This window comes from Panthera pardus, unplaced genomic scaffold (genome assembly GCF_024362965.1).
Source record: "Panthera pardus isolate Hobbes unplaced genomic scaffold, ASM2436296v1 HiC_scaffold_20, whole genome shotgun sequence".
Taxonomy (NCBI): Eukaryota; Metazoa; Chordata; class Mammalia; order Carnivora; family Felidae; genus Panthera; species Panthera pardus.
The window spans coordinates 30420289-30531190 of record NW_026526766.1 but is presented as its reverse complement, the minus strand read 5'-3'; the positions used below and the strand labels follow the sequence as shown (position 1 = coordinate 30531190).

Sequence of the window (110902 nt, the reverse complement as noted above, 5' to 3'; positions counted from 1 at the left end):
TGTTGTACACCTGAAACTAATGTAACGTTATATGTCAATTATACCTCAATAAACAAAAGAAAAGACTCTAGCAAAATCTCAGATGATCTGGGAAAAGGTGGCCTTGCCACTACTTTCCTAAGGCCAGCAAGGCCTCCTTTTTCTAGTCAAAGTAGAGGACCTGGGAGGATAGGTCTCTGCTTAACGTGGACTCATTTGCATAGCATTCTAGAAGCTTCCAAGTCTTGTGCTTTATTGCTGCCCCTGCAGACAAACAGGTGGACCATTTTTAATTTAAGGCCTTCACTGAGTTCCTTAGGGGAAACAGGGAGGAAAGAACATGATTACTAAGCTTCTGGTCTAAGTGGCTGATCTGTAGTTCCAGACTGTTCAGCTGAGTCAGTGATGCAGAACCATCTTTTTCCTCAGCCCCCTTTCCTCCTTAATTAGCAGTGCTAAAGGGTAAAGGCCTTCAACAATAGAAGTCAAATAGCCCCTCTGGGAGGTACTCCATCAAAATTTGCATTTCTAAGACGCTTCTAGGGGGATTGACTAAAATTCTATCTTCCTCTTCTAGAGGCTGGTAATTGCAGAACTGCAGGATAAAACGTTAAAACGTTGGTGAAAAATTAAGAATCGCTTGCAAGATGTAAAACTCGGGGCTATGAAAATTTAAGACTGCCCTCCAATCTATTCACCTTCTTAGATGTTACCATGGAAATTTGTTTAAAGTCCCACCAAAACGAGTTTTGGTTAAGTTTCAGAAATACCAGGCATTATTTTAACCCAGAAGAAAAACAGAGAGACAACCCCACAGTTTGCAAGATGAAAGCTCAAGGATTAAATTCGCCACTTGCTTCATTCAATACTTCAATCATTTTATCTGTCAACACCTTAGGTAAGAAAAACTCAGCAACTGTGTGTAAAATTACTGAGTTAAATGGGGGTACTGGACTCCGAGAAGACAAACTAGGAGGCAAACCCTACCGTAAATCGTGTTTCCACGGTGAGTTTATCGACTCCTTCAGAAGCCTGGCTTAGTCTTTTTGAATGCTGGGCACAACATATGTCGATAAAGAGTATGGGTGATTTAAATAGTTCTTAAGTTGTGAAACCAACTTTACCTTAGAGCGGCGGACAATTTTATCAGTCCATACTCTTTTTCCAAGCCAGCAGCCAGGGCAAGAGTCCTTTTCACTTGGCGCAATTACAGGGAAAAGCCAGAAATACTTAAAAAAAATATACATGCCAAAGAACTGGAGTTAAGTTACTAGGGTGGGGCTGTGTAAAGCTTTGGTGACTCATTAAAGGAAGTTGGCGACCTCGGGTCTTGGCACTGGAAGAACACAGAAGAAACAAAAGTTGGGGGTAGGCGGAGGGTCGCGAGCACACTTTTATGTTTGATTGGCGGAACCACTCAGACTTTTCTTTATGGCGTCACCGGGTACCTGCCTGTAGAAAGGCCCCGTCCGCGTGACGTCACGTCTCACTGACCAATGAAAAGCCCCAGTCTGCGGGCCCCGAGGAGGGTTGTGGGCCCTTTTTTGTGAATGAAGCTCCACGGAACAGCCCTCCTGGGGTCCCCGGGAACCGCGGCCCGCTGTGCTCCCGCGCCTCAGCAGCAGCGTCCGCGGCCGCGGTGGGCGCGCGCGGTTACCCCGGGCAGCCCCAGCCGCCGGCGGCAGCACCGTCGCCTCAGCCGCGCCAGCGGGCTGCGGGCACCTGGGGGCGGGCTGGGGGGCGCCGGCGGCGGCAGGAGGCGCTGTAGCCAGGGCTGCGGCGCGGGTCCCGCGGCGGCCGCAGGAGGGAGCGGGGCAGGCGCGGTGGGCCCGGCCCCTCCTCCGCCTCCTGCGCGGCCGCCTCCCGCCGGGCTCGACCGGCGCCCGCCGTCCCTGCAGCGCCGCTCCGCGCCCGCCGCCCCGAGCGCCCGCGCGCGGGGCTGGCGGGGGCCTCGGCGGGCGAGCGGACGCTCGGGGCCATGGTCGTGGCCCCCTGACGGGCCGCGGCCGCCTCCATGAAGCGGAAGAGCGAGCGGCGGCCGAGCTGGGCCGCCGCGCCCCCCTGCTCGCGGCGTTGCTCGGCGTCCTCGCATGGAGTGAAGAAGAGCCGCAGCTCCACGTCGCAGGAACTGCACCGCTTGGACCAGCAGGACGACCTGTACCTGGACATCACCGGTGAGCCGGCGAGCGAGCGCGTGGCGGGGCGCCCCAGACACGCGGCACCCCGCGCGGGGGTCTTAGCCCACCCACCCAGTCTGTGGAGGCGCCTCCCGGGGCCCGACTGACGTGCCTCCACCCCCACTCCCAAAAAAGCCCTGCCGACCACACCCCCTTCAGCAGCCGGGCTCCTTGGGAGCGCCCCCCTACCCCGACTTTCCATCTGCGTGTGTTGCGAGCTGTAACTTTATCCGTTTTGCACTCCTACCCCAGCGAGATGGGCCGAGGGTCACCTTTCTAAATTGCTGGCGTCAGCTCGGCGCCTCGGGCTTTTTCTAAGTTCGGGTTGATAGCACCTCCCGGGGCTGCAAGCTCGGTTGGCCCTCCCAGGAGTCTGAACCTCTGAATCACCCCAGAGGATTCCCCGAGCGCGCGGAACGCGCCGGCACGGGAGCAGCTGCCCTGTTTGCTTGGCGTTCGCCCAACCTCGGCTGCTCTGGAGGAAATGGAGTCCCGCCTCGTGCGGCATTCCCACGTCCGCGCTCGGGTCCGCACGGCCCGCGCCCCCTCCTTGGCGTGCACGCGAGCACTCCCGGCCTCCTGGGGCTAGCTCCCCTCTCGTGCCTCTACTGGCATTGTGTCACGCTGAAGGCTTGGGAGCCGCTGTGCGTGCCGAATGCCCAGAGTTGTCACTTGAGAAATCGCAGCCAGCCAGAGGAGGTAGAAAAGCAGACCTTTCGTAGCTGTTTTATTATTAGTGCTGATGCTACAATTCTTGAAGAGTAATACATCCAATTTGGTAGCTGTTGGGTTTGCCAGGATTGACACTAAAGCGTGTGAAGGCATCACATGTGATGATGTATGTGCAAAACGCTTTGTAAACAGCATAGCGGTCTACAATTCTGAGGCAGTTTGCAGTCTGTTTTCTGTGGCGCGGAATGTGTAAGGCTTGGCATGTGGAATTTTTAAAAAACTGTTTCCCGCCCTGAGTCTTTGATAAACCAGGTGAGCTGGACAGGGCAGAATATTAATTTAGAAAGTGTTCAGACAAACATAAATTTAGTAGACATTGATTTCTAGATTGATGGACAGTTGTAAACTGAAGGTCCGTTTTGAACAAAGCTGCGAGTACAGGGGAAGGTTTCTCCGCGCTGGATGGGTGGCCTTTGGAAACCACGGCGGGAGGAGCAAGGGGTCGCCTTAATCTCTGTCCCCGGCTGACACCTGCCCGCGTCCACCGTAGCATGTGACGCTGTTGGAGGTGAAGCCAGTTTGCTGAGGCTGAAACCAGGTCCCACCTGGCTGTACACTCCCCGGGAGATAGCCCCGCCGAGGAGGGCTAGAGGTGGGGGACGACACCACATATTCCTTGTGCCTTTGTTATTTATTTATACCTCTTCAAAGGAACTTTGCTTAATAGCATTTAATTTTAGGGCAAGTAACGCACTCTTCATTCTGAAGGTGTTTCTAGTGAAACACCTCAGGAGTTTCTAGTGAAAAGCTGGTTGCAGCCACCGGCTCTTGGTCCCCAGAGGCAATGGCAGTTCCTAGTTTCCTGTGAATCCTTCCAGAAATAGACTATGCGTGCATACACCTATATATTCTTAATCAGACACAAGCGTGATAGCATACATATTGTTTTGCAGTTTTTTCTTTACAGTATTTCTTAGCAGAACAATTATTCTGTACATGCAAACCTGCTGCATTTGATTTTAATTACTGCTTAGGCCAAAGTAGACCAAGTTTTAAAAAATAAAGCCATAAAGTATATGTAGATTTAAAAATATATCTCTTCAAAGATTTTCTTATTTTTTAAAAGTAATCTCTACACCCAAAATGGAGCCGGAACTCACATCCCCCCGTTCAAGAGTCTTGTGCTGTATCCTCTGAGCCAGCCAGGTGCCCCTAAGTGTGTGTACACACACACACACACACACACACACACACACACATACATACACACACACACACACACACAGATATTTATATGTTTTAGTCGTTTAGACAGCTCCTTATTTTATTTATTGTATTTTTTAAAATGTTTATTCTTGAGGGAGAGAGAGAGAGAGACAGTGTAAGCGGGGGAGGGGCAGAGAGAGAGAGACAGAGACAGAATCTGAAGCAGGTTCCAGGCCCTGAACTGTCAGCACAGAGCTGGACACAGGGCTTGAACCCAGGAACTGCGAGATAATGACCTGAGCTGAAGTCTGACGCTCAGCTGACTGAGCCACCCAGGCACCCTTAGACAGCTCCTTACTGATAAATATTTAAGGTTGTCTCCATCAAAAAGAAGTTTTTGACAGTAAAGTCGTTGGAGTAAATCTTATTCCTCCTTCGTGGCTGGCTTTCCTGAGCACAGTGATTGAACTTCAGAAAATATTGCCAAGCTGAATATTGAGGAAAGAGTTGGTGCATTGTATAATATCAAAATGCTGTTATTTAGATTGCAAGCCCAGGTAATGAAAGGATCCTGCTTAAGTGTAAGGGCAGCAAGGGAATCAAGTTTGCCTGGAATTTTTCCAGGTGTCCCTTAGTGACAGTCTTGGCTTCCTGGAAGAATGATACTGAATCAGTCTGCTTCAGGGTGATGGACAAGACAAATTAAAGTAACTTTGGATGTATGGTGCAGATTACTTTACACTGGGTTTGGAGGGAAGGCTTGAGCCTAAGTGGCAACCTGGTCCCATCCTCCCCAAGTTGTTTTTTCCTCATTGTTTCCTTAACATGTTTCAAGTTGAATGTTACCAAAAGAGATATATAAATATAGTTGGTCTCCCCAGTAATATTTTCTTTTTCTATGCACATTTAAGTTTCTACAAACTGTGCCATATCAACAAGAACAGTCCTTTTTTTTTTTTTAATATATTTTTTTAATGTTTATTTATTTTTGAGACAGAGAGAGACAGAGCATGAACGGGGGAGGGTCACAGAGAGAGGGAGACACAGAATCTGAAACAGGCTCCAGGCTCTGAGCTGTCAGCACAGAGCCCGACGCGGGGCTGGAACCCACGGACCATGAGATCATGACCTGAGCCGAAGTCGGACGCTTAACCGACCGAGCCACCCAGGCGCCCCGAACAGTCCTTTTTTTAATGGCTGTATGGTATTGCGTTGTATGGCTGAATTGTGATTTATATAATGGTTACAATCGTTTTTTTGGGAGGTTTTCAGTTTCTGCAAATGGCAGCAGTAAAATCAGTGTATATGTCTACCTACGTGTGTGACTGTATCTGCAAAATAAAGGAGAAGTGAAGAGACCAAGCCAAAATATATATAGTTTTATCTATTCATTGGTGGACTTTTTTGTGATTGTGAATAATGCTGCTATGAACATTAATGTACAAGTTTTTGCGTGGACGTTTTCAGTTCCTTTGCCTATATACAGGTAGGAGTGGAGGTGCTGGGTTGCATGGTAACGCCATGTTTAACCTTTTGAGGAACTGCCAGACTTTTTCCCAGTGCTACTGTACCACTAGCATTTCCCACCAGCATTGTACCAGTTCTTCGACATCCTAGCCAACACTTGTTATAGGATTATGAAGATTCTTTCCCAGTGGGATTGGTTTGTAAAAATTAATGCACATTATCACTTCTGCCCAGTCTGCCCTTCAATACATTATTATTTTTTTACTTTACTGCCTTGTTATTTTTATTGTGACTTATTATCTGTTAAGTCAAATTCCCATAGATTAATGCCTATTATTGTTCTGTAGTCCTTCGTTATATGGTCACTACTTATGTATGTATGTATGTATGTATGTATGTATGTATGTATGTCTAGCCAGCCACTTGGCTACACTGGGCATTTCCTAGGAGTAGACTGATGGTTTTATTCCCACATGGACCCCATCCACCTCTCACCATTCACTCAGTTCTTGCCATTTGCAGTGATGTGGATTTTTACATGAGCTGTATTCCTGGTGCGGTTCCATGCATCATATTAAAAAAAAAGATCAGGGGCGCCTGGGTGGCTCGGTCGGTTAAGCGTCCAACTTTGGCTCAGGTCCTGATCTCACGGTCCGTGAGTTCGAGCCCCGCGTTGGGCTCTGTGCTGACAGCTCAGAGCCTGGAGCCTGTTTCAGATTCTGTGTCTCCCTCTCTCTGACCCTCCCCTGTTCATGCTCTCTGTGTCAAAAATAAATAAACGTTAAAAAAAAATTAAAAAAAAAGATCATAAAAACTGTAAATTGTATACATTAACACAAAAGAGATACTGAGTAAAGATCTAATCAGAATGAATTGTTATCAGTTAAGGAAGCTGGGGAAGAAGGGAAGAGAGGAGAGTTTTTGGTTGGGTTTGGAATTAGAATCTCTCAAGATGGGAAAAATACCAAATGAAAAATGTTGGACATAGGTTTTTGATTTTCCGATGAACCTCCTAACAGTCAGAAGTCTGAATCTTTTTGATCTCTATATTCCTATCTCTTAAATAGGACCATAAATGACAGTGCACATTCTCCTTTCCTCTTTGGTAATATAGGAAAAAATATTAAAGACTATGAAACTACTGTATTATCTCTATTTTTGATAATTTATAGGATTTAATAGTATAGAATTTCGATTTACTTTATTTTTTTATTTTTTAAACTTCTGACTAGTAAAAATAATTGGTAATAACTATTAGCTAAAAACAATTCTTGGTGGTTTGTCTTAAAATAAATTTTGTTTTTAATGTCTGCCGTGATAGTCTACCTTTTTAAGAGTCTATAACAGTAAATAATTTTATTGGAGAAGCTCTAGTCGAGATCAGGATTGTCATTTGAAAGCACCGATTATTGTATATCAGATACTCATCAAATTACAGATGCAGCACTGCCTTTACCCTGCTTCTTTTCTTTTTAGGATTTAAAAAATTCACACTAGACATTATTGGGCAGGGAAAATTTATTCATTAATTCAAGAAGTGTTGAATGCTTACTATGTAAAATAGTCTTGCATATTCATTGTTTGCAATGATAGAAGTATATTTTTCTTGATTAAAAAAATAATGCTGTTACCTGGGGCACTGATTCAAGGAGGAAATAAATTCATTTTTCTTCAAGACTGATGTAGTAGATTATTGAGTTTCAGTAATTGAAGCTCATCAGAGTATGTAGTGTTCATTTTTCTTCTTATGCCTTATTTCTATACTTTGAAATTTGTGCATGAGCTAATTTTTTTTTTCTTGATTTATGTGCTTGTTTAAATCTTCAGCATCTTTACTTCTGATGGTGTCATGTTAGTAATCTGCTTTAAATTTAATTCCTTAGGCAGTGGGGCACTACACACAAAAACTTAACCCAGTTTCATTGTTACTGCTTCAATGGACATAATGGTTGGGCATAGAGATGAAGGGAAAGCGGAATAACTAGGTGACAGAGGCGGTACTGATGCCAGGAGTTGCCAGTAAGTGCAGACTATAACTTCTTTAAATGGGAATGGATTTCCCCAATTCCTGTTGTGGAGAGCTGGAATGAAACTGCATTGTGGATTTTTAGAATGAAAGGAAGGCACTGGGTACATAGCAATGACATATCTTGAAGTTTCTGAGATAGTCTCTGGGGATCTCTGAATTGATAGGACAGGTGTTTTGTTATTTGAAAGAATTTCAAGAGATCATCTTGAAATACCACAACTGTCCACTTTTCCCTCAGAAGCTAAGACCGGAGATAAGTAATTTTGGCCAAATTGATGCAGTTTCTTTTTGGGAAAGCCATACTACCTGCCTTTTATTTTTTCTAGCAGATAAAGCTATTTCAGCAGTTATGTACATAAATTTGTTCAACATGTACTATTTAGTCCTGTGCTGCATGGGTGATGTCATAGTAGATGCTCCATGAGGAGTATCTGTGAAGTTGAATTTAGATAATTACCTAGTGAATTTGGAAATAGGAGTAAACTACGTACACAATTCAGGTCCTCCTGTTTTTCAAATCGGCTGTCATCACAGCTCAGATTTTCTAGGTATTTCATTCATTCAACCAAATGTATAATGAATACCTACTCTGCCAGGCTTTGTTTTTTTGGTTTCCTTTTGCTTCTCAAGAGCTAAAAATAGGTCACTGCGGAAGATAATCCCTGCTCTCATGGAGTTTGTTTTCTGTGTTAGTTGAGAAAATAAAACTTGGAGGGTCTGAGGAATAACTAGTATAGAGAGGAACCGTATCGTGGTTGAAATTTGGGGGGAAGGAAAACTTTGTTCATAGAGTTTTTGAAGAGCTAATTGTAGTGGTTAGGCATGAGGACACCAGAGAAAGCTAGTGTCTGCCCTCACCGAGACTGAACACAGCTGGATTATTAATAACGTTTCGGAGCCTCTATTCTCTTCTGTTTGAAAATAAAAAGTGCAGTGTTGTTGGGAGGGTGAACTGAAGCAGATGCATGTGAAGTGCCTGACTTGGTGCCTCCTTGACAGCCAGGGATCCCTAAATGGTCTCTGGTATTACAAGTGTGCCAGCAGTGGGCCAGGGATACTAAGGGCAGACAGACAGTCATCGCGGTTGGAAGGGTTTCAAGCTCAGAAGCAAACATTTCCTCCATACGTGTGCATGTACAAAAGGTTCAGTGAATCAGCACAGTGAAAATGCAGTGTGTTCCTTTCTCTGCTTCTGAGAATGATCTTCAGGGCAGAAGCACTCCAGATGAGGCTGGTTCAGAATTTGTCAGAGCAGTGGAGATTTGGCGCTGTGATGACAAGCTTTTCTGTCTTGGGAAAAACGTTATGGTTTCTCTTTAAAGATTCCTTGTAAGAGGAAGAATAAACTAAAGCTGTTTCTTCCTTTTTGAGGCTATTGTTATGTATTTTTATTACACTGAAGAGTTTGTATATTGCATTATATTAAATTGCAGCTAAGCTCATTGGGGAATGTCTTTGTAAAGATGAAAAGGCCTCATGGGAGAGCCTCAGGTAGGTTATAGAAAATCAAATATATTAAATTCTTTACTGATAGAATATAAACTTTTCACAGTGGTTAATTTAAAGCATGACTGTGGCCTAGAACATCGTTCTAAAAGAGTATTTCACAGATTCAAAAGATTTGATCCTGGTGGCACATATTACAGGCAGACAGGACTTTGTTGTTGTTATTTTGAGTAAAACAAAATTGTTTTCAGTGGGCCTTTCCATGCTCAATTTGTGACATGGAGACCCGATTTATTTGGAAGGGGTGGGAGGTAGAATAAATAAGAAATTCTATCTGTACATCTTTTAACCACACTGGGAACAAAATAATTTTAGTAGCCGGTATTTCATTTTCCTTTCTGTCCTAGCTACAGAGTATTTTTAATCTGAGTAAGCCCTTTACTCAGGTCCTTCACGTTAAAAGTACTTTTACATAATTATCTGTAAGTTGAATGAAACGCATGTATAGACTGGTTTATCTGAACATTTCAAAAACTGTTCCTCACTTAGGACAGGCACCTTTATGAGTGAGGTAAGTAGGTGCAGGGGTTGTGGGCAAAATTGGAGAGATTAATATAGAGACACAAACTGGTTCGGCAGGAGCTAACCAATCTTCAAATATTGTTTCTTTACATTATTTGTTTTTTAGCTTCTGAGGTTAGTCATTTAATTTCTAGAAGTGCTGATCTACCATAATAGACAGGGATTACCTTAGAAAACATTTTCCAAAACAAAATTGATTTTAATTTCCTAAATACAAGGATATTTAACTGGAATGTGTGCGTCTCATCTGGATTCTCTAGTTTATATGAAAGTTTTACGCCCTTCTCTCTCTTTCTCTTTTTTTCTTTAGCTTTTCATGGATACTGCTCCAACAAAGGTATTCAGATCATTGACTCTACTTTGCAGTGCTTTCTGATGATTTTAAAACTGTAGATTTAACCTGTTGGTTGTCATCCTTGGTTCCGTCCCTTCCTTGTTTGCTTGTCTTAAATTAGTCTTAGGTAGCAGATTCAAGTTTTCTGTAATTGTAGAGTATCCTACGTATGTTTATGACTTAAGTCGAAATTTGTCTTTATATGAAAAGTTTTGTTGTTTCTGTGTATAGGTAATGCTGACATTAGTTTCTCTGCTATTGTATTAGGTTAATTATGAATGCTATGTTTTAGATAGTGGATATTTTTGGTACTACTAAACTTTTTCTGTTTTAATTGAATCTCACATTCGTAGACTTGCTGAAAGGATGTTTAGAATGAGCTCTATAACGGCTATTCTTGATTTTTTTCTTTTGCTAGGTTACTTACTTCTTTCTAGGCCTTTCTTTGCTTAATGGACAGGCTTATATCTTATTTACTGTTTTTGGCAAGAGGGAAATCTCATGAAAATGCCAACTTAAACTTTGGGAACAGGGAAGCTAAAGTATTCTGATTCCATTTCATTTTCAAGTTCCCCACATAAGGCCAGTTATCAAAAGAACAAATCCGAATGGCCCCATATGCATGTATTTCCAATTAAAAAAATTTCTGCCTTTATTTTCTTGGTCTTTTATTCAGCTCCTTTAATTCTTAGTATCATTTACATTCTAGAGAGCAGTTCTCTTAGAGTGCTTTATTCACCAGTCAGTTCAAAGATTTGGTCCTATTGTCTTTTGAGTCTGAAAAGCTGAGGAAGCCAGGCTGGGCAAATTCATTCTAAGTGTGCAATATCACATACTGACTTCATTTCTCAGGTAGTTCACTTTTATACTATTAAAATTTGGTCAGCAGTGTACTGTTTTCACAGAAGAAAAACATCTTGTTCCCACTGTCGATGGTGTTTATTGTTCCTTCAAGTTCTAATTTGAAAGTAAAATTACTTTCTTGGCACTGCAGTTTATGACATTGATCTTTTTATACCCAATCCATAATGCTATAATATCATTACAGACTCTGGATTCTGCAAAACCCTCCATTTTAGGACCATCTCAGCTGAATCATTCTCTGCATTTTGCTCATTTATACTCATTTGTATGAATCGTGCTGTGGAATTAATTAGTGTATCCATTTAACAAGTATTTATTGAGCAACTACCTTGAACAAGGGATTGAGCCAAGTACTATTGGGGAAGGGAGGAGGAGATGTGAAGATTTATAGCAACATCCCTGAAAGACTGAGAAGGCATAGACTATTAAGTCATCATCGCAGTGAAGACAGGTAATGAGAGAATCCGTCATTATGTGGTTTCGTTTTCTTCATTTACACAGTGTCAGTTTAAGAGAATTTTGTGATGGAAATGTCACTCCATAATTCCTACACAAAGTAAATTATTTTTTCCAGTGTGGTGAAAACGATCTGTCTTACGGTATCTTTCTCGTGGGGGTGTAGGGGCATGGGTGTGGGTGTAGGTGTGTGTTTCAAACTTTAACAGTGACAAGTGGAAAAAGCTTAATTTTGGTACATAGTCATATACATATATGAATGCACTATATACATGAATACTGACATATAAATGGATATAGTTAATAACATACTGAAAACCCTATTTCTACTAAAACACAGTCAAAGCAAAAGTTCTACATTCCAGTTAATTCTATATCTCTAATTTGAATCTCAAGAGCACCCCAGATGATATAGTTTAGAATGAGATGTCTTGTTTATTTTTAAGAATACCTAATTTATTGGTAAGAAGTAATTACAGAACATCTTTTTTTAAAAATTATTTTAATGTTTGTTTATTTTTGAGAGGAGAGACAGAGCACAACAGGGGAGGGGCAGAGAGAGAGGGACACACAGAATCTGAAGCAGGCTCCAGGCTCTGAGCTGTCAGCACAGAGCCTGATGTGGGGCACGAACCCACAAACTGTGAGATCATGACCTGAGCTGAAGTCAGCTGCTTAACCAACTGACCCACCCAGGTGCCCCATTACAGAACACCTTTTAAGGGGAGTATTGCTTCTTGAATTGAAGGCACTAAAGACGAAGATTGCCAAATATTTTAGGAACTAGATTTGGTGTGTGTGACTTGTACTGAAAAGCATTCTGATTTTCACAGTCTTTTATAGGTGCTGAGGAAGAATTGCTTTGACATGAATGTATAACAGAATTAACATTATGGTTTTACATTTTGGGGAGCTGTTCTCAGTCTGCTCTTGGAATTTTTTATTGTAGTCCTGTCATCAGATAGCTTGTTGGAAGCACCTTGTGCATGAAACTGAATCCTCTTAACATTCATTTATTTCCTTTTTGACAATAAACTGTCAAAAAAGCTTAGAATTTAGCTAGCAAACACAATTGAGGTTGGGATTTTAACTTCACTGTTAATATATTCTAATTTTAAACTATTGTGACTGAAAGGGCTTGAAGCACAGATTCACATAGGGTATGTTTGAGTGCATTTCATGGTTTCATCCTTGCACTGGCTGCTGCAAGAACTGCAGCAGAGATTTCACACTTGACCCAGATCTCTGCGAAGTGACAGGAGCCCACAGAACTGGGTGATATATCTCTATCTCTATATCTCTGTCTCTATCTCTATCTTTATTCAGTAATAGAGGGGCTTATCAGTGAATGTCATGGACACTCAAAGATGGATGCCTCTGAATGAATGAGAAGAGGCTTGAGCTGTGTTTTACAGCTTTTTTTTTTTTAAGTTTATTTCTTTGTTTTGAGAGAGAAAGCATGAGTGGGGGAGGAGCAGAGAGAGAGTGAGAGAGAGAAACCCAATCAGGCTCTGCACCGTCAGTGCGGAACCCCATGTTGGGCTCGAATTCACAAACTGTGATATCATGACCTGAGCGGAAGTTGGATATTTAACCAACTGAGCCACCAGGTGCCCCTTGAGCTGTGTTTTAAAAGATTCTCTTCTTTTTCCCTCTAGAGCCAGCAGGAACTGTTCTTTTTTTTTTTTTTTTTTTTTTTTTAAAGAACGGTTCTTGATTGCAGTAACACAAGTCTGCTTTCTCCTTCCTGCTGATAGCACCATTGGCCCTACTGTGGTGGCAGTTGTCGGGGTGGTTTGGGGAGGGTGTGATTGCTGGGACTGGGGATAGACTCTACCCCAGTGTGGAGAAACTATCCTCTCTATCCCCTAGACCTGTCTGTCAGTGCTCTTACATTTTTCCAGTAACAAACATCAAGACATGGTAGTTAACCTAAATTAAATAACAGCTGTGCTCCAAAAGGAAAAAAATACTTTTAATACTTTAATCGGTCTTACTCAGGAGAGCAGGAAAAGGAACATAACCTTAAAGCATCCTTTATCTATTAGGACCTATTCAGATTATTTTATTTATTTTTTTTTAAATGTTTATTTATTTTTGAGACAGAGAGAGACAGAGCATGAACGGGGGAGGGTCAGAGAGAGAGGGAGACACAGAATCCGAAGCAGGCTCCAGGCTCTGAGCTGTCAGCACAGAGCCCGACGCGGGGCTCCAACTCACAAACCATGAGATCATGACCCGAGCCGAAGTCGGACACTTAACCGACTGAGCCACCCAGGCGCCCCCAGATTATTTTGATCGAATAAATTTTTAGAGGTTACATGTGTGGATTCAGAAGACAACCATTTCTAGGCACAATGGTAAAGGAATTTTTTTTTTTAATTTTTCTTTTCTTCTTGTAGGCTCCATGTCCATTGTGGGGCTTGAACTCATAATCTTGAGATCGAGAGTCGCATGCTCTACCAACTGAGCCAGCCAGGCACCCCTTCTTTCTTTTTTAAATTGAAGTATAGTTGACTCACAATGTTATATTTGTTTCATGTGTACAACATAGTGATTCAATAATTTTATACCTTATGCTATGCTCACTACAAGTGTAGCTACCATCTGTCATACAATGCTATTACAATACCATTGACTTTATTCCCTATGCTGTGCTTTTCATCCCTCTGACTTATGTGTTCTGTTACTAGAAGCCTGTGTCTCCCTCTCCCTTTTACCCATTTTGCCCATTCCCCCACCACCTCGCCTCTGGTAACTGTCAGTTTATCTGTATTTACAGGTCTGATTTTGCTTTTTTTTCTTTATTCATTTGTTTTGTTTTTTAGATTCCACATATGAGTGAAATCATCTTTCTTTGTCTGATTGATTTCACTTAGCATAGTGTCCTCTAGGTGGTCCATTCATGTCACAAATGGCAGGGTCTCATTTCTTTTTTTATGGCTGAATAATATTCCATTGTATGTATATGTATATATCCTTATGCAAACACATAACCCCACCTCTTCCTTAACTATTTGTCTGTGGATGGTGGATACTTAGGTTGCTTCTGTATCTTGGCTATTGTAAATAATACTGCAGTAAACAGAAGCATATATCTATCTTTTCAAATTAGTGTTTTCATTTTCTTTGGGTAAATACCCAGTAGTGGAATTGCTGGGTTATGTGGTAGTTCTATTTTTAATTTTTTGAGGAACCTGCATACTATTTTCCACAGTGACTACACCAATTTACATTCCTACCAACAGTGCAGGAGGAGGGAGGAGTCTTTTTTTGTAATGTGATACTTTTGGGAATTTCCAAAATAACAGTGTGGAATATTTTGAAAGCTAAGCAATGACTCCCCCCCCCCCCCCCGCCAAATCAAAGCTTTGGATTAAGGGCTTTATTTTTAAAAGATCAGAAAACAAATGTTATTCTGATTGTAGAGATTTCTGAGCAGGATTACTGAGTTTTGTTGTTTTATGCCACAAAAGCAATTTTTTAATAATGTCAATTTCTTGTGTACCTATTACACACCCCATTTAACATAACCTTGTTCAGTGCTATTTTGTTGTAATTGTCTTCAAAATAATTTTACTAAGTATAAATAGGCATATATAAAACTGTAGTCATTGTCTTGTTTTGGCTTTCCCAGAACAGATTGAGTCAAGGATTCCAATGCAGTACTTTCTTTGGGATATGATCCCAGAAAACTCTCCAAGGGGGGTGGGGTGGTGAGAGGTTTGGAAATGCTCATTATTGGGTAGGTTACTTCTGTGTGAACTAGAGTTTGATCCCATTGGGGAAATCTGACAGTAGTACAGAACAAAGGAGGGTCGAAGGGGCTGGGATATTTAACCAGTAACTTAGAGTGGGGGTGAGTGATAATTTTGAAGTGCTGTGAGGATGGGTCAAAATGGGCTCTGGAGGCTAGAGAAAGCCCTGCAAAGAGATGTTGGTATAGTTAGAAAGCGCTGATGGGGGCAGGGTATATAGGCTGAGCTGTTCCAGTGTGCTTCCAGAGTCCGTCAGGGTATTGTTAAGCTTTTTCTGTGTGCTCTTACTGCTATTATTCTAAGTTCTTAGCTAGTTAGTGCTCAACTGTTATCCTGAGTTGTGTGCGTTACTGCTGTCACTGCTGTGTCCCGGTGGGGCGTGGGGTATTTTCGATAGCAAATGTTGAGAAAATGTATGCACAGCACAGGGTGGGTTTGTTAGAAAGAAGCAGTGGGAGAGCTGGATGTTTAAAATGTAAGCTTAGGGGCACATGGGTAGCTCAGTCAGTTAAGCAGTTTAAGCATCAGACTTCAGCTCGGGTCATGATCTCGTGGTTTGTGAGTTCGAGCCCAGTCAGTGCAGAGCCTGCTTGGGATTTTCTCTCTCCCCCCATCTCTCCCTGCCCCTCCACCACTTGCACACTCTATCTCAAAATAAATAAGTAAACTTTTTAAAAAAATGTAAGCTTAAAGACAAGGAACTGTTTAAGGAAACTAGGTAAAGATCAATGTGCAGTTAAGGATGGTTGGAAGTTTTTGGATTTTTATGAAAGGCTTTATAAACATCCCTGTAGCTTGTATGTTTGACTAACAACTCTGTGATTAGCACTTAGAAGAATTATGGCCAGAGACAATCTTGACTTCAGTGAATGTGAAATAGCTAGAAGAGCTGAGCCATTGCCAATGTAGAATGCCAGGACTGGATCTCCATGGAGACTTTGCGGTTTCTGTGCAGTTCTGTTTCCAGGAACTCCTCATCTCCAGCTAAATGAAGTTTGTGCATGCATGTGAAGTCAACCACCTTATGTCATTTATTTATTTATTATTTCTTAAAAAAACTTTTCATTCATTTATTTAAGTAATACCTACACCTAACATGGGGCTCAAACTTATGACCCTGAGGTCAAGAGTTGCATACTTTCCCAACTGAGCCAGCCAGGCACCCCTGTGTCATTTTTTTCTAATAAGGCCAGATAACAAATGTTAGGTACTCTTGCAAATATTTTCAGATAAATATGCTAATTTAACTGCTCAAGAGTTGATAACTTGTATGTCATATGTGTGTACAAAATGTTACACAGATACAAAATAGGGAAATCACAGTTTACCATATATGGTGTAAGTAAATGCTGTTTTCCTACCTTTCTGGATGCTTTCCCCACATTATTAAAGCCTTACACAGTTCTTTCTTTCTTTCTTTCTTTCTTTCTTTCTTTCTTTCTTTTGGAAATAATAATTCAGTCTGTTCTTAGTGGAGGAGAAAAAATAAGTCATACTGTTAATCTTGTAAGAGGTGGAATATAACAGTGCTGAAGCTGTCACATGGAGTCAAGATTCAGTAATAAAAGCCTTGACCCTGGAAGCATTAGAAAGAATTTTTATTCATTTTCTTTTCTTTTTTAAAACATTTTAAAAAGTTTTTTTAATGTTTATTAATTTTTGAGAGAGCGAGCATGGCAAGGAGCAGATAGAGAGGGAGACAGACAATCCAAAGCAGGCTCTGCACTGACAGCAGAGAACCCGATGTGGGGCTCGAACTCATGAATTGTGAGATAATGACCTGAGCCGAAGTCAGTTGCTTAACCGACTGAGCCACCCAGGCACCCCTTCATTTTCTTGAATGTCAGTGGATAGCTCATAGAACTTATTTGAAAAAGTAGTACTGGTGATCTTTTCTGCCCTTTAATCATGTTCCATGTTATTGAGATGAATTCATTATTCTGGGTTCATGACACATTCATAATTGGTCCATGCAAGCCCTTTAATTAGGCTTTCTATGTTTTTGAAATATGACCCCCTAAATGACATGTAGTATATCCCTTCACTTGGAGTTGTTTGTATTTTTTAAAAAGTTTTTCATTTTATCTGTTTTTTTTTTTAATAGATCATGCATGTACATAGTTCAGAATTTTAAAGATACACAAGAGGAGTGCCTGGCTGGCTCGGTTGGTGGAGCATGCAACTGTTGATCTGAGGGTTGTGAGGTCAAGCCTTACATGGAGTGTAGAGATTACTTAAAAAGAATCTTTAAATTTTTATATTTATTTATTTTTTTGAGAGAGAGCGTGAGCGAGCACGAGCAGAGATGGCGCAGAGAGAGAGGGAGAGAGAGAGAGAATCCTAAACAGGTTCCACACTGTCAGTGCAGAACCTGATGTGGGGCTTAATCCTACTAACTTTGAGACCAGCCACTCCAAAATCACTGAATGAATACCAGTAAATGGCAGAGTAAGATTCCTCTTTTCCCTTGTCACCTAGCTACTTTCTTTTCCATTTCTGAATCAATTGACATAACCTCTTCTATGTCTTTTTCCAGAGATTTTCTATGTACTTGCAAACATTTATATTATGTGTGTACAGATGTATGTATGTTTGTATCCTCTCATTCAAAAGACAGCACATTATTCTCACAGTTCTGTTCTTTGCTTTTTTAACTGCTGTTGGGTTGCTCAGTGAGCATGGAATGAAACAAAGGGAGCTGAATAACCCTAATGGAGGATGAGATGTGATGGTAATAATCCCTGAGTAGTCAATGTCTGCTGGGTGCTAAGGCCCATGCTAACACCTGTGTCTCTCCTCCACCTCCAAATAAAGTTTCTAAGATATAGGTGCTCTTTATTTTTAAAAAAAGGCACAGAAAGAAAATGGTCAGAGAGCCTACTAACAAGGATGTTTTCTTTATCAGTTTAGACTTGGTTATACTGTAATAACAACCCCCTCCCACCACCCCCAATCTCAGCAGTTTAAAACAAAAATTAAAGCTTTTTCTGTTTCACAGCCACTGTGGGTCAGCAGGGGGTTCTGCTTATTGTAATTGCTTGGGGACCTAGGTGCATAAGCAACAATCCTCTCTAATCTTGGTTCCTGTGCCAGAGGAAAAAGAGGCCTGTGGAGGGTCTTGAATCAACAATTCAATGCTCGTTTCCACTCATAACTTTGTGGTCAGAATTAATCACAAGGCTCCACCCAACCACAGAGGGGCAGGAATGTGTATGTTAGGCCGGGAGCCAGAAATATTTGGTGAACAGCATTAATGATTACCACATTTAGCCTTTTAGATTATTCAGTGCATATTTATATATATAGACATCTCGAGAGAGAGAGAGAGAGAGATGTTTTTGCATTAACAAGATAAACACTATAAATACGATCATTACTTTTTCCACTTTATATATTGTAGCGGAATCTTCCATTGTCATAAATATGTGTCCAAATATAGATCTCTTAGTGGATGCATATTATTTTAGTGTAAGGATACATGAGGTATTTATTTCCTTGTAGTTCCTCTACTGAAGAAAATGTCCATGAATTCATTTGAAAAACTGGGTAGAGAATTTTAGGTTATAGGTCTTCTCTAGCCAAGACATGGATTCTTGTCATGGTCCCTAGATTGTAAATATAAGCTCTATTTAGAATAACCTCTCTTTAGCCCCCTTGTCCCCCTCATAAAGTATCTTTTTATAATTTTTATTTTTATTTTTTCCTGTCACTGTTACTTTATTAATATCAGATAAATACATACATATTAAAAAAATTTTAATTCTAGTATAGTTAACATACAGTGTTATATTAGTGTCAAGTATACAGTACAGTGATTTAATAGTTCCATATATTACTCAGTGCTGTACTTTTGGAGTGTCTGACTGCCTCAGTGGGGAGAGCATGAAACTTCTGATCCTGGGGTTGTGAGTTCTAGTCCCATGTTGGGTGTGGAGCCTACTTAAAAAAATGTTGAAAAGAAAAAAGGAAAAGGATAAGTGTGCTCTTAATCCTCTTTACCTATTTTGCCCATTACCCCCCACCCACCTCCCCTCTGGTAACTATCTATTCTCTATAGTTAGAGTCTGTGTTTTGGTTTGTCTCTTTTTTTCCTTTGTTTGGTTTCCTAAATTCCACATATGAGTGAAATACGGTATTTGTCTTTCTGACTGACTTATTTTGCTTAGCATTATACACTTTAGATCCATCCATGTTGTTCCACTGGCAAAATTTCATTCTTTTTTGTGACTGAATAATATTCCATTGTATGTATATATACCACATCTTATCTGTTCATCAGTCAGTGGATACTTGGGCTGCGTCCATCATTTGGCTATTGCAATAAACATAGATGTGCATGTATCCCTTTGAATTTGTGTTTTCGTATTCTTTGGGTAAATACCCAGTAGTGCAATTCTGGATCATGTGGTAGTTCCATTCTTAACTTTTAGAGGAACCTCCATACTGTTTTCCCCAGTGGCTACACTAGTTTGCATTCCCACCAACAGTGTATGAGGGTTCTTTTTTTCCACATCCTCACCAACACCTATTGTTTCTTGTGTTATAATTTTTATTATTTTATTCATTTATTTACTTTTTAGAGAGAGACTGTGTGCATGAGCAGGGGAGGGGAACAGAGGGGGAGAGAGAGAGAATTTTTTTTTTTTAAGCTTATTTACTTTGAGACAGAGAGAGAGAGAGAGAGAGAGAGAGCGCGCGAGCGCACGCATGGGCAGGGGAGGGGCAGAGAGGGGGAGCGAGAATCCCAAGCAGGCTCTATGCTGTCAGCACAGAACCCGATGTGGGGTTTGAACTCACAAAGTGCAAGATCATGATCTGAGCTGAAATCAAGAGTCAGGAGCCTAACCAATTGAGCCACCCAAGTACCCTGAGAGAGAGAGACAGAGAAAGGGAAAATCTTAAGCAGGCTCCATGATCAGCATGGAGCCTGATGCAGGGCTTGATCCCACTACCTGGGACTATGACCTGAGCCAAAGTCAAGAGTCAGACGCTCAACTGACTGAGGCACCAGGTGCCCCTCTTGTATTATAATTTTTAAACTTGATATCTGAATAGGTAAATATTCATATGGTTCTGAGACAAATGTAAGCTGAGCAGTCTCCTACCAGCCCTCTCTGTCCATATTTGTCTATTTCTACCCACTCTGCCATCCCCCAGAAGTTTTAGTTTGTTAACGTTTGACTTCAGTTTTTAAAAATGCATAAAATGTAGATACTTTTAAAAATTACTATTTCAACAAACTTTTTTTTTTTTTTTTAATTTTTTTTTTTAACGTTTATTTATTTTTGGGACAGAGAGAGACAGAGCATGAATGGGGGAGGGGCAGAGAGAGAGGGAGACACAGAATCGGAAGCAGGCTCCAGGCTCTGAGCCATCAGCCCAGAGCCTGACGCGGGGCTCGAACTCACGGACCGCGAGATCGTGACCTGAGCTGAAGTCGGACGCTTAACCGACGGAGCCACCCAGGCGCCCCAAACTTTTTTTAATTGGGGAATAATTTCAGATTTACAGAAAAGTTGCAAAAATAGTACAGAGAGCTCCTTTATATACCTTTCCTATTTCCCCAGTATTATCTTACTTTACTATAGTACATTTGTCAAGACTAAGAAGCCACCACTGATGTGAACTATTAACTAAACTCCAGACTTGATTTGGATTTCCCCACATAAATATCTTTTTTTTCTGTTTCAGGATATAATCCTGAGTACTTCAATGTATTTAGTAGATTCTTTTTGAACTAAAAGATAGCATATTCTACACATGGTTCTGCACCTTGCTGTTTTCAGTTGACACCATATTTCACTGATTCTAAAACACAACAGGGGTGCCTGGGTGGCTCAGTGGGTTAAGCATCTGACTCTTATTTCAGTGGTGGTGGAATCAAGCCCCATGTTGGGCTCCTGGCTGAGAGCATGCATCCTGTTTGGGATTCTCTTTTTCCCTCTCTGTCTGTCTCTCCCTAGCTCATGAGGTCATGATCTCTCTCTTTCTCAAAATAAACAAACAACAACAACAACAACAACAAAATAAAACACAACAGGATATATTAAGTACTTCAGAAATGGGGCACCTGGGTGGCTCAGTGGGTTAAGCATTGCTCTTGATTTTGGCTCAGGTCATGGTCTCAAGAGTTCATGGGTTCGAGCCCCACATAGGGCTCTACGCTGGCAGCACAGAGACTGCTTAGGATTCTGTCTCTCCCCTCTCCTGCCTCTACCCCGCTTAAGCGCACTCTCTCTCCAAACAGATCAATAAATTAAAAAAAAAAAGAAAAAGAAAGGAGACATGCTGCTGATTATAACTAAGTCACAGATCTTAAGCTGTTGCATAATTTCAGAGATATTCAAATGTGAAAAAACATACATCTTAGAATTGATGGAATGTGATATATCTTGGAGATCTTTCAACTTGATTTCATAGAGACTTCCTCATTCATATTTATATAGCTGCATAGAATTTAACTTTATAATGCTCATAAAATCTTTAAGTAAGCCCTTATCCCATACTTCTTAGGATTGCTTTCAGTCTTCAGCTATAAAAAATAATGCTGTTTTGAATAACCTGTTACATATGTCCTATGTGCAGAAGTATATAGGAATAACTTTTCAAAAGTGAATTGCTGAATTAGAGGTGTATATATACTTGTAATTTTGGTAGAAGTCGTACCCATTTACATTCCCACCTGCGGTGGATGAGACAACTTGTTAAAAGTTCACCAACAGAGTAGGTTACCAGACTTTTGGATTTTTGCCAGTCTGACAGGTGGAAAATTATAGTCTCAGTGTAGTTTTCCTGTATGAGCACAGGTTGAGTTTCCAAAAACTGGCTATAAATTATCTTCACCCGCTTTTTTATTGGGCTATTTGCTCTTTCAAATATGCATTGCTGTTTCAATTTTATTGCATTAGGCTCTTTAAACATTAGGGAAGTTATTATGTGTTATGATTTACAAATGTGTTTTCTTTTTGTCATTTCCTTTTTAATTTTCTTACAGTTGTGGTGGTGATGTAGGTGAACCTGATAATATTTTCTCTTAAGGCTTCTGGACTTCTGGATTTTAAGTCCTGGTTGGCCTCAACAAAGTTATTAAGAAATTCATACATGTTTCCTTCCATTTCTCCTGTCTTGGCCTTTATGCTGTTGATCTCATGCATTTTACTTAATATGTATATTATACATTTAAGCCCCAACATGGGACTTGATTCCCCAAACCATGAGATCATGACATGACCTGAGCTGAAATCAAGAGTTCACTGAGCCACCCAAGTGCCCCTTATGCATGCAGTATATCATAGAAACTCCATAGTATACTATTACTTTTGTGAAAACAATCATCTTTTAAGGACTCCTGGGTGGCTCACTCAGTTGGTTAAGCGCCTGATTCTTGATTTTGGCTCAGGTCATGATTTCATGGTTGGGGGTGGGGTGGGGTGGGGGTCAAGCCCCAGGTAGGGCTCTGCACTGACAGTGGGGAACCTACTTGGGATTCTCTCTGTGCCTTCTCTATGTATGCTCTGTTAAAATAAACATTAAAAAAATCTTTTAAAGAGATTTAAGTAAGAAAAATATTACATATTTACCTATGTAGTTATTTGTAGCACCCTTCATTCTTTGTGCAGATCTGGACAACTGGTGTCATTTTCATTCTGCCTGAAGGATGTTTTTTAACATTTTTTTATAGTGCAGGTCTGTTAGTGATGAACTCTTTCATCTTTGAATATCTAAAAATGTTTCCGTTATGTCTTTTTTTTTTTTTTAACGTTTATTCATTTTTGACAGAGACAGAGCACAAGTGGGATGCAGCAGAGAGAGAGGGAGACACAGAATCTGAAGCAAGCTGCAGGCTCTGAGTTGTCAGCACAGAGCCCGATACAGAGCTTGAACCCATGAACCGTGAGATCATGACCTGAGCCTAAGTCCAGACGCTCAACTGACTGAGCCACCCAGGCGCCCCTATGTCTTTCTTTTTGAATGATATTTGCTTAGTATAGAGTTCAAGGTTGGCATTTTCTTTTTAATTTAAGTACTTTAAAAATGTTGCTCTCCTGTATTCTCACGTTGGTTCCAACAGGAAATCTGATATCCTTGTCTTTGTTTCTCTATATATTAAGTACTTTTTCCTCTGGCTGCTTTCAAGATTTTCTCTTTATCACTGGTTTTGGGCCATTTGCTTACAGCATAGTTTTCTTTATGTTTCTTGTGCTTAGGATTCATTGAACTTCTTGGATCTGTGTGTTTATAGAGTTCCATCAGTTTAGAAAGTTTTCAGCCATTATTTTTTAAAATATTTTTTTTCTGCCTGCTCATCTTCCTTAATATATAATTAACTGTGTCTTAGACCATTTAAACTGTCCCACAGCTCATGCTCTTTTCATTTGTGGGTTTTTTTTTCTCTCACTCTGTTTCTTTTGGATAGGTTCACTAATGTGCCTTCAATTTCACTAATGTTTTCTTCTCCTATTATCTTCCATTAATCCCATCCAGTGTGTTCCTCATTTTATAGATTACAATTTTCATCTTTAGGAAAGCTTGAATTGGGCACTTTTCCCATTTCTTTTTTTTTTTTTAATGTTTTATTTATTTTTGAGAGAGAGAGAGAGAGAGACAGTGTGAGCGGGGGAAGGGCAGAGAGACAGGGAGACACAGAATCTGAAGCAGGCTCCAGGCTCTGAGCTGACAGCACAGAGCCCCATGTGGAGCTCGAACTTTCGAACTGTGAGATCATGACCTGAGCCAAAGTCCATGCTTAACCGACTGAGCCACCCAGGCGCCTCTCCCCCTTTTCTTCTTAAAGTAGGCTCCACATTGGGCATGGAGCCCAACACAGGCTTGAATGTATAACCCCGAGATCAAGACCTGAGCTGAGATCAAGAGTCAGGCATTTGACCAACTGAGCCACCAAGGCATTCCAAATTGGGCCCTTATAATATCTTATGTGTCTCTCTTTTTTTTTTTTCTCTCTCTATTGAGATGTAATTCAACTACCATACAATCCACCAATTTAAAGGGTACATTTCAGGGGTGCCTGGGTGGCTCAGTCGGTTAAGCATCCGACTTCAGCTCAGGTTACGATCTCACAGTTCATAAGTTCAAGCCCCACAGTGGGCTCTGTGTTGACAGCTCAGAGCCTGGAGCCTGCTTCAGATTCTGTGTCTCCCTGTCTCTCTGCCCTTCCCTGCCTCGCACTCCGTCTCTGTTGCTCAAAAATAAATAAACGTTAAAAAACAATTAAAAAAAATAAAGTGTACATTTCAATGGTTTATTTTTAATATTTTAAATAGCATTTAAATATTAAATATTTAAAAAATAGTATTTCGGAGGTAAATAGTGTACTCATGGAGTTGTGCAACTATCACCGTAATCCAGTTTTACAACATTTTGATTATCCCTAAAAGGAACCTTGTACCAAATAGAAGTTACTCTCCATTCCCTTCCCCTTCCCCTTCCCCTTAGGCAATCACCAACCAACCTTTTTTTGTCACTATAGATTTCCTATTTTAGATATCTCATATAAATGGGATCATACTATTAGTGATCTTTTGTGACTGGTTTCTTAGCATAATGATTATGGGTTCATTTATGTTGTGGCATGTATCCGTGCTTCATTCCTTTTTAAGGCTGAATAATACCACGTTTTGTTTATCTTTTCATCATGGACATGTGGGTTGTTTGCACTTTTAGGTTATTATGAGTAATGCTGCTATGAACATGTATACATAAGTTTTTATGTGGACATGCATTTTCATCTACTTAGGGAACATATGAATACAGTTATAATAACTTTTAATGTCTTTCTCTGCTTGTTCTAATTTATGCATCTGCTCTGGGACTATTTTGACTGACTGCTTATTCTCTTCATAAGGGTAGTGCTTTTCTGCTTCCTTGCATGCCTGGCAATTGTTGGATGCTGAATTTTATCTTAGTGTGTGCTGCTGGATATTTCTGTATTTGTTAAGCAGGCCTGGATCAGTGCTAAGTCAAGGGCTAATTATTCATTATTGAGGCAAGACCTTTCTGAGTACTCTTACCCACTGTGTCTTAGGAGTTTTTACATAATGGCCTGTGAAAACAAGTGCCTTCCCCAGCTTTTTGTGAGTGCCAGACACTGTTTGCTCTAATCTTTTGGGATGATTCTTTTCTGGGCCTCCAGCAGTTTCCTAACATGAACATTCTATACTTAATTCTGTTAAATACTTAGGACTGTGCAAATCTTTGTAGTTCTCTCTTTGTGCTGCTTCCTTCTCTTTGGTATTCTGTCCTATGAACTCTTGCTGCCTTGGTTTTCCTGCACTCAGCTCCATCTCCTCAACTTGAGTCACCTGGGTTCTGCCTCAGTTTACCCTCTCTGCAGGGGCAGTTACAGGGCTCACTTTTTTGTTTCCTGTGTTTCAGACATTGTTGTCCTCCATTGCCTAATAGCCAGAATCTTGAAAACCATTATTTAGTGTAATTTGTCTGGCTTAAAAAAAACAAAACAAAACTTGTTTTTTTCCCGCCAGCAGGAATAAGTCTGGTTCCTGTTAAATTAACTCTGTCTGGGTTAGTAGTGGAAATCCTCTGTTTTCTTATATAAATGATGTTTTCAATTTCTTACATTTAAATAGTTTTTCCATTTGAAATTCTGTGAGGACATGGAGCCACTTTTATTTGTTTTTTCAGATGGCTACTTGACTGGTTTGATTTATCATTTTTATCATGTATTACATTCTTGTATGTGTCTGAGCCTATTTTAGAACTTCTGTTCTATGTGTGTATGTCTATCAGGTGCTAGGAATGGTCTGTGTTAGTAATGGAGGCCTTTTAATACATTTTAATATCTGGTAGTACTAGCTCCTTTTTATTTTTTAATGTTTGTTTATTTTTGAGAGAGAGACAGAGCACAAGTGGGGGAGGGGCAGAGAGAGAGGGAAACAGAATCTATCTGAAGCAGGCTCCAGGCTCTGAGCTGTCAGCACAGAGCCTGACGCGGGACTCGAGCCCACGAACTGCAAGATCATGACCTGAGCTGAAGTCGGACCTTTAATCGACTGAGCCACCCAGGCGCCCCAGTGCTAGCTCCTTTTTAGAGCTCTTTAAAAAAAAACAATCTTTTTGTGGCTACCTTGAGACACTGGTTATACTTCCCATCACAGTTAAGTTTACTGCAGTAGTGACCATGAGACCTGTAGCATTTTTCACTAGGCTCATAGGTAAAAAGTGGATGTAACAAGACTTTTCAATATTAGAAATGATTAAGGAATATTATGTTTTATTTTATTTTATTTTTATATTATTTTATTTATTTTATTTTATTTTGTGTGTGTGTGTGTGTGTGTGTGTGTGTGTGTGTGTGTTTTAAAGTCAGCTCTACACTCAGTGTGGGGCTTGAACTCATGAGCGTGAGATCAATAGTCACATGCTCCACCAACTGAGCCAGCCAGGCAATTGAAGGAATAATACATTTTAGACGATTTGCCAAAATAGTAATCAGTGTGCTTCCTACAATTTAACTTACATGGCCTTAAAGTAAATTGCTTGAAACTGGATCCCAAAGATTATATAAGTGACAAAATTTTTTTTTACGATTTTATTTTTAAGTAATCTCTACACCCAATGTGGACTTGAACTTACAACCCTGAGATCAAGAGTCACACACTACTGAGTGAGCCAGCCAGGTACCCCACAAGTGGTGAATTTTTGAAGTGTTGATATTCAAGTGATGATCAGAGAAGCTCAACTAAAAGAATTGTGGACTTACTGACAATGACAACTGTGGATTGAGCAAAAATTCTTTTTGAAGGGCTGTCTTGAAGATTATGACCCGGGCTTTGCAGGGAACTAAGGTGATTGACTGGCAGTGGAAGGAATCACATGTGAAATTTCTTAAATAAAAATCCATTGACTTAAAAAAGAAACAAACCCTCCAGCTATGATTGTTTCTTTTTCCATATGAATTTAAGGCTCAGTTTACCTATTCCATAAACAAAAAATCTTGCTAGTTACTTAAAACTAACTGGGAGAAAACATCTTTAGGATGATGACTCTTCTGTCCACAAACATAATATGTCTTGTTTGCTCAAGTAGTCTTTTGAGTAGCTCATTAATGTGTTAAAATGTCATACCACACAGTGTCTTACACTTGTTAAACTTTTTTTTAGGTATTTAATCTTTGTTGTTAACTATTATAAATGGGATTTTTTTTCTTTTTTATTTCACATGATACCAATTCCTTGAACAGTTAACTGAACTCATTATGGAAAACATTTTAATTTTATTTAACTTTGATTCCATAGTGCCTACCACAGAATTTGGAAGATAGAAGTGGCTGTGCTGAATGTTTAGATGTTAGAAGAAAGATTGAGGGGTTACTATAACTTCATTAATACTACATTTTACATTGTAGATGATTATCATGGCTTTGTTTTTAACTATTAAAATTTAGGGATTGATCATTCTGATCATGTTGGTATGTTATAGCTCTTGTAAATAAGACTCTATTAATATCCTTATTAACAACCTGTTTTTGTTTTTCTAAAGTTTATTTATTCAGAGAGAGAGAGAGCACTCGCGAGGGGCAGGGATAAAGGAGGGGGAGAGAGAGAGAGCGAGAGAGAGAATCCCAAGCAGGCATTGCACTGTCATTACAGAGCCCAGTGCAAGGCTCGAGCTCATGAACTGTGAGATCATGACCTGAGCCAAAACCAAGAGTCAGACACTTAACCTGCTGAGCCACCCAGGTGCCCCTTAACTACCTGTTTTTGAACTCTGTTGAGGAAGCTGGTATAGCTAATGGTAATCATAGATTTCTTTTTTTGATGAATAGAAATTTGCTTGAGAAGCAAAATGGCCTTTTAAAAACTTATGGTTTTACGTTGCTGTAAGAAAGTAAAGACACAGATAAATGGAAAGACATTCCGTGCTTGTGTATTGGAAGACTTAATATTGTTAAAATGTCCATACTACCCAGAGTGAGCCAAAGATTTTATACAATCTCTATCAAAATCCCAATGGTATATTTTGCAGAAATAGAAAAAAATTCTAGGATTCATATGGAATCTTAGAGGACCTCAAATAGACAATCTTGAAAAAGAAAAACAAGGCTGGGGCGCCTGGGTGGCTCAGATGTGTAAGCGTCAGACTTCAGCTCAGGTCATGATCTCATGGTTTGTGAGTTTGAGCCCAGCGTCGGGCTCTGTGCTGACAGTTCAGAGCCTGGAACCTGCTTAGGATTCTGAGTCTCCCCTTCTTTCCCTGCCCCTCTTCCCCCCCCCCCCGCCCCCCACCCCTGTCTCTCAAAAATAAATAAAAAGACTTGAAAATATTAAAACAAAAACCAAGGCTGGAGACTTCACACTTCTCATTTCAAAACATATTATAAAGCTACAAAACAGTGTGGCGGTGGCATAAAGAAAGACATACACCAATGGAACAGAATAGAGCCTAGAAATAAACCCTCATGTGTATGGTCAAGGGCTATACCACGGGGAAAAGATAGTCTCTTCCATTAATGGTGTTGGGAAAACTGTATATCCACATGCAAAAGAATAAAGTTGGATTCTTATATCATATACAAAAATTAATGCAAAATGCATTAAGGAATAAGTGTAAAGCCAGAAACTAAAACTCCCAGAGGAAAACACAGGGAAAGCTTCAAGACACTGGATTTGGCAATGTTTTCATGGATATGGCACCAAAAGCATAGCAAGAAAAGCAAAAGCAGACAAATGGGACTACATCAGATGTAAAAAGTTTTGCGCATCAAAGGACAAGAGAGTGAAACCTATGGAATGAGAAAAACAAATGCAAACCATGTATTTGATAAATGAGTTAATGTAAAGGTGGTCACTATCCAGAATATGTAGAGAACTCCTATAACGGACTCCTACAACTCAACAGCAACAAAAAACACCAAAATCAATCAATCAATCAATCCAACTAAACAATAGGCAAAAGACTTGCATAGACATTTTCCCAAAGAAGACAGATAAAGGGTCAATAAGCTATATTAGAAAAAGACCTCTCAGGTTTCCCTCCTGTGTGTCTCCTTTACTCTTACACAGAATATGTCATTTCTGATATTTCTGGTTACCAAATGTGGGTGGATTTTCCCACACCAAGCAATTCTGTGACACTAGCTGGATATCCTATAATGTAATTTAATTCTGACACTATCAACCTAGAAATAGCATCAGATCTCACAGATGAAGGGCTCAGTCCCACAAGACTGCCTCTCCCCCATTTCAGATGCCAATCACAAATACAAGTTGTTACCTGTGCTTCTGACTTGGCTATGGGCTATAAATCAGAGGTTCCCATGACTCCTCTTCAGGTTTGATTAATTGCTAGAGAGGCTTACAGAATTTAGGAAAACAGTACTTACTGTTTACCAGTTAATTATAAAAGGATATAATATAGGATACAGATGAACATCCAGATGGAAGAGATGCATAGAGTATGTGGGGTAGGATGGAGCTTCCATGCCCTCCCTGGGCCCACTGTTCTCCCAGTACCTGTATGTGTTCACCAACCCAGAAACTCCCCAAACCCCATACTATTGGCATTTTTAGGGAGGCTTCCTCATCTAGGCATGATCAATTTATCAATTCCATTTCTAGCCCCTCTCTAGAGAATTCAGGACAGGACTGAATATTGCAAGCTTGTAATATGGCTTGCTCTTTCTGGTGACCAGCCCTCATCTAGGGCCCTACCAGAGTCCCCTCATTAGAACAAAAGACACTCATATCACCCTGGGGAGTTTCTAGAGGTTTAGGATCCTGTGTCAGGAACCAGGATCAGAGACCAAATATCAGAACAAAAGATACTCCTAGTGTTCTTCTTACAAGGGTTTTAGGAGCTCTGTGCCAGGAACTGGGGGGCCGAGACCAATATACAGTAAAACCTTGGCTTGTGAGCAACTTGTTCTGTGAGTGTTCAAGACGAGCAAACGTTTCTAGTAAATTTTAACTTGATAAATGAGTGATGTCTTGCAGTACTAGTATGTGATGCCAAATGTCACATCACAACCAAGCCAATGGTTCTTCTCTCTCTCTCTCTCTCTCTCTCACTCTCACTCTCACTCTCACTCTCACTGTGGAGCTGTGTGTGATCCTTTCCCATGCTCGGATGCTTGGTCTCAGGCTGCAGTGTTTGGCAGACATCTGATTTTTCAGAAGGTTGGAAGGTGCCCAAAACTGGTGTATTTTTTGTCACTTCAAAGCACCTGTGGACAGTCCTTTGCTTTTCCATACAAAGTAAGCTTAGGAATGCTTTGCTTCATTCTAGGTCAGGCGGCCTGCAGAAATAGACCATTTCCTCTGTTGCCTTATTGCCAGTTACATTAAATACAGTATATGACAAGGGTTTATTAATACTGTAGTCAACATCCATGTGAGCGTATACAATGGTCCCCATGCAGGAAAATATTCCATTGAGCCAATAGATAGCAGTGATTCTGTTAGTGATAGTGAAAGTCGTCCTACACAATAACCCTCCTCTCTCTTATCTCCCTCAAACCAGCCACAAAGGTTTCAAAAGTAAGTGCAGGTTAATTTGTTTATTTTTCTTTATATTTTGTATTTCCTTTATTACTTTGTATTACATTACAGTATTGTAATCATTTTTATATGAATATTTTTGGGTTGTGGAATGAATCTTCTGAGTTTCCACTATTTCTTATGGGGAAATTCACTTTGATATACAAGTGCTTTGGATTACAAGCATGCTCACAAACCAAGGTTTTACTGTATATGTTTTCTGTTATCTCACACAAGCATATGAAAAAATGCTCAACATCACTAATTATTAGGGAAACTCAGATCAAAACCACAGCTAAGTTATTACTTCATACCTGTTTGGATGGGCACTATAAAAAGAAAGCCAAAATAACAAGTGTTTTAAGAATGTGGAGAAATTAGAATGTTTGTGCACTGTTGGTGGGAATGTAAAATGGTGCAGCTGCTATGGAAAATAGTATAAAGGCCTTTAAAAGTTAAAATTAGAACTATTGTGTGATCCAGCAATCCCACTTCTTGGTGTCTATCTAAAAGAACTGAAAACAGGATCTCAAAGAGCTAACATATCTATGTTCACTGCATTTTCCACAATAGCCAAGAGGTGAAAGCAACCTAAATGCCCATAACAGGTGAATGGATAAAGAAAATACGGATATACATAAAGTGAGATATTATTCAGTCTTAAAAAAAGACAATCTTGTCATATACAAAAGCGTCAATGAACTTTGAGGACCTTAATGCTAAGTGAAATAAGCCAGTCACAAAAAGACACATACTGTATGATTCTACATATGAGGTACCTCAAGCAGTCAAACTCTTAGAGAGTAAATTGTGGTTGTCCTTCTGGGAGGAGGTGGAAAAGGGCAGTTGCCTGTTCTAGGTGGGTATAGAGTTTCAGTTTTTCAAGATGAAAAAGTTCTGGAGATCTGTTTCACAACAATGTGCATAAGTTAAAATTACTGTACGATACATTTAAAAATGGTTAAGATGGTAGATTTTGTTAATGCTATTTTTTTTAAGTTTATTTGAGAGAGAGAGAGAGAGAGAGAGAGAGACAGTGACAGTGCAAGTGGGGGAGGGGCAGAGAGAGAATCCCAAACAGGCAGCGCAGAGCCCAAATGGGGCTTGAACCCATGAAGCCATGAGATCATGACCTGAGCCAAAACCAAGAGCTGGGCACTTAACCAACAGAGGCACCCAGGTGCCCCTATGCTGTTTTGTTTTTTGTTTTTTTAATACAGATTACAATTTAATAAGGTCTTTTTAAAAAAAATTGTTTGGGGCACTTGGGTGGCTCAGTCATTAAGCATCTGACTTCAGTTCAGGTCATGGTCTCATGGTTGGTGATTTCGAGTCCCACATTGGGTGAGCTCAAGCCTGTTTCAGGTAAACAGGAGCCCTGCTTCGGGTGAGCCCTGCTTCTCTCTCTATCTCTGTCTGTCTCTTCCCCTCTCCCTTCCTTCCTTTCTTTCTTTCTCTCCCTTCCCACCCCACCCCCCACTCTGCCCCTCCTGGGATTTGCTCTCCCTCTCTCTGCCCCTCGCTCTCTTGCACCCACTTTCTAAAAAAAAAAATCGTTTGTAATCTCTGTACCCAATGTGGGGCTCAGAACTCAACCTTGCGATCAAGAGTCCCATACTCTTCCCACTGAGCCAGCTAGGCACCCCTATATTACACTGTTTTTGATAACACCCACAAAAAGAGCAGTTTTAAAAAATGGAAGTTTCGAGGTGCCTGGGTAGCTCAATTGGTTAAGTGGCAACTCTTGATTTTGGCTCAAGTCATGATCTGATGGTTGGTGAGATTGAGCCCTGCTTTGGGCTCTGCAATGACAGCATGGGGTCTGCTTGGGATTCTCTCTCCTTCTCTCTCTGCCCCTCCCCCACTCATTCTCTTTCTATATATCAATAAGTAAATACACTTTAAAAAAGTTTCACATTTATTTCTATTTGTTGACTGATCTTAATACTGTTATTTGTGTAGGTATTCCTCTGGAAAACATTAGGCTGTTGGAGATCAAGAATCCAGATTTCAGAGAATGTTTTTCGTATTTTAAGCAAATAACTGCATCTGATAAATATAAGGATTACTTTTAAGAGTGGAGCAGAATATTTGAAATTAGAATTGGTCAGGAAAGTTGAGAGTGTATGATTAAGCATTAACAGAATGCTCATACATAGCCATTCAATTTAAACAAAAATAAAAGATATGAGTTATAAATTTTATTAGCAACTTTAGTACTTTATGGTTTTTTATTTTTAAAAAAAAATTTTAATGTTGGGGCACCTGGGTGGCTCAGTTGGTTGGGCATCTGACTTCAGCTCAGGTCATGATCTCACACTCTGTGAGTTCAAGTCTCTCATCGGACTCTGTGCTGACAGGTCAGAGCCTGGAGCCTAATTCAGATTCTGTGTCTCCCCCTCTCTCTGCCCCTCCCCTGCTCATGCTCTGTCTCTCTCTGTCTCAAAAATAAATAAAAACATTTAAAAAAATTAAAAAAAATTTTAATGTTTAATTTTGAGAGAGTGTGCAAGTGAGCCAGAGCACAAGCTGGGTAGGAGCAGAGAGAGAGGGAAACACAGAATCAGAAGCAGGCTCCAGGCTCTGAGCTGTCAGCACTAAGCCTGATGCAGGGCTTGAACCCGTGAACTGTGAGATCATGACCTGAGCTGAAGTTGGAAGCTTAACCGATTGAGCCATCCAGGCGCCCCTGCTTTCTGTTTTTTTTTTTTTTTTAAACAGGAGAATTTCACTTCTGCTTTCAGGCAGTGTTTTTCAATTACAAGTATTTAAGTAATACTGTAAAATATAAAGCTGTGCTTCATAGTTACAATCTGAATACCATGTTGTTTTAAAGTAGATAATAAATATCTGGGTGCCTGGGTAGCTCAGCCCGTTAAAGCACTGACTTCAGCTCAGGTCATGGTCTCATGATCTGTGAGTTCAAGCCCGGCGTTGGGCTCTGTGCTGACAGCTCAGAGCCTGGAGCCTGCTTCAGATTCTTTGTCTCCCTCTCTCTCTGCCCCTCCCCTGCTCATGCTCTGTGTGTGTGTGTGTGTGTCTCTCTCTCTCTCAAAAAATGAATAAACATTAAAAAAATTTTTTTAAGTAGATAATAAATATAATTGGCATTAAATTCGTGTATATTTAATGACTTCTCTGAAAACTTTTCTTTAAAAAAATTTTTTAAGAACAAGAAATCTCCCTCAAAATTATGTTAAACTTAGCAAGAGCTATTTCCTCTTCAAATTCAAAGCATACACAAATTTCTCTTAAAATCCTTAGGTTTACTGTTTCATGTAGAGCTGCTGCAGAGAGGTAAATGTTACTGCTGTGAAAATTAGTTGTGTCAAAAAATGACCTGTAAGCAAGATAGAATGCTCCTTTGCTGAATGATGCCGTGTGGCTGGGTTAATAGAGGGCTTTCAGTGAACAGCCCACTCTCTTTCTTAGGTTTCCACAAAGTTGTGCTGCTTCCAGTGTTCCTTCTGGACCCCCCAGAGTGTTTGTTCTGGTGTCCCAGCTCCCCCCAAGGAAGCAAGCTTTGAGCCTGGAAAAGCTCAAATAAAGCATCTCTTTATATGATGCAGATTTCAGTGTTTTTGGCCTCTCTTTTCTTTTGAAAAACATGTTATGATATGGCTTTCAAATTTTAATAGCTTATGAAATAAGCAGTTTTGGAAGTCACCTACCTTGAGCCACTTATTTTTCCATAGGCTTTCCTTGAAGCCAAACTGCAGTATAATTGTGAGAAATAGGGGGCTTTAAAAAAATGCTATATGGCAATTACTGGTATATATGCAACTATATATGAGTGAATTCTGGCTACATTGGTTATATTTGTTCAAAGCCGTATTTTACCCCACTGTCACAAGCTGTGCAAGTTACTTATTTTTCCTTGCACTGCCTCTCCCATTTGTAAAATGGAGGCGATAATCTCTATTCTAGGCTGTGGTGAAAAATAAAATGAGATAAGTTGTGTAAAGTGCCTATCCCAGAATGTACTCAATAAAGGACGCCTTTTCCTCTGGCCTTGTCTACCCTCCTTCCATTTATTAAACTGGTTTCTTAAACAGGCATTTACTGTGGGTACCTGTTGTGTCTTAGGCACTATGCTGGGTAGGCTGTGTTTCTGACCACAGGTGCTTCTCATTCTCTTCAAACCCCAGAGAAAAGCAGAGTTGTGTCCTGAGGCTTGGTGTTAAGATCAGGACTCTTGGAACCAAAGATCCTGAAAGCAGAAGAAAAGCCATAGCTCCCTTAATTTTGTTTTGCCCACAGTGGAGGACTTTTGTTTCTTAATTATCCACTTGCCAGAATGTATAGATCAGAAGCTGAAGAACCTATTTCCCCTAAGTCTATGTTGTTCATTTTAGTAACCACTAACCATGTTTGCAGATGCTGCACATTTCCATCACTACTGAAAGTTCTACTGGAGCAGTGTTGTAGGCAGTGCGAGAGAGTTGGATCAGTAGTTTTTTGTTTTTGTTTTTTTTTTTTTTTATTTTTGGGACAGAGAGAGACAGAGCATGAATGGGGGAGGGTCAGAGAGAGAGGGAGACACAGAATCGGAAACAGGCTCCAGGCTCCGAGCCATCAGCCCAGAGCCTGACGCGGGGCTCGAACCCACGGACCGCGAGATCGTGACCTGGCTGAAGTCGGACGCTTAACCGACTGTGCCACCCAGGCGCCCCTGGATCAGTAGTTTTAAGAGAAGGAATAAGAACTCTAGATTATTCTGCTATATTTATGTTACTTAGGAAGTCTTAGAGCCATATGAGATGGTATTTAACAGAGTTCCTGTTCTCCTTATTTGCAACCCAGAGTACTTTATTAAATAATATGTTTGATGGAATATAAGGAATGGCAGAGAATCTATGAATAAAGATAGGCCCTGGATCTGTGATTTTTCCTTTGTGAAAATTTTAGGACCAGAGGGACTGCTTAAAAATTTTTTTTATTTTTATAAATAATCTTTTACAGCCTTAGGAAGAATAAAAATATTTACTTTTCACCAAATAGTCAACAGTCTTTCTACTAGCCACATGACCTTTTCTGCCTTTTTCCTTTTTTTTGCAGTGTAATTTATTATTCATGGTCTATGCTATCCAGTTAATTAGGTCAAGATAATTCTTAATTATATTCTATACAAAATATTATGTAGTTTTTTCATGAATGTGTACCACTTAAGATTCTTTTTGCCCCCCACTTTAAAAAAGTACAGTATAACTTATATACAGTAAATTGCATAGATTTATGTGTACAATTTTAATTTTAACAAGTATATACCCCTGTGAACTACTGTTCCCTCTGGGCTCCTTTCCAGTCAACTCATTCTTACCCCCAACAACCACTGTTCTGATTTCTGTCCATATAGATTAGTTTTACCAGTTCTTGAAATTTATGTCTGGAATCATATAGCATGAACTATTGTGTCTATCTTCTTTTGCTAAGCATAAGAGATGCATCCATTTTATTTTGTGTATTGACACTTCATTCTTTTGTTTTTGCTGGGTAGTGTTCCATTGCATAAATATACAACAATCTTTTTATGTATTCTCCTGTTGGTGGGCATTCTCCTTTCCAGTTTGGGGCTCTTTCTAAAGCTGCTACAAATAACTCCCATACAAGTCTTTCTGTAGACACATTTTACTGCTCTGAGTATGTACTTAGGAGTAGGATGGTTGGGTCATAGGAAAAGTATATATAACTATTAAACTTTTCCAATGTCTTAATACTATTTTATTTTATTTTATTTTATTTTATTTTATTTTATTTTGTCACTACCATTTTAAATTCCGTGTAGCAGTGTTTGAGAGTTGTAATTGCTCTACATTTTCCCCAACAATTGGTGTTATCATTCTTTTTTTTCTTCTTTTTTTAGATTTCAAGTAATCTCTACACACAGTGTGGGGCTCAACTCAAAACCCCCAAGATCAAGTCACATGCTCCCCAACTGAGCCAGCCAGACACCCCTCCGTGTCATTCTAATTGTAACCATTCTAGTGGGTGTAGATATTTCATTATGGTTTTAATTTGCATATGTGTGATTTAAATACCTTTTTCATGAGCTTATAGGCCATTCCTATGACTTCTTTCATAAAGTGCCTTCAAATCTTTTGTCTTTCCCTTTAAAATTTTTTTGATATATAGTCAAAATCCTCTTCCTCATTTTCTTAAAAATCACAACCAAATTGGCATAATTTTGAAAACTCTCCCTTATATATTTTTCTATAGAAAAAAATTGGTTATTGATAGGACTAGTGGCCTAAAATTGTGATTTGTCCTAAATATCGTTAGGAGGGCATTAAAATACCATCAGAGATAGTGAGTATTGTATATAAGAATTTGCTTCTGATAAGGCAGTTATATTAAAAATACTCATTAAAGTAAGTCTTTTTTAAATTCACTGCCAAGAAATTTGAGATGAGACAGACCATTTACTTACACCACTGTCCCCCACGTGCCCTGCCTTTTGAAACATTTATTTAGGTAGATAAATTAGAATTTATCTATCAAAGTTCTTGGTTTAGGATCCTAGAAAAAAAATGTCTGCTGAACGTGGCTGCTTTATTTCAGTGTGACTTCCTCTCTCTGGCTCCTGTCTTATGTCCATGACTGTGATCCGAATGTTTTAGGGCATGTTAGTGATGCCAGATCTAATCTGACTTTTGTATTGTACTGATGGAAACTGACCTGAACCGGTTTGGTCATGCATAGCTCTTAGGACTTTTTGATAGATAACAGTAACTGCAGGAAAACTTGAGGTAGATAGGGTTTAGCTAACTCTACTACGGCCTTGATCTACCAGGTTATAATGAAAGCTAGTCTCAGATAAAAACAATTCTTCTATACAACAGTGATTCATTCAGTATTCTTAGCAAGCAGGCATAAACTACGATACACCCTTTCCTGTAGACTTAGCTCCTGAAATTTTAGGTAATCTGACCCCTGCTTTTGTGACAGGTTCACTTGAGGCAGACATGACAGTATTCCAGGTACAGGATTCTGTTAACCTTATAGTTGGCACCAAACAGAAATCCTCACAGCTAGCAGCTGGACAGGGGCCAGTTTAGACATCTAGACTTCAGGCTCTAACACTATCCCTAAATAGGAGTCACATTACTTTGTAATCTGTAGAGTATTTTAGACCATCTACATATATGGACAGCTATTAATGTTACCAATGAGAGCCCTTTCTAACAATTATTCTGATTAGCAAGCTACTCAGTTTACCAGTAAAAACCACTTGGCATTCACTGTTTTAATTGTAAATTCTCCAGATATATGGATAATAGAAAAGCTATTGTATCATCTCTGGAATGTGAGTTTCCTACTTTAATAGCTGCCCATCTCTGTAGCTTCTGATTAGAGCAGCTGCCCCTAGATCAACTGATTTGTCCCACAGTGTAGCTTAAACCAAATTGTATACCTTTCACCCTTGTATATGCAGTTTGAAAGCAAATTTACCAATAGCCCAATGCCATTATATAAAACAAGAATTCGTCTGTATGATGCACCTACCTTCTGATAAACTTAGTAAATATATTACAAGTTTCAGATACGAGTAATTATACAACACTCAAAGACAAAGGAAATTAGAGGCTAGAACTTTTTTTTTGATGTTTTTTAATTTATTTTTCAGAGAGACAGAGCGTGAGCAGGGGAGGGGCAGAGAGAGAGGGAGACATAGAATCCGAAGCAGGCTCCAGGCTCTGAGCTGTCAGCACAGAGTCTGATTCGAGGCTCAAATGTAGGGACTCAAACTCACAAACTGTGAGATCCTGACCTGAGCTGAAGTTGGACGTTCAGCCGGCTGAGCCACCCAGGCGCCCCGAGTCTAGAACTCTTAATTTTGCTTTTTGTCACATAGCCAGAGAACATGTGAGACAGAGGGCTGGGGAGATTCCCCCTCCACCCCGGGGACCCCCAGTGATTTAAGTTTTAGAGCCCCTGTTTTAAAGAGAAGGACCAGAGAGCTTGATAGAGCTGTCTTATCTTTGCCACCCTTTTGTAGTTCCCTGTAAAGTGCATTGAGAGTCAAACAAATTTGAATCTCCAGCTCAGGGATGAAGGATAGACTAGATAAGGAAGGATGGTGAAAGGCAGCTGGCAGGAGTCGCTATCTTATTCTTCCAGTTAAGAGTGCTAGCTACTAATGCTTTAATTTAAACTGATGTCGTCCCTGGGATGGTAGATCTTGTCCTGGCCGAAAATAGCTGTTTCACTGCATTTATTAACAGGGAATTAGGCCACCCAGGTTGAGAGGGGAAAGATGATGGTTTCCTCCCCCATCCCTTCCTTGCTCCCCAGAGAAACAGATTTTGAATTACATATAAACTAAGTAAAAAAGACCAACTTTTAAGATGTTCTTAAAAACCCAAGTAATACTAATAAAATATCAGTCCCCCCTCCCCCCCAATCCGAGTTCCTTTTGTTTACATTAACTGTTTGGTGTTGAGTTTTCTTCCATTTGCTTTGCTGTTTATTTTCATATGCACATATTTACCTGTAGGGATATGGCTGTTTTTCACTGTTTCTTTTTTTTTTTTTTAATAGATGTTGTTCATTTATTTTTTTTAAAAAAAGTCTTTGTAGTAGTATGAAGAGATTTCACAGTGCTCTACCTCATTAATTTAAAAAAAAATTTAAATAAGTTTTCATTTATTAAATAATGTTTTCATTTATTTTTGAAGGAGAGAGAGACAGTGCTCAAGCAGGGGAGGGGCAGAGAGAGAGGGAGACACAGAATCCAAAGCAGGTTCCAGGCTCTGAGCTGTCAGCACAGAACCTGATGCTGGGCTCGAACCCATGGACCATGAGATCATGACCTGAGCCAAAGTCGAATGCTTAACTGACTGAGCCACTCAGGTGCCCCCTCATTAATTTTAAGTCACAGTAGGACTTCAACAGTTTATGTAATTGTTCTGCTATTGATAACAATTGTTAATTCTGTTTAGTTTTATTGCAGACAGTGCTATATAGTAAACCTCTTCACAAATGCTTCTTAGTGCTCCTACGCTAGCATTTCTCTGAGGTAGATACTAAGAATGGGAACCAGCTGGGTCAAGGGTTACAGGCATAATAGACACTGCCAGACTGCTCTCCAGGATGCCTGTATTCAATTTATAGTCCCACCTTCTTTGTATAAAAGTAGCTATTTCCCCACAACCTTTCCCTAATTAATATCAGTATCTAAAATATTTTCCAATTTGATGGTGTGAAACAATTATAGTTTTATAATTTTTATTTTTTGAATTACTAATTAGGTTAAACATCTCATTTTTTTTGTCATTTGTGTTTACTTTTCTGACTTGGTTTTTTATATTTTACTCAATTTTCTTTTGGGCTGTTTGCAATTTTAAGATATTTTAAAGGCATTTTTTAATATTTATTATATATGTCTATATATCTTTTAATTATATAAGTTATAAATATTTTCTTCCAGTCAGTTCCTTTTTTTAAAAATAACTTTTTAGATTTACAGAAACATTGCAAAGATCGTACAGAGAGTTCCTGTATACTCTTCAGTTTCCTCCAATGTTAGTATCTGCATTAATCACCTCAGGCTGCCAAAATAAAATCTGCAGGGTGGGTGATTTAAACAATGAGAATTTATTTTCTTTCGGTTCTGGATGTGGAAAGTCCCAAGATCAGGGTGCCACCATGGTTGGTTTTGGTGAAGCCTCTCTTCCCAGCATGCTATGACCTCACATGGCTTTTACTCTGTGTGTGCACAGAGAGGGAGAAAGATCTCTGGTGTCTCCTCTACTTATAAGGACATCAGTTCTGTTGCACTAGGGCCCCACCATTTTGACCTCATTTAATGAGATCTTTAAAGGCCGTATCTCCAATATAGTCCTGTTGGGGTTTAGGGCTTCAAGGTAACGTATCTTAGGGGACATAATTCAGTCTCTACATCATCTTGAATTACTCTGGTACCTTAAGATACCTTAACATACATTGGTATGTTGCTATTAAGTATATTCGACTTTATTCAGATATCTGCAGTTTTTCCATTAATGTCTTTTCTATTTCAGGATTCAGTCTAGGATACTACATTGATTTTGGTGCTACCTTCTTAGTCATCTAAGGTCTTTGACAGTTTCCTTGACAGTTTTGAGGAGTGCTGTTCAGGTATTTTGTAGAATGTTCCTTAGTTGCACTTGATATTTTCTAATGACTAGACTGGGTTTTTGGAGTGAATACCTCAGAGAAGTGCCCTTCTTACACATCATATTGAGAGTACATGAAATCCACATGACATCACTGGTTAATCATGACCATGTGCATTAAAGTAGCATTGGCCAGGGGCACCTGGGTGGCTCAGTCGGTTAAGCGTCCGACTTTGGCTCAGGTCACGATCTCGCGGTCCGTGAGTTCGAGCCTCGCGTCGGGCTCTGTGCTGACTGCTCAGAGCCTGGAGCCTGTTTCGGATTCTGTGTCTCCCTCTCTCTCTGACCCTCCCCCGTTCATGCTCTGTCTCTCTCTGTCTCAAAAATAAATAAACGTTAAAAAAAATTAAAAAAAAAAAGTAGCATTGGCCAGGTTTCTCCTCTGTAAAGTTGCCATTTTTCCCTTTTCATACTGTATTCTTTAGAAGCAAGTCACTAAGTTCAGCACACACTCAAAAGAGGGGAGGGGTTATGCTCCACCTCTTGGAGGGAAGTATCTACCTATTTTATTTGGAATTCTTCTGTAAGAAAGTTTTGTCTCTCTTCCATTTACTTATTTAAGCACTTATTTGTATCAGCATTTGTCCATATTTATTGTATACTTTGGATTATAACCCAATATTATATACTTATTTTTATGGGAATTCAGGTTGGCTACAGTATTATTCTCTCCTCCCACCCCATCTCTAAAAAGTATTGTTATGGTGTCTTTTGTAAATTTATCAAATCCTTTCTCTTTATAGCTTTTGCATTTTGTGTTTTAGTTTAAGACTTTTCATAAACATCTAAAGATAAGTTCAGGATAGGCTAGGTTATATTGTGATTACAACTCCAAAATCTTAGTGGGATGTAACAAGCAAAGGTTTATTTTTTGTTCGTGACATATACCCATCATTGGTGAGGTAAGACCTATTCTAAATCTCCCCTGTGGATCCACGTTGTCCATGCAGAGCCCAATGTGGGGCTTGATCCCATGAACCACGAGATCATGACCTGAGCCGAAATCAAGAGTCAGATGCTCAACCAACTGAGCCACTTAGGCACCCCACTCTCCTGATTTTTGTTGCCAAGATTTGTCTGATTTTGAAATATAAATGAAACCATACTGTATGTACTCTTTTGTGTGGCTTCTTTCACTAAATAGTATGTTTGTGAGAGTCATCCATGATATTGTGCATGGTCATAGTTAATTCATTCTTAGTGTTATTTAATATTACATTGTAAGAAGTATCACAGTGTTTCAGTCTACTGTTTCTGAACATTAGTTTGTTTTCAGTCATTATTTTCAAATGATTCTATGAACCTTTCTATCTTTCTTGGTGAACATGTATTTTTTTTTTTATGGACTCTGCCAGTTTTCTAACATGGTTTGTGTTATGACTATAATCTTGAATGCTGCTGTCAGAAGGAAAGAGAATTCGGCAGAGTTTTGTACCATCAATTAAATGGGCTGGCCTGGAAGCGATGTGCTGTCAGCGTGGAGCCTGACATGGGGCTCAGTCTCACGAACCAGGAGATCATGACCTGAGCCGAAATTAAGAGTTGGATGCTTAACACCCTAAGCCATGCAGGCTTCCTGGTAGATTATATCTTTAATCATGAAACATCATCTTTTTATTGCTTTTTACTATGAATTCTACAGGCATACCTTGGAGGTATTTGTGGGTTTGGTTCCAGAACACTGCAATAAAGAGAATATCATAGTAAAGCAAACCAAGTGAACTTTTTGGTTTCCCACTCCACATAAGCATTATGTTTACACTATAATCTTTTAAGCGTGCAGTAGCACTATGTCGAAAAAAACAATGTGTATATACCTTAATTAAAAAATACTTTATAATGGAGCGCCTGGGTGGTTCAGTAGGTTAAGCTCCCGACATCGATCTAGGTCATGATCTTGCTGTTTCTGAGTTGAAGCCCTGCATCAGGCTCTGTGCTGACAGTTCAGAGCCTGGAGCCTGCTTCAGATTCTGTGTCTCCCTTTTTCTCTGCCCCTCCCCTGCTCACACTCTGTCTCTCTCTCTCTCAAAAATAAATACACATTAAAAAAATTAAAAATAAATAAAAAAATACTTTATGGCTAAAAAATGCCGTCACCTGAGCTTTAAGTGAGCCAAAATCTTTTTGCTGGTGGAGAGTACCTGCTGACTGACCAGGGAGGTAGTTGTGAAGGTTGGGTGGCTGTAGCAGTTTCTTAAAATAGGACAACAGTGAAATCTGTCACATTGATTGATTTTCACAGAACGATTTCTCTGAGGCATGCAGTGCTGTTTGATAGCATTTTACCGACAGAACTTCTTTCAAAATTGGAGTCAATCCTCTAAAATCCTGCTGCTGCTTTATCAATTAGTATGTAATACTTGAAATCCTTTGCTGTCATTTCAACAGTCTGCACATTATCTTCACTAGGAGTAGATTCCATCCCAAGAAACCACTTTCTTTGATCATCATAAGGAACAACTCATCCATTCAAGTTTTATCATGAGATTGCATCAATTTAGTCACACCTTCAGACTTCACTTTTAATTTTAGTTCTCTTGCTGTTCCCACCACATCTGCAGTGACTTCCTCCACTAAAATCTTGAACCCCTTGAAGTCATTCACAAGGGTAGGAATCACCTTCTTCCAGACTCCTGTTAATGTTGATATTTGACCTCTTCCCATGAGTCACGAATGTTCTTAATGGATCTAGAATGGTGAATCCTTGCCAGAAAATTTTTGATTTACCTTGCCTAGATCCATCAAAGGAACCACTGTATAATGGCAGGTATAGCCTTACATAACATATTTCTTAAATAGTAAGATTTAAAGTCAAAGTGACTCCTTGAACCATGGGCTGGCTGCGGAACGAGTGTTCTTTTAGCAGGTATGAACATGTTTGTCTCATTGTGTATCTCCATCAGAGTTCTTGAGGGACCAGGAACATTGCCAATGAGCAGTAATATTTTGAGAAGATTTTTTTCTCTCAGCAGTAGGTCTCAACAGTAGGTTTAAAGTATTCAGTAAGCCATACTATAAACAGATGTGCTGCCATCCAGGTTTTGTTGTTCCATTTGTAGAGCACAGTTAGAGTAGATTTAGCATAATTCTTAAGGGCCCTAGGATTTTCAGAATGGTAAAGGAACACTGGCTTCAACTGAAAGTTATTTGCTATGTTACGCCCTAACAAGAGAGTCAGCCTGTCCTTTGAAACTTTGAAGCCAGGCATGGACTTTTTTTCACTAGGTGTAAAAGGTCCTAAATGACATTTTCCAATGGAAGGCTGTTCCATCTACATTGAAAGTCTGTTGTTGAGTATAGCCATCTTTATTAATTACCTTAGCTAGTTCTTCTGGATAACTTGCTGCTTCACCTTGCACTTGTATGTCATGGAGATGGCTTCTTAAACCTTATGAAACAACCTCTACCAGCATCAGACTTTTCTGCTGAGGCTTCCTCCTTTCTCAGCTTTTGTAGAATCGGTGGCTTGGGTGTTAGCCTAAGGGAATGTTATGACTGGTGTGATCTTCTGTCCATACCACTAAAACTTTCCCCAAATCTGCAATAAGGCTGTCTCACTTTATTACCATTGATGTGTTCACTGGAGTAGTACTTTCAATTTTTAAGAACTTTTTCCTTGCATTCACAAATGTGCTCTTTGGTGCAAGAGGCCAAGCTTTCAGCCTATCAATAGGCTTTTGACATGCCTTATTCACTAAGAGTATTAATTTCTACCTTTTGATTTAAAGTGACGGATGTGTAATTCATCCTTTTACTTGAACACTTAGAGGCCATTGTAGGAGTATTAATTGGGGTGATTTCAATATTGTTTCTCAGTCAATGGGGAAGCCTGAAGAGGGGGAGACAGGGGAATAGCTGGTTAGTGGAGTAGTCAGAATGCACACATTTATCGATTAAGTTCACCATCTTATATATGGACGTGGTTTGTGGCAACCCCAAACAATTACAGTAGTTAACAAAGAGCACAGATCACCATAACAAATATAATAATAATGAAATTTTTGAAATAATTGTGAGAATTACCAAAATGTGACACACAGACACAAAGTGAGCAAATGCTGTTGGAAAAAATAGTGCCAATAGATTGCTTGGTGCAGTGTCGCCACAAACCTTCAGTTTGTAAAAATCCTATCTGTGAAGTGCAATAAAAGCAAAATGTCTAAGATGAGGCACCGTTTTCCTATCTTTTCATTTAAATTTTCCTTATAGGGCTTTGTTTTAGTAGCCTTTATTAAGCAGTATGTATTTTTAAAGTCAATTTGAAATTCTTGTAGATGAATTTAAGTATTTTGCATTTTATTATTGTTAATATGTTTGGACTTATCCCTACCATCTCATTCTGTTTTATACTTGCCATGTTTTTCCTAGCTGTTTGGTGCCTTGATCACATTTTCTTTTTCTTTTTTTTTAACATTTATTTTTGAGAGAGAGAGAGCATGAGCAGGGGAGGGGCAGAGACAGAGGAGACACAGAATGTGAAGCAGGCTCCAGGCTCTGAGCTGTCAGCACAGAACTTGATGTGGGGCTCGAACTCACGGACTGTGAGATCATGACCTGAGCTGAAGTCTGACACCAACTGAGCCACCCAGGTGCCCCATTTCTTTCTCTTTTTTAAAGTTTACTTATTTTTGAGAGCGAGAGGGTGTGAGCATGGATGAGTGGGGGAGGGGCAAAGAGAGAGGGAGAGGGAGAGGGAGAGAGGGAGAGAGAGGGAGAGAGAGAGAGAGAGAGGGGAAGGATCCTAAGCAGGATCCAAGCTGTCAGTGCAGAACCTGATGTGGGGCTTGATCTCACGAACCAAACTGTGAGATCATGCCCTGAGCCAAAATCAAGAGTCGGACACTTAACTGACTGAGCCTCCCTGGCACCCCATGACATTTTCTTAGTTTCTCTTGCTCTAATGATCTGAAAGGTGTGAAAACCATTGCAGTTCTTATAGTGGCTTCCTTTTTAAAAAAAAAAAAAAGATTAAATATTTCAGGAATATAGATGAGTATGGAGACTAATGTAACATTGGGTGAAGATTTTTGGGTCTCTTTAGATAAGATTACTCTTTTTTTCCCCACCTTAGTTTTAGAGCAACTGATAGAGGAACACAGGAGTTAAACAGGTAAAGATTAAAATGTAGGCATTATTACTGATAAAATTAAGGGACTTGGTTTATATCTGTGTGCATTTAGATCTGCAGGCCACTGGAATTACTTATAGAAGCAGTCACTGGCACATCGGTCAACCAGCCACAAGGATAAATTCCAGATGGTGCATCTGCAACTGATGGAGCCTCTATTCCATATTCTTGGATGACTGCATAGAATAGAGCCTCCTCCCCCCCCCCCCCCCCCACCTGTGATACATGTAGCACCAACAAGCAATACACCTCTGTTGTAGTGAACTAAATCACTACGATTTCAGGGTTAGTTGTTGCCATAGTTTATTCTGATGAGTAAACTCAGTTCATCACAAGGCATAGCACAGACTAAAACCATACTCATCTTATAGGTCCTTTTTAAAAAGAGGAGCAAGAACAATTAGGTTTCTTCTTTTGTGAATTTCTTACTCCCATCTTCTGCCCATTTATTTATTGGGATGTTAGCTTTTTTCTTTGTGATTTATAGTTGTTTCTAAGTTCTGATACTAATCCTCTTTTGCTTGTATGCATTGTAACTATCTTCTAGTGTGTGAATTATCTTCTAAAATTTTGCTTATGGAGTCTCATATTGAACAGAAGCATTAAATCTTCATGTGACCAAATTTCTCAATCTTTTGCTTCATAGTTAGTACCTTTTATGTTTTGTTTAAAAAAAAACCCATCCCTTCACTGTTATGAGTTATTTTTCTATATTCTAAAACTTTTAAAGCTTTCTTCTTATATCTAGACTTTTTTTTTTTTTTTTAACATTTATTTATTACTGAGAGACAGAGAGTGACAGAGCATGAACATGGGAGGGGCAGAGAGAGGGGGAGACACAGAATCTGAAGCAGGCTCCAGGCTCTGAGCTGTCAGCACAGAGCCCGACGCGGAGCTTGAACTCATGAACCGCGAGATCATGACCTGAGCCAAAGTCAGTCACCCAACCAACTGAGCCACCGAGGCACCCTAGACTTTTTTTTTTTAAGTGTTTATTTATTTTGAGAGAGAGAATTCCAACCATGCTCTGAGCTTTCAGTGCAGAGCCCGATGTGGGGCTCCAGCTTACAAACTGTGAGATCATGACCTGAGCCAAAATCAGGAGTCAGACACTTAGGGACTGAGCCACCCAGGTGCCATTCATATCTAGACTTTCAATCCACCTGGGATTTTTTTCTTCTTTGGGGAGTGGTGGCTGATGGTGTAAGATAAGGATCCAACTTCCTCCTACCACCCCTGACAAAGTGGACAACCAATTATCCCTATACTTTGTACTGAGTAATTTTCCTACTGATCTGTAATGCCACCTCTGCCATATGGGAGGTTTCCATGTAAATGTGGTTTCTCTCGGGGCGCCTGGGTGGCCAAGTCGTTTAAATGTCCGACTTCTCGCAGTTTGTGAGTTCAAGCCCTGCGTCAGGCTCTGTGATGGCAGCTCAGAGCCTGGAGCCTCCTTCAGATTCTGTGCCTCTCCATCTCTCAGCCCCTCCCCTGCTCAAGCTCTGTGTCTCTCTGTCTCTCAATAATAAATAAATGTTAAATTTTTTTTTTAAATGTGGTTTCTCTGTGGGCTCTCATCTTTACCTTTTGTCTATTATATCTGTGCCAATACTACAGGACCTAAATTATTTTAAATTTTACTATTTAGTAGGGCAAGGGCCCCCTTCCTGTTCAGTTCTTCGTGGTTCCTGCTGTCTTCTAGATTAATTTTAGAATCAGCTTGTCAGGCTGTATTGAGATTTTAGTAAGAATTGCCTTTAGTTTGAGGGTAATCACCATCTTTGTGATAGTGAGTCTTCCCAGTTATAAACCTGCTTTATCTTGCCATATACTCATAAAGGATATGCACATGCTATTATATTTCATAGTTGGTTATTACAAGTATATAGAAAAACCCTTGGTTTTTGTGTGTTAATCATCTGTATCCAGGAACTTTGCAAAAGTTTTATTAATAGGTTGTTTACAGATTTCTCTTGTATTTTTTAGGTAGATAATTATTGTCTGTAAATAAGGACAACTGGTTCCTTTCCAATTCTTCTCTCTCATGTCTTTTTCTTATCTTGGCATCAGCCAGAACTTCCGGTTATTGTAATGATAGGAATTTTTGTCTTTTTTTTTTTTTAATATTTATTTTTGAGGTGGGAGGGGTTTGGGGGAGGGGAGAGAGAGAGCGAGAAATAGAATCTGAAGCAGGCTCCAGGCTCTGAGCTGTCAGCACAGAGTCTGACATGGGGCTCGAACCCAACAAATGGTGAGATCATGACCTGAGCCAAAGTTGGATGCTTAACAGACTGAGCCACCCAGGCACCCCTTGTCTTGTTTTTTATTTGAGGGAGATGCTCACAAAATAAAGCATGAAGTATGATACTTGCTAGAGGTATTTGGAGAATACTCTTTATCAGGTTAGAGAAGTTCTCCTTTAGGCTCATTATACAAAGACCTAATTGGAACTGACTTGATTTTAATGATTCCTTTTTCTGTATTTAATGAGATAATCATGTGACTTTTTTCTGTAATCTGTTTCATGATGATGGATTTTTTTTTTTTTTAATGATGAGCCACTGGGAAGATTCTTTCATATACTATTGACCATTTGTATAGCTTTTTTGAATTGGCTGTTTCGTTTTCTACTGGGTTCTTACATTGCTTTGTAGGTACTTTTTTTCTGTCATGACGATTACCCCTTTATTATATGATTAACCCTTTATTATATATTTTCCTCTAAGTTTGTTTTTTACTTCTATGACTTGAGTTTTGTGTCATGCTTAAAAATTCCCCATTTATTTTTTAAATTTTTTTTTTTTTTAACGTTTTTATTTTTGAGACAGAGAGAGACAAAGCATGAACGAGGGAGGGTCAGAGAGAGGGAGACACAGAATCCGAAACAGGCTTCAGGCTCCGAGCTGTCAGCACAGAGCCTGACGCGGGGCTCGAACTCACGGACCGCGAGATCATGACCTGAGCCGGAGTCGGCGGCTTAACCGACTGAGCCACCCAGGCACCCCTAAAAATTCCCCATTTAAATTGTAGAACTATTCATTATAATTTTTATAGTTACCTGACAGCTTTAAAAAATTATTTAATCTGGTATTTGTTCTATATGATAGGTGAGATGGAAATCTCAGTTTCTTTTCATACATGGAGATAACTGCTCCTTATTGAGTAAGGCCTTCTTTGTTACTGGTTTGAAATACATTTTCATTACATACTAAGTTTTCATATATGCCCAGGTCCATATTTGTATATTGCTATGGTAACATCATGTTGTTTTAATTATTCTTGCTTTACATCAGCTGAAGTCTCTGAGGCAAGGATTTAAAAAAGCCTCAGGCTTCAATCTAATAGCCTGTCCTAATTCTACTTTATAACAGGCTTTGTGACCTTGCTTTTAGGTTAGTCACTTAGCCTCTTTAGGGTTAGATTTCCTTTCCTGCAAACTACCGATAGTAGTAGTAATATCTACCTCATAGGTTATGAGCTTTAATACAGTACCTAGCACTGAACAGTCGATAATTGCTCACTGTCATTGTTTTCTTTTTTAAAATCAGTACTTTTGCGAACATTTCTTCCTCTGCTCCCCTTGGTCACTCCTTCCCTTCAAAACTGAGTGACTAATACAGCTGAGAGGCTGATGTCTGTTGGCCCTCTCTCTAAGGGACAGTCACTATTCAGGTAGAGCCTGGTTTTTTACCTGTTCTCTTTTGTTCCATAGAGATGTGAATCTTCCTTTCTGCTTGTCTTGCGGTGAGCTCTCTTATCCTATAGGGAAGCTGTTCACTTCTCTAGCTACTCTGCCAGGTTCTGTGAAGTCAGTCAAATTCCAGGGGGAAAGAGAAATAGTGGGAAGTTGATTGTCTGTAGGTCCAAGTAGAGTTCTTTCTGTTAAAAAGTGTATGCTGTATTATCATTGCCACCTGACTCCTACATGTATTTCTCACTTGGTTTAGAACATTACCCCTCTGTTTGATTAATTATCCCCAAATTTCTACATTTGTTATGTAGGAAAATACTTTTTACTTATTTAATGTATTTATTAAAGGAAGAAGTAGCAAACTGGAGACCCAAAAGCCAAATCAAAACAGACAACTCAAAACAAATCAAAACAGACAACTTGGGCATGAGGATGTTGAACGTTTTTGTTAACATTTTTAAATGGTGAGATTTCATTTCCTTTTACTGTGCCCTTTTCAAAGAAGCAAGAGAGGCAACATTATGTGACAGGCATATATAGGCAAGAATGTTTATTACTTTAAATCTTCAGTGTTCTGTTTTTGACAACAGAAACATTAAGTGGAAGATACATGGGTTTACAGGATTATACATTGAATCATGAACTTTGTAAAAGATTCCGGCTTCTAGCTCGAGGCTTCTGATAAAAAGCTCTCATCCCCACACTCATCTCCACAGCAGTTTATTGCAATATTAGTCTAACAATAGAATATTGAGAATACATTATGGAAAGGTAATTGGACATCAAAAATCAGTGATTTTTTAAAAATAATATTTGTTTTTATTTAAGTAATTTCTACACCCAATGTGGGGCTCTAACAACCCCGAGATCAAGAGTTGCATGCTCTTCCAGCTGAGCCAGCTGTATACCCCAGTAATTCCCCCCCGCCCCTTGTAATGTGTAAAAACCTCTTCCCTCTTCCTTCTAGGTATTCCCAGTTTTGTTTGGGTTTGTTAAAAGAAATTGGATTGCAAGATATATAGGTAGAAATCAAATAAGTTACCAGTTCTCTCTTTTATTTTATTTTTTAATTTTTTTGATGTTTATTTTTGAGAGAGAGAGAGAGAGACAGAGTGCAAGCGGGGTAGGGGCAGAAGAGAGGGAGACACAGAATCTGAAGCAGGCTCCAGGCTGCAGGCTTTAGGCTCCAAGCTCTAAGCTCTCAGCACACAGCCCAACGCATCACTTGAGCCAAAGTCAGAGGCTTAACCTTAACCGTTTGAGCCACCCAGGTGCCCCCTACCAGTTCTTTTTTTTTTAAATGTGCACGAAGGACTTTTCCAGGTTGCCTTATACTATGCTTACAGTATGCTTCATGTCTTGACGAAGAGTCAGCTTTGGAGAAACACTGTTAGCCTGCAAGTTCACTTTTCAAAACCTTCTTCATTTTGAATAGGTAAATGTATGGTACAAAATTTGAAAGTTATGAAAAGGCACAAATCTCACTTATCTTTCTGTATTTCCGGACACTCAGTTTCCTCTTATAAAACGCATTCACTACTACCAGTTTTTTGTATATCCTTCCAGAGATTAGCTATGCAATGTGCCATATACAGTCATACAAATGTGTACATATACTTTACACACATTCAAATAAATGGTATAAATGGTAATATTTAGCAGCTTGTCTTGGCAGTCTTGCCAGCTTTCAGTCTTGGAAATTTCTGCCAAATTGCCCTTTCTTGCCCTTCAAGGAGGTTATCCCAGTTTATATTCCTACTCACAGGCAACCTGAGAGGGTGGATGTTTCTCCAGAGCCTCACAAACAATGCTTTATCAGACTCCTGATTTTTGCCAAGGAAAAATAGTACCTTGTGGTTTCAGTTTGCATTTTTTGTATTTTGAAGTTCAATATCAGATTGAGATGAATTTAAAAATATTTTCCAGCTTATGTCTTGACTTTATGTGTTTATTTTCCATGAAGACTTTTTTATTTTACTATTATTATCATTTTAATATTTATTTTTTGGGGGGAGAGTGCAAGCAGGGGAGGGGCAGAGAGAGAGAGGGATAGAGGATCTGAAGCAGGCTCTGCACTGACAGGCTGACAGCAGCTAGCCCAAACTCACAAACCTCTAGATTATGACCTGAGCCGAAGTCAGACACTCAACAGACTGAGCCACCCAGGTGTCCTATGAACACCATTTTAAAAATGTGTATCGGGGCGCCTGGGTGGCTCAGTCGGTTAAGCGTCTGACTTCAGCTCAGGTCACGATCTCATGGTCCATGAGTTCGAGCCCCGCGTCGGGCTCTGGGCTGATGGCTCAGAGCCTGGAGCCTGCTTCCGATTCTGTGTGTCCCTCTCTCTCTGCCCCTCCCCCGTTCATGCTCTGTCTCTCTCTGTCTCAAAAATAAAAAAATAAACGTTAAAAAAAAAATTAAAAAAAAAATGTGTATCAATTTAATACATTCTCTTATGGCTTTTAGTTTTTGTTTCATTTAAAAAGGCCCAATTGGAGAGTACAGAAATAATTCATTATTTTGTTTCTACATTTAAAGTCTTTGATCCTTTTGGAAATTTTAGGATAAGGTTAGGAGGTATGCAGGCTTACTTTTGATGCAAAGATGTATATATTGTGATATAATGTATATATTGTATTAGGACTATAAGTGACTTGGGGGAAAGAGTAGAGTAGTTCCTGTATTGCCTTTCTCTTTACGGGAGTCATTGCAAATTTTTTCACAGATAAAATAATACTTGCCTGTAGGAAACTTGGGAAAATAACAGGAGGAAATGAAAATCATCAAAATCACCCATGATCCTAGTGTGTATGTGCATATACATATGCACATACTCATACTGTATCGTAAATTTTTTATCACTTGAGACTAACACAGGAACATAGATTTAGAAAATACTTTAAATGGATGCTTAAGTATTGTGCCTGAATTTTTGTTTTTCAACCATCCTAATGCTTTTTGGAGGAGAAATCTAGGACCTTTAAAGGAACACATGGCCTCAGTTTTAGGCTTACCTTTAAATCCTGAGCAGTTTTGGAGAGCCCAAATAGATGAGACGTCAGCATTCCTGCGAGCCTGGCACCCAGCGGGTCTCGACCCGAAGTGGCCCAGGAGCTGAGTGGACTAAGAAGTCGAACGCCTCCACCCGCCCCCGCCTGGCCGCCGCCCGGCCTTGGACCCCCGCCTCCCGGCTTGGCCCTGTCCGGTAACAGTGCCCCCTAGCGGCAGCGGCGAGGAGGGCTGAGTGCTTGGCTGTGGCGGCTGTGGGAATACCCCGCATAGCTGGGCAGGTCAGCCAACGAGTCCTTCTCTTCTGACAAGTCCTTTTAATGGCTTTTGGAGCCGCTTGCTTTTATGAGGCCTGTGTCCGCTTCTGCGGTGTTTTGCTGCACTCCCCAACTTCAAGTGCATAAGTGTGGCCCGGCCAGGCCTGGCGCTGCGGAAGACCGCCAGGCGGCCCCAAGGCGGGCCGAGGCTCAGCCCCGGCGGCTGGGGCTCGTTTCCGCACCCCACTCTTTCGCCACTCTGTTTGGGGCCTTTTGAGAAGTTTTGAACTTCCGGGGTTGGCTCGCCCGCGTTTGTGGTGTGGTGGGTGGCCGAGGGGCGTTGTTGTGCCCTGCGCTTGGGCGCGGCCCTTTAAACTTTCTGTTTTTTCAAACTTCGGGGGTGTGGTTGCTGCGCCTCCTCTCTCCCGGGCTGGTTGTTCTCTGGCCACCCGGTCCTTCCCTCCGCCCCGCCTTCCAGATGCTTTGGAGTCATGAGCCGGGAGGGCGCAGGGACCCCTCTGGTGGCCGAGGTGATCAAAGGTGAGTGCGGGGCTTGTCTGTCGCCGGCGCCGCCGAGACACCCGGTACTCAGCATCAGGCGGTGCCGCGGGGCGGGGGGTCTAGGGGAGGTGAGGAGGCGTCAATTGCCGGCAAAGGGCTGCCCTTCCACTTCGGGCCGGGCTGTTGCTGTCTCACGGGCGTGGGTGGCCTCCCCGGACTCCTTGTCCCCAGGCACGGTCTTGCTTTGGGGCGAATCCACACGGACACGTGCAGTTGGGAACCCGGTGTCCTTACACCCCTGGCTGGTAGAGTAGTTGCGTCTCCTCACCCAAGGGAGCAAAATCCCAGGTCATTCTGTGCACGGGGATCAAGGTTCATTTGTGGTTGGAAAGGAATAAACTCCGGCATCCGTTTGAGTGTTTGTGGTTGCAAGACATTTCAGTTGAGTTTGCAAGGAAGTAAATACAGCGATTGTGTGAGTTGAATTGTAGACAGAAATTGTTTAGATTCCCATTTGGGGAAAGGATGCCAGCTGGCGTTCTTTATATTTTACTATTTTGAAGGCTGTGCTTGATTTTGCCACAATCTGAGTGCGAGTATTCTCCTAGCACTACTTATTACTACTAAGAGGTATTGCAGGTGACTGCTTCACTGATGGTTTTTAGGCAACTTTTTTGGGGGGTGAGGAATGGAGAAAGGGTGGAGCCTCTGAGCATTACTATTCCTTACCATTCTTGCTAAACTTCACAGCAGCCTAACTGCATTTATGCAACACAAGTTCATCTCACACTCCTCTTGGAGAAACCTCTCATTGCTTCTGTTGTAATGGTAATTTGTCTAATTGTAAAAATCACTATGACAGTAGTGATTCCGAATCAAAAAAGAAGCGATCCCTAAGAACAGTTGGATAAACATGGTTTGTTTTGTTGTGTTCTATAGCCATAAACATTCATTTAGCAGCATTTTTTGATGGCGTTCTTTAGTTTCTGTTTTAAAAAGTGCAGTTTCCTATTGAAATAACTTTTTAGGATGACTTGAAAACCTAGTGAAACAAAGCACAAGTAATCTAGGTTGATGCCTAATTATCAAATGCATGCCTCCAGTTGCTGAAATTTCTTAGCCCATGGGTACTAAAGTTTTGTAATGAGAGGTTCCTCTAAAAATCTAGCCATGTTGCTATGTGAAAAATTACTTACTGCTATTGAAATTTATGGTTAAAAGCAATTTCTCCTTTAAAAATGTGGCTTATTTATTATCACCTGCCAGAATAGCAAAACATTTTGAAATTGCCCATTACCCTTACCATGCATGGGAAAAATAAAAATTTGACTTCATCTGAAAAGAGTTGCATCATGATACGTGAAACGTTTTTTAATAACCTGAAGGAAGGAACATTGCAATTTTTCCATTTCAGATCGCCTTTGTTTTGCCATTCTCTACAGCAGACCAAAGAGTTCATCAAATGTACATTATTTCAGCATAGATAATGAACTTGAATATGAGAAGTAAGTATTGGTTTTTAAAAGATTGTTAGTAACATTTTTTTTTATTTTGAAGAATCTAAAGGTATGTTTATAAGTAGAATAGCCTTGGAAAATTACTAATCTGTTGATAATTGGAGAATGCTTTTTTTTAAAACTCTTGGTAATAAAATAGATCTTTAGGAAAAAATCAAAATGAAAGAACCTTCCTAAATTTAATAATTTACATTTGAAATTCTAATAGTTTAAGGTATATTGAGATTAAGCTAATATGCTACTAAGATGCTGTGTTTTTGCCAGTAGAAACATGTGGAAAAACAGCTTTTTTATTCAACAGGTATTTTCAGATGTTATCGAGGCTAGATTTAACCATTGTCACACTTGCCATGTTTTTTTAATAAGCATTATTTACCAGAATACCACTAGTATTAAGTTGTATGATCAGTAAAAATTTGGTATACTCTTTCTTGTCTTAATTGGATCTTGTAGTTCCAAAAAGGCATTTATATTAGAGCATCTAGAATGTATATATATATGTTTTTGTTTTTCATTTTTAAAGCTTCTACGCAGATTTTGGACCACTCAATCTGGCAATGGTTTACAGATATTGTTGCAAGATAAATAAGAAATTAAAGGTAAAATCTTTTTTACTTAAGATTTGACTTAGGTAATCATTGTTAGCCTGATCATGGGGAGGGAAAAGTAAGGAAAACATACCTCTGTTTTTTATTTAAAAAAAAAAAAAAAAAAAAAAGTCTTGTTTCTCACTGCAGTGGTGCTTAAGACATACATGTGGCTTATTGTTTTATATAGTCATAGTGTATATGTTTATTTTCCAGAGTTTTGACTGAATGGTTTAAGACTGATTGAGTCGTTTGGTTCTGGTTTGAATTGGTAATGATTAAATACTTGAAAAGCCAAAGTGGAAATTGGTTATTAAAGTGAAACCTCTTACTGTCTGTTCTAATGGAACTGAAACCCAGCAAGAGAAACTTAAACTTCCCTTGCTTTGGTCAAACAATGACCTTTCTGCCTTCACTTTGACAGAGAATGCTAGCAAACTAGTGAAGAAAATTGCATCATCTTACTTCCATTCTATCTTTAATGTCCCGTGATATTGTACTACTACTTGTGACTTTTCACCCTCACCCTTTGTACATACTATTAAGGAGCAGGGAAGGCAGGGGCAAACAGCATCTCTTTAAGGCTGTATATGAGAGTTGCAAAGAATATTAATATTAGTTTGAACTCAGACCCCATTCCTTTATTTAAAAAACTTTGACTTATGGTTACATATAATAAAAAGTGTCTGTGTACTGCTAGCAATTCCAAATTAGTCACTGTAAATTCTCACGTAGAAAGTGCTGCATTTAGGGGCCGTTACTTTTTTAAAAACAATGTTATCCAGGTGATTACTTACCATACTATTACACAGAAGAAATAAAATTTATTTTCAACTAAAAATTAAATTGTATTAAAAATTTATGAGTGATTAAGGGAGATTTTTTTTCCCCTTGAGTCTCAAACCTAAAATTCCCCATCATAACTGTTGGAAATACCTGCCAGAGGAGTTACTAATCTGCAAAATGGCAATGTGCCTTTTCTTTTTGTATTATATAGTATGCCCTACAGATTTATGTAGAGATGGAAACTCTTTTTTTCTGGGCTTTATTTTTCTCTTGAATAGGAATATAAGCATTTATGGCCTTGTATATTTATGTCCACACCCTCCTCCTTTTTTCCACTTGCCAGTGGCAGGTCTTTTGTTCATACAGGGCTAGGAAGCTAAAAATAATTTCCTCTCCCCCTGCTTGAGTTTCTTTGCTCTAATTTTGAAAGACTTTTATTCCCCCGTGTATTCCTCTATCTACAGCCTTTTATCCTTCAGTCAACCAAGAATATATTGGTATATTAGTCCTTTTTTTTTTTTTTTTTTAAACTTTTTATCATTTACTAGAACCAACTTTCAGGGTATTGACCATCCAACCTGGTAGGAACATTACTGCCTACTCAATTAGTGATAAAAACATGTATAGAGTTTGAATTTCAGTGTCTTGTGCTTATGTTGCTCTATGGCTGGTTGGGTTTTGTTTTTGTTTTTAAAATCAACTTGGATCTCTTACTCTATGTAAACAAAATATGTACACATTCATCACTGACTCACAGAAGCCAAGAAATATGTGCTTTTTGAACTCAGTATATCCTTTTCCTTATGCTTACCTGAATCTGTTTCTGCTCACGTTAGTGAAATACAGGTGAGGAGGTCCTAACTAATCATATGCTTTTTTTGGTTTTTAAATTCCATATCCTTTTAAATGAAAAGTATAATGTATTTACAGAATTGAAGTATAATGTATGTACAGAAATAGGTACAGATCTTGAGGTTCAGATCAATGAATTTTCACAAACTGAGTATATGTAGGTAATCATCTAAGTCATCAAATCAAGAACAGAATGTTAGCAACGCCACACAAGAGCCCACTTATGCTCTGTTATCTCTGTTCCACCCCTTCTCTGCCCTGTTACCTCATTCACTATCCTGATTTGTAACAGAATTATTTTTGCCTGTTTTTATTTACCCTTTTATTAAAAAAATGTTTTTTAACGTTTATTCATTTTTTTTTTAATTTTTTTTTTTTTAACGTTTATTTATTTTTGAGACAGAGAGAGACAGAGCATGAACGGGGGAGGGGCAGAGAGAGAGGGAGACACAGAATCGGAAGCAGGCTCCAGGCTCTGAGCCATCAACCCAGAGTCTGACGGGGGGCTCGAACTCACGGACCGCGAGATCGTGACCTGAGCTGAAGTCCGACGCTTAACCGACTGAGCCACCCAGGCGCCCCTAACATTTATTCATTTTTGAGAGACAGAGCACGAGTGGGGAAGGGGCAGAGAGGGGGAGACACAGAATCTGAAGCAACGTTCCAGACTCCGAGCTGTCAGCACAGAGCCCAACGCGCGGCTTGAACTCTCCAACTGCAAGATCTTGACCTGAGCTGAGCCCGAAGTCAGACGCTCAACTGACTAAACCACCCAGGCGCCCCACCCTTTTATTTTAATGTAAAGGTTTTGGGAATAGATGTTAAAAACAAAAACGGGGAGGGGCGCCTGGGTGGCGCAGTCGGTTAAGCGTCCGACTTCAGCCAGGTCACGATCTCGCGGTCCGTGAGTTCGAGCCCCGCGTCAGGCTCTGGGCTGATGGCTCGGAGCCTGGAGCCTGTTTCCGATTCTGTGTCTCCCTCTCTCTCTGCCCCTCCCCCATTCATGCTCTGTCTCTCTCTGTCCCAAAAATAAATTAAAACAAACAAACAAACAAACAAACAAACAAAAAAAACAAAAACGGGGAAAGGAAAGAAAAGTCCCCTCCCCTCCCAGTGCCTTTTCTAGCATCGTATGTATTCTTTCAGAGCATGTACTCTAAGCATATACCTGTTCATGTCTCTTCCTCACTCCTTAATTGTACATTCATTTTAATCCAAGAATATGTTTATTATGGGAAGGTACATGGTATTTTTGAGTATTAGAGTTAACTATTTTAAAGTTCTTGCTAATACAAATGCTTATATGTTGTTAAGATTTGGAATTTATATCTTCATCACAAAGTAAAGTTTTAGGAAACTTGAAATTAAAGAGAAATACTAACAGCTGTTTATCTTTATGCAGTCCATCACAATGATGAGGAAGAAAATTATTCATTTTACTGGCTCTGATCAGAGAAAACAAGCAAATGCTGCTTTCCTTATTGGATGTTATATGGTAAGTATTAAACTGATTTCCTAACATATTAGTGAAAATGCATACGGCAGTGGTACTTTAAATTGCAGTTGGAATTTTGAAATTACGTTTTCTATGATAACGTGTTGATTTCTTTCCAGAAAGAACATGTTTTGTTTTTAAAGATTTGACCAGCTGGAAAGGCTGTGCATGTTTGGGAGGATGGGGTATATGGGAGGTTTCTGTACCTTTTACTCAGTTTTGCTGTTTTGAACCTAAAACTACTCTTTAAAAAGTCTATTTTTTAAAAAAATTGATCAACTACTGTGAAACCCCTTTTCTGTGTTTTGCACTTAATAATGCCCCCAAAGCTGTGTTTTTATAAACCCATGGTCCGTTTAGTGAAGTTGTAAAAGTGGAGTCAGGATTAATAATTGTTTTTTTTTTCTAGAAAAACAGCAAAGTGCATCATATGAAGTAAGAGTGCTTTATAATTTGAATATAGGCAATTTTTTTCCTAACTGAGGTATGATTCTTAGATCTATTCTTAGGATTCTCTCTATTATCAAAACATCTTGCATGAGGAAAATGGGTGCATACTGCGTAGGTTACACAGGACATTGAGAGGTCTGTTTGAATCATTGCAAACTGTGTTTGGAATAGCCAGTATTTACACAAGAGTTATAAATTTCATTTATTTATAAGCATCAAGGAAGAGCTTTATTTTTTTAGTCCCATTTTATCACTGCCTGGTACATTTATCTGCAGGAGTATCTTAGCAGCAAGTTTTCCAGAGTATGCCGAGAGCTCCTCCAGAGTGGTGTGTCCCTTATCTTTTTGTTTGTTGGTATGGAAGCTACTAGCTGTTCTGTTCACTGGAGAAGAGCAAGTTGAATGTGTTTTCTACTCCCATCCACCATAAAGGGATTGTCTTTGAAGTTCTTTAGATAAGTTCTTTCTTCCCTCAGCTTGCTACTTGATTCTGTCATGCTTTCCTCCCTTTGAAAGTTATTTTCTGGTATATTGTTTAATAATTTAGAATGTACAGTGATTAGACCAGAAGTTGGTGGTACTAGCTAACATTGCACCTAAAAATTTAGTGATTTCCTTTTCTGTTAAAGGTAAATCATTAACAACAGTGATTAAGGCCTTTTTTGCTTTTGTTTTTCCTCTTGTGCTCACAGAAATAGTTGATAGAAATGTTTTTGGGATAGTTTTATCATCTCCGAATATATGAAACACAGGTTGTAGATGATGTCTATTAAAATTTGACTTCTTAAGCTTACCAAAATATGGTGCTTTTGTTTAGTTGTTTGTTTTTCCATCTTTCCTGGTGTTTATTGTGCTTCACAGCAAAAATTCTTAGGGGTAAAAAAAAGCCTATGCAAGTTCTCAAGAAAAAGAATAGGGAGGTGGCTCTTTTAACAGGGGCATTTGGTCCCATTACTTAGCCAATCACTGGGGATAGGAACCCCATGGATTACAGGATAAATCATGACAGCTTTACAGAAAGAGGGATGTAGCCAGAATTCTTGGGGTTTGTACAGTGTTAAGAGGAGATGCTGGAGAAATGGCCCTTGGTGTGATAGTAAAAGTCTTTGCACTGCCCAGGAGAAAATCTGGGTGGCTGAAGCCATTCCATTTCAGAGAATGTGCGCTTGCCTAGAACATACCGAGTTCTGCCTGGACTGTTCTTGGTGCACTCATTTGTTTCTGGTCAGGTGAGATGTCCCCAAGTTGGGGGGTGGGGGGTCTTGGGGAGCCAGACATGATGTCTTCAGTGTGAAGACCCTCCAGAGAAGGTGGCTGTGATCATGGTGGAAACCAAGGGTTTTGTTAAAAACAAAACACTTGATAATTTTATAAATAAGAAATCTCTTTTTAATAATCTTATTGCTGTTGTGTGTTACTGCTAGTGAAAAAAAAAATGACCTCGGCAAATTTACCAAAAATTTGTTGTCATATTTGTTTTAAGTTTGGTGTTGGCCTTTTGACTTTGTTTATGGTTTATTTTGGCATGTAAAAGTGTATTTTTCTATTTTTAACATATTTGGAGTTAGAAATCCTTCCAGGATTTTATGCTCTCAGATTAACACTGATTTGATTGGTTAGGAAAGTGCCAGGTAAGCAATTTGGACATGGACTTGAGTTCATTCCTTTGCTCAGTTAGAAGCCAGCTTGGCAGGAGGATCACAGCTCTTGGCTATAGTGAAAGTCCTTGCAGCCATGACTGGCTGGCTAAAGTGGGAGCTTGGAGTTCAAATGATGCTAGGTAGAGAAATAGGAGAAAACCTTCTAAGAAAAGGAAATTTATTAATAGTAGCAAAAGAGGATCGAGGTATAACATGGATACCTTAAAAGATGAAACATCAAAGGTAAGTAAATAGAGATTTGATCTGGTTGAAGTCTGTTAAATCCTCTGATGAAAGATTTGTAGAAAGAATGAGAGTTCCCTAAAAAATCAATCTGCAGCCTTGATAACCTTTTTTTGGAGTTATTGAGGAATTTTGGAGATTGTAAGGCTTTTTAATGGTTGACCTGGAAGGTGGTGTGGTAATGTTAAAACAGAAAGTCTAGAGGAAGAAGGTTTCAGGGAGGAAATGTTCCAAATGGACTGACTCTCTTGATCCATCCTTTTACACTCTGGGATTCTGAAGGGGATGTCCCCTTCATCTTTACACATTCAGAAGGACCTAATACAGAGTGTGGAGGAGGCTTGAGAATAAAGTGGCAGTACTTCTATTATCTTTTTGTCTTAAAAACAGAGGAGGTTAGTTTTATAAGTACTCAAAATAACTCAGATACTTAAAACAGGATTGATATGCTCATGCTCCCTTTTGTCAGATGGTCAAGTGTCACATGTGGCAGAAGAAGTGAGATTATTGGCTTAACTATTCATTTGTCTTCAATGTGCATATTTCCAAGTAATGCACTTTGTGTGGCCTGGTAAATGGATTCACAATCATCTGAAATGGTAGGAGCTTTGGTAATAAATTATGGTGAAAGTAACCATCTTAAGGTGCTTGGTTAAGCATCCAACTCTTGGTTTCAGCTCAGGTCAGGATCTCACAATTTTGTGTGTGGGTTTGAGCCCTGCATGGGGCTCTGTGCTATAGATGCAGAGCCTATTTGGGATTCTCTCTCTCTACCTCTCTCTCTCTCTCTGCCCCTTCCCCACTTGGTGCTCTCTCTCAAAATGAATAAACTTTAAAATTTTAATTAAAGCAAATTAAAAAAAAAAAGAAAAATCTTGTATACCACTCAGCGTAGAAGACTTGAGGAATGTGAAAGATAAGTGCATTACATCATTTTATGAAGTGGTAAGTTTACCCTGTTGTGATAAGTCTGTGATTCCTTATTACCTAGCCAGATTTGGAGACGGGTGGTATATATAGCCTGTTATTTCAAGTAAAGGTGAAGTTTTAAGTGAAAGTGCCTTTCAAAACAAATAAATTCATAAGAGAGTATTTTGAAAATAAAAGTTTGAAACTTTTGTCATTTTGTGAAAAATGTCATGTACAAAACCTGTGTACCCTTGAGAAATTTAGAAAATCTTCCTTAAAAATAAAAAATAAAAACCTTTTATATTTATAAAAACAGGACATGTGCAGGGGCGCCTGGGTGGCTCAGTCGGTTGAGCGGCCGACTTCCGCTCAGGTCATGATCTCGCGGTCTGTGAGTTTGAGTCACGCGTCGGGCTCTGTGCTGACAGCTCAGAGCCTGGAGCCTGTTTCGGATTCTGTGTCTCCCTCTCTCTGACCCTCCCCCATTCATGCTCTGTCTCTCTCTGTCTCAAAAATAAATAAACGTTAAAAAAAAATTAAAAAAAAAAAAACAGGACATGTGCATATATGTGTGTGTAATATACTATATGTTTTATGTTCACTAGTACAGTTTTATCACCTATTTTTTTTCAGTCAGTGGCTCATTGTTCCATTTTAGTACATACTGCATCATCTCTATACCTGGATTATATTCATATTTCCTCCATCAATCCAAAATGTCCAAAGCAATATGTAATCCAGGACCACACATTGTGTATGATTGTTGTGCCCTTAACCTCACTGACACATTCATGGTACCTTTTTGCTAACACTGATTTATGGAAGAGACCAGACCTCTTATGGAATGTTCTACCTTTTGAATTTCTCTGGTTTCTTCCTTGTGGTATGTTTTAACTGTTTTTCTCCATTCTCTGTATGTCTTCAGAACTGGAAGTTAAATCTGTAGGCTTGTGCATTAGTAGAATATGTTGCATCATATCAGGAAACATATGATATAATACCTAAATTACCATTCAGGATGCTAAAAATGTCCTTTGGATTAGGGGCTAATCATCAAATTCCTTCAACGTATGATTTTTCTCCTTTATGACTTAATGGATTCAGATGGTGTTATTTTGAAACTATTTGTATGTTCAGTTCCCCATCAACCATGCAGCTAGTGTTTTAAACAACAATTACAGTACTTGCCTCAATCAATTTTATTATGATTTCAGTATAACCATAATTCCTAATTATTTCATTCATCCTTCATTTATTAGTTGGCTTTCTTTCATGGAAATTGAACTTCCTTTCTTCCAGTTAAGATTGTTGGTTATCCTGAAACCAGTTTCCTACTGAAAAGGCAGAATGAATGGTGTTTTTCCATTTAAGCACACAGTTTTCAAAGTCAAGTGTTCTAGTGATAGCCACAAAACAAAATTTTATAACCTGCTTTAAAATCATCTAAGTAAAGTTTCAGTGGATTTTGGGCTTATTTGCTAAGCATGTTTTCAAATGTGCAGCACTCCTCCATTAGTTTTTAATAATATCTGATTAGCATTTGGTAAGTTGGGAATTTACTAACCAAATGTCCATCATTGGCTGGATGGGTTGAAAGAATGAGTGTAATCGTTTCTGCATTTACATATACTTACCACAGTAAAGTATCTGTTTTAGTTAAAGCACCCATTAAAATCAAGAATTGAAACAGCTGTGCATGATTTTATGTATATGAAGCTCTTGGAAGGCTAGCTATTCTATTCCATAGAGACAGAAAGCATATCAGTGGTTGTCTCAGACTTATGGGGAGGGGGAAACATTTGGGATTAACTGGGAAGATGCACAAGAGAACCTTTGAGGGTGATGGGAATTTCCTTTCTGGATTGTGTCATGGTTATATAGGTGTAGACAGTTGTTAAAATCCATTGACTTGTACATTTAAAATTATGTTTTTATTGATTGTAAAATATACTTCTGTAAATATTTTTTAACTAAAAAAAGTAATAAATAGAAGAAAAGAAATAGCCGAACTCACAACTAGGCATTTAAAAACACTTAAAAAATGAAGCATTAGCTGTTAAATTTATTAATATTTTAGTGAAGAAGTTCTTTATTTTATTATTTTTTTGTGAAGAAGTTCTTTAAAACACAATTACTGTATATAATCATTTAAGAAATAACTGTCACTTTATCTTTGTCTATTTAATTTTTTATGTGTATGCTTTGTAATGGAAGTGATAGTGTGTAATACTAGTAGGTATAAACATCAATTTCTAGTTGCAAAATAGTTTTTTGAAGAGGCCACTGAGCTGGCTTTTAATTTCAGTTTAGGTAGAATATCTGGCACAAATTAAACATTGAATAAAATGTCTTCTTTTTCTTTTTTCCCCCTGCTCCTGTCCACCATTATCATATCTTAAATCTGCTTTTTATATTAAAAAACAAGAAAGTTACCATTTTATCTTATTGCCCCAGCAGCAATTCTGTTTTCCTGCAGATACATAGTATTTAGCTCTTCCATAGGTTAAATGTACTTTTGAGGGCTAGCGTGGGAAATTAACCATTGTTTCTAATAGTTTTTGTGGTTTTTGTGGTTAAGGCGTTCTGAGTATAAGATAAATGACAGAAGCAAACTCTTGGTACATAGCTTGCAAATATGCTTTCCTTTAATGTTTAATAGATTACTTTGGTGGAGCTAATTGTGCTAACATATAGATTTCCTGTTCAAAATTTATCCCTCTGTATTATTATTTTTTATTTCTAAGCAATTTTTATAAACTTTATAATGACTTACCTTGTAAATTATTAACATTTACATTGAAAATTATACTAATTAAATTCTGGGAATTGATTAATTCAGCAATCTGTGAGTAGAATCCTAAATTGTATTGAATTTGAGATTACTTCAACAATTAGAATAAGAGCTCAGGGACTTAATTTGTTATTTAATGATGATCTTTTGAACTTGTAGTCTCCTTTTCCTGAAGGAATTAATTATTTTGGACCCGGAGTAGTCAGTACCAGGTTAAGGTGGCTGCAGGGTGAAGGGATCAGATGAGAAGTTAAGACAAAGGGAGCACAGAGGAGAGGATCTGGGGGCTGTAGGTAAGAATCCAGTTCAGCAAATAGCCATCTAAATGGGGCAGCAAAGACTGGAGGATAAAATCAGGTGGGATGGCCAGGGTCTTGGCCCTGGGCAATACTCAGCCCTGGGCAAACACCCTTCCTGGGTGTCAGTGAAAAGTAGGGCCAACAGCAACAGGCAGCTGTAAATAGCAACCAGGAACCAGGTTAGTGTGAGGTGTGCCCAAAAGGGGATAGGATGGGCTGGAGGAACAGGCCAGGTGGTAGAGGTGGCTGTAGGCATCACAGTTCACAGCCTTACTACTTCTTCCTTTTTCACCCTAGTGAGCCTGACTGCTGGTATTTCAGCTGCCCATGATACTTGCTAGGTGGTATTAGTTTGGGGAAAAGGTAAAGAGAAATGACTCTGACTGTTACGAGCTTTGATTGTAGATCTTTTAAGCTGTCTGGAATTTTTTGGATCCTGTCCTTGTTTTAATACTTATTTTATTTTTTTATTAAAAAAATTTTTGTTTAACATTTATTTTTGAAAGGCAGAGAGAGACAGAGCGTGAACGGGGGAGGGGCAGAGAGAGGGGGAGACACAAACAGAAGCAGGCTTCAGGCTCTGAGCTGTCAGCACAGAGCCCCACGTGGGGCTCAAACTCACAGACTGCGAGATCATGACCTGAGCTGAAATCGGCTGCTTAACCGACTGAGCCACCCAGGCACCCCTAATACTTGTTTTAGATAGTATGGTTTCTCATCTATAAATAAGGGAAGGGCCTTCTTCCATCCATAGCAAGCAGTGTGATTTTGGGTGACCAGTTGGAGAAGTGGGAGAGTAGTGGCCTGCTGGCTTTGTGTAACTAACAGTATTTATTTTTAAATAATAGTAGTTTGTTTTTGCCATGTTTAAAAATTAGGAGGTTTCATGTAAAAAAAAAATCAAGATTTTTGCTTTGTTTAAAAAAAAAAACTATATACTATGGTCACATAGTATAACCATGTACACTTAATACCTAGAACCCATTCCCTCACATTAAAAAAAAAAAAAAAAAGTTTATTTATTTATTTTGAGAAAGAGAGTGAATCCCAAGCAGGCTCTGCCCTGTCAGCATGGAGCCCTACACAGGGCTGGATCTCACAAATCCTGAGATCATGACTAGAGCTGAAATCTAGAGTCGGACCCCTAACTGACTGAGCCACCCAGGCGCCCCTCCCTCACGTTTATTAGCTGTATGGCTTTGGTAGATATGATTGCTACTCCAAACTTCCAGTTTCCCTTTATCTAAACTGAGAATCATTATACTAGCCTACTGTTATATAAATAAAAATAATTAAAAAGTGAAAACTGTTGAAATATAAGACCATCTGATTTTTTCTAAAAATGGTTTAGGTTTTTTTTTTTCATATTTCTGTATTTGTGCAGGAGCTGTGAAATTTATTTATCTTATCATGTAAAACTGTATTGTATATAGTCTTTCCCTGCTCAATAAGCTATTTCCGTAAGCTTATTTCCATCTTTCATAAACATTTCAGTATTAATCTGAAGAGAGTGATTTCTTTAAAAAAGATCATTCAAGTCTTGGCATAGGAAAGACCGTGTCATCTGGTTGATGCGCATGTAAGTTAATACTGGAAACATTGTGACATTTCTCCATGAAAAATACTTGAAAATGGGGGTACCTGGGTGGCTCAGTCGGTTAAGTGGCTGACTCAGGTCGTGATCTCAGGTTGTGAGTTTGAGCCCCACGTCGGGTTCTGTGCTGACAGCTCAGAGCCTGGAACCTGCTTCAGATTCTGTGTCTCCCTCTCTCTCTGTGCCTCCCCCGCTCACACTCTGTTTCTCTCTGTCTCCCAATAATAGATAAACATTTAAAAAAAAGAAAAATACTTGAAAATGACTTACTGGTTTATTGGGCTGCCACATTTGTTGTGGAGTTTAAGTACTCTTTGTTATTCTTCATTCTTAGGATGATTTGTGTAATGTTTTGGTTTTTAGAACTGTACCAAAGACCAATAAGTACATAGCTTAAGCTTCAAAATGCTCTGTGTAAGAATAGAAATAAGAAGCATGTGTCTAAGTGATTGGGTGTTATTATTTGAGGCCTGAGTGGTCAGGATTGAAACTGATCAGTCTGTGATTCTTTTCTTTCAGTCCACTAATTAATTCATCACCGATTGAGCCCAGCCCCTCCCAGGTTTTGCAACACAGATCAGTAGTCCAAGGTTAGAAGTTCTCACAGGGACTGAGGCAGGCAGATGGTAATTTAAAAAATGGGGTGGTGGAAGTCCTAGAAATGGCTTTGATTTTATTCAGCAAAAAAGATCATGACTTTGAAAAGCACTATTGACTTCTCAAGTATTTCTGCCCCAATATTTTATTCATCCTGTGAGATTGCTGTTTGCTTCTTCAGAGAGAAAGAGAGAGGTGGCAACAAGCTCTCCTTCCTAATGCTTTCTAAGCCACAAGACTTGCTTATCTTTACATCTCTGCACTTGTCACCTATTTTTTTATTTATACACTTTTAACAAACTGAACTGATCATTTCTTACTGTTGATTGTGTTACCATATTATTGCTGCCTGACAAATTACCCCCCTGGACTACAGTCATCTAAAGGCTAGCCCGGGGCTGGAGGGTGCACTGCTAACGGGGTCTCTTCACACTCCTGCCAATTAGCGCTGGTTATTGGCACATGGCCTTAGTTCCTTGCCACACAGCTGCCCAAGTACCGTCACTGAATGACACCTTGAGGTACCTGGAGTGAGGAATCCAACGCTGGAGCCACAGCATCATTTATGCCTCAGAAGTCACACTCTGCCTTTTATGCATTGTTTATACATAGGTGCCCAATCACTGTGGGAGGGGGCCATGCAAGGGTAGAAGTACCAGGAGGTGAGCATCACTGGGACTGTTTTGGAAGCTGGCTACCACAGCTGTTTAATATCTCTCTTGTTCCTCATTTGTTGCTTCCTATTTTTGGATGGCAGTGTGGATTTAGAGTGAGCATTCTATATTTGTACAAAGCTTCTCATGAAAATATACCAAAGGAATTTGAGAAGGACCTAGCTTCCAAATTGCCAGGAACACAGTGATAGATCATAAAATTGCACTGAGTTAGAGTTTACTAATTTGAGGATCTGTGTTAATAGAGGAGCCATTTATAGGGTTTTTCTTAAAAAACAAATTTAGAATAATTTCATTTGGCAAGGCCTTTTGATGCGGGAAGATACGTGAGTGTACAGTTAAAAATGATAGATGGGGCGCCTGGGTGGCGCAGTCGGTTAAGCGTCCGACTTCAGCCAGGTCACGATCTCGCGGTCCGTGAGTTCGAGCCCCGCGTCAGTCTCTGGGCTGATGGCTCGGAGCCTGGAGCCTGTTTCCGATTCTGTGTCTCCCTCTCTCTCTGCCCCTCCCCCGTTCATGCTCTGTCTCTCTCTGTCCCAAAAATAAATAAAAAATGTTGAAAAAAAAAAAATGATAGATTGCTAGCAGATATTTCCTTAATAGTTCTGTGTCTTAGTTCTTCTGAGTAGCCATAACAAAGTACCAGAGACTGGGAGGCTTATAAACAGAAATGTATTTCTCACAGTTCTGGAGGCTGGAACTTCCGGGATCAGAATGTCAGCATGGACTGGTGAGGCCTCTCACGTGGTGGAAGGGGCTGAGGATCTCTCTGGAGCTTCTTTTAGAAGGCACTAATCCCATTCATGATGGCTCCACCTTTATGGCTAACCATCTCCCAAAGGCCCCATCTACTAATAGCATCACATCACCTTTTGGGGTTAGGATTTCAACATAAGAATTTGCAAGGTGGGGCACACAAACATTCAGACTATAGCATTATATAAATAGGCTTATTCTGAGTCTATAAATTTCTTTCAGCTTATCTCATTATACCCAGTATTACCTGTTTAAGTACATTATGTACAAGCATCCCCCAACTAGATTTCAAAAATAACTTTTTTTTTTTGTTTGTTTTTAAAGTTCATGGCTAGGGATTTAGGTTTTATTCCCCCATAGGAGGAAATGTTATACTGCTCTTGTGTTCTTTGAATTGAACTTATGTTCCAAGGCTAACCCAGAATTATTTAATGTATTAGCGACTGTGTTTTGAAAGTAAGGAAATAATACTATTGCAATTTTAGTAATTAAAGAAACCAAAGAACTGCAATCTTGAGTAAGAGGAATTTTCTTTAATGTGGTGCTTAAGGAAAAATTACTATAATTTGAGAGAAGGTTTTATTAGAAATTTATGGAAAATCTGAAAGAGGTCTCTGGATTTCATTTACTTAAATTATGTATATATACACATATATACTCAAACACAATTGAATCAAACCTGTTTTCACTCTCATTTGCCTCAAAGTGTTTTTTATTTGGTTTTGTTCTTTTGGTTTCAGGGGTGGTGTTTGGAGGGGAGTTGTCTGCTAGTAAGTCCTAAAATAGAATGGAGAAAAGAAAATACTTTACTGATGTTATGTAGTAAGCCTTAGATAAAAAAGGAAGCATGTTGGAGACTAGAAGACAATGAGGAGATTTGGAAAGAGGGATTTGTTTTTTAAAAAGTTTTAAATTTTTCCTGAAAGAATTGTTATGCTGTCTTTCCAAATGAATAGTAATAAAATAAAAAGTCAGTTGATAGGTTGATGCTTAAAAGATAATGTATAGACAAGTATGATGAGTGAGATTATAAATGATTATCTTGTGGCTAATTCATGATAAATTGCAATTGTATATGAGTCAGAAATACTTGTACTTGAAAATTTGTTTGATACTTGGTAACAAAGTATTTCTTTATTCTTGGAATTGATTGTTCTTTGTGGTACTTTTTTTGTGGATTTGTGTCTTCCTATAGATAAAGAAATGTTAAGAGATAAATATTGGAAGATTCTGTATAGTTAATTAAAGTTGAGCATTTTTTTTAGAGTAAATGGGATGAAACCATATTGAGAAACAGCCTAGACATTGGGAAAATTTTCCATTTGTGATTCTTAAAACAGAAAATTGGTAAAATGCCCTCTGGAAGCTGAGTTAACTCTTATGACTAGTTTTGGAATATACCCTTCTCTAAGTTTCAAAGATCCTTGCTGGATCTGTGATTTTGTAATTTGTTTTAATCCAGTGATTTTTTAAATTTAGGATTTAAACATTTTCTAACCATTAACAAGTAGATTTAGGTTCAGTGAATTAAACATTGAACCACAGTATATATAATATATAATCTATGAACCAGGAGTCAAATGAAACCCACAATGTGGGTCCTCACTTGAGACAGCTCACATTACATTGAAGAAACAGCTCATATATGTATGTAGTAGAGATTAAAAGTTTATAATTAACTTTTTTTTTTTTAAATTTTTTTTTTCAACGTTTTTAATTTATTTTTGGGACAGAGAGAGACAGAGCATGAACGGGGGAGGAGCAGAGAGAGAGGGAGACACAGAATCGGAAACAGGCTCCAGGCTCCGAGCCATCAGCCCAGAGCCTGACGCGGGGCTCGAACTCACGGACCGCGAGATCGTGACCTGGCTGAAGTCGGACGCTTAACCGACTGTGCCACCCAGGCGCCCCTATAATTAACTTTTTTAATGATTTATTTTTACCAGTCAACATTTAAAGTATATTATCCCAAAGTAAGCTTTAGCACTGACTCTAATTTGTATCATAATATATGTGCCAAATCTAATGCTTGTGGCCACCTCCCCTCCCCTATATATGAGCTGAAAATGCCCTGCCCTGCAGGAAGATTCTGAGTTGGAAAAAGACTTGTGCCTTCAGATAGCATGTGGGTCAGATAATCCCAGGCAAACTTAATTGGAGATTGAAGATGACTTATTTAGAGGGAGGCCAGTAGTTTTTTTAGAACCAGTGACTTGTAAGGAACAGAAGGAGAGTATGAGGCTAGTAAAATCCTTCTGCAACACTACAACTGAGAAGACAGTGGAACAACATGTATAAATTATTGAGAGAAAAGAACTACCCACCAAAAATCATATACATAGTCCATAAATTCAGGGCAGAAAACAAGAAATTATCAGAAATGTGAGGAATACCTACCAGTAATGGACCTGAAATGCTAAAGCATCTACTTGAAGTAATTCTACCAGATAAAAATGGAAGCATAATGTAGTTCTGAGGATGAAAGAAGCCAATGAGAATAGGAGGCAAATGCAGTTTTATAGGAAACTTGTACAGTATTGTAAGTAGTTAAATCTAAATGGATGGAGTTAATAAACTTGCTCTGCCTTTATGTTCTTTTCCACCTTTTCCCCAGTCTCAATCCATCTCCCAACCCTGACCCCCCCCACACTTCTTTATGATCATTTCAGTGGTTTTTCATAAAAGAGATGAGGTACAAGCATGTGCTCAGTCTAACATCTTGGTTTAGAAAATCTGTTTTAAAAATTCTATACTTGTTACTACAAAAGGTTGTTGTGAATTTGTTGCTGAGTGTTCTTCCTGCAAGCAACAGAAACTAGCTATGGCAGATTGAAACAAAAAAGGGATTCACTGACGGGGACTCTCAGGATCCTTGGGAAAGCTAGAGACCCAGGCTCAGGTAATTGGAGAGGTCACTTTGCAGTGACAGCACTATATCTTCATTTAGAAATAAATTGCCTTTTTCTTTTCTTTTCATATGTAGGTTATATATTTGGGGAAGACTCCAGAAGAAGCATATAGAATATTAATGTGTGGAAATACATCCTATATTCCTTTCAGGTAAATATAAGAGTGATATGATAAATTCATTCAGTCATGCCCTTGCCAGAAATATCTTGGTATAATTGTTTCTGAAAAAAAGAAGACCTGGTAAATAGTCATTTTAGAGTGGGTGCAAATAATCCGGTAGATCTGGGTTGCTCAACAGTGACATTTTCGACATTTTGTTGTGGGGGCTGTCCTGTGTATTGTAGGACACTCAGCAGCATCCCTGGCTTCTGCCTACTAGTTGCCAGTAATACCTCCACCTCCATGAAATTAATTGTGGAAACCAAAATGTCTCAGACATTGTGAATGTGAATCACTTCTATGTGAGAACCTCTGCCACTCATGGAAAATAGGCTTTATAATCAGATGACAGTCCTGTAGTTAGAACTCAGAGCTACCGTTGAGGAGTTTGAGTCCTGAGGAGTTAAGAGAGAAGTTTTCCTGATAATCAGGAGTTGGTTGCCACAGCAAAAAGGAACCTCTTTGTCCTAGGGATTTGCCAGCAGAGATAGTGGACAAGGTTGCTAATGCAGCAACACTACTAGAGAAACCAAGTGGCTGTGTCCTAGAGGCACTATGTAAATACTGTCTGTACATGAATGGATGATGTCTTCATCCTCATCTCAAACTTACCAGGTGATTATGTTGAAGATCTTTTGAAAAAAACTTGTGTTCTTTTTTTTTCTTTAAGTTCTAAAAGTTTCTCTGTGTTTCTCAAAATCCTTGACTTAGTTACATTATCTAAATATTATGTGGCGCTTGACATGTAATAAAGATGTGAAATAATTTTGCTGATTGCATGCTGTGTTGTTAATTTCAAGTGCTGTATTATTCTTCCACTTGTAAGTTAGGTAGTGATTTTAGTATTGTTGCATATACCTTGAATGTCTGATTTGGAAGGTAATGGCTTCACTTTTTAAATGTAAGCAAGTGAATTTGACTTCGTTGTGGACAAGCTTTAGGAGGGTCTCCCATTGGGCAGAATCTTCAATAACTGTAGGACTGTCCATAGACTTACTCCATGAAATAGATATTTGTTTCAATTACATATTGCACTAAAGATTGTATATTAAGTGATTTAGCAAATTGGAAGAATTACTTTGAACCCAGTACTATCACCTTTCTTTCTAGTGCAAGGATTATGTTAGGTATTCTGTTATTTGAGGTGGGTAGGGAGAGATGGAGATAATTTTCTAACATGGAGAGTGTGCTACTTTTCTTCTCAACCTGTAATCTAATAGCAACCATATACTTCCTTTAGAAGAAAGGCTTGTATCTGTGGTCTGTGAGTCACAGGAACATTGATATACAGTGATAATTTAGTTGTACAGAGCTCTTTATATTGATATTCCTCTATAACAGTGCCATTCTCAAAGTTTATAGCATAAGGTCTTGAAATAGAATAAGTGCACACATTTCATATAATGCAAGTAAGGATCCATGGAACACTGTTGATGTAAAAGAGAGTTTGCATTGATTTAAATGCAAAGGCCAAAAATAGAATAAATGTTGCTTTTTTTTTTTTGCCATACCTGAGTTTAAAATTACTGAAGTTTGGCACTGAGAAATGAAGTTAGTTACTTCTAGTCCCAGGAGCAAATGTTTGTAATTCTTTAAAAAATAGGACTTAGCTAGAAACAGCTCAAGATGGTAAAATATGAATCTTTGCAGTCACAGATGCCAGATAATTTGATATATCTAAAGTATTGTGTCTCCAAGTGTGGCCTATGAATTAGTGTCAATCTGTGAAGTTTTTGTTCCAGTTAAGTATAGCAATTGAGAGCAAGATTTTAGAGACTTTGGTAATAATGTAATAGGATATTTTTATGTGTGTGGAATCGAATATTAGAAGAATTTGGGCTTGTATTTAATATGTTTTTTACCTTCTGTTTTTCTAGTAATTCATTTTTGTTTATAAAAAATGCATTTTTATGAATAAAATACTTTTTTATTTACAGAAATAAAATTGTGTTATTTGGGGTATGTAATAGTACAGTACTGTTGTATTTTATACTTAACTGCATTCTACAAGAGTATCAGCATATGGCAGATATAATAATCTGGTGCTTTATCACATGTTACTATTCTGTTGAACTTCCTAGTTAGAAAGTAGGCCAGTCAGAATTAATAAAGCTTGATAATAATTTTTTTTTTTTTAATTTTTTTTTTTCAACATTTTTTTTTTATTTATTTTTGGGACAGAGAGAGACAGAGCATGAACGGGGGAGGGGTAGAGAGAGAGGGAGACACAGAATCGGAAACAGGCTCCAGGCTCCGAGCCATCAGCCCAGAGCCTGACGCGGGGCTCGAACTCACGGACCGCGAGATCGTGACCTGGCTGAAGTCGGACGCTTAACCGACTGCGCCACCCAGGCGCCCCTTGATAATAATTTTTAAGTTTGATAATATTTTGGAAGAGATTGCATTATAGTCTTTTATTCTTGCCACTTGAAGTGCATAGTATAAATATAGCTGTTAAGAAGAATAGCATTGATTTACAGTTAAAAAACTTTTGGTTCTCCACAGCAATATTTAATTAGATTTAATTCAACCTAGATATAATTCTTCAACCACTGAGTTGACTTGATTTCTTAATGGATATATTGAGTATTTCTCTCTGCATGTCTAAATGAAAAAATAGTATAAAATGTAGTTCGATATTTTCTTGATACCTTAGGATTATGGTTATGAAGAGCATATATTTCTATTTTTTTGGTTATTACCTATAATACTCTTTTGCTTCTTAGTTGATTTTTTTTATGGTGGAGGGGGTCTCTACTTACTATTTTCAGCCCACTAACCTCATGTGTATATGTAGCTACCATCCAGTTCAGTGTACAGAACACTGCCAGCACCCCTGAAGATTCCTTTCAGCCCTTTTCTAGTGAGTAGCCACCCCCTAAGTAACCACTGCTGACTTCTACCACATCAGTTAGTTTTTCTTGACTTTGAACTTCTTATAAATGGAGTCAGAGAGTAGGCATTTCGCAGAACTGGGACTAGCTTTTAAAATACATCATGCCTGTGAGATGTATCTGTGTTGTGGCAGGCATCAGTAGTTCATCTTTTTTTTTTACTGCTTTTGTAGCATTCTATTCTATGAATACATCACAACTTATTTGCTTTTTGTCCTTTTGATGGATTCCTGGGTTGTTTGCAGTTTGGGGCTATTATGCATACAAGCCACCGCAAAATCTGTTATTTTTTAAACTAGTATTTGACACTGTTTTGCAGTTTCTCAGCAATACTCCTTCATTGATTCTCATCTGCTTTTCTAAGTTTGTTAAATGATCTTACCCGCCCCAACCTTACATCTAGATTCATAGCTGCTATTCTGCTGTTTTGAAGAAGCTTGATTGCTTGGGTAGAAGGAAGGAAGTGTGGGTGTGTTTAAAGTTGGAGGTGTTAATGAAGTAAACGGGAATGAATAAAGATTCTTGTCATCTATTCAGGTAGTATGATGCATGAGGAAGAACTTTAGCTGAGCCCAGATCAAAGCTTGTCGAATCATCATCGACTAGAGCAGGGCTTGGCCCATAGTAGGTTCTCAGAAAATATTCAATGAGTAAATGCATCAAGTTATCACAAAGACTGAATCAACATGTCTTTAATTTCACTGGGGAAGAATTAGCAGTACGTTAAGAAGATAATAAAAGTGGTAAAAACACTGGGATGCGATTTGAGACTTTACCATATTTCCTCTGATAATTTTGATTTGGTTTAGGCTAAATTACTTAATTTCCTTACCCATAGGTTCTTTATCTAAAAATGTTCTTTATTCCATGAAAGAATTATTTCTACAAATCAACAAATATTTGTGTTGATTATATAGGTCAGTGGTTCTTAAACTTGAACATGCATCACAGTCACCTGGAGGACCTGTTAGAACAAAAATTACCTGGCCCACCCATATAGAACCTCTGACTCAGTGGGTCTGGGGTGGAGCTGGGAATTAGCAGGTGCTGCTGATCGTTTGATCAGTGACCACACTGATAACTGCTATGGGTCGTTTTGTTTTTCTCCTCCCGAATATTACCAATAAACTACTGGTAAAATCATTTTCTAGGTTGCATAGAGACCTGGTCTAGCTTTTGGATGAGCAGCTTTTTAAATTCAGAAGCTTACTGGACAAAAATGGCACATTGTAAGACTTTGTGTGCAATCCTATGAAGGCTAACCTATAACTTAACTCAGTAATTCTAACCAATCCAGACAGTAATGTCTAAAACTAAAATAGTCCTTTTCCTCCTTGTTCATGTTGCTATGAAAGTCTGTATTCTTAAGGTTTATGTAAGTTGACATCTTAAATAATTTTTCAGGTTAAGTAATACTACAATTGAAAACTCAACCAAGACAGGCAATTAATGATGGCTTCACTAGCAGCTGTTTCCACCAGGGGACCAAATAAGGACCATTCAGAGAGTCACAGTTGTTTGGCATGTCTAGAGTGATCACAATTAAATTAATTTTTATCTTGTCTAATTCCAAACATTTTTACTTCGTAATGGCTCACAGTAGCTAGAAGGGGGAAGTAGATGGGATTGGAGTTCAAAACCTTAACTGACATTAAGAGATTTGTGCTAAGATTACAGATAGATGTTGATGAGGTGTTGGGCTGTTGGGCGGAGTTGTCTGTAAACTAATTTAAGCACTTCCCCAAGAGCACTAAAGCTCTACTAAAGGTGGTTGGCCCCTTAGTTCCTGTGGTTTTCTTGGTATTCTAATCTTGTAAGAATCAGAAAGAAGTTACTCAGTTAACTTGTTAAAAATTGTGAAAGCATAATGAGAAGAGCAGACTGCTTTCTTTTTAGCTTGCAACTAGTATTTCAGTTAGCAATAATTGCGCCTCGGATAAACCTCATTGGCTACAATACTGCCACTGTGCAAAGCTTGCACCTAGTATTTCAAATATTACTTTGATTTCCCAATATTGTTTTCCTTCATGGATAGACCTATACCTGCGGCACATACTTACAACATGCACACACATATATGTGTATACAGAATCAAAAAGAAGTCTTACCTGGTAACAGTTTAATATGGTATTTTCCAGTAAAAAAGAAAAAATTCAATGCCTTGCTCTTGTGGGGAAGGGTACATATTACTGATTAGAACTTAAGCAACTTTTGAAGCCCAGCCATCAAGGCCAAAAATGATCTAGGGAGATCATTTGAAATTTAAAAAGTGGTCATTATTGATTCATGCCTATAAAATAATATCTACTGGAATAGGTAGAAACTGCAGTGAAATTTATAACAATGACTTATCCTTGACTTAAAAATCGAAAGGCAAGATTTTTGTTTTTTGAGTCTGATCCTGAGTATGTGGTTTGCTTTTAAATACTAGTCTGCTTTGTCTTGAGGTAAGTGTACTACAGAAAATTAAATTTAACTGAGCTATGTATTTCAATACTTTTGGGATTTCAGAGATGCTGCCTATGGAAGTTGCAATTTCTACATTACACTTCTTGACTGTTTTCATGCAGTAAAGAAGGTAAGTGAATTGTAAGATGTACCCAGTGTTGAGTTGGAAGACTAGGCCTTTTCTGCAAGGATCTTCCAAGATGTGTATGATGTCAGAGATGTCCCATTTCCCACTAACTTTGGAATAATGCCAAACCAGTAAATGATTTTTCTGAATCTGAGTGTTTCTCGAATGAGTTGGGAAAAAAGCCACTTGAACAACAGAGCTAGTTATGTAATTAGGTTCTAAATCCAGACATGTTTTGGGTGCGTTGTGATTTCAAAGAAAAACAAAAAGTAAATAGATTACTGGTTTCCGAGTTGTCTTTGATTTATGTATTTTATGGGTCTGATAGCCACCAATCCTATTTACCACAGACATTTCTGTAATGCAGTAATTAATACAAACACTTCGTTTTGTGTCTTCAAGCATTCAATTTCTAGCTCAGCAGAAGAATTTGTGTAGTCCATTAGTTTGTTACTAGGTTTTATGTAAGACTAAGTAGGTCACCACTGCTTTGTCAAAGTTATTTAAAAATAACTGCTGTGTTTTATAACCAGTACTGCCTGCCGTCTTTGACTCCCAGGGACACCTTTAATATCACATTCTAAATGAATGGGGTCCCCTGGAGTTACGTGACGCAGGCACACTCCCTCCCTCAGGTATGTGTCTTGAATGTCAGGGCAGCACAAGAAACTAGAATTTAAATCAGTAGCCCATGGATCAAATACACTTTCAACAACATCTCAAGTTTTATGTGACTTACATTCACACAGTCAAAAGGAGCCCTGGTTTGCTTTCTTGTATAATGAAACATGGTGGCTTTCTGAGAAATTTGAAGACTAGTTAGTATACTAATTCAGATATTAATTAGTATATCTTTTTTTTCCTGTATTAGGCAACAAGGTATAGAACTTAATGTTGTTTTGGGTTTGAGTCCAGTGACTGTTAATAAAGGTGATCGAGTTCGTTGCCACAGGCTCTGAGGCAGCTCGATCAGGCCTCACTTTAGGCGGGTAATGTGCAGAGGAGGTGATCAAGAGATGGAGGGTATAAATGACCCCTGGGAACTGCTAATGCAGGCAGGTATACCTCTCCTTATGCTAGGGTTCCCTTCTCTCTACTTCCACTTCCTTTAAAAAGAGAGGTGAAAAACTTAGAGGGCCTTGGAAATGGTCCACTCTAACATTCTATTGTTATTTGTCAGCTTAGTTTTTTTCTTTTTTATCAGATATTATATCCAAAGCCTAATTAATTAGCAGGAACTATAAGTCAAAGACTCCTTTTCTTGCTCTATATTTAATTTTATTCGAGAGTCAACAGCTTCTGATTTTCAAGTTAAACATTTTTAATTTGTAGCTGATTTTGAATATTATTGCATATAAAAAAGGTTTATAAAAGTAATTGTGACTTCATTTTAATGCAGCTTCTAATAGGTTCTCCTTATGAGTAGAAATTGCCTTTAAACTACATTTTATTGTTTCACTCTGTTAAGAGCATATAGTTCAAATAGCATGACATATATTGAGTATTTTGAATTCAAAGAAATATAACTAATCATAGTCTTGGAATTAGAATTTAAATAGCTATATTTTTTTAAATGAGGGTTTTTTGTTTGATACTGTAGCCTTCTCATTTTCCATTCATATTTCAGTGGTTTAAATTTTGAAAGCTGAGTTTATAGAGTCATTCCTTTTGAACCAAGAATACCTTGCTGATCAAGAATTTTTACACACAGAGATGGAAAGTACAGCATAGAGAATATAATCAGTAGTAGAACAATAACATTGTATGGTGACAGATTGGGACTACACTTAGCATGGTGAGCACTGAGTAATGTGTAACATTGTCAACTTCGTTATGTTGGACACCTGAAACTAATAAAACATTGTCAACTACAACAACAACAAAAAATCCTTGGTTGCATGCTGGCTGGCTCAGTGAGCAGGGATAACACCTCTCAGGCCACCAGCTTGTCTTTGTCTCAGAAATTAGATACTCTGTTTATTTTGCTTAGCATGACCTGCCCGCTGCAACTGAGGGAGGCTACAGAATAGAACAGAAATTTTATGGGTTTTCTTTTTATTGAAAGAAGAATTTTTTCCTCAAAATTTTGAATTTTGTTGTATCAGGAACATTCATCTTTTAATCCAAATTCAGAAGAATTTGAAAGTGAAGATATTTATGAAGTGGTGGGATTTGTTTGGGATAAGCTAACCTATGATTTACTTCTTTTTTATTATTTATTTAAGGACCATTGCTTGGTGGTGTTGATCATTAGATCAGCTAACTAACTTATTAAAGTTAGTATGATTACTTTGAAGTCTTCATTAGTTAGCTGTGCATGGATAGGATGATTGATGAAGGAAAATAAAAACAAATCAAATCCCATTAAAATAAATATTATTATAGCTAATTTTCCAGATAATGGAAGCATTTAAAACACATAGCCCACCTTCTTTGAAAACTATTAAGTGGAACAAAATCTAAATATAATAATGCTCTTTTGGGTTACCTCCTGATATCTTTAATTAGGAAATTGGATCGGAAATTGTTCTCTTATTTGCATCTTTATTCTTAAAAGCTTTCCTTTGGATTTTAGGCAATGCAGTATGACTTCCTTAATTTCAACACATTTAACCTTGATGAATATGAACACTATGAAGTAAGTTTTCAAGGATACTGCTTTTAACTCCTTTATTCATGTTTTACTTACAGAGGTAATATTCTTGTTTTTTGAAGAGGTAAACAATTTAGATATGTATAGAGAAAAAAAAAAGGCAAGTCTTTATCCTCTTACCCCCATTCTGTAGTTCCAGTTCTTAGTGGTGATTTGTATATTTGATGCATCTTTCCCAGAGTGCATGAATGTGCTCCTGGGCATTTTTCTTTCATGTTTAATTTTTTTAGTACTGATAATTTTCATAGAGTGATTAAATGAGGAGATTTAAAAACCCTTAGCATAGGATCTGGTGAGGTGAATAAAAGTCCTTATACATCTAATTACCTCTGGAAAATGTTTTTATCATGACCTTTTGTTTGTATGAAGTCAAGACACTTCTGGGTGCAAATTACAGAAAGTAAATACAAATGGCTTAAATAAAAAAGGGGACATTTATTGATTTACATAAATAAAAAGTCTAGGAGCAGGTGTAACTTCAGGTATGACCAGGTGAATGTACTCAGATACTCTCCAGTAAAAGCTAGTTTTGTTACCAGGCCAGCCCTCCCCAGTAGTGATGGCGACCAGCATCTTTGATTGACTCACTGGGCAAACTCATCAGAAGAAACCCACAAGTTCCTCATTGGCCTGCCTTATTAGATCATGTGCCTTGCTCTGAGCTAGACTGTGTTCCTAGTGAGGGTAGTTGTTGGGTGGATCATCTCAGTAGTTGGAGGGGTATGCTGGGATCAGCCCTGTCAAACCACACAGACAATAAAAGAGAGAAAGAGAAAGAAGAAAGTCCAGGAAGGCAAAACAATAGATGTCCTCTACATTTGTAAATGTAGTATATTTTAAAGAGTAAGTAATTTGATTCTGCCATTCCACCCTTTAAGTAGTAAGATGCTATCATGCTAAAGGTCTTTTTTGCCAAGAGTACTTGTGGGATCTTGTCTTTTTATCCTACTGTAGTTATCTGGAGCAGGCATTCTCACCAATAATGGAGTGATTCCAACAGACAGCACTTTTATGCAACAGTGTCTGGAATCCTCAGATAACTGTCCTTTCACAATTTCTAGAGTATTATTTTTTTTTAATGTTTTAAAAAAATTTATTCAGAGAGAGAGAGAGTGGGCGAGGGGCATAGAGAGAGGAGAGAGAGAATCCCAAGCAGGTTCCACACTGTCAGCGCAGAGTCTGACGTGGGCTCGATCTCAAGAACCTTGAGATCATGACCTGAGCCAAAATTCAAGAGCTGGACACCCAACTGACTGAGTCAGCGAGGTGCCCCTAGAGCACCTATTATTTTAAACTTTCAGGTATAACTGAACTGTTCTAATAGTTACGGTTAGTCATTACTGTGATGTACCAAAGATCTAAAACATACCATGATTGATTCATTCGGGCCAACCATATCTTTACTTCTCTGTAATACCAGTATGTTTCTGAAGTACAGTATATATTTAATGCACATCCTAAACTGATAAATATAACTTATTTATTAATACCATTATTTTTGTGCTTGTCCTCATAAAATTAAACATTTAAAATAAAATATGCTTTCTCTTTCTAGGCAAATAAAACTACTAAGAACACCAGTTGGTGTTCCTTCAGTGGAGCAGTGATGCCTTTATGTGTTACTGAGGAGTAGTATAGGTGCTAATTAGCTTCCCTCTCACTAATGCAGAAATTGCAGTGTTGGGGGTAGTAGCAAGGTTGCCCCCATATGCTGTTTACTTTCAGTGAAACTGCACTGAAACTCAAGGAACTGTTTAAGTAGCTACAAGCCATGGATAGTTTTGTTTCTCTACAGATATTTAGAAATTTTGGAGTAGTGTCTTTCATTGATTCCCCGATGCCCATTTTTTCCTATTACATTACTTTTCTGAATTCAAGATGCATCTTATAATATGTGATGTCTGCAATTCTGTAAAATCTAATCACATGTTTCTCATAATAAAATCTCTAGATTTCTGATTCCATTTCAAAGTTGGAATACCTGGACATGTTTTCATTCTTGCTTAGGCCTTTTAGTATGGAACAAGGGTTCGTTAATTCCCCTCACTGATAATTAAGTCAAATAAATTGGATTTGGGTTACCTGACTGGCAACTCCAGTTGTAGATAATCAGGCAACTCCCAGTTTATTGCTTACTTGTTCTTAGGTGCGCATAAGTATACCCCAATTGCTTGTTTTTGTTGCTAGTTCTCTCCTCCACTATCAAGTCTTCTACTTCCTGCTTCAGTTTTTGTGTATCCATTTCTATTATTGTTATAGTTGAGCTGTATTTATCCTACAATAATTATTATGGTAACTCAGTTGAAAGGACTTAGTAACAGGAAGTAAGGTGTTTTAAATATCAGTTTATGTTCACGCTTTTTTCTAAAGCTGTACTGTGAAATTAGTGTACTTGTAATTTTGTGGTGGGTTTAGTGCAAATTCTTCATTGACCCTTTTACTAAATAGGTAACAAAATGATGGAAGTATGTGTCTCTAGAAATAAAGTGTAAATATCAAGAAATCAGAAGTCCACACACACACACACACACACCCCCCCCCCCCCCCGGCTTTGTTCAAGGAGTCAAGATTGCTCATGTTGGAAGCCAGTTAGTCATTCAGGGAAATAGGAAAGTTTCTAAGATCCCTCATAATAAAAAGTTTGCTTTCTTATTAATTAGCAGCAATTATATGAGAATTTACCTGGATAAAATAATTGAAATACTTAGGTATATTTTGAATAGCAGCAGTTAGCTCTGTTTTCCAAAGGCTGACTATCCAAGCAAAGGAACACTGTTTTTAAAAACATGATTAGAAAAATAAATAAATAAATAAATAAAAATAAAAACATGATTAGGATCAGAAGAAGTTAACTACTCCCAGGGAGTACTCATAGCAGGCTAAATTTTAGTTTCCTATCTCATGGTCATTTATAAACTGATTCTGTGCTAAAATAAATGGATTTGAAGTCCTTCAGACACTCAGTATTGGGAAGGAGTGTGGATGGGAGATCAAGTCTAAAAATGAATTGTACTGGTCTTTCCTTTGCAGAAAGCAGAAAATGGAGATTTAAATTGGATAATACCAGACCGATTTATTGCCTTCTGTGGACCTCATTCAAGAACCAGACTTGAAAGTGGTATGCAAAAATAATGGGACCTAGTATCGTTTTGTTATTAAAAGTATCTATCCTGTATTTTCTTTTGAAAGAGGCCAAAGGTCTGTCTTAATTATTTAAATATACTTGGTCATTTTTATTCTGCCAGGCTTTTAACTTTTTGAATTAATGCTTTTATAGTTATAATCAAATTGGTATTCCACCCCCAGGTCAGATACTCTTTCCACCCAATTACAGGTGAAATTGTTAAGCATTGTTTTCTTTCTGCATTTGACAATATCTGGTGAATTTTTTTATGTAGGTTACCACCAACATTCTCCTGAGGCTTATATTCCATATTTTAAGAATCACAACGTTACTACTATTATTCGTCTGAATAAAAGGATGTATGATGCCAAACGCTTTACGAATGCTGGTTTCGATCACTATGACCTTTTCTTTGCGGATGGCAGCACCCCTACTGATGCCATCGTCAAAGAATTTTTGGATATTTGTGAAAATGCGGAGGGTGCCATTGCAGTACATTGTAAAGGTATGTTTCTAGGATTGGTTAAAGATGCTGGACACATATGTATGTACGTTTAGAAACACACCATGCCCCTTTAGGTTATATGCCAGGATACATGAAGCTGCCTTTGTTGTTGTTGTTTGTAAGTTGCTGTTTTCTTAAAACCACTTTATTGAGGTATGATTGACATTAAAAAGCTGTGTGTATATCGAATGCCTTTAAAACCCTAATTTTGGGGTGCCTGGGTGGCTCAGTTGGTTAAGCATCCAACTCTTGGTTTCAGCTCAGCTCATGATCTCCTGGTTATGGGAATGAGCCCCATGTCAGGCTCTGCACTGAGTGCGGAACCTTCTTAGTGTTCTCCCTTTCCCTCTCCCTCTGCCCCTCCCCTGCTCTTTCGCTTTCGCTTTCTTTCTTTTCCTCTCTTTCACACTCTCAAAAAAGACATCCTAATTTCATATGAAAAGTGTCATAAATTAACTTGTATTCATTGGTAACCCTGCAAAGGCTTATCTATCACATTGAAATGCATTCATTTATTCCTCGAATATTTACTCAGTGCTCTCTGTTTGATATGTTCTAGAATATGTCAATGAACAGAGCAGACTCTAAGAGCTTGTCTTTGTGGTGCTTATATTCTAACAAGTTTCTGTGTTTTTAGCAGTTAAAGCAGTGCTTTAGCACTTAGTAAGTATTTATTGAATGAATGACTGTGTAATAATATACTGTATGATGTACTAGGATTTCAGTACTTTCCATTTCAGTAATGGAAAGAACAGAGAGATTAGTAAGGAAATAGAGGATTTGAACAACACAGTAAAACCGACTTAGAAATAACAGACACACCCAGAACACTGACCCCCAAAAAGGGAGCACACATTTGTCTTAAGGATACCCACGACATGGTAGTAATGGTCGCACAGCAATGAGTTGGTTAATGCCACTGAAATGGACACTTAACAATGGTGACCATGATCTCCAGACACCAGCCCTAAAGAAACGTAGGTCTCTGAATTATCTGACAAGGAATTTAAAACAGCTGACTTTAAAAATTAGGGGCTTCTGGCTGGCTCACCCAGAGTGTGCAACTCTTGATCTCAGGGTTGTGAGTTCAAGCCCCACCTTGGGTGTGAAGCCTACTTTAAGTAAACTGTGAAAAAAATGCTCAGTGAGCTAAAAGGAAACATAAGGAAGGTAGTGAAACCAGGAAAATGATGCATGAACAAAAATGGTCAATTTTATGTCAGGTATATTTTACCACAATTTAAAAAAATAAATAATTATGGGGCGCCTGGGTGGCTCAGTCGGTTGAGCTTCCGACTTCGGCTCAGGTCACGATCTCACTATCTGTGAGTTTGAGCCCCGCGTCGGGCTCTGTGCTGACAGCTCAGAGCCTGGAGCCTGCTTCGGATTCTGTGTCTCCCTCTCTCTCTAACCCTCCCCCGCTCATGCTCTGTCTCTGTCTCAAAAATAAAATAAACCATTAAAAAAAAAATTTTTTTTAAATAAAAAAATAAATAATTAAAACAAAATCCAACATTGGTTATTTCATTTTTTTTTAAATTACAATAAGCAATTGAGGTTATGCTCAGCTGAGCTCCTCATTCAGGGTGGTTTTGCCCCCCAGAGAACATTTGGCAATGTCTGAAGACATTTTTTTGTTTTGTTTTGTTTTGTTTTCACAACTTGGTGGGAAGATGCTACTGGCATCTGGTGGCTATAGGCCAGTGATGCTCTTAAACAGCCTACAGTGCACAGGAGAGCCCCCATACCAGCCCCCAAATTCAGTAGTGCTAAGGTTGAGAAACCCGGAAGTTGACTGGGGACCAGTTAAAAACCTGAAGAGGATTTGATAGGATTGGATCTTTGTTTCGGGAAGAAAACTGATGATACTATAAAGCGTGGATTATCATATGCAAAGTGAGATTATCTAGGGAGTGTATTAATTTGCTTGGGGTACCACGTCAGAAACCCACAGACTGTGTAGTTTAAACAGAAGTTATTTTTTCACAGTTGAGAAGCTAGAAATTCAAGATCAGGGTGTTGGCAAAGGTTGGATTCTGATGAGGCCTCTTCCTGGGTTTCAGACAGCTGCCTTCTTTTTCCTATGTGTACACTCACTCCTGGTGTCTCTTCCTCTTCTTTAAAAAAATTTTTTTAAATGTTTATTTAATTTTAAGAGAGAGAGACAAAGCGTGAGCAAGGTGAGGCGGGGTGGTGGGGGGCAGAGAGAGAGGGAGACACAGAATCTGAAGCAGGCTCCAGGCTCTGAGCTGTCAGCACAGAGCCTTACATGGGGCTCAACCAACGAACCATGAAATCATGACCTGAGCCAAAGTTGGATGCTTAACTGAGTCACCCAGGTGCCCCGTGTCTCTTCCTCTTCTAAGGACACCAGTCCTACTGGATTAGGGGCCTTCCCCACATGACCTTGTATAACCTTAATTGACTCCATAAAAGTCCTTTCCCCAGAGATAGTCACATTGGGAAATATGACTTTAATATGGATTTTGAGGGGCACAGGGAGTGGGGGACCCAATTCAGTCCATAACATTGTGTTTGCTGGGTCCCCAGCGTTCATGTTTTCGCATGTAAAATCCCAGCAGCCTCCAAAGACTTAACTCATTCCAACATCAGTTCCAGATCCAAAGTCTCATCTAAACGTCCTCTAAGTCATGTAATGGGTGACACTCCAGGTACAATTCATCCTGAGGCAGAATTCCTCCCGGTCTGTGAACTTGTGGAACCTGGCAAGTTAAGTGCATCTAAAATGCAGTAGTGGGACGTGCATAGGGTAGATGTTCCCATTCCAAATGACAGAAATCAGAAAAAAGAAAGGGCTTGACAGGTCCCAAGCAAGTCCAAAACCTGGCAAGGCAAATGCTGTTAGATGTTAAGGCTCAGAAATAATGCTCTGGCTCCATTCTCTGTCTGCAGACCCACTGGGGTAGCAGCCCTGTCCCTGAGCTCGGGCAGAAACAGCCTGGCCACTGACCACAGAGGTGACCCCCACCCTCTGAAACTCAGGAGTAGACAGCCTTGCCCCTGGGCTTAATGGTGGCAGTGACAGCCCTGTTGGCCCCTTGGGGGTATGTTTCTCTTTTCTTGAAGAGAAACATGAGATATGTTTTTAGTGAGATGTTTCTGTTAGTCCTGTTTAGAACCCCAGGAATTTGAAAGCCTTTATTTCATCCTGTACGTATCCCCTTTGTTTCATCCTGGCAGTGTGTCTGCTGGTATAATCAATCCCATCACTATTTTTGGCTTCTGCTGAAATGGCTGATTAAATCCATAGGTAATCACTTTATGGAATAGATCGTTGACTATACCCTTGGTGTTCTCTCTAAACACACCTTCTCACTCTGCAATATGGATAGGCCTAGAATTTTCTAAATGTTTAGTTTCTGTTTTGCTTAACAATTCCTTCTTCAGTTGATTTGTCTTCTCTCATATTTTACTATAATCAGTGAGGAGAAACCAGGCTGTACTTTCAATACTTGGCTTATAAATCTCTTTTGCTAAATATCCAGGGTTGTCACTCACAACTTCTACCTTCCATAAAGCAATAAAACAATTTAGCCAGGTTTTTTTTTCTTTTTCTTTTTCTTTCTCTTTCTCTTTCTTTCTCTTTTTCTTCTCTTTTCTCTCCTTCTTTCCTTCTTTCTTTCTTCCTTTTTTTTTTTGCCATTTTCTAACAAGGATTGCCTTTCTTCTGGTTTCCAATAACATGTTCCTCATTCCCATCTGAGTCAGAGCCAGAGCCAGAGTCACTGTTAATGCCCATATTCCTACCAACAGTTCCTTCAAGGCAATCTAGGGTTTTGCTAACATTGTGCTTTAAAACTTCCAGAGCTTTTACAATTACAACTCCAAAGCCACTTACACATTTTTATATATTGTCACTGTAACACACCACTTCACAGTACCAGAATCTGTATAAGCAAGGGCTTTCTAGAGAAACAGAAGCAATGGCATGTGTATATATAGAAAGAGATTAATTGTAAAGAATTGGCTTGGGTGAATTGAAGGCTAGCAAGTACAAAATCTGCCATATGAGGTGACAGACTGGTCACTTGGGAGAGCTTATGGTGCAGCTGAGGTCTGAAAGCATACTGCTAGGGAATTCTCTCTAGCTTGAGGAAGATGGCCTTTGTTCTCTTCAGACCATCAACTGATTGGGTGAGGCCCACCCACATTATGGCGGGTAATCTACTTACTCATAGTCCAGCAATCTAAATGGCAGTGTCATCCAAATACACCTGCCAGACTGACCTACAAAATTAACCATCACAGCAGGTAATGATAGTAGTCTGGATGGGAGTAAAGAAAGGATAGCAGGAATAGAGTTAAAAAAGAAATCTATATGAGGGTGCCTGGGTGGTTTAGTTGGTTAAGCATCCAACTTCGGCTCGGGTCATGAGCTCACGGTTTGTGAGTTCAAGCCCTGCATCGGGCTCTGTGCTGACCACTCAGAGCCTGGAGCCTGCTTCGGATTCTGTGTTTCTCTCTCTCTCTCTCTCTCTCTCTCTCTCTCTCTCTCTGCTCCTCTCCTACTTGTGCACTCTGTCTCTCTCTCTCTCAAAAACAAACATTTAAAAAAAATTTTTTTAAAAATCCATGTGAAAATAGGAATAGAAATAGCATAGAAAAAAACTGTTAGGGGAGAAAGTGTAAGATTCTAAGCCCATGTGTTTGGAAAGATGATGCTACCATGAACAGAAAACTCGGAGTAGAAAGCAGTACTAACAGTCTCGCTTAGAAAGTGATTTTCAGTGTTGACTATGTAGAATCATCTGGGGGGATTTTAGGAATCTCCATGTCCAGGCTGTCTCACATACCAATTAAATCAGAATTCTCCAGTATTTTTTAACACTCTTCAGGTGATTGCCATGTGCATCCAAACTTGAGAACCACTGTTGAGCGGGGAAGCAGAAACCTTTTAAGAAAAATTCTACCTCCCCTACAAAATTCTGGAGTACATGAGACCAGGTCCGTTTGGTTTGTTTCTGTTTCTAGCTGGCCTTGGACGAACGGGCACTCTAATAGCCTGCTACATCATGAAGCATTACAGGATGACAGCAGCCGAGACCATTGCTTGGGTCAGGATCTGCAGACCTGGCTCAGTGATTGGGCCTCAGCAACAGTTTTTGGTGATGTAAGTAGACAGAGAGCTTTTGTAATTCCTGAGGGAACACATGGGCCTGGCAAATGATAGGAAGTAGAGTTTTTCTTAGTCACTAACAACAGATAGTCTAGTAGGAGAAAGTTGTTTGCATGTGTCCTTCTGGAAAGCTGTGTTTTGATGTTATTTAAATGTTCTAGGAAACAGGCAAGCCTCTGGTTGGAAGGTGACTATTTTCGTCAAAAGTTAAGGGGTCAGGAGAATGGAAAACACAGAGCAGCTGTCTCAAAACTCCTCTTGGCTGTTGATGACATTTCAATCAATGGGGTCGAGAATCAAGACAAGCAAGAACCTGAACTGGTAATCGAACCATCCCTATCATGCTGTTGTCATTGTTTTCAGTGCTGGTGAGGACCATATAGGGCATGGGGGAAATTGTAGATAAAAATAATAAAGCACGTTTTTGAGGGATTATCGTCACACATTTTTTTAATACTTACAGCTCCCTCTAGGAAACTTTTACTCAAAATAATTAAAATAAGGTCATATGGCCATAAAATGGAAGGTTTTTTTTATTTTTTCTTTTTTTTTTATTTACTCACTAGGCACTGGTGGTAAAAAGAGGTATGTGAAGGAAGCCCTTTAGATGGACCTAATGACACTTCCCCGTGCACCTGCACCCCCAACCCGGCGTTTTTTCCATTTCATGACTGTTGATTTAGGGAACTAGTTGTTCTCAAATGGAAAAGTTTATAAAGAACCAAGCAAGAGTTTAGGGGTAGTGGTACTATATTAAGTGGTGGTGAGTGGATTGTGAAATTTTACAAAGAATGTTTTCATTATTGGAAACCCATCATGCCTCTTCACTGTCAGTATGTTTTATAACAAGAGTGCTGTTGGGTTCTGTGTCTGTGAATGTCAACTTTTGGTTGTCTTGAAATGTGACCCGTGTTTATTTTGAAAGCAGCAAAACACTGCAGAGTTCAGTTCATTTGTATGTGTCTGTATGGGTAAACATAGCTGCTATGCTTTTTTGCCTTAATAAGTGCAACTGAAGTCACTAGCTTAGTGTGTCTTTACTTATACAGTACAGTGATGATGACGAAATCCATGGAGTGACACAAGGTGATAGACTTCGTGCCCTGAAAAGCAGAAGACAGTCAAAAACAAACGCTATTCCCCTCACGTGAGTCTGGTTTCCTTTGTGTGGTTGATGTATTTAATATGTACATGAGCACTTTATCTTGTATATTTTTCTCAATAGTTGCATGCCCATTATGCTACTTTGAAATGCTTATTTACGTTATTTAAAATCCAGGGATGTTGCCCAAGAAGCTCTTGGCCATACTTTATCTCCATCTTCTATTGTAACCTCACTAGCCTGTATAGAAAGGAAAGTGTTTTCCCTATGGATAGTCACCACGTGACATCCTCAGGAGAGTGGCAGCAGATGTAAAACCACAGAATGACAGATTTGTCCATAGTTATTAAAATTGTGAATTTCCTTAAATTCACTACCACATTTTAGGCAGTTTATTTGGATATGGTAGAATTTAATCTGTGATGACATTGTGGCTTAATGTCATATTTTAGGGTAACAATGAACTAGATTAAATGATTATTTTTGTATTAATTTTTAGTTGAACTATTTTCAAGTTATAGAAGAAGGTTTAGTATGGAGGTAGGAAGTTTTATAGTGTGTGTATGTCCACATGTACTTGGTTGTGTAAATTGTTAGTTGGGATTCAATCTTATGGAATATCCCAGATTGCTAGAGAAATATGTAGAGTTAAAAAACTTGGTCATTACACTTTTTTTCTAGGATATTCTTTCATAGATGCTGTAATCTAGGCTGTTGGATTTCTTCCTTTTCATTGTGGGCTATCACATTTCCATTTATGTTTTTTGGTGATGGAGAATGGAGATAAGTCATTTTGTTTATTAGTCAGCATCTTACAATATGGTAAGGACCTGATGGCATCATAAATGTTCATGGTAGAGAAGAACAGGCCTTCTTTTTAATTAACAGTGCGTCTTCACTGGCATCTCCTTGTTATATAAACTAGAATTACACAGAAGGCATGTGTCCTCATAGGCTACTCACGGCCTTGGGAGGTTCTTAAAAGACCCAAAGAAAAGAATGGGGTTTTTCAAAAAAGGGCCATGTGAACGAGAGGCGTCAAGTATTGATTGTAGGTATTTACTAAGCATTCTTTGCAGCTTAGTGGTGCATCACAAAACTGAAGAAGCTTTAAGAATAGTGCACTTTATATAATTTATTTAACTTCAAATGCCATTTTGTTAATTTTGTTGTCTTCATCTAAGGCCTGAATGTTTCTTTTTATTTAGAAATATTGTAGTCCCTTCAGATAATCATCCTGAAGCGGTAAGAGACATGGTAGAGGAAATAGGTAGTGCCCTGGAGCATTGCTCAGACTTCACTGTGCATTTGAGTCTTCTGGGAGCTTGTGAACATGCAGATTATGGTTATTGGGCCTGGTCTGTGATTCTGCATTTCTAGCAAGCTTCCAGGTTTTGAGGCACTGCTGGTCCAGGGACCACACTTTGAGTCGCAAACCCTAGAAAATGGGTGATTTGTGGGTTGCTTTTAGTCATGCCTAGGTGTTTTGTTTTTACAAATCTGCAGCATCAGTTTATTTCTCAGTAACTTCTGATCCGAAGGCAAGTTGGGAGTCGGGATGGGAATTCTGCTTTGTCTAAAGTTCTGGTTAAATAAGGCTTATAGAAAATTTCCTTTAGTTACTCTGAGTCCACTCCCTTGTGAATATGTGTTCCAGAAGGTTCACGTCACTTGTTTTCTTTTCTACAGATGAGACGATAAGGCTCTTTCATAGCTGATAGGTTTGTGGTAATATAAAAGAAAACCATGAACGAAGATTAAAATTCTAAATACTATTGGAAACCAGCAGGTGACGCTAGGTGTGATTACATTCACTTTGGTGTGTGAGGTTCTCCAGGGTGAAAGCTGAGCAAAGTCAGTGATGGTTGAAGGAAAGACCAGCCTCTGCTATCACATGCTAGTTACAGAGTTACCCCCCACCTTACCCACAAAAGAAATAAAGGACATGGCTGGCCCTTTTCCCTGAAGCACTTAGCCTAATTTATAAACCAAGGAAAATGGTATAAGTTAAAATAAATAAAGCGCTAGTTCAAGTTCCTGTAATTGTAACCCTTAAAACAGTAGAATAGCCCCCAAACTGTCCCCTTCCCATACACATAATCAACAGGCTTTTAGGCCACAGTTTATTTTATTTTATTTTACTTTTTTAAATGTTTATTTATTTATTTTGAGAGAGAGTGCAAGCAGGGGAGGGACAAAGAAAGGGAGACAGAGAATCTGAGGCAGGTTCCGTGTTCTGAGCAGTCAGCACAGAGCCCTACACATGGCCTGAACGCAGGAACCTTGAGATCCGGACCTGAGCTTAAGTTGGATGCTTATCCAGTTAACTGAGCCACCCAGGCGCTCCAAGCCCACAATTTTAAAGGAAAAGACAAAATGTTAAAATCCTTTTAAGCTCTTAAGTGTAAAAACCCTGGGGGGTTTTAGATTTCCCTTCCTTCTTTACAACATTTAACTTACCCTTTCTCTGCTTTTTCAGACCCTCCTTGCTGTTAGAATCCTCTTTTATGGTCCTAGAAGAAGAGGTCACTTAGGGATTTCCTTTCCCTCCCAAGTGTTTGTTGTTACCTTAGAAATAAAAGTTTCCTAAGATAGAGTTTTTGAACAGCAGCTTGGATTGAGAAATCTAAATTCAGTCCTTGCCTCCTGATTTTGACTCCTGTATCACTTGTAACCTATTTTGCTTCGCTGTTGGTACTTAGGTGAATGAAAATACTTGGGTGAATGAATATAAGATTTTTAAAGTTTTTTTTTTTAATGTGCATTTATTTTTGAGAGAGAGAGAAAGACAGAGCCTTAGCGGGGGAGGGAGAGAGAGAGAGAGAGAGGGAGACACAGAATCCAAAGCAGGTTCCAGGCACAGAGCCCGACGCGGGGCTCGAACTCACCAACCACGAGATCTTGACCTGAGCCGAAGTCGGCCGCTCAACCAACTGAGCCACCCAGGCGCCCCAAGATTTGGTAGATTTTATAATTTCATCCATGCTGCCTGTCTTTTCTGCATAGTGATGATTTCTGCTAGGTTTGTTGGGGTTAAATGAAATGGTACATAAAGAATGAAGTGTACTCTACCTAGGAATAAGGTGAAAATATGGATCTAATTTGCCTCAAATCCTCTTTAATAGCACAGTGTGGATGAGTGTGTGTTTCATCATTGGGAAATAATTCTTATGCCAGGAGCTTTATTAGAGGAACAGTGAAAAATCTGTAATGTGGACACTTGGATATTTTGGCCATTCTGCCGTTAAGATAACTGTTAAATCAGTAACTGCAAATGAAAGTTGGGGTGGATGGAGAGTTCTCTAGTATTCCTGGGCCATTTATTCTGTTCTGTCTAAATACTAAGCCCCTTCAATCTTAACATTTATTAGTAGGTTTGTGTTTTTGTGGGAGGAGTACATGAGCTGGTACTAGGTGTAACTTGCAGGGTGAGATTAGATTTGATTTCAGGTCCATCCTTAGTGTAATCCCTTGTTGCTAGATACCATACCAGGGTGCCTGACACATAGTGTTCAATGATTCAGATGACAAGGACACCAGTAAAAATGGCCTAGTAAGCCAGACCAATCATTTATGACTTGATTCATGCAGTACTTTGCACAAAGTGAATGCTCAATAGAGCCTTTTATATTTGGTCACAGATGTGTCCAGGTGACCAGTTGGAACTATAGTAGCTGGAATACCACTCTTCCAACTGTGAGGTTTCCTTCTTCACTGCCAAAAACTAGACCGCTGAGTTAAGAAATCCTGAGCTGAAAGCTCAGTTTGGCCACAGGAGGAAAACGAATGAAGAAAACAATGAAGGAGGGGTGCCCGGGTGGCTCAGTTGTTGAGTGTCCCACTTCAGCTTAGGTCATGATCTCACGGTTTGTGGGTTCAAACCCTACATTGGGCTCCGTGCTGACAGCTCAGACCCTGGAGCCTGCTTCGGGTTCTGTCTCCCCCTCTGCCCCTCCCCGGCGTGCTCGCGCGCTCTCTCTCTCTCTCTCTCTCTCACGCGCGCTCTCTCTCTCACGCGCGCTCTCTCTCTCTCTCTCTCCCCCCCCTCCTCCCTCTCCCATTCCCTTTCTCTCTCAAAAATAAATAAACCTTTAAAAGAATTAAAAAAAAACCAACAACTAAGAAAATAGATATGGTGTTAATACATGGGGGAAATTGCCCTCATTTTGTGTTGCCCAGGATTGGACGTGCTTCTTTATGCCTTATATGCAGAATACGCAGTTTGCCTTAGCTCCCAGATGATCCAGTCAGTGTATGACTCCATGGAAGTTAGATCACATCTGCTATGCCGTGTTCATTTATAATTGTGCCTTCTCTGAATCATTGTTAATTATCAGGCCATAGCTTCTTGTTATTGTTGGTTGGTTAGGTTTCCCTCCTTTTTCTCTGGTTTCGTTTAGTTTTCTGTGTGTGCATATCATGTGCTTTTTGAAGAATTTCAGTCATGTAACTACAACTCTGATTTCCGTATCACACAGTTAAGTTAACATGGGGCAGTTATCCCCCATGAGATTAGAGGTTAGAGATAGGGTCTAACCTTTTGTTACCAAATAACCCAAACAGCTGAAAACTGAAGGTAGCATTTTCTCCCCCAGCACAAAATAGCAAGACTCCATCCTTGTTTCCCACCCCTTTGTATCTATCATAGGGTGTCTAAAATTCACACGTGGCTTTATTTATTTATTATTTATTTATTTTGGCTTCCCAATTTGAACATCTGTTCTTTCCCCTTCACCCCTTTCCAGATGTTCCCTAGCTGTGCTGACCTCTGCACTGTGTAGTGTTGTCATCTGGTGGATTGTTTGTGACTACATTCTTCCCATCCTGCTATTCTGTCTCGATGGTTTCAGAACACAGTAGCCGTCGGGACCCTTTGACAAATAGCTGCTGTGTAAGTGTCCCATTCCATTTCTCTACGTGGTCCCCTCTGGTGGCCAGTGTGTTTCTCATGATGCATGTTTTTCTCACTGTCGGCTCTCCTAGCTTTATTGGTTTGCCTCTTTTCAAAGGTTCTTTTTCTGAAACTTCTCAATTAATGGGATGGTGGTGGGAGGAGGTCTTCCCTGATCCTTTCATGTAGGGATGTTAAAAATAACAAACTTTGTTTTTAGGTTGTGCTTATTACTCTTAACAGATTTTTTGCAGTGGCAATTTATGAAGTCACTGGAATAGTTTCTTTTCCCTATCAAAAATATTTAGTGAGTTTGGGATAATTGGGGTGGTTTTCATTCAGTCAGTTTTCCCTTGTTTTCTAGAGTAAATGTCTTTAGCATAGCCTTTTCAATGTAGCGAAAAGAATTTGCCCGCTGATTTTCCGCTGTTGATAGAGATTTGCTTTTGTAGCTGTGAGGTCTAGTGAGCATTTCATCGTGTTTCACCTCTGACTCTGCCATTGCCCTCGGCCAGCAACTGCTTCTCTGCGAAGTCTTCTGTCTTGAGGAAGCAGAATCTTCTCCTCTGCTTCGTTTCATGTCCTCCCCTCTAGAGTTAGTACAGTTTTCAGGAATGATGTTAAATGGAAATGGGACAGCAGAGAAGACAGGATTCCCTTGTTCAGCCTTGTATTTCTGCATGACAATCTCTATGCTTACTTCCTCCCACTTTCCTTCTTTCCCAAAAGTAATCAAAATGCCCTTATTAGGTTAATATTGCAGAATTTGTATTCTCTTAATATCTTTTATCCTTCATGAATAGCATAACAGCGAAGAGACTGTGGCAGGAAGCTTTCCTGGGGAACACCTTACAGTTGACACCAAACATAGGAAGGAGGGTGTGTTCTTTTTTCTCTGAAATTCTTCCTTTAGCTCATATTTCAAGAATTTATTCTCTTGTTCCAACTTGGACTTGGGAGTTGTAAAAGAATATGAAAGTTCCTTCTAGGATCTCCTCCAAAGTGGAATTCCATTTCAACCAACTCTCATAATTTGTGGCTTCATGGAGTATCTTCAGATGGCTTAGGAAAGACTTAAAAATCCAGCAGACTCTATTCTTTTCAAAAGTAAGGAAAGGCTGCTTAACATGTTCCTATGTATGACATTTTCTTGACTATCTTATCAATACAAGCTTATTATTACATAGATAAGTTGTATTTCTGACATAGATGATCTTTTTGTTTGGTTTTTTTTTCCTTTATTCCTCTTAGTAAGCTTAGATTTTTGCATATTCTGACTCGATCATCATGCACTGCACAGATTTATTCCTCTCAAACTATTCTGAGTGGGAAAGGTATTTCAAATAGGTGGAGTTCTAAATGGGTGGAGTCATTGCTAATAATACTTAGGCACTTCATGACTGTATTACTTTTCCCAGGGTGAGTAAATGATTTCTATCAGGCAAGCACCTTTCTTTTTAATATTCTACGTAAGATACAGTCTTTATTGTTACTACTGGTATCTGCCAATGCATTTGTAGACCCAAAGCTGAATATTCAGTTTATCCTGCTTGATTAATTTGGAATTTACAGAAACAAAAGCTTTCGGCAGTAACAATGATGTGAACAGATATAATCCTTGTAGTTTTCTTTTGAGGTGGCCACTTGTAGAGGTGGCATTCACCTCTGTTGGCTGATGACGTAGCATGGCCTGATAGATCATCACCTGTCATGCCTGGAAGACCAGACTGTACCAGTGCCTCAGATGGCTGCGCCAAACTCTGGGACAATGGGAAAGGAGTCTGTGAAGGTTGCAGGGCCGCAGGCCTATCATTTGGAAAGCTTGTTGTGTGTCAGTGGTAGACAACCAAGTGTCAATAGTGCATAGTTGAACTGATGGATTCTTTTCTTGGAGTTGGACATTTATGTTCAAAGCATTTTGTGGTTTGGGAGATAAGAGGCCTGGCTTGTCAATTATTTGCATTGGGAATACTGGGACTCAAGAGGAGTCGCAAAAAACGTGAACTGCAGTATGGGCAAGAATAAGTATGAATTTGTAGAACATTGCTCTGCAAAGCCATGTGATTGGCCTGGTTTGCAAGGTGAGAGGTAGCTGGTTCCCGCTTACCCTGTGGCAGAGTTAAAACATCACATGTGTTTGTCAGCTTATTCCACTTTACGTTGTTGTGTGTAGTTTATCACAGGTAATACCTAAGTATAGTTGCTGGGGGGTTTTCCAGTTGATTGATGCGTAACCTACAGATCGAGTAACTGCTCTGTTAATACAAATATCTGGTGATGTGACTCTCTACTGCGATTAATGCTTTCCAAATTTCTGTTATGCTCTTATTTTTTTAAAAAATCAACAAAAATTATTTACACTAATTTTACAGAGAAATAGATACTTTTTATTTTTTTTTTTTTAAGTTTATTTTGACAGTGAATGAGAGCGAGCAAGCACAAGTGGGGAAGGGGCAGAGAGAAAGGAAGAGAGAGAGAATCCCAAGCAGGCTTCACACTGTCAGTGCAGAGCCTGATGCGGGGCTCAAACCCATGAACCATGAGATCATGACTCGGGCTGAAATCAAGAGTTGATGCTTTAACCCACTGAGCCACCCAGGTGCCCCGAGAAACAGATACTTTTTAAAAGATGTTTCCTGTCAGCCTAAAATTGGATTTAGCAGTGATTTCTGTTTTCAGATGGTAAACCTTCATAGTAGTTGTCTTAAATTTCCTAAGCAAGTAATATATTGGCTCTTGTTTCTATTCTCATATTAATGATTTCACAGTGTGGTGACTATCTATACTTTTGGCCGTAAGTGGCCTCAAATTATTTGAAAAGTAGATGTGGTATTTCCAAAAAGCTAAGGGGAGTCTCATTTTCTCTGTATAAATGGAGATAAAAACCAGGAGCCTTGCTGAGCAGGTGCAAGGCTTCAGGACCACCGTGGCAGTGGCACCACACATTGGGCTTGGGCTTCAGAAATAGCAGAAGTTTTGTTGTTGTGCTTTATTTTATGAAAAATTCTATATTCAGATCCTGTTAATGATACAGAGACTATTAAATAGTCTCCCGCCCTTCTCTCTCCACTTGATATAATCAGATTTTTAAATAAATCCTTGGTTTCAGAGGTAGAATTCATATGCCTCTGCGGTTGGTTGCCTTCTTTGATCAAACAACTATGTCTGCATGGACCTTTTCTATTTTATTAGAGTGATAAAACTTTATGAGAAATTCTGAGTTGAGCATTGGCTCATTTACCCAGAATCAGTTTCCCTCTGAGATGGAAGGCCCTTTCACAGGCTCTAGGAAATACTCTGGGGATACAGCAAAACCGCTGAGAGTAGCCCCACCCCTCCCCCACCCTTCCCTAAACAGCTTGAAAACCACTGGCCCCCAGGCTTCTGCTCTGGGACAATGCCACCATTATGTTTTTAGTGATGAGAAGTTTAGCATTTTACTAAATGCTGATGCTGAATATGCTGTGGTTTGCATAATATTAAAAATTTGCTAATCTTTGCTACATTATAAGGACCTGGCCTTGGTTAGTAACTTATATGGTGGTAACACAGGCATAGGAGGTAGGACTACTAGTTGGCTGTAATGGTTTCTTTTTACTCTTGTGAGTTGGACATGAAAAGAGGAAGCTTATTATTAAGGCAGTGTTTTCTCTTACAGATAAATAAAAGTTGAGTACGTATAAATGTATGCGTGCCCACGCAGTTCATTGTTTTCGCCATTATCTTTTGAAGGAAAGAATTGCATATAAAATCTTTTGATGTTTTCTGTTTTCCCTGTGGCCATTCAGTGAGGAATTACGAAACACCCTCTACTTTTGAGCAAGGTCCTCTATGTGGGCTTTTATCTGAGGGTGTTCTTCTGACTCATGAATTTGCCTCCTGGGCAACCTACACTCATAGGCATCAGTTCCTTGAGATTATTTTAGAGTTTAATTAAATCAGGTTTTTCACAGAATTTAAACAGTTTTGTATTCATGTTAATGGTGCTTAATGATTTAATTAAGTAGGTTATAATCCAGACAAATTCAAATTTTGCTTGAACATATTTTTAAAATTTGAAATATTATATAAAATTAGTATTGATTTGGCATTTATTGCCCTTACTTTCACCTCTGAAGAGTGACTATTGTAGATTTTTATGTTCATATTCTTTAGAATTTGGGGTTTTTAAATGAAATCTTGTTTTCAAGAGTAGAATTCTGAGAACGTACTTTTACTTTGGGACACAAAGATTTGTTTTATTGATTGATTTCTTTGGTGTGGGAATTGCTTAAAATGCCAGGTCATTTGTTTTCCAAAAGCAAAGTATATTCTGGTTATCTTTGTATAACCTTTATGGGGAAATGAGATGCTTCATTCAAAAGTCTTTGATGTGAAAATGTGTTTCAGATTTTTATTGGCAAGTGTGTTTACGGAAAATCCTATGAATTCTCAATAAAATAATTTGCACTAAAGTACAACAATGCCTTCCTCTGTCAGGTATTTGAAAATTGTTTCAGTGAATATAATCTTATTTTTTTCCAACTGTTTTCAGAGTAATTCTTCAGTCCAGTGTTCAGAGCTGTAAAACATCTGAACCTAACATTTCTGGCAGTGCAGGCATTACTAAAAGAACCACCAGATCTGCTTCAAGAAAAAGCAGTTTTAAAAGGTGAGAAAAGAATCCTACTCTTCTGAAAAGTTCCAAGCATTGGTTTTCCAGTTTAATCTTCTGGATATAGAAATGAAAAGAGGAAGAGAGGAGAAAGCACAGTCCCTAAGATGGACAATTAATCAAATGTGTTTGACTTGTTCATCATCTAAGAAAATCTGGGCCATTTTTAATGTAGGGTTTGTTTTGTTTTTCAGAGGTGGTTCTGAACACTGGAGATGTGTCTCGGGGTCAGAATATGGGGAAGTTGAGAGTGTTGTACTTATAAGTTCTTGAATTTCCAAAGCTCTCTCTGTCAGGACTCAAAGGAAATTTTTCTGTATAGCAGATACAGCATAATTGTTGGAGAATTAGCTGCAAATAAGTGTGATGGTGGAATATGAGAACTCCAGTGAGTTTGGGATCCTTTTTTACCTAGGGCCTGGTCTCTTAGCCACAGTCCACACCACACCCATGGGGGCTCATGCTTTCACCAGGAGCCCAGCACCTTCCCTTCCTTCATTATTACAGGCTGTGACAAGAAAATACACACGTTCCATGACCAAATCCATTACTTACTGTTGCATTTGGATGTTTATCATGAACTAAAGGCAGACATTTCATTTCTAACATATTCCAGAAGCAGTTCCCTTTTGAGGGAAGAGCAGATAACCTACTTAACTGTCATCTTATGAATAGAAGAAGGCAGGTACCCTTTTTGTGTTTATGTATCATTGCCTGGTGTTAACATGTGTGGTCCTGTGCTCATGGCCCAGCGCCTGTCTTATAATAGACCACAACCGGCCTGAAGATAATCTAAACCAGACTTTAAAACATCCTTCCCTATTTTCCTTGTTTCTTTTTAACTTCTTGCCTTCTTGTCTTTGAGGCTGTGGGACAGCCGAGTTAGTCTCCGGGGTGCAGGGCCCAGCAGCCTGTTTCCTGAGGGACTCACTACAAACCAGAGAACTCTGTGGTGTGTGTATGTGTTTGTGTTTAAGGAATTGTTCAGTTTTGCCATTTTCCTCTCTTTGCTAATTCTTTCTACAGTTTCACTACAGACTTTTACTTACATCAGAATGTGATAGTGCCTTAGTACAAGTATTTGAGAGCACCAACTCATGACTTGGGGATTTTGAGTTTTTCATAGAAAGGTATCAAATATTCATAGTTCTTTTTACTCTCTTAATTCCACTGAGAAGAATAATAGAGAAATACTGACAAAAGGTCTTAGGTACATTATAATATCAGAACATTATTTATAACCATGAGGAAGAGGAAATGGGCTAAAGATTGTTGAATTATCCCAAATGAATCAAGAATCATGCTTTTACAGAAAATTTAATGGCTTGGATAAATGCTCATGAAGCAGTAAGTGAAAAGAGCCACACATATAAAAATTAGGAAGTATTACTCTAATTTTATAAATGTACAATATACTTTATAGAAATGCATACCTCTACAAATATATGTATATGTTCATACATATATGTAGTATATAAGCTTATAAATTATACATATATTTAAGTATATATGCATATGTTTCTATGCATGTATGGAAATAAGAGAACAGAAATGCTGAAATATTAACAATTCTTCTGGCTGGTAGGGTAGTTAGGGATTTTTATTATTTAAAAAAATTTTTTTTAATGTTTATTTAGTTTTGAAAAAATGCGAGAGACAGAGTGCAAGCAGGGGAGGGGCAGACAGAGGGAGACACAGAACCTGAGGCAGGCTTCAGGCTCTGAGCTGTCAGCACAGAGTCCAACGCGCGGGGCTCGAACTCATGAACCGTGAGATCATGACCTGAGCCAAATTCAGACACTTAACCGACTGAGCCACTCAGGCTCCCCAGGGATTTTTATTATTTTATCATTTGATTTTCCTCCCAACTTTTTTACAGTAAGTAGGGAGAAATGGGAGCATTTTAACTTCGACACTTTCAGGTGAATTACCCTATTAAAAATTCAGATAAAAAGCCTGCTGTGGGGGATAGTTAGACATGTTTTGAATGAACATATTCTTTTTAGGTATACTTACTCAGGCTTCTATTACAGTTTTGAGTGTGTCTTGCACATTTAATTCTGCTTTCTGCTTTTCTGGATTGTGCTCTTCAGGCTACAGAGGAATAGAGTCCAGGAGCCGGGACTACGCGTGCCCAGTCACACCACGTTCCTCTGAGGGGCGTGGCCACGCGGCACTTTTTCCATCTAGGTCTTGTCTAGTGATCTAAACGTGTGCTTCTCAGCAGAGGTGGTTCCTGATTGCAGTGAGCATCTGCCTGAGGTCCCTGGGCCAGATGCTTTGAGGGGTTGAAAGTAGAGTTCAGACTGAATACACTTAACTGAATTTTGAAATGGCCCAAAGCAGTTTCCAGGCATGTGGCATAGTGCTGAAAACCAAAAGTCTTCTTTTAAATTCTCAAAATGGGACTTTCAGAGATTGGGAGGGGAGAAGAAATAAACTAATGAGAGAAAGCTGGGTTTCGAGTGTGTTTACACACGCCCCCTTCATGCAGGGTCTTCTTGGCCTCTTACGGAGCTTTGACCTGTGTTCACATTACCTTAACTGTGACCCACCTACAGCTCACAAAAGAAAGGCAAATACATTACATACAGGTCCCACTTCCTCCTTCGAGGAAATAGTGGAAGCTGAGGGAGCCAAGCAGTTAGCCTGAAGCTTTTATCCTACTGAATAGTAGTCATTTTTGGTTGGAGAGTAATGAAGGAATTAACACATTTATGCATAATCTGAGGACAAAATAATACAAGATTGTTGAGTAATTATAAAGTATTGAATAGAAAACTTTGCTTTAGACAGCAATACAAGGAAATGATACAGTATACTTCTCAGTATAAAATAAATACCTAGGAGGCACAAGGGTTGCCAGTCTCCTGTTACCCCCACCTGTGAGGCCTTCTCTTTGCAGGTTGGTGTTCTCACATCATCTGTTCTGCCGTAGGAACCTGACCTTTCATTCCCATGTTCTATTTTCTTCTTAGAGGCTTCCAGGATGAGACCTCACCTAAACTCACTTTCCACTGATTGGGCTTTCTGATTTTTGACAGTTTACTGAGAGGCTCTACAACTTGGGAGGCCTTTTCCACAAACACATTGAAAATGCAATTATTTGGAGGCTGAAAAAATATGTGTTGTCATAAATCTTTGTTGCTGGGAAGAAATGCCACCAGGTTTCTTTCTTGGTAGATGATCATTCCCTCCTGTATCCCTTGAACGTGAGCCACACATAAACCTACCCAGCGGGTGTCAAGCTCTGCTCTGACAGAGTTGTGCGGTTCAGGCCCAGAGCACTGGAGTATCTGGTGGTGGATGGAGTACACTGACCCTTGGGGCTGAGAGGCATCTCTGTGGCACCTTCCTCATCCCTTTTCTCAAGTCTGAAGAAGTAAATCTTCTCCCTCTCTCACTTCCTGTTAGATCTGTAAATGCGTTCTCATGTTTCTCTTTTAAGAATTATTAAATCCAGTAAAGAATTGGACTGTTTTCCAGTCTCTGATGAGCTCTCTTAGAGTCTTGAAAATTTCATCACTCTGCATCTGATTGAGGACCTCCAGCCATCTCATTTGATAACATTCAATTCGGTTTGTGTCTTCACACAACTTACCATCCAGTACATGTTTCTGTAAGCTTATGGTATTTCTTTGGAGGAATCTTTTCTTTCTTTTTTTAAATTATAACTTCATCCATTTTCTGAGAAACTCGTCATGGACAAATTATTTATTTTGTTTAATTCTAAATTGCATCATTTGGAACCATCACCTTCTGCTCCATCTGTCAAACCAACCTAATATTTATGACTTTTGGGGTATTTTGCACCTGATTATTCACATGGGGGAAGATAAATGCTCAGGCCTCTGAAAAACATGTCTTCACGAGCCCTTCCTTCAGTTGGAAATAGCTACATTTAGGACTTCTTGGCTTTTCAAGTTTTCTCAATTGTGACTTTTGTCATTATCCCACCTGTCACTGCTTCTTGTCCGTTTACAGTCTCAGATCTCAGTACCCATTCCACCACCTCTGGGCTTTAATTTTCAGTTATTGCCATTATCTCTGAAAATCCATTCGTCTAGAAGCCCCAGGATGTTGTCTCTAAATATCCTGAAATATCTTTTTAAAAAAGAATGCTGGTTACCTCTGCTCATCTAAAATACTAATTTCCCTTTGAAATTCCAGACATTTTCCCACTTGGCTGTACCAGTTAACCTGGACCTTTATACTCAGTACTCTGTTGGGGTCTCCAAAAACTAAGTCATCGATTCAGATGAGCTACTTTGATAAAGTGGCCTCATCATCCAGTGAGGGGCACCTCCAGACTGGAATTGGCTTCTCTGACTCTTTCCTTTTGCTCAAGTTCTTCTCTAAAAGCTGCTGGTTAGTTGAAAGTTTACATAATAAACTGGGGTAGGAGAGAAGGGAAGTAAGAGGAGAATCCGTCAAGATGCGCCCCACCTGCAGCGTAGTCTGAGGCTGGCTGGGAGCGGGTGCCCTCCGTGCTGCTGAACTGGAAACTGCTTGAGGTGCCAGAGCTTTTTCTGTGACCGAATTCTGGCTTTGGAAATAATCAAGTAACACTTCTTTATCTTTTCGTTCTTTCCGCTTTTCCCACAGCCTGGTTCCTCAGAGGGAAAGAAGGAAAAGGAATGCTTTGCAACAAATGCCCTTAATGGCATTATGGTACTCTCATTGCTCTGCTGCTTCTGCCCGCCCTTCTTTTTTTCTTTGTTTTTATTGTTTTTTTATTTTTTGCAGAACTGAACCTTTTTCTGCTCTGCCTTTCTCTCCCATTTGTCTTTACTTTATGGTTGATATTGTACTGTCTTTTCCAAAATACTTGTCATTAAAGAATTATACAAAGTGTATACTTCTTAGCATGTCACTACTTTTATTATGTTGCCTTCCTTGTCTTTGGTAACTACATACGGGACACTTGGAAACCTTCATGGTAAAATCCTTTTTTTTCTCCCCCTGTAGTCCCTCCATTTCAAGGACTAAAACAGTCTTGCGTTAAGTAAAAACCTGTGACCAGAACTGAAGGAAGACTCTAGGAACAGAAACCTACAGCAGAACTTAGCACAATGTATTTGGAAACAAAACAAAATTGCAAAAGCCTTAGCCGCTTTCCACCTAAGAAGTTTATTCAATGAAGACAATGTCCACTGGAGTTTAAAATAACTACATGAGTTTGGGCACAAGCAGTGACTTGAAGGAGGCCCAGCTCTCCTTTTGTAGAAACATCTCAAGTTTAACGACAAAAAAAGCTATTGTAAATTTAGTCTCAGGTGTAAATATCAAAGCCCTCTGTTGTCAGGAGAGCTGACTAGTCTGTGTGGTGCACGTGTGTCCCTGTGATGGCAATCATTTTAGCTGCTGGCCTTCAGAAGAAGCGAGGATCTGATGGAGGTTTTTTATGTATTTATTTTCTGTTCACCCTGTGTCAAAATTTATAAAGAGAAAACAGGCATTACTGAAATGGTACTTTCTGTAATTTGATACTATTTGGTTTAAACATCTTCACTTTAATACTTGTAATATTGTTGTAATGGTAACTCTGTTAAGTACCCAAGCTGCTTGTCTTCCACCAAAGAGTGCTTTATTAACAAGAATCTGTGAAAACCGTGTTTGAGGACTGTTGGATGTTGTGATACAAAGTGGTACTTTGGCAGCCGAATTTGCAAGAGAACATGAGTGGTAGCTTTAGAAGACTCAGGAGGGGACGCTGCCTTCAGAGTCGGAAGATTGTTGTAAGTCATTCCTCTTTATGTCATTGAGGGACTGGAGAATGCCAAGGCTGCCCACGATTTGGTTGCCCAGTCATACATACAAATTAAAATCCTGTTTCCTTCCACGCATGATTAAAAAAAACACTGTTGGTGTTTTCCCTTGGAAACAGCCATCCCAAATAACGATGGCTAAAAAAAAAAAGTACTGCTTTATTCAGGTCTTTCTCTGTAACATTGTGGGTTTCTTTTTTTATGTGATCAGCCTAAGGCCATTCACACACCCTTTGATTTCAGTGACAGTTACTAGCATCTGGATTTCAGTTGTTTGTAAATAAGAGACTCACTGTTGCCTTTGGTTGGGGAATACAACTAACTCTTTTCAGTGTGCCTTCGCCCCTCCACCCTCCAGAAACACAGCAGAGTCTGTGATAAAAAGCAATCACAAAAACAATTTATTTGCTGCTAAAACAAAAAACGGGGGCCCAAAATAAAAGAATATTTTGCAGTCACCTTGGTTACCTCCATAATAAGAAGTGAATGGTTTTAGTTATTGTTAACCAATTTTTGCCTATCCTAGAATGGAGAGCAGGAGATACAATATGGAAAGGCAACAGAAGGCAAATGCCTTCACCTTACAAGATGAATGAATCAGGCGAGTAAGCAATTCCTTTTGTTAAAAAGCTATCTTTTTAACAAAACTATGAGGAGTAAGAAGTGATTGGAATAAACAGATTTTACTCTGTTAATGCAAAAAGTTACTGGAAGGCCGTGGCTCCATTTCGATATTTACTCTCTTGGAGTAAATTATAAGATTGACTGGCTTCGAGGGGAGATGGTGCCATCATCTTGGTCAAACAGGTGGCTCTTCCCTGTCAGGTAGTATGGGGGTGTGTCATGCCAGCTTTTAAACGCTGGGGACTAGATCTCAGAAAAAAAAGTGGTTTTCTATCCCTGGAAGTGAATAGACACAAAGACCCACTTACCTGATGGGAAGACCTCTCTTCACTAAGCTCTGGGTGGGAGGAGAAACATTCCATTAGATGTCTCATGCTAGGAGACAATAATATTCAGACTATGCCCTTGCATAAAACATTGAATTCTCAGGGCAATTCTTCTTCCCTTGACATCTTTGAAGGCCATTTCCTGCATAAATAATCCAGGTAGTTATGAAAATCAAACTTCCATCAGAACTTTTCCTGGTTTGGCTGTTTATTACATCAGAACAAGTTAAATGTGCCGTCTCCCTCCCAGTGAATAAGCCATTTGATGTCTTGGCCAAGAGTGTAAAAATCTGGGCTTCAGTGTTAACCACAGTACTTTTTATTTTACAAATTGCCTTTTTGTGTCAGCTGCTCAAGTTTCCAGCTAGAATTGCTATCACTGTGGCTCTTTCTAAAAAATCTTGTTATTTAACAGGCTCACTAAAGTGAGTCCCAGGAAACTGTGATTTGATAAAGGAGCAGTCCTTGGAACACAGCAAGGACTTGGGGTAGTGCTTCCGGTGGATTTCATAGCACACTATTATTAAATGTACTGGAGGGCATTTCTAGAATCCAGGAAGTCTCTGGGTCTGATGGAAAGTTCTTTCTGCTATGAATAAGAGTGGACTTTTTTTTTCCCCCAATGGAAACTTCAACACACCCAGAATCTCCTGAGATTCTAACTTCAAGTCCTTGTCATAGAAAGACCCTGTTGCTATGGAATATGAAATAGGGCACGTCAGATGGAGAGATTCCTTTAAACTTAAGAGCCTTAAATAGCTTTGAAAGTACAGCAAGACCGTTTCTTTGAAATTAGAATTAGAAATGCATATTTTTAGGTGTCCTTGAAGCTTTTTGGGGACTCATGTCCAAAGTCCAAGACAGTCCAAAGGAAGGGTGTCTGCAAAACTGGGTACCTAGAAGTATAGACAGACTTCTCTTTTGTAATGCTAAAGAAAAACTAGAAATCTCTCTGAGCTGTCTGTGAAGAGGGGTTAATCCTGAGCAGTGCCTCACTGAAACACGTAGCCTGCCTTGTCCACATAGCCGCGTCTGGGCGGCATGCTGCTCTGCTAGTCTCCAGCATCTTTCTGCTCTCGGCCTGGCCCCGTTTGCCTGTCACCCACCTGCTTTCTTCTCTGCCCTCCTGCCCTCTCACAGGGGTCATTCATTCCTACCTCTTTTCTTGGGCCCAGACAATTTTTAGAGGAGTTCCCAAGAGTGCTTGTGAGGCGAATATGTTTGCCCTTGGAGCCCGATGGCCAGTTCTGTGTGCCCTGCGGACCGTCGGGCCTTCTGGGTGGTGTTGTGCCAAGAGCTTCTGGAAGCTTCCCTTTGCTTGAATCACCACCATTCATGACAAATGAGCAATGCGCTCTTTTGATGTTTGTTCTAAAAGTAGCTTAACTGTTCCTCTTCATACATTTTTTAAAGTAATTGCATTTTGGAAAGCAGTGCTCATGAAAAACAACTTTAAAAGCATATTTTGATTCTTTAATAGCTATCTCCCGCTAAAACTGTCCTGGTAAGGCTAGCTGCTGCTCTTCCATTTCTCCTAAATCTGAGTATTCCTCATGTTCCTAAGTGGAAATACTACAGATATATTTAAAAGACTGGACAATTCACCTATACTGTGTAAGAAATTACCTCCTTAACTGCCCAGTAGAATAACTGTCAGCAGGTATGTTCATCTGATTATAGTACTGCAGTTTTATATTAATAATTTGCAGACTTTTATCTAACCTGCACTCATGTACAGATTATTAAAAAGTTTTAAAATGTAACTGATTAATCAGTATTTGGTCAGTCATTGTCTTGATTTTTTTATTAAAATGTATATTTCTAATCATATTTTATAAAGCCAAGAGAACTGGTTGAATGAATGTTTATTTTCCTGAAGGTATTTTTAAGATAAAGCTTCATAATGGCGTGTAAACTTTGCATATCTATGTAGTTTGATACGTATTGTTGAGTTTGAAAATCTTGTGTATTGTAACTGGTTTTATACGAAATACTGAATAGTGAAAATTGTATAATTATAATCATATAATTAAAAGTGTTAACCAAACAGCCTTCCAGTTTACTGTATTCACTTACCATTCTGAATTGTAGTAGGCAATGGTCAGAATATAAAGTGGATATAACCACTGTATTAGTTTACTACCCTGGGGGCTGAAACAACAGAAATTTATTTCCTCTCAGTGCTGAGGCTGGAGACCCAAGATCAAAGTGTTGGCAGAGTTTATTTCTTCTGATGCCGCTGGCCTTGGACTTTTCTCTGTGCACTATAATCCCTGGTGTCCTGTCTGTCCTCTTTTCCTTATGACGCCAGTCAGATTGGAGTAGGGTCCATCCTCATGGTCTCATTTTAATTACTTCTTAAAAGGCCCTGTCTCCAAATATAGTCACGTTCTGAGGTATTAGGCATTAGGGCTTCAGCTTAAAAATTTGAGGGTGGAGGTATACAGTTCAGTCCATAACACCTTCCCCAAGATAAGATGGTGCGTGAGGGCTCCTGTTATGAAGTCAATCTGTACACACCCAACACCAACTCAAATTATGCCAAGGTTTGACTTTGTGGAAATTACTGAGGATAAGACACATAAATCAGGCCCTTACATTACCTGCCAAGGTCAGGAGTAAAGAGCTAAGCGAGGGGCAGGACCATTGCCCAGGCACCTACATTCTGATGTCCAACTCTGGATGCCATCACGGTGCCGTCTGCCTGCCTCCCCTCTGACCGTCTCGTGCTGGCCTGGATCCTGAAGACCTAATGCCCCCACCACCACTCAGAGGATGTGTCTGGGATGTAGGAGCTTGCTCTGTTAGGAATGCTGGTCCATTCCCAAAGGAACTCGGCTCACTCGTGCTCGGATACAGGTTTTCAAAGTACAAACCACAGGGACCCCCACACTCATGCCCCATCCAGACTTCTAGCAGGCACTGCTACCCCCAGAGTGTGATTCGCAAGCTCTGTCCCCTGTTGTTGAAAGCTGCAGCGGCTACCTGCCCCTCCAGGTCGTGCACCCTCCTGCCGAGCAGTGAAGTTCAGTTGATTGGCATCTGCGAAGCTGCCCAAAGTATGTAAGTGCTGTGAAGGGGGCAGGCGTGGCAAGGGCCTAACACTTGGAAGACTCGGAATGAAACCCCAAGTTCCGTCTTGCAGGGCTGTGCAGTGTGGGTGATGAGCCATGGAGACCCTGGCCCTGTAGATGCTCCCTCTCTCTTGTCGACAATGCCATTTGGTGCCACCTACCACACACACAATTTGCTAAACCCCTCTGCTTCTGTTTCTTAAGTAAAATGGGAAGGAAAGGGATTCCTATCTTAACAGTTAGTGGGATAATTAAATGATGTAATCCATGCAAAGCATTTAAAACATGCTGGTACATAGCTTTCAATAAATTAATTTTTTCCTACATTTAAGGTAATTTTCTGTACATAATTAGGTAAATGACCTAGGGTGGGGGTAGAGTTAAGTAGAAAGGCCCCTTCATGAGGCCCCGGAGTGTATGGAGTTAGCAAGTCAATGTGGAAAGAGCAGCCAGTGTGTGCTCTGAAATGAGCTCTGCCGCTCATGCTGTGGTCTCAGGCATCCTTTTCCTGCCTCCTGCCCCTTACTTTGTTCATCTGTAAAATCGGACTGCTAAATGCGTAGCGTTGGAATTAAAAGATCAAGGGAGGTGAGTGTGCCTTAGCCTGGGCCCTAGGCCAGTGGAGGCGTCCCATCCATCCACTGCTCCCATTTCCTCCCATGCGTCTGAGCACACTTGTGCTTGGGAAGGCAGGGTGGTGGCAAGAATTCTCCATGAACATAATACCTTCTCTAGGTCGCCAAGACTTCGGCATGGTCTCTCCTCATGCTTGCCCCCGTGGGTAGTTTCTGGCCTTTCACTAGTACAGATTGATTAAACATTCTCCTGTGTGGATTCTTCCTGGTCGGTGCTGGTTATCTCCTTAGGAGAAATTCTTACAAAAGGCATGTCTCCTGGGTCAAGGATGTGCAAAAATTTAAAGCTTTTGTTGGTATATGCTGTGTCAAAAAGCAGCTTATTATAATTGTTCAAAGCATGGATTCTGGACCTAGGCTGCGTGCAAACCTTTGCTGCTTGTTAGCCAGGGAGACAGATGAGGATTAATTATTAACTTGGTTAATATTTGTTCATTAGAACAAGTGCTTGACACATCCAAAGAGTCATACATATGTTGTGTTTAATAAAAAAAAAAAAAATACTGTCTTAATGCTCTGAAAAGGTCTGTGACAGTGGACAGTCCCCTTAGCATCAGCTGTCGGGGCATGGCTGAGATGGCTAATTAATAGTAGGACACTGGCCTTAGTGCTATTAGGTCATGGGTCACCATTACCCGCTGCCGTATCTGGTCCTAACTCTTAGCTGCCCCATTATTTAGATTTGGGGCCTTTTGTCTTCTAAGTAGTTGGCATAATATGTACCTATCACAGTCTATTTTTCTCAGTTTTTTGGGAGAACAAAATGGACTCTGGGCAAAACCCATCCAAGTGCATCTCCAGACATTCTGGCTTCTTCACTGGGGGTGCTGGCCCAGCCTGTGTAGGAACGGAGATCCTCCCACACTGCCTGGCCTTGCCTCTAACTGTGTCTCGTCTCTTTGCTAGCAAGTCTGCATGGCTTTGACATGTTTCTGGATGACAGGTGCTCCATCCACACTGAAATTCCCAGGTAAGGAGGCTTCTCACCCAGCATGACCAGAGGCCACGTGGGCTGGCCACCCCCAGGGACTGGCCTTGGTCCCTCGAATTCTTATACTACCAAATGTCACGTTTCTAAACAGGGAGAGGCTTTGGGTGGGAAAAGAAAGAGTAGAGGAGGTGGTATGGTTTGTGCATTGTTTTACTTGGAGAAAGACAATGGGTGTGTTTCTCATCATGGGTGTGTTTCTTCATGTAAAACAAGATGACTTTTCAGGCGGGACAGTTCTTCCTTGCGTGGGACTCTCCAGACAATGTAGCCAGTCTGGCATCCCCACCCACTAAATACCAGTCATATTCTCAGCCATTGGATAGTCCAGACACCCCCGCACATTGTCAGCCCCCTTCAGGAGGCAGTGCTGCCCCCCCCCCCCCCCCCCCCCCGTTGGGAACTGCTGATCAGCTTCAAATACAGCTTCATTGGGCAATGTCATGGAAACAGAAACAGTTGCTCTTAGGA

At 39.4% G+C, this 110902-nt stretch overlaps 1 protein-coding gene and 1 non-coding gene across 13 annotated transcripts; one reads left to right on the top strand and one right to left on the bottom strand.

The window, feature by feature from the left end:
- The first annotated feature begins 1892 nt into the window (after positions 1–1892).
- On the top strand, positions 1893–107785 carry CDC14B (cell division cycle 14B). 12 transcript variants are annotated; one of them, XM_019423416.2, is made up of 16 exons: positions 1893–2153; positions 9869–9895; positions 54637–54727; positions 55263–55338; positions 58367–58459; positions 71396–71472; positions 76887–76953; positions 79526–79588; positions 82634–82721; positions 83002–83232; positions 88225–88363; positions 88531–88690; positions 89419–89516; positions 98897–99013; positions 103622–103687; positions 103985–107785. In XM_019423416.2, the coding sequence occupies exons 1-16, from the start codon at positions 1994–1996 to the stop codon at positions 104019–104021; spliced, it is 1590 nt and encodes a 529-aa protein (XP_019278961.2). In that variant the 5' UTR covers positions 1893–1993; the 3' UTR covers positions 104022–107785. The 12 variants fall into 12 exon arrangements, with proteins under 12 accessions (XP_019278961.2, XP_053763843.1, XP_019278966.2 ...); XM_053907868.1 differs by lacking the exon at positions 98897–99013; XM_019423421.2 differs by lacking the exons at positions 98897–99013; positions 103985–107785 and adding an exon at positions 94217–94362 and having other exon boundaries at positions 103622–103638.
- LOC128778760 (U4 spliceosomal RNA) lies at positions 76206–76351 on the bottom strand. The gene has a single exon (XR_008424475.1). It is a non-coding gene; the product is annotated as a U4 spliceosomal RNA (small nuclear RNA).
- Positions 107786–110902: the final 3117 nt, after the last annotated feature.

What these genes read in the sequence shown, in the direction of transcription:
- CDC14B (XM_019423416.2), top strand. Translation starts at nt 1,994, where the DNA reads ATGAAGCGGAAGAGCGAGCGGCGGCCGAGCTGGGCCGCCGCGCCCCCC. An exon ending in TGGATACTGCTCCAACAAAG is followed by an intron (nt 9,896 to 54,636) that starts GTATTCAGATCA and finishes TTTCCATTTCAG; the next exon opens with ATCGCCTTTGTTTTGCCATT. An exon ending in ACATCCTATATTCCTTTCAG is followed by an intron (nt 71,473 to 76,886) that starts GTAAATATAAGA and finishes TTGGGATTTCAG; the next exon opens with AGATGCTGCCTATGGAAGTT.